Below are 121,896 nucleotides of genomic sequence, written 5' to 3' on the forward strand. Positions count from 1 at the left end.
TTTTTTTTTGTTGTTGTTAATATGCTAATGAGAATTCTTCATTAAAGCCTAAAATCTGAGTGGATAAATGAGATAATTTTTGATGAATCTTGTGCAAAGTGCAGCAAGATTTTTAATTACATGCTTTTAAGGACGTTCTAATGCAAAATAATGCAGATAAATGCTTCAATGATGCACGGACAATAAATTATTTTTGAATATTTAAAAGTGTAACATTCATAGTTATGCCTTGATATCACAACCTGCTATTTACTCGTGTAAAATAAAGGATTATACATTACTTCACTCAGATTTTGTTATGGGAGTGTTACTTATGGAACAAAATTTCACAAACTGCACACATTGGGGCAGAATCAACCTTAAAAGTTGCGGGGTCCAAACTGGAAAACAAATTTGATCAATACTTTATTATTATTATTATTATTATTAAAAGCAATCTAAGGATTTGCAATCAAGGTAAAGATCAATGCTATTATTTACCTCTCTACTTTCTCCTATGCATATGCTTATGAGTGCAGCGGTATCCGCATTTCTTTAGAATAGAATCAAATATAAATTAGGTACGTCTTCCTATCCTTTTAGATTGGAGCAAAAATTCGATACATATTTGTAATAATGATGTCAAAGCAAAGAACCAAATTTCATTTATCTATTTTTTGTAATTTTAAATGATTAATCAAACACTCACGAATAGACAGACTTACGGATAATTAATCCTTTTACAAATTATATTTAAAAAAATTAATATAAATCTACATTTTGATAAAATTGCATGATACATTTAACTGATTTAGTCGCTTTTGTTTTGGGGTATCATGCTCACGCATTCACGGTCAGATAGATTTCCCATCAGCCAGTTTCATCTAATATTTGAGATAAGATTACATTTAAGTTAATTGCAATTAATTTATGAAAATTGCAATACGTTGCGTACGAGACAGAAAGAATTTAAAAGTTATCTCAAATGCTTTGCATGGAATGATTCCAAGGGTACATACTCTGCCTTTTTAACCCTAGCTATTGAATTGAGAGGTCAAAAAAGGTCAATAAAAGGGTTTAAATGGTTGAAAAAAGGGGATAAGCCATATCCAGTATGCTATATTAATCTGAAATTTGAGAAAAAATTGTTTGTTTTTTAAGTCAATTATATAAATAAATACTTGTTATGCAAATTTTCCAAAAAGTTATAAGTTTCTAAAAAAAGGCTGAATTTTTTAATCTACGTTATTACGTTTAAATATTACACATTTTTAATTCTTAATCTGCTTTTTAATGTTTTTAAAAGTTGCATTTAATTTCCATGCATGTTTCTTAATACATTTAAAATCCAGTGTTTATTGCTTTTAGAATCTCAAATGTGTTTAACTTTTAAATTCCCAGTCCACATTACAATATTTTCATAGTTCGGTGATAAAAGAATTTTTTTAAAAATGTTCCTTTTGTATAAAATTCTATTTAATCGGAATTTTTTTTCTGTAGTGAACATTTACTTTACATAAATAAATATATAAAAGTCAACTGACTATGTTACAAACCTTGGATACTTTCAAATCCGCTAATAACTAGATTTCCGAATGATTTCAAAATTTCACCCATGTATATATATATAATTCCAACCAGCGCCAACTTCAACCACAAGACCAATTTCATTAATCTTTAATTTATATGAGAGCTTATAAGCATAGATACATCATAAAAGATCGCATGTCCCTCATCACCTTCCTTCAAGAGAAATATTATATATATATATATATATATATTCACTAGATACGTCACATGGCGGCAATTTAAAATTATTTCCAAAACCTTTCGGTGCTTAAGCTGCTCCAACCGATTCTGCCAATTTTTATTTCATATTAAAACTTTTGTCCATTAGATATGTCATCAATGATCGCTTGCTCTCTATGATTTCCCAATTTCAAAATAATAATAATAATAATAAACGTCTGTGGATGATATTGTGGGTGGATACTATTTGTTTTCTTTCAGCATTTCTTTATAATTCCGTTTCTCTGAGTGTGGAAAATATATGAATATAGAATTTCTGAAACATGCGAATAAATTTTTTACATAAAATTTTGGTGATAAATTTGCGAAAACCAGGTGTGTGATACGTGCAATTTTTAAATATCGTACAGTAGGAGATATCTTGAATTAATAAGTTTAAAACTGCTTAAATGAAAAGTATCAAACTAGTTTTTCAGATTAGATGAAAATTAGAAAAAACATTTATGTACATTGTATTTTTTAAAAGAAAATTTTAAGCATTATAAACATATTGAAATTTATGAGGAATAAAATACTCCTGCATAATATCTTAAAAGAATTGTTTGTTTGTTTTAGCTGCCTTTGAATGTTTTTGAAAATGACAATTTCATTGAATGTGAACATAAAATCGTGGAAATAGATGAGGGAAAAAATAGAAATAAATGTTCATTGTTTTAAATTTCACTAACTCTTTAAAATAACTAGAACAGTATACAACTTCAAAAATAAATTCTAAATAAAAACATTTGATATGCATTTACACTGGCACAATTTTTAAGGTTTTAAATTGTATATTTCATTATTTTGAATCATTTAAAAACGAACATGTCATTATTTTTCAATAAAAAATAATGATTATAAACAATACTGAATTCTGATAAAACTGCTACGAGATGTTTTAGGGCCTGGATAACTAATACCTATGTAGTCAATTATGTGGCTCTAAAATAATATATTTTTTCAGCTGTCCAACCAATTTGCTGATTTGCACTCAAAAATTGTACGTTTTATTATAATAGAAGATGATGCCATTTCTTCTAAAATATAATACATCAGCTCTTTATTATTATTTAAGCATTTCAGATTAACAGAACTATTTATGATTAGTTCTAATTTTAGACATATGCTACCGCGTTGCAAATGTTATTGCTCGACACAAAAATATTACAATGATTTATTTAAAAGAATAATAAGGAAATATGAAGCAAATTTTATCCTACATTGACTGCTCTCTCTCTTTATATATATATATATATATATATATATATATATATATATATATATATATATATATATATATATATAATGAAATGAGACCGAATATATAATGAAATTTTTGTTCAACGATTCTGCTGTGCAATGATTCGCAAAGTTTTATATCAGCGATCGGGGTTAAAAAGAAACAGAAGTCTTCCCATTCACTATTCTTAGAAACCCTCTGATTTTTGTAGCCGTACAAAATAAAGGAAAGCCATAAAATTTGACTAGAATGAGCGGTAACTTGTTCCTACCCTTAGGGACTCTTGACCCCACATGACGTTTGGCGGAAAGCAAAAATTCGGCTAACGCTTTCAGTGCATCTCGTTTGGAAAACCGATGCGCGTTTATGATACATTACTAGTCTGGCATCTCTCGCTTTTCAGAAGTTTCACACGTAAAATGAAACCACCCAGAGGGTTAATAATTCATGAAAAATGTATTCAAAGTACACATTCGGTTTTCTAATACATATGTTAGCGATTAATTGGTCTCCAAAAAATTATCCACTGTAGGCTTTTTTTTATAATTATTATTCATCATTGGAATACGATTAATAATTACAGGAGTGCATTTATTAGAGAGTAGGCGAAAAATTTCGAGGAGGGTACTCCTATATTTATGAATGCTTCATTTATACTTAATGTTTTGGAATGTTTTTAATTTCCATTACATTAATACTGTCTGACGTTCAAAAATATACACTTTTTTGAGGATTTTCGATTCAAATTAAACTGCAACTATTTGTTTTTTTGAGACAGATTTAAATTTAATTTAGATAATGCGTGATTTTAAAGAATGCAGTGAACGTTTTCTGTAAATTTTAAAAATTGAAAGTTTGTGGAAGCCATTAACAGTTTATCATCAAAATCGTCAGAAGTATTAAATATCTGCTAATAATAAGTTGAAAATATTTATTAACATATACCCTATTTACATTAAAAGAAAGAGAAATTCCCGAATGGAATTCTTATTTCTTCATGTCTAATCTAAGTTTTGCGTAAAGATATTACATACGACAGAATTAAAAATTCATGAGTTCCGAATATTATAGCGAAGAGAACCATGAAAATTAATATTTGTATTACAAGTTGTTAGAATGTATTTAGAATATTTTATTTTTATTTATGATTTATAACTGTGTCAACTTTGGCAAAGGTCACATGTTTATCTGAACTTTAAAACAAGGAAAACAACCAAAAATTAATTATAGATATCTATTTAATTAAACTATAATAAATTATTCGAATTTAGAAAAATATTTTGGGGAAAAGGCTATTTTAAAGAATCAATTTATAAGCAAAAAGAAATGAAAAGTTATCGTTGTATATAAATTATTTATTAAGGCAACAAAAACGATGTTAATGATGGCATGTTTAAACTAACGTTGCCTAATATAATATATCATATTTCTGCATTATTTAAAAAAAAAAATGTTTTAAAATATTTTTTTTTCCGCGATGATACTGCCCGCAATAAATGTCCATCCTCGCGGCATTTCCTTCAGGGCAAAGGTCAAATCGCGAATTTTTCCCTTTAACTCCAGATTAATTTTAAATTCGAGTTAAAGACTTTGAACGAATTCATTTCGAACATTAGAGTCGATTAATGATTGTTAATTAAAGCATACTTCTCCGTCATTAGGATCCATAAAGACAAAAGAGACAGTTGAATGTGGGGCAAAATGTTTCGTTCTCTTTTTTACTAGCAACCTCTTTCGAAACCCTTGCACTCACTCCCGAAAACCGGAGAATTTACGGCAGATTTAAAAAAAAGAAGCTCGCGAAAGCCAATAAGAGGAAAAATTGACAACCAAAATGAGGGTCAGTAGGAAAATGCATTTTCATTGGTGTTGCTTCTGCCTGCCCAGCGCGCGGAATATTTAAGCAGGGGACCTTGACCGTAACTGCTTAGTAGTAGGGAGGTCAGGGACACATAGTCGAGCATTTTTCGATCTCTCAATTGGCAGACGATTTTAGTTCGGCACAAGTCTTGAATTATGCAAGTAAGTAAGAAAATATGCATCCATTGTTTATTTGAAAACCAAACAGATTTAAAAATTGTTGAAGTAGTTAAAATCTATATATTTAATGAAATCAAACAAATACATTTTTTTAAATGTATTTGTTGTAAATTTTTGTAATGCAAATGTTTAAATTAATGTAAATTTTTATCATAGCCTTGTAGTATTTAAGTGTACGCGAACTAATATTTTTCTGGCCATCTCCAATAATAATAATAATGAAAAATGCAAGAATTCTGATTAAAACATCAAATTAAAAATTGTTGAATTCTTACAACACAAATTAATAATTTAAAATTAATTGATAGCATGAAATAAATAAAGGCTTTGCTTAATAAACATAATTTTGATAATGTTTCATAAGTTTTCAAATTTTGTTTAGGAAAATGGATTTTATATCAGCATTTGGTTAATTCGTTGGCTCCAATAAACATAATTTTGATAATGTTTCATAAGTTTTCAATTTTTGTTTAGGAAAATGGATTTTATATCAGCATTTGGTTAATTCGTTGGCTCCACATAAATTAAATACCATTCGAATTCGCAAAGTAAAATTTTTATCTATAAATATTTCGTGTAAACTGAATTGATAAAATTTATGATAGTTCAGCAGAAACTATGTAAAATATTACTCTAGAGGAGCAAATTAGATTTTCTAGACATTTACATAATTGCTAATTTTTGAGAATTAAATTTTACTTCACTTATCTTGATAGAAATTAAATTGAACAAAACCTTTTACATTTATTTAAAAAGTGAAATATTCAGATTGATCATTAAAATAAATAGAGAAAAGTTATTTTAATAATTCTAATATATGAAACGGAATAATAAAACATTCATAAGCAGACAATAGTGAAATTTATCTGCATATTCGAAAAGTGAAATAATTTATAATGATTTTGTTTATATTTTATATTTATAAATTTAATTGAAGAATGCAGAATATGAAATCCATTTTAAATCCAAAAAAGCATATAGCTATTTTAATTATTATTCTTTATCATGATGTAATTATGGAATCTCTCATACATTTTTTTTATAATGTATTATTTTAGAATTTTTTAAATGCAAATTCATGAATTAAAACAATTGATTTTCCAAGGTATAATAAATAACATTCAAATGCATTCCTTTTAGACTGCTTTATAAAACATTAATTTTTTAATATCAAAATTTACATTTATTGTTTATTGAGAGTTGGAATACAATTTTATTTTATCTTTCAAATTTTACTTCGAAAGTGATTAGAACAGCGGAATTATTTTAAAATAAAGTTAATAACAGCATAAGCTTTCTAAAATTATAACCGCAATGCCGAATTCGAATTACTTTTTCATTAACAGACTTAAAATTATTTAGTTAGAATTTAATTTTTAAAAGATTTGTAGAATCTGACATCCAGAACCATTCTTGTAAAGGATTCTTTATTCTTCAAGCTATTGAAGAATAATGTTACTATTAAAATATCTCTCTAAAATATTCATAATCATTTTTTGTGTTTTCATTGTATGCTTTTTAAAAGACCGAAATTTATAAGAACTTCTATTATATTTTGACTTTTAATTTGTTCATTTAAATGTCGTCATTTCTAATCTTCTGTTGGTTTAGAAAAATCTTAGTGTATGTGTTTGTGCGATTCCACAATATCCAGTTCAGTAGATAACATAAATAAGTTAATAATATTTTAGAAAGCAAAAATGGTTCTCTTACAGAATGAAATAAGCTTGTTGTTGTTTATCTCTTTTACGAAAATTATCGAAAATATGATGAAAATATTATGGAAAATATTAGATCACTGAACATTATGAAAAAGAAACAGTTGATTATCATAACTTCTTTTAAAGTATCTTTTACAAAGATAAAAATTGTCTCTAAACAATAATTTTATACCTATAATCAATAGATATTATTTAAATAAAGGTTTAGGGAATTATTCAACTAAGTCGCAAAATGCGCCGTGAGCTGAATAGACACTTCTATTTATGAATAGAAAAGGCTATTTTACATTAAATGTATTCTTCAATTCAAATACAATATCCGTTGATGTAATATCAAAATATCGCATCATAACTAAAATATCAAAATCTGGTTTTTAAAAAAAGACGTCTATTTATCAAAATTTCACATTTCTGCCGCTAAAATTCCTTTAACGGAAAATTTTATTTCATAATTTTAAATATTTATATCTCAGAGGTTTTTCAATTTTCCCCACTATTTTGATTGTGTAAGTAACAAATCATTTCTTTTTTTGTTTTATGTAACAGTCATTTATCATCATCTGTCCGTTTCATTAAAGGGGGAAAAAAACCCTGAAAGTTAGATAAATAAATAATCGCAAGAAAAGACCGTAATACTGAAACGTCACTTAATTATGACAAGGAATAAAATAAACGATTCAAAGCGTGAATGATGATTTAAGAGTACAGATTTCTGTTCGTATAACCAATCAGTGTAGCTTCATTGAATGAAGTCATTAAACATAAGGCAAACGGGCATAAACATTGAGTTGATTCTATAGATTATTACTCTTTGGATTATTCTTTTCATTATTCTTCCTCTAAGGATATAAACGCTTGAAATTATTTAATGTTTATTTATAGTTGCTGTATTTGATAAGGACCATTTTTACGGTTCAAAATTCGAAACGAATAAATTCTTTTAAATTCTTAAGGCCTAAAAGTGTAAATGAGATTACGTTTGGATTGTGGTTGCATATTTTATCAGACTAAAGCATTATTTCTGAAACACATTGTTTTGACCTTGATATTTAGTTTGTTCGCAAGAATATAATTCGTGCTTAAAATTCATGTTAGTACATACAAATTTTAATAAGAGAGAAATAAGCAAACAAACAAACAAACGAAAGAGATGGAACAATATATAAATAAAAAAAAATCACGAAATGCAGCGAATGTTTATACTACATTTAAAGCATATAAAATGCTAAATTAAATTTATGCTTACTGAAAAAATGAACGTTTTGAACTGAATCGTGCTGAATTTAAAAATAACGAGCATGTCACGAATCTTGTAAATGAATCCGTTAAAGAGAGAATAAAATTCCTAAGAAAGCGAAATATTATTATTAAATCACATTTACATATTCAAATTAAGATTTCTTCTACACGTACTGACCTTGATATTTTAATTTGACGAAAATATAATTTTCAGTGATATTAATATTATAGGTTACTTCTCGTTTTTATCTTATTATAATTGCAAACATAATGATACAATAGCAGTTTAATTTAATGGTTTTTAAATTATTTGACGGTTTAAAAGTCTCAAGTTCGGTGACGCGACGTTTTTAAAGAAGTTGCTTATGAAATAAAACTTTTTTTCCACTTTTGAAGGTATAAATTAGCTCATAGTAATTTAGATAATAAAATGTCATAAAAAGAGTAATTGTTTTGTAAGATTGTAACCAAATAAAAAATTGCTCGAGATAAACAAAAAAATTAGTCAAAACTACAATTTTCTGAGATTAAACGGAAAAACTGCTTTAAACATACAATAAAAATTTATTTTAATTCTAAGTTATTTATCAATTTTTTTTTTTACTAATGGCATTTCCTGAGACAGTTTTGATACATTTGGAAATTTTAAATTCATCTCTTTGCAGCTTTGTCCCACAATTTTTTTTTCTTTCTTAAAGTCCACCAAAACATTGAAAACAATTTAAAATTCTTATTTTCTAGTTCTTTAAATATATAATAGCATGATTAATATTCACAAAATGTATACATTTAATTTATAAATAAAATTATAAATAAAATAATATTAAATTTGGTATATAACACACGCATACATATATAATTTACAAGATGCATGTATATTAGTCGCCTTTGACGACTCGCTGGATCACCAGGATTAATGACTGCTAAAATTTTCAATACATTTTTTATGTAGTTTGCTCTTGATGACTTTCTTAACAAAGTATTTTTAAATTAAAGATTTAACAGATATGTAACTATTTATATAAATCTATAACTATTTATATAAATCTATAACTATTTATAAAATTTATAACTATCTATTAAAAATCCTTACACCATTCCGTTCATTCTTTATTATATCTGTCTTATTTAAAATGTGAGAAACGAAAATGTTTAAAATTCAAAGTAATTCACAAACTCTTTAGATGAAATTAAATATTTTTATTTAAAATATAAGAATAGATAGTGGAACCATTCGGGATTGAAATTTGATATGCACTACAGAATATTTTTCATAATTTGTGTAATAATTTAGAGGATTATTTTTAAAAAATTCTCGGATTAAAATTAAAATTCAGCGTATTAAAACAAGAAATCAGTTTTGAAGAAATAAGAAGGTTAATATATTTTTACACATGCAATTACATTATATTAAAGCGCAGCAGCATTTAAAAATGAACATACTTAATTTATTTTTAAAATTTTATCAATGCCTACTTATGAAGTTAAACCTTAAATGTAAAAATAACACATTTCAAAAAGTATATTAAATGGATGCTTTAAAAAGAAATCTATTTATTATGAGAAAATAAGCTGTAATTTCACACTTTCATTATCAACAATGGGGGAAAAAGTTTAGATTAAATATTAGAAGCAACAATGAAAACAATTTGAGTTTCACTTCAGTAATGAAATATGTTGTTGTAAAATGTGCTTAATGCACCTTTTAAAAATTGGTTAAAATAGAAAAAAATTATATAGTAAAAATTTGACATACGTGAAAAAAATTGTTTGAATTTTCAGGTGATATAGAGTAATTTTTGTGTTATAATATTTTAGGAAGCTATTATTTTTAGGAATGACATACAAATAGTAGAAAAACGTCAAAATTTCGTTTAATTTTCAAGTAATTAAAATTTTTATTGAAATCCCCTTTGATGTGCTCGTAAATATATATGTTGCGAATTTGGTAACTACAATTCAAACAGTCGGACCTGTATAACGGTAACACATACACACATATACATCTTTATTATAAATACAGATATAGTAAGGAATATCATAGTTTTAAGAAAAGAAAACTTTATAAAAGAAATTCATGAATTGAGGAGTGACATTTTTGTCTATTCTAAGTTTTTAATTTTTCATTATATGTTTTAAAAAGTAAATAATCAAATCATTTGAATGATGAAATCATTAGAATATTTATATGTAGTTCTAGCTCTTATAGATTTTAAAAAATTAGGTAAATTTTGAAAGAAAGGAAACATAAGATATTAAAATTAAGAAAAAAAAACATAAACGATATTAAAATTTAAAAAAAAAGATATTATCACTCAATTGGAGTGACTTAAAATTTCAAAGAATTGAAATAAACTATTTGTATGTCATCGCAATTCATCTGGTGAGGTGAGGCCTTTCAAGCCTTTCTTAAGGAAATTAGAAAGTTCATCACAATGTCATTCACATGATTAAAAAGGCGTCATTTACATGATTAAAAAGACAGCGGAATTGGCAGTTTTCTATTCAGCTGCTCGCTTAAAGACGAGATGTGATAATTTTTTTTATGAATAGAAAGGCAGGTTTAAAACGAAGCAACTGACAGCTGTAAAAAAGAAGGCCATAATTGCATTTACTTTTATAGTCAAAAAGGGTAAACATATTTATTAAGGTGTTACAAGCTAAGTGTGAATGGAGAGAAAACCACGAATTTTTTGAAGACATTGTTCCAAACATATAATTGTGGTAGCATTTTAAAAAAATGAGAAATAATAACATTTCACACTTAAAAAGCGTAAAGATCTAGGGAAATGAATATTTTCAAATTAAAAATCATCCAATGTTCTACATATTGTTCGAATCACATTCTCAATTACTTCTTTTTTTATATGGGAAATACGAAAAAAAAAAAAAAAAAAAAAAGGTAAAGAAAAAAAAAAGAGGGGGAAAAACCCAACAAAAGAAAATAAAACAAAAACTTTATGAATACTTGTTTACATTTTTCTTATCAATACACAATTTTCCACGAAATAATAAAAAGTAAAAATAGTACTCAGATAAATAATTAATTTCAAGCACTTGAATAGTAACAGAATAAGAATAATATATATATTACGATCAATGATTTACAGATCAATCACAGTAACCACAGCAATTATCAATAATAACTACAATCAGTATGAATGCTACTAAATAAATATATTTTTCATCACTTACTTATTCATCACAGTTTTATAAATCCTTTTACTGCAAGAAAGAAAACAGTTTAGTATATTCTGACATTGAATTATTCTTTCAAAATCAACGAATGAATTCAATTATATATCAAGTTTTTCTTTCTTATTTTAAAAATCGTTTGCAGTAGTATAAAAGCAGAAACGATGCCAAAAAAAAAAAATATTAATTCAAATTTCTTGCACTGAAAGTTTCAATATTTTTTTCCTATTTAGCATTAAATAAACAATAAGAAAACAGGCTTATATAAAGAGATTCTTTTTTTTTCTATGATATGAATCTTTGGCACCCAAAAATTAAGAAAGTACAGCTTTAAGAACGATTATAATGGACATATTTCTCTTAACATTCGTAGATTCTTTTGAGTTAGCCGAAATAATAATAATAATAATTTCTGATTATTGGGATAATACTTATGTTTTTAAATTTTTATTATGTTTTTAGTTTTTCTTTTTTCTTTTTATCATAAAGAATTTGAGGAATACAAGTAATATAGCATTTAAAAATAATTAACCAATTAAATAATCATACCAAGTTTATAAAATTTACCAATCTTTATTATTGGCAATGCATAAAAAAGAAAACAAGGAAAAAAAAGTTAAACACTCTTTAACAAACAGTGTGATATTTTTATATGAAAAATTATTTTGCTTGAAGGCGTGGTTTATATACTCAGCTTGCCGAACAATGCTTTTTTTTTAACGCGATTTATTTCGCCTGAAAGGTATTCTCCTTTACAGAGTGTTTTGTTGGTAAATTCGGTTTATAAAGCAGAAAAGCGCGGCAAAATCTGGCAAACTTTGATTCAATTTATTAATATGCTTATCTGATATGATATAGTTCTTAGATCACGCTCGCTAAATTATCAGACCTATACTATTACGTAGGAAAATATGATGTATTTTCAGAATAATAAAAATGTAAAATGCATTTTTTTCGTAATTTTGACGCTTTTAATTTCTTTTTTTTATAATTTCCTAGAAATTTGTTAGTTTTATTAATTTGAATACCAATCATATTAAGGTAAATATTAAGAAAAATAAGAATAAGACAAAAATCTCACCGTTTTAAAGAATTATTAGTATATAATTTTTTATTTCTTATTTGTGAAAAATATGCAATATAGAAATGGTTTTCACATCTCTTTAAATATATACCCTGAGGGTCAAATTTCAGAGGGAGAGGCAATGGATATTAATAAATCTTAGTGCTTCACTTTTTGTCAATTTCGTCAATTTTGATTGAGTATAGAAAAGGATAAAACCGCCGTTTACATTTATTAAGACATTGAAGGAAGGAGCGAAAAAAATTCATATTATGAACCTTCGTCAATTATTATATGCTTTTATTTAATTGGCATATTTAAGAACCTTTTCGATTACTTGAACTCAGCTATTTCAGTAAAAACTTTTATCCTGCTAGTACTTAGCATCTTACTTTTATATTTGGAATTTCCTAAATGATTAATGTTGATAATTTTCGTATTATTCGTGATGTATGCAAAATCATTCTAAAATACTTTTAAAAACGTTGAAATGCGAAACTTGAGAAGCTGTATCAGTACATGTAAAAATCAAACGGCTATATCGTTAGTGAGTCTGTGATAGATTTTTTTTTGTTTGGCTTGCGTTTGAATATAGATTCCACTCCCCCTCTCACTTGCTACGCAAAGATGAATCTATAAAAAGAATAGAATCTATGATTTAACTTTAGAAATCGCTTCATCATATACGATTCCCAATAGTGAAGTTACAGTGGAAGGAAGGCGACCTAAATGGTCGCAGCAGCTTGTGATAGATAAAGTTTTTTTCAATTTTACTTGTAACAGAGCATAATTTTCTAGAAATGGATATTAACTTTTAAGATGGCTGATGACGACCCATTCAAATGTCTCCTTAACCAATTCGCTTATTGTTATTTTAGACGATTTGGTTTAATTACTCATCATTAGTCATCATCTGTTTGCAAAATGAATAGTTCTTACTGTATTCGAGTAATACATTGAATGTTGAAATATAATTCTATTTTAAGTTTTCTCTTTATTTGTGATATACTGAAATATTAAGGCGTCAACCGAAGCCAATCAAATTAAATTCTCATTAATGATACAATTCATCTCTTTGAACCTCTCTCCTATATTGAGAGAGGTATTCAGTTGATCATTTGTGATCACTGCCTTGATATGGTTGTCATCAACCCCCGAATGGCTTACCGAAACGTTATCGGCTTTTTAAAAATTTTCGTGGCTTTAAAAGTATTCTTACTGCAACAATAAACAAGTAATATAAAAAAAATTAATCCATTCCTACTTAGGTCAACAAAGAAAATTTTTATTTTAGTTACTTTTTATTAAATAATTACAATTAATATAAATATGTATATACATATGACAGAATCACAATATTAAATGGCAAAAGAAAAAGCGAATTTCCTTGCAATTGTCCATTTTCCTTTCTATATATGGTGTTGGATTATTATTTCTGTTTGTTACTATTTATTCGTTTTCGTTTCTAATTTATGAAGCTGATGGTGGTCTATAATTTCTCACTCTATCCATCTCTTGTAATGCTTCATTATTGCAAGGAACCTTCCCAGTGAGTTTCGAGCAGTCCAGTTCTTCAATTAATAGTTCATTTGATGATTTCACACTTTAGAGAGGTTCAGGTACACATTGATCAGAGCATGTGAAAATAAAACTTTAATACCCGAAATTAATATGGAACATGAAGTTATATCTTAACTGTTTAACTGAAGTTAAATGCAAACAATATCCCTACAAAAGTAGCTGGTCGCCAGAAGCGATTAGTTATTTTAAAGATTTTGTCTTCTAAATCAAATTTAAGTGTTCATAACATTTTATCAAATACAAAATGCAAGAGAGTTAGACGATATTTCAAAGAAATATACACTAATAAGTCTTGGAAAATAAAATATTTAAAAAAACAAAACAAATTTATTTAATTTTAGAATTGAAAGCTACTTTGTGAAAGCTAAATCCAAAGTTAAAGTCGAATGAGCATTCTATAGTAAATAAATAATAAAATATGTATTATATTAATTCTAATAAAGGATATTAAAAGGATTATTGTTCAATAACTATGTGTTGAAGTTACTGAAGAAAAACTTTAAAATTGAAATTAATTTTTAATTAATTAAATATCTAATTACTGCGTTGAAAAACTTTTCATATTGTGCACCTAGTATTTAAGAAATAGCAACGTGCCATAATTGATAGTTGTAGGTCCAACAGTTTGCTCTTTAGAACATTTTGAAAGAATTTTTTTTTTTTTTTCATCACACTGTTTACAAATAATACGGAAGCTTTAAAATAATTATCACATTAAATATAGAAGCCCTAAATAATATTACACACGTCTCGTTGAAAATACACATTTCAACAAGACGTTCTATTATTTTTTTACCGCGGTTGTTGACATGTAGCCAAGAAAAACACATACGGATCTGTCTGGATTGCTAGAAGTCGAGATACTAATAACTGACGGCTATTTAGTACTTAATTATTAAGTTTAAGCGTAATTTATGACGGATTTATTTATGAGTTATTTCATTTCTCTGTAATATGACTCATGAATTACGTAATATCTAATCATTAAATAACATTTGATCTCGATATGCCTTAATTCAAGAAATAGTTATTACTGAATATTCTAAATGTATAAATGCATTATTCATTAAGCTCGCACTATGTATAGAGCGAGACAAAGCCGTTACTTTAAAAATAAGTGCGTCTTAGGAAGGGCTTAGTAAAAAGAATGGACAATAAAGTCGGAAGGCAATCTGATAGAAGTTCGGGAATCTGTTCATAAACATATTGGCGTCTGAGGTAGACGTGATAAATTGCATTTCTCTAATGGAAAGAAAAATTGCAATTCGGAGTCAAATTAGTTATTTGAGTTTTTTATAAAAGCTTTTCTAAATTATTGTCTTATTGCAAATCGTTAAATCTTAATAATTTGCGCTATTAGAAATCGTTAATATGCTTATTTTTGATTCAAAGTGATGGGACAATTTGTTCGATATTTTTTTCGTCGATATTTTTTTTTTAATTGAAAAGACATTAAATTTGGTACCTTTTCTAATGATTTATTCAAAGTACGTGCCTTGTTCACCACGCCCTTGTCCCATTGCCCGAAGAATATTTCGCCAAAAACGAGATGTTACTTTGAATATAAATTAGTTGATGGCAACCGGAGATTTCACGTTGAAAAATCCTAACAAATGAATTTAATACAAATATTTTTTTAGAAACATACTTTTATTAGTGTATTAAAAAGTAGATAAATTTTTATTTTACTTTACTTTTTTATTTATAACCTTTAATCTATAAGTCCTTTTTGTTATTAAATATTATAAAACTTAAATTCATTTTTTTTATCAATTTCTCCAACATGTGATGCCATTTTTCGAAATGAAAATTTAATTACATCAATCAACTAATTTTACTTCTAGAAACATTAAATTAGCTTGGAAAATATACAATGAAAATTATAGAAGCGTGCAAAATTTAAAAACTCTAACTCACGAAATGTTTGCTTTTACAAACACAGAACAACTAGAATAAAATACGAATTTGTAAAAACTGTTTCTATTCGCTTCTAAAATGGAATGATCGCTTAAGAAATTTTGTTGAAACTAAGTTCTTATTTGGTGATAATTCTACATTATTGTTCATGGTAATATTAGCTTCGAGACTGGGTCTCTTTCTAATTGTATTCATTGTTGAATATGATACTTCAGCTGTTCAGGTGAGTTAAAATATATAAAAAGCAAATGTCCTTTTTATAGAAGGGATATTTCGAGTGGTTTCCTCAATCATTGGCTTAAGTGAATGATTCGTCAGAGGTTGTCAGTTTAATTACATAACGAAATCTTAAAATATGAATTCGAAAGTTTTCAAAATCGGCGTATTTGATCTCCAAATCAAATTTTTAAAAATTGGAGTCATACTAAGCAATAGCACTCCGAAAGCATGAACAGCAAAAACGGCGAAGTTTTATTTTACTATTTATTTTGGTTTATTTATTATTGTATTAGCTAAAAGCAAATTCTCTAATTCTCTAAAAAGAAATCCCGATCAGCTAGAACAGCACCTAGAAACCTACAGAATATATTTTATTTCAAGGAAATAATGTTTAATAGGGCAAGTGAATAACCTGTAAGGTCAATGCCATATCAAGATCTAAATCCATGTTATTAATTAACATGCAGTAATAGTGCATAATTAAACTGAACTTGGTTTGATTAAATGTCATTTTTAATTAAATATTGCTTGTTATTGTTTGATATCATTAATATTTATCTCACATAAATTATATAAATAATTGATCTGTGAGAATTTGATTTATGTATTTATTTAAAGCGATTCCAACTTGTTAAATTTCTGCCAGAATCCAATTAGCTCATGAATAATGACTGAAATCTTTCTTGCACTTATACACTACTTCGATATTAATTCCTTAGCATTATTATTGCCATTTAACCTTTCAAAAATATATATTAAATTTGTCTTTTTCATTCTTTGTTGGCAAGACATAGAGACTTCATGTCATTTAGTTCCATTACAAATGGGGAGATAAATGTCTGTTGTGGATCGAATGTATTAACCAGTGAAAAAAAAAAATATTATAAATGTTCTAAACCTAATTTTGAGTCACTAGATCCAATGATGGTCAACTTAAACAAAATATTATTGACAGCAGCCTTAATGGACATTTGGTATATTTTCGGCTTAGTGTCCACTAATTATAAGTCCAGCATGGTCGTAGATTGAAAGAAATTATGCCACGGCAATGAAATGGAATTAGATAAGTAATCTGTCGAAATAAATGGTAAAAGATCGCTAAAAAAACGTTCTGGAATCTGTTAAATATATCCTGATTGATCAAACACGCATTACTGCCTTCAGGGACCAGTCGGAATCTCGTTACAAGGCGATGACTCCTCTATTATCATCAACATTGTTAGTCGGCGTGTTAAGCCTCATTACGATGATAACTTGTCGGCGCCGGACACGCCTCATTATACAGGGAAAAGTTAACTAACGAGGGAAATATTTCATCACTGATTTCATGAGGACTCAATTTTCAACCGAGACGGCATATTTTATGCTAGTTAGAAGGCCGAAGGCAGCGGATGGGAATCAAGAACGTCTGATACGAATACTTGGTTTTAATCTGGTGAAGTGAAATTGGATTAAATTCTGGAAATTGTGAATGAAGATTTAAAAGTTTTTCCCCCTTCAAAAGAGAATATAAAAAAGGATTTTATCTTAAATATGAAAGGTCATCACCATATTTACCAAGATCCGTGGTGTGCATGTTAAAGAGGTATATTATATTCGAAAAGGATCTGAAATGGCAGGATATACGAGATATGAGAATGTTCAAACTTGGATGGGAAAAAAAATCGCATTTTGTGCATTTTAAAATTTGGTTTAGAGGGAATCAGAAGGTATGGATAATTTTTAAATTCTTAAACTATGATTTCCACTGCCCATGAATTATTCTAATTCCTCCATAAAAGAAGATATACCATCATTATTTCATTCAGAATTTATTTTACGATGCGAATGCTAAACTTGAAAGCCATCAAAGGATCACTTTGTTAATCATAGGAAAGAGTTTATTAAATAAAGCTTGGAATTTTCAAATATTATTTAATATTCAGCACTAGATATTTTCCTCCATAAGAGAAGATATACCATCATTATTTCATTCAGAATTTATTTTACGATGAGAATGCTAAACTTGAAAGCCATCAAAGGATCACTTTGTTAATCATAGAAAACGTTTATTAAATAAAGCTTGGAATTTTCAAATATTATTTAATATTCAGCACTAGATATTTTCCTCCATAAGAGAAGATATACCATCATTATTTCATTCAGAATTTATTTTACGATGAGAATGCTAAACTTGAAAGCCATCAAGGATCACTTTGTTAATCATAGGAAAGAGTTTATTAAATAAAGCTTGGAATTTTCAAATATTATTTAATATTTAGCACTAGATATTTTCTTAAGAGTTTGCCATAAATATGGCAATGCCCATCTATTTTTTATTTGTACATTCTAAACTTTAAGAAGTAATGATTGAAACTGTACTTCTATGCTAAAACTCTTTTCCTTTTTTTTTTAAATACTGAACCATCTGAAATGAACCAGAGCGCTACTACATAGATCTAACTTCTAGTTTCAATAAATATTGCCAAATACTGAAATAATTTTAAATGCAAATTTCCAAAAGTTTCCGAAACTGGGTGGCATTACTTATAAATGACGAGACAGCTACTACTTTTAAATAATTTAACTTCAAAACAAAACTGCACACGATCCCTATTTCGTTCTTTTTATTACAATATACCATTTAATTCGCTTTGTTTGATTGATAATTATTCTATAATTAGAAAAAAATTTTAAAAAAAATTGCAGTTTTCAAATCTATAATTTTATTTTTCAAATTCAATTTCTGCTATTTACACCCGGTATTTTCGATAAATTACAATTTCAGCCCATGAATGAATCATTAATAATTATGGGTAAATGGAAATTTTGAAAATTAAGCATTTCAAAATGTATTTCTTAAGCATCAAAGCATTCATGGCGCAAAATGAAGTCTCCTGAAAGCGTCTGTATGTTTGAATTCGAAAAACTCGAGAAATATTTAACTGATATTGGGGATATTTATACCATTTTGTACGGCATTTATTGGTGAAAGTTTTAATATATTGAAATCATATCAAAATTAAAAAAGGAGTTTTATAATTGCGATTTTCATTATTTTCCCATTACGATTCGCGCATGCGTAAAGCACTTATCCGCGCATGGGTGAAACTTCAAATTGCGCATGCGCAAATAGCAAGAGCTGTGGTATGCATAGGCTATACATTTCTTTGTTTATCTCTGTTTGTTAGCCAATCACGCCACAACAGTTGAACGGAATTGAATGAAATTTAGCACAGAGATAGATTATAGTCTGGAATAGGACATAGGCTACTATTTATTCCGGTTAATTGAGTGGTTAATTTTTTATTAATTAAAAACTAATTAATAAAATAATAACTAATTTTCCCGCCAAAAAATCTTTTCTTTTCCCCACCGCCAAATGAGTAAGGTTTCAATCTTTTTTCCCCCACGCTAATGAGGTTAGGTTTAACATTTTTTTGGCCGATTATTTCAAACGATTCTGTTTATTTTCTTAGTTTATTTAAAATTAAACATAGTTAATGAATCGACCTTTTGGATTCATCCAGAAGTATTTTTAAATTAAAATAAAACAGAATAAAGGAAATTAAAAATTTCTAATCTGCATTGCGTTTCCCCAACTGGCGAAGAAAATTCATGCATCTGCGTTACTTCAATTGGAGTTGAACATTCACGCATGCGCGGTTTGTTCTTATTGTTGACAACTGTATTTTCATTTTAATTAAAAGTTTAAAAAATATGTCAATATCGATCGATAAATAAAATAGACTTGATTTTTAAAAAATACGGACTTGATTTGAATCTTCTGCTAGCCTAACTCCGCAAAAACCGCAATATAGCTCTGGCTGTAACTTCCTTCGGGCATTGCTGCAACTTTACTTAACGGTGGCCAGACGGCACATTTCGTTTTCAAATTGCAGTTTAATCTTGCAAGCAAAAATACCCCAACATGCAACATCACCAAAATCAGCACCCGGGTAGTCCTTTTGCAGCAGTGCAAGTTAATATTATGGGACGAGTGCACAGTGTTGCACAAGCATGCATTAGAGGCGTTAAACCGCAGCCTGCAGGACATCCGTGGCAACCAGGCGGGGATGGAGGCGTTGTCGTTTTACTTACAATGACCTGTTTGCAATTTTAGTGAGCACTTGCGTACTATCAAACCACCTCCAGCTGTGGGATAAATACAAGGACGCTTTCTCAGAAGATATCGTGCATAGGCTGGATGGCACTCACAATGACCTAATCGTTAACGGAGCTTAGGTATTGATTGAGGCGCAAGATGCCTAGTTCAGTTCTCATACATGTACATCAAAATTTCCACGCAAACGAAGTCACGGGTAATAGCTAGTTTATTATATATAGATCAGAAATCGATCAGTTTTTTAAAAAATTATCTTGAATAATAAATAAACAAATCATGAAATAATCAAATCAACTTATAATGTGAATGTGATTTTTGTTTATTTTTAATTTTTTCATATAATCCGAATTTTATTTATGCATCAAATTCTCAAATTCATTATTTAAAATGTAACGAAATTTCTACATGGTTTCCTTTTTTGATGGAATATCTTTATTTTTCCCCTACAGGTTCTTGGTCTATTTTCTATTATGCTTGCGGTGGCAACTGCACAAGTTCCTCAATACCGCAATCCAAGTTTCCAGAACAGCCACGCACCACTTACACCAGCAGCATCCAAAGAGAGACCCTACTTATCCATTCCCATAGTGCTTATGCCTGATGGACAAATCGTTCCAAAAGCACAGGCAAGCTATCAGTACGTTAGCAATGCACCGGCACAACTGCAACAACAAAATTCGAAATATCGGGGTTCTGTCATGACTGGAGAATCAGAAGAAACCTACCAGGTGGTTGTTCCTCCTCCTGCCTCTTTCTCTCAAGATCAGAAACAGACGAAAACATTGAAAAATGGAGGAAATGGCAGAGTTATGATTGCGGCTAAGGATCAACGCAGCTTCGTCCAGAATCCTCAACATAATCATCCACCAAAGCACCATCACCAAAATGATCGTTCCCAGTCTGCTTCTTTAGTACAGTTTCAAAATCAAAGAAATCCATCGGGTCAGCAACATACTGCTTCTAACCAGCAAGTAGGTGAATCTCATAAGCAGAATGTTGCTAATTTCCTCAACTTGGCTACTCATTTAGGCACAGAAGCCCTGTCTCAGCACCGTGGAGGGCAAAAGAATCTTTATTTCAATCAACCACAAGTGGCTCATGCCCAACATGGTTCACATGAAATGCACCAAGTACAAGAAACGTACGTAATGCAAGTTCCCTCTTCACAGGATCATTCAAGTAGTTTTACACACTCTCATGTTCAACATTCAGCGCCACAAGCTCAGCAGATCTCACAGAAGGCTAATTTTGCTCAACATAATGTATACAATGCTCCACATATGCAATATCAACCAACACCAGCTTCTCAACCTGTGCAATATATCCAAACATCTACCGTCAGGCAACCGAATCAAGCGGATGCAGCTCAGGTCGGAATTCAAAATCAGGCAACTTTAGCTCAGCAAAGCGTAGGAAGTACGATCTATTTTTCGGGAAATCAAAATCACCCCTCTCAAGTAACGGGCCATGAGCAGCTTTCTCAGCAAGCTGGTAACCAAAAATATCAGTTAATACAACAAAGTGCTCAGAATTTACAGTTAATTCCTGCTAAAAATTATGAATCACAAACGCAAGCTACGTACGCTCCACAATCAGTAATTGAAATATCTGGCCAAGCTACTAATGCACAAGCTAATCATCCAAATTATGGCATGGCTGTTCAAAATGGACAAACATACGTAGTAGATGGGCATCAAATCAGTTTTGCCAATGCTGCTCATGCATCACCTTCGACATTCCAAACTCAACAAAACGGTCATCAGAATTACCCAAATTCCCAGCAAGTACCTAATTCTCATATGGAACAAGCCAGAAACCAAAACATGCACGCTTCTCGCCAGAATGTTCAAGAGGCAGGACCAAGCTATTCAGCCGCTGGAAATCAACAACAGTACATTGCCTCAGTACAAAATGGTCAACAACAAATTAATCCTCAGCAATCAATAAGTCAGTCCTCTACAAATGCAGCAAGTAATTCAAATACTCATGTAAATCAAAATGGACAAATAACATACAGAAATCAGCCCCAGACTTATGCAGGGCATAATGCTCAGTCATATGAAACGGGTCCCTACACTTATGCCAGCACTCAACCAACTTATTCATCCTCAACTCAGCCTAGCCATATTAAATATGCTACTCCAACTTCAGCAAACAGTAACTATCAGGGATATCAGTACGAATATGCGGCTCAAAATCACCAAGATGAAAGGAAGTTGACTGAACAAGAAACTGCTCCATCCACTAATGGGGGACAACTTATTTACGCCTCCTCGTCAGCCAAACAAATAAACTATACTCCATCAGCTCAAGATTCTGCAAAATCACAAAATAATCCTGATCAATCATCTGCTTACGTTTCGTTTCCTTCTACATATAAGTCAGAATCATCTCAAGGCGAAGCAGTGAATTCTGAATCAACTTATGCCAAACAGGCACAAAGCAGCCATTCAGGTGGAGAACAGCCTCGGACCACGGGTGAAAATTCCGAAGATGAAGATGTAGAAACAAGTTACAAAGTAGTCTACATTCCTCTGGACATTCTAAAGAATATATTGAGCAACAGTGTGGAGAATCAAAGAGTTGAAAAATCGAGTTAAAGCCGGTCTGCTCGAAGTCAGAGAACATTTAAAATAGAGTATCAGCAGCTGATAATTGTTTCTAAGTGTTTTAATTAGAAGAATTTCCAGAGAATTATTCCTGTCCTCAAAGCACATCAAGAAAAATTATATTCCTATTCTCAAAAAAGCATTACTTTCTCTTGTTGGTGCCAAAGGCAGATTTGATATCCAAAGTTTTTACTAAAGCGCTAAGAAGTACAGATGCTGGATTATCTTGTACATCAAATTTTTATAAGTGCAATATGCCAGTGAACTTTGACTTTACGAGTTGAATTGTGTTGAACAAATACAAAAATTTTTAAGAATTTATATGCATTTCGTCAATTTCTAGGAAACATACTTAATATTATAAAGCTATGATTAATTTTTAATTGAAAGCTGTTTTATTTTAAAATGGAATTTATGGAAAGGGATTTTGATTTAATTTGTTTAAAATAAAAGGTTAATATTTTTTACTTAACAGAATGAAATTAAAACATCAAAACTCAATTATATTCATTTGATTAAAAATTGTACATGCTTCTGGACATTAATTAAAAAGTAATGTCTTCCGGTAAGAATGCAAACATTTCTTTTCATTCAGTCTCCTCAAATTTGTTTCCTCTTTTTTATGAAAATGCAATTAAACTCAAAGCAAAGTTCTTATATGTTCTGTTAAATGCATGTTAGTAATGTATTATAAGAAACTATATTTCAATATGATAATCGTTTGTTTCGTATTGTATAATGTCAGAATAATGTTCTTATTACCATTGATGGTAATATTTTTGTACGCTTTATTACATAATAAATTGTGAAAATTATGACTTCTCATTTTTTTTCTCGATTAGAAAAACAATAAGCTTTATCTCTATTAATTATAAAAAGTGAATGCATGTCTATGTGTTGGTCGGTTGGTTTTAACAGTTTTTAACCAACAGTTTTTAAATTTAACTTAAACGTATTTTGAAGGATATAAATGTGTACTTCGAAACAGTTTTTGAGTTTATTAGAAATTTAACTAATTAAAATTAATAAAAACTTTGATATATTTTCGCTCTAACTTTTAAAAATATTATATCAAAAAAATTATATTTTACACCACCTTAAAATTAAAGAAATTATATTTTCGATATTATTTTACTGTCAGCTATTCTGTACAATTTGTTGCTAATTTTAATAATTTGAAAAAAAAAATATTTCCATGCATAATTTCCAAAAATGTTTTTCACTAATTCAATAAAATTCAAATCATTTCCATTTCTTCTACAAATATTTAATCATATGTATTTCTTCCAATATTGAACATTACATTGGAAAATCTAGAAAAGAAGAAAAAAATTCTTTTTATATGTTCATATCCTTTGGAAATGTAGCGACGATTTTCCTTTCCTTGTTTTATGAAATTAAACTATTTGAGAGAGTTTATAAACAATATCCTCTAAAATATATACAGGTTCGGAAAAAAAAAGAAAAAAATAGAGACGATGTAATCTTATCTCAATGTTGTTCATCATATATTAAAAATAAAAGTACAATTTTAAATATAATAATATCTATAAAAATATTTTGTGCCTAAAATGCTTATTAGGGATTGTCTACACTTTTAAAATTGTCTACACATTACTGCTTTGAAAAAGCTTGATTCCTTCTTGCAAAAAATAAAATAAAATAAACTCAACATCGGCGAAAGCTTTGTTTAAATTGCAGTTGGAACTAAAATCGTCGTTACAACCAAAATATTAGTATTATATATTTGTTAGAGAAAGAAAATATAATACGTGCTTTATGACAGCAAAAATATTAACTTTAGTGTTAATATTAATAGTTTGGTATCGCTGAGATAAAACCAATTTTATTTATATTCATTCATTAATGCACTTATGAAATGACGCACTATATTATTTTACAAACATATAAATAAGGGGTTGGTGTATTTCAAATATAAATTAGTTTTTTATTTCAACTGTAATTAGTTGGTGTCAAATGTAAATTAGTTTTCATACATACTTTATTGACAACTTAATGTTATGTACAAGCACACAGTTTTTATCATCTGAATTAAAATCACAGTTTCTAATATTTTCAAATTCCTTTTAATCCTTGGACAAAAACAATGAAATATTGCATATTGAAGCAAACAAATATAATGACTTTACTGTTGTTGTATAATTCATTATTTATTGCAAAATAATATTAAAGTAACAAAAAAAATATAAAAATAAAATACGAACAGGCTTGTTAAAAGTTTAAAATATATTATAAGCTTTGAAATTTTTTAGCAACTTCCAAGAAATTGCATCAGCCGGCAAGAACTAGAAATTTATCATCTGCATTTTAAAAATATTTGAAAAAACAATTTATCGTTTGCAATTATTCTTCTTTTAATTAAATGTACAGAGTAATGATTTATTATAAAAATTAAAAATTTATCAACTTGATTTTTTTAATTATATTCGGAAAAAAATATCGTCTGCTTTTCTTAATTCATTTTGGAAATGCAATTACTTATAAATATTATTTTAACATGTTGCACTTTTAAATATTTCATTTACAACTATTAATGGATCTTATTTTACCAGCATGTTGTGCATAGTTTTTGAAACTAACAGTACTTTTGAGGGGAGTTTTTATCAGCAACTCCTTTCTTATATGTTGAAAATTGACGATTTAAACGAGAATAATGAAGGATCTCCTTGTTTAAAAAGTAGCATTTCTGGAACGAAGAATACTTTGGAACAATTTCGTAAGCTTGGTGATTTTTTTGGGGTAGAGTTCGAAATTCTAGAACATGGAAATTTCTGTTGGTCTAAACACTAAAGAAGTAAGTAAAATTTTTTGTTCACCTTTTGTATTTCTAAATTTGGATCTAACTTAATTCTATTAATTTAAAAACCTGCTGATAAAATCGTCAGTTTAATTAGGCTCATGATATATCTTCACACTTTCGGAAGTGATATATTTATGATTTTGCATGTAAGCGGCTTGTAAATTTTAAGCAAATTAGTCATATAGTTTTTTCTCCAAATTGAATATAAATATTATAGAAATAAAAATTAATTCTGTAACATCAAGTGCATGTAATCGTGTGTTTTTAATAAATGATATTATTGGAGATAAAGAACAAATAGAAACCCATAACAACGAAAAATTGCTTCACCTGAAATAATTTTTATTATTTATTAGACATTAAAAATTGTTAACGCGCGTGGTTAGAATATCTTGATTACGGAATCTAAAATAGCTGATCTACTAATTTCAATGCATTTAATGTATTTAATTTATTTATATTCCTTTTATACAAGAATTCCACACATCCACTCACACACCCACACATTCAATTTTTGAAACAAAGGTTGAAAAGATTAAATTGGGTAAATTTCCATGTTAATTGAATAAAAGACATCGGGGAAGTGTGATTTGGAGTGACGAGAAAAAGGTTTCACAATTTGGTAGCGTTATTATTAAACACTCAGCTGGTGTTACGATCTGAGATTGTATGACAATAAAAGTCGTGTGAAGAATTTGTGTGATTAATGGGAATGTAAAAATTGAAAAATACATAATGAAGTATTCGTTTCTAAATTGCGCATGATTTTTTTCTTGGATAAAGAAGAATTTATATTTCATCTCCATGTCATGCTGCCAGAATATATAAAAACCTTCAAGATAATCTTATTTCATAACTAGAATAGCCTGGAAATATATCAGTCTTTAACCCAATCAAAAAGTTATAGAAAAGTCTAAAAAAACTTGATAAACAGAAACAATCCAGCAATGAAACTCAATTAATTGAAGTAATAATTCATTAATTAATCACAACATCACAACATCTGCAGCTCAAGAACTAAAATTTTGATGAACTCCATAGGCGAGCATTACAAGGCCGTAATTGATGTCAAAGATTGTCCAACTAAATATTAATTGCCCCGAGAATCTTTGCATATGTTATTATTCCAGTGTTTCCATTTTCTTCTTTATAACTGCTGTTCAAACAGAAATATCCACCATAAAAATTATTTTATTAAATTCTCGCGTAAATTGTCTTGAGAATTACTTTACACTTACTTTACGATATTTATCTTAACAACATTATTATTATGATCCATCAAACTTCATTTCGAAAATGTGATTTGTCCAAAAAGTTCCCACAAGTTTGTCCACTGCTGTACCTTGGAACATGCACTTCAGACCGATGCTTTTGAAATATTAATCAGAATATTAATTAATTAAAAACTAATCTAAATTTTGAAGTTTTTCTTAGATAAATTTCGAAAATATCATTGCTTAAGAATGATTTTTACATAGCTTCAAAATTTAAGAAATCGTGTTTTTAATGATACCAATTTATTAATCGGACACATTTTTTCAGAATTTTGGCAATTTCTAAATTTTTACACAATTTCCAACGGTTGATGATATTTTTGCCTTGAATATCAAATCCTCTTCATTATTTCATCAAATATTTGTTTGAGCTATTTTCTTCTACTATTGAAAGTTAAGTAAGAAGGATTCTGATTGATATATGTGTAGTTTATCCCGTTGGTGTGGCTTGCAAGTTTGGAAAGGAGTGTCAGCTCAGGTGTCGTTCTCGTCATCTGACCACGGTTCGAAATTATGAGGTACGTTCTGAAATAGCCCTAGTGTTCCTTTTAAACGGGACGTTAATATAGCTCAACTAAACTAATTTACGTGACGAATAAAAAAGAGAAATTACAATACCGCGAAAGTTAGTAGATAAATAAATAACACGTTTATGTTTTTAATAGGGCTGTGATGTTGTGGGACTGGTCTATAAAACAAACGCGCATGTACACAATGAACAGAGGACATGTACAACTATTCAAATACCACAATTCTAATGTCTTAAAATTTGACATATTAATGAACATGATGTTTTGTCTAAGCATTTTAAATGAAATTAAATATAATCACAATTCCAACCAGCTAATAGATAAAGGCAACTAGTAAAGAATATGAGAATTTGAATAATTTTTTTGTATATTTAGATGGGTTTTTTTATATTATTAAATTATTTGAAATTTTTATTAAATTTGAGGTAATTACAATTGAAGTTTAAATTCAAAAATAAGCTGTGCTGTAATATTTTCATAGTTGGACCATTTCTAAACAATTCTGCTCTTTCCTTATTATAATCTAATATATGAAATAATATTATTGCTCTTTTAAGGATGTGTTGCTTTCTTTTTGTAGGAGTTCGAATTTTTTATTGAATCATTAAACAAAAATCCTCAAAATTAATACATAGAAAGCGTAGTCAGCAAAACTCAAAAATTTCAATTTTGAACGATTCTACGTAATAATTTTCTGCTCTTTACAAAGAAGTTCTTATTCAGACCTCGTTTTCGTGTTGGCTGCAATTGAAACATTTCTCATTTCAGATTAAAACTCAAATTCTGGGTGAGGTGACACGGCGAGAGAAATCAAAAACACAACCATTGGACAACTTTAAGACTTCTAAAGCATTACGAGTTAAATATTTGAAAGTAACAAAAATGAGTTTAAAAATATCTATGAAATATGGGGTTTAATAAGATCAAGCTAAGCATAAACTATTTAATTGAAATTAGAATAAGCAACCAAAGGTGGTTAGTTTTTAATAGAAAAAGCTTTTTTATTTCTCAAATAATCTTTATTCACTGTGTGTAAACTTTATTGATGTACGGTTTCCCATAGCCTGCCGACGTACGCTGTCTCAAACGAATTTCGAGGTAAATTGATTTTTCGAGTCCGGCAATGGTGTGCCTGCCAGCTGAGCAATTCCGGCGTGGTATCTTGACTGTTGTGACGCAATCCCTTGGCTTCCAAGATCTGCCTCCAACCTGAAACACCTATTAAAAGCAAAAGACATGCGTGTTATTGTAGAATGCGCTTTTTAAGTTTCACAAATGGATGACAAAACATCATAAAGGAAAATGTGTGGTGTACACACGCACACACACACACACACACACACACACACACACACACACACACACACACACGCACACACACATATATGTAGGTGTCCTAAAATTAACTCAAGATTTCAATTTGCCATCATTCGAGCAGTAAAGTGTTGGCAACCCTACTAAAAAAAGAATTTGACGGCTGATAGTTTAAAGTTAGTAAAAATGGAGTGTCTCATGTACAAATTTAGACAGATTTTATTCTTTAGCAATTCCACTGTCTTCCAGATGCAGACATTTTTTTATTGATTTTTTTAAAAAACTTTTTTAAACAGGAGAAAAATTGCAAAAAAAAAAAAAAAAAAAAAGGAAACAATTTGTCATATAGAAACCATCTTTCATAACAAGTAGACGTGTTTCAAAGTCAAAGTATTATAGGAAATGTCGTTAAATGGAGATATCAGGATATACAGAATATATACTTATGCATTTCTTGAGTTAATATAAATTCATTTCTTCATTTCCTGAACTCTAAACTAGTCATTTTCTAAACTGAAAAATTTTTGAACAGACAAAAATATCGCTCATAGTAATAGAATTATACTTTTCCCTATTTATTTATTTAAATTCAAATTGATTTTAATGAGAAGACTGAAAATTTTCATAAACATGCGAAATACCTTAAGCGTTAATTCTATTGCCTTCGTATTATGTTACTTTGTAACATCATTTATTATTTTTTACACTTTGAATCCCAAAATTGGTTCTAGGCTCATGATAAATATCATGTGATAACATGAATTTTTATGACTTATTACCCAAATATTTAGAATTATTAGTTTATTAAACAGAGAAGCGACATTGCGCACGATTATCCAAAATTTTTATCTTTTGAATAAGAATCGCAAAGAAAAAAGTTGAAAAAAAAAATTAATAAAAATAATGTTCAAATACATACTTTCATTGCCTTGTCGATCTTTTCTAAAGTCGTTGAAAATATATTTACTTTTAAGCTCATAAATTTTAGTACGCAGTTATACAGATTTCCATAAGTTTCCAACACATTTTTTGATAAAATAAAACACTAGATATTTCATTTTTGTATCTTGAACCATAATGAAGTGTATTGATTTTTTTATTAATGATTAATTAACCTCATTAATCAACAAATCAAACAAGTTTTATATAAAAAGCTTAATAAATGATTTTTCTTAAAATCAAACTCAGTCCCAAAATTATTTTGATGTAACACTAGAGAGAAATGAAATCTTTAAAGAATTGAATATCATTTGTTTATTATTATTAATGTTTATTTTTCAATCTTTAGTTTAAATTCATATCAGAATGTTACTATTATACTCAATTTTCTTCTCAAATTCATTCCTAGTTATATTTTAGAAATATTAATAGTTCTGTTGTCATCGGGAACACACATGACTATAAAGTTTTAGAACTCTAGGAAGAGTCTTAAACTTTTAGAGTTATTATTTAACGAATTAAAAAAAAATTGCTTACAAACTTCCATCTTCACATATATGATCTAAATCAAATTAAATAAATATGCATAAATATTCTTAATATTTTTTCTGAAAATTCCTCTTACTGAGTTATAAGACAGTTCATATTCTTCAATGGTGTCCCGGGAAAAGTCGTCAATTGATCGGAACCACTCCACAGCCACCATACCGTCTTTAATGCTTCGGAAGATGACATCAGGAACACCAGGCAGCAAAATTACTATATAAGGATCGACCCGGCGTTCAACTCGAGAAGGGGGTTCGATCTGGAAGCGAAATTCGTAGCGTCCGGCTGGCACGAGATCTTTCACAATAGCCTTCTCGCCTAATAAAGCAAAAATCAAGAAAGATCTGATTTTGTTTTTAAAAGGATTGAAATATTGAAGTTAACTAATATGATCATGTTTGAGACTAACATGCAAAAAGAATAGAATTCTTCAATAAATGTTCGCACAAAATAAAAAATTGGAAAATTTCTCACCTATTTTGGTTGGTAATTATTTTAAAATCAAACCAAATTAACCTATCTGATATGCATAAAAAAGAAAATCATTTTTCTATTATTACGCATATCAGATAGGCATATCTCGTTTGTGTAAAGAGTTGAAACTTCAAATGACTTAGAATATTTGAATTAATGGAAGTGAATGTAAACCAAGGGATCTTCGTAGTAATTGATCACGATTACGAGATCCTCCCGTCCCGAAGATAATACTTTGAAACTATTCGAAAGCGGTCATATCCTATCATCCAACACTAATATAGCGATATTTGTTTCATAAGATTTATATAATTGTGTATATAGGAAACTATAATGGATTCGTAATAATGTGAATCCCATTGTCACTTGACTGAGAAAATGCGCTATACTTTATGTAGAGTGAAAAATTAATTAAATTTCTCACTTGTTATTTATATGAATTAATGAAATTTTCTAGCCAGTATAGTCGATGTGAAAAATCCAGCGAGATTCACCCATAAGTTGGGTGAATTCGGAAGTTGGGTTGAATTTCTGAAGCAAGAATTCAAGTTGGGTTGGTAAGGTAAGCAACTCTATGTCCAGTAAACTTCGCGGTAAAACGTCCAGTTTGGATGGAACAAATATGATTGCCACTTCAGAAATGCAATTTTGGCGTCTTGACATCTTTCGAAGAGTTGGTTATAAACGCATTACTCCGATCATTTCATATAATTCTCTTACCCAAAGATTTATATCTCATAGATTATTTGCTGTCTACCAAAAATCTCTCTCTGCTAGTTCCTCGTAATGCACTCTACATAACGAATGAAGTACTGAGACAACGATGGTAGGATCACCAATGTGCAATGGTCCCCAAAAGAAGTAAAGAAAATTCCAAATTTTACTAAGCATTGGAGTATGTCCCATTTAAAAACGAATCAAACAACTAATCGACTAGGGTTTAGTTCTCATTAAGAAATCAATTATAATAAGAACGTGTCTTTTGATTCTGTTGAGAAGGAAGATCACTAAAATAGTTTATTGCTTAAAATTATCCATTTTTTATAATAAAAAATTTAAAAGAATTTTTAAATTTATTTTTACAACTCAAAAAGCTACATGAAATTCAGATAAAGTTTACGCTGCTCAGTAATAAATAAAATAGCATGGAAACAGTTATTTTGCTTCAGAAATTGGCACACGAATGAATTTGACAAAGTAGCTGCCATAAATGGATACAGGAAAGGGATTATTAATGTGAAATGTGGATAGCCCTAAAGCTCGCTTCATGATGTGGATTGGTATAAAGACGCAAATACACATCAGGAATATCATTTCTATAGAAGCGAGCAGTCAAGTTTTACACTGAAAAATAAGCATATCTGTATGCTCAGCCGAAAAGGTATCATTTCCCAATTGTTATCTCTGTGTGAATGTCTTTCAAACATATTTAATGGATGATAATCGATTTCCAAATCAAGCAACTTCAGTTATCATTTTGAAGTTACATTTTCCATTCCAGTAAAAGTCCAGATTTCCACTCATCTGCAGTTCAGTAGGCATACATCGCAAACATCCCCTTTTGAAAAGTAAGATATCTGACAGCCAAATACCTGACGTATATCAAATAGAATAAATTCATGAAACTTCTCGAATATTAAATGTTGACTCCACCTTTTCAGTGACCGCAGATGAACAAGACCTCAAAGTTTTGGGATTGAGAGGCAATAATTGCAAATATCGTTATTTAACGTTTAACGCACGTGCATACTAAACTTGCTTGATTTTTTTTAATAACGAATTTGTAGTTTCAAGCTGTTGCCAAAATCAAAGAACTATAAAAGGATTCGCATTCAACCATCTGGTCAAGATCGTCTGTTTTTCATCTATCTCTAATCTCTTAGAACTACTCGATTCTTCTTTCTTTTAATGATACATAATATTGAGTATTTCAAATGTCTAACCTCACTATCATAGATAACGGCATTTTTCATTTTGCACGCATACTTACATACGATTTACTCACATTTTGAATGCAGCGACACTATTGCATAAATAACAATCTTTTCAACACCTTTTATTTGATTTGCTCATATTTTGCATCTAAAGTTCTTTTTGAAACGAGTATTTGCTTTCTTTTTTTGTGTGTGATTTTTCCTGAATTTATAAAGATAAATATTAGAATTAATTTAAAAGAAAGGCAAACAATATTAAATTAGTTCACGATTAATACATAATGCTTAGTTCGTTAATTTTCTAAGCAGAATACTTAATAAATTCTCTAGAATTCAAGAAACTGCCTAATCTTCAAAATATGCAGATCTTCTGAATCAAAAGCCAGGAACAAACTTATTGATATGGATTATTATGCAAGAGATGGAAAAACTGCTAAATAAAAGTTGCAGAGCAACGTCTGTTGACCATGAAAGAATTATTAGTAAATGAATGTTGAGTGCAAAAAACTCATTTTTTTCCCCTCTTAGCATTTGCTCACCCGTCAAAGTCATTTTTCTTATTTGTTTAGTCATTTTATTATGTCTAGACATTCATTTTAATGATTACTATAACTAACGTTTAGAAAGAACGAAATTTACTTTATTAAGCAATCATTCTAATTGGCTTTTCATAATTAACTACTACTGAAATGAGCCTTTGAATCAGACTTGTGTTTTGTACATACACTCACCTCTTTTTATTTGTACCGATTTTTCTTCTTTATCCAGCTTTTCCTTGTATCTGATGTAAAAAGAATCCGGCTCGCCGGTCGTTGTAACGATGAATTCGACACTATTATCTGTTATGTTTATTACTTTCACACTGTCGATTTGAGCAGTTTCATTCGTTGTTATGTTACCTGAAAAATTGGCATAATGCAATTGAATAATTAGTTAAATTCATAATACAATAATTAAAAAATTAAACAGATATTCAGTCACTGTGAATATTGAAAATATTGTGAAAACAGAATTCCCATCAATATTGAAAATTCATCTATTTTAAATATGCATGATCTTTACTTCATGCAAGCCAAATTTTCACTTTTCCGTGTAAAGAGAAGGCATTGTAAACAACAAAAATTAAATCTATGGATTCTCCTCATTTTAAAACTATATGTGATCAAAAAAAGTATTTTTCTTAATTTTGTCTGTCTATGATTAAGAAATATAACAAGCTAGACAAATAAAATTTGGTAATTCATTAAAACAATAGATTATTAAACTTTTAGCGAAATCCGCCAACGTGAAATCTGTCAGTAAATATGTGAACACTATAATTAAGAAACGATATTGCCAACAACCATAGAAACCTATAAAACTACTTAAATATATTTTTATCGAAAAAATATATTTGAAAGATGGTTATGGTAAATACAGGGGATTCACTGAAGTCTTAAGTCTTACCCCTTTAATTTCTGAACGATGACCGCTATATTCAGAAAAATGATGGTCAGGTATAATCAAATAGCTATTCTAGGCATTCATAGCACTAGTTTAGATGTAATTTAGATTATTTTGACTCTTTAACGGTATGACTTGCTGAAAAAAATCAATTGCAGGATTGTGAAGCCTTATTGACTTAAGATGAAACGCCACAAAGTGTACATTCGTACTACGAATTAATATACAAAATAATGAAAAAAATGGAAAAAATACAAAATAATGAAGCGCACATTTGTTTGGATATGATTTTTACAACTATTGTGTGATTGAAAAAAAAATGTATGATTCTCGAAAATTTGTATTCGAAAAATCCTGAATCCATTAGAAACTCGTCTATACCAGCTGATCTTTACAGACACTACTGAAAGAATGTAAGAAGAGGTTATGCATGGAATAACTTTATAATATATCATCAAACGTCCAACTCATGTACCTAGATCAGGGGTCGGCAACCTATTGAAACGGAAGAGCCAAAAGCAACAATTTACAAAATTTTCCAGTTTTTAAAGAGCCACTAAAAATTTTCTATTTAATATTGTAGTATTTGCTTATATATATATGATTTAAAATAAACAGCTTTAAATACGGAATAATCTTTATTCATGTATAAACTTAAATATAGATAGTTACATCAATGGGAGCATTGGGTTCGCATGCCTTTTGAAAGTTTGATTAAATCTGGCTTATAGTTGTTGTTTTAAGTTTCAAGCACGACTCTAGATTTTTATTTGTTAGTTGACTTCTAAATTTACTTTTTATTATATTCATGCAAGAGAACGCTTGCTCACACGAATATGTCGGCCCGAAAATCGTCAGCAGTCCATATGCCAACTTCTTCACCTCATTGTAGCATCCTGGAAGACTATTCCATGCGTCGAATATGAAGGCTTCAACTTGCGGAATTTCTTTTAGAGCTGTCCACTTGTGCTGCGCGATGTGCATGCATTTCTATACCTCCAACTCTTCCAACTTGCTCGAGTTCTGTGAACTTGTGCGAGAGTATTTATGTTTGTTTTGAAATGCGTTGTAATACGCTACCTCTGGAAAGCCATCGCACTTTATTGTGCAGAAGTAGGTCAGAAAACTGTCTATCTATTTCTTCAAGGAAATCTTTAAACTGGCGATGGCGATTAAACTGGCGATTGGCAAAAGCACTCCACAAGGAGTGCTTTTGCTGTTAATAATCTTAATTACCAAGTTCGTGACCTCAACTCTCTCGGTCGGAAATGTTTGGGCACAAAGCGCTTCTTGATGAATTATGCAGTGAAACGTTAGAATTTTGTGGTTTTTTTTTTTTTTTCTGATTGTGTTTCTGTTTCTTCTATGTGTTCCTGTCATACTTCTGACTCCATCAGTTGCTATAGAAACAATTTTATTTATATCGATCCCATTGTCTTCCACATTTTTGCACAGCAGTTGCTATATCTTCTCCACGAGTGTGCCCTGAGAGCGGTAGCAATCCTAGCAATTTTTTTTAGACCTAGAGACGACATATACTTGCTGAAAAGGACAACTTGTGCCGAGTCCTTTATGTCGCAAAACTCATCTATAGCAGAAGTCAGTCGAATGTCTTCCACTTCATATGTGTTACATTTGAAGACATTTAATAGTTCTATCTTGTACTGTTTGAGCATATAAGGGCAAATATTTGATTTTTTTTCATAATTTCTGCTTTGTTTTTTAAATCACGAAACAGTTCTTCAGATGCACGTATAAAACAATCTTTGATGTACTCACCATCTGTGAATGGTTTCCCTCTTTTTGCAATTAATAATGATATTGCAAAGCTCGTCAGATTTACATTATTCGAAGATTGCGCCCAGTTATTCAGCATGGAATCTTACTGTTTTTTTTTGTAACTTTTCAAAGCTTTTTCCGTGCGTCAACGTTGGATATTTACCAGCAAACTGGGTATGTTTTGTAGTCTCTCCAAATTTGACTTTTTATTGTGTGCCAGTTTTTCATGGCAAATGAGACAAGTCGGAAGGCCATCTGTGTTGCATATGAATGCAAACGACTCCGTCCAATCCTGATTAAATTCTCAGTTTTCTTCTTCAGTTCTTCTCTCTCTCTCTCTCTCTTTTTTTTTTTTACCAGATGCCATTATGGGGTGGAGCTTACATCAAAAGAGCCGCAGGTTACCGACCCTTGATCTAGTTATGGATTCATATGAATGCAAGGGACTCACTTTTCCATAACGGTATGCACAACAGGAAAAACACCTGTTGCTGTAAGATAGAAATTACTAATATGCTACCAAAGTTCAACATGATGTATGGCTTTTGGTTAATGTTTGCTGAGGAATTGTCATTAACAAGTTGATCATCCTGTAATTTTAAAAGTAATTGCAAATTAAGTGTCCATTGTGATACCATTAAAGATAAATACATCGTATGACAAGTAAATGCTCTATTCTTCCTAGCTTCAGTTTTGAGAACTGAGGCCAAAAAATTATGCACTTTATGCGTCCCATTCGTAAAATTAATACCAACAAGGTGCCTTTTCGTACTAAATCTCTGATGATCTACTATTTTGTAATTGATTTTATTCTAGTATTTATTATGAATTTTAAAATAAGAAAGCTAACTCTGAAATTTGCCAATAAATAGCCTATAACTGGTCTCGTCAAGAGCGAATATTCACATTATTTTACCTATCACTTTTATGACTGTAGCTTTTACTTTTAAGAAGTTAAGGTGAGGGTGGGCCAGAATTACAATAGATATTCTTTGTATCCTGTACCTTTCTATTCAAGAAAGAAAGCAATTTGGCTTATTTAAATAATAGCGAAAAGGAGCTGATTAAATAAGTTGAGTACTTATTGACTATGTTTTCAATATATTGAAATCAAGTTTTGAATATTATATGCAAATGATGAGCAATTGTGGTACCTGATCATGTTCCTGAAATTAAGAAACCACTGACAATGAAAGAAATTTGGCAAATTCTGGGGTTAGCATCCAAGTTTAAACTTAAATCAGAGATAAGTGTTCCAGCAATCTCGAAAGGGTTGAGGGGGAGGGGTCATTCTAACTTCCTTAAATCATATAATATTTCAGAAAGCAATGAAAAATTAGAAATTAGATTAGTGGTCTACCATAACAAAATCCTTGCATTACCTGACGTGCTGTTGACAATAATGTCGTAAGGCTTCGAAGCAGTCCCATGCTTGTTGGTTGCACTGCACGAGTATAGCCCAGCGTGAATTCGCTTCACCGAACCAAAAATCAAAGAGCAGCCGCTATCGGATCGGCGAGTGAAGATGTCTTGATTTGCGTCGGATGGGATCTCAACACCAGTCTACACAAAAAATTTAATGAAATATAAATTTTACACTCTACAGTAGTTATTAATCAGTAGCGATGTATCGATGGCGTCATGTAAAAATCTTATATGATTTTGAATGAAATATAGTTCTAGATGAATATAACAAAACAACATTCAGAGAAAAAAATTATGTTGGTGCCAGTTCAGGTCAATGTGACGAGCATCAAGTTATAACGTCAATTTTCATTCGAAATTCACTGCTTATCCTATTAGAAGAAAATGGACCTGACCTCGCAGCATTAAAGAATTTGAAGTTACACATTACATGAGAAAGCACATTTTCAATTTTAAACCGATTTCATTAAAAATGAAGTTGCAAATTTCACGACATTTATTTAACTGTAAAATTTTATTTTTCAGAGTATACGTTTTCGAAATTCCAACATGTACTCAAGAATCAACCTATATATATAAAATTCTTTATTCTACTTTTTATTCTATTGCATTATCAGCAAAGCCAGAATTAATCTTACTACGAATCAAGAATTGAATGAAATATTGTGCTGTGTTGAAGATAAGAAAATAGAATATAAACCAGCTGGAGTGGTCTTCTCAAAACTTTCTCGCATACTTACTGATAAAGGTGTTGGATGTCGTTAGGTTAAAAATAGTTACGAAATATTAACCTTTGGCTGAATTTAGCATTTTCTCTGAATCCGTCATATGATCCTTGTCGTGATTTTTTGCGATTCATTTTTGGCTTGTAAGTAATAGTATAATAAAATAGAATTCGTATTGTGTGTGAGTTTTATCCAACCGATTAGAACAAAAATTTGACATAAACTACACTTGCAGTAATAGAATTACATACCAAATTTGATATATTAAAGTCAATGCATTTTTTGAGTTACCTTATTTGCATGTTTCTGAAAATACAGACCGACAGACGATCAAACCCTTGTTGGATTTGGTTCACAATTTGTTAGATATCTACAACACAGATGTTACATGTATGTACCGAATTTTATTCATCTAGATCTTTTATTTTTGTAGTTATCGTGTTAAATTATTTTCGAACAGCCAGATACAGACTTGTTCTGAGTGGATTTTGTGCAAAATTATATAAAAATCTACAAATTTTGTATAAGAACTGTATACCAAATTGTATCCAACTCAAAGCGTTTTTGAGTTATCTTTGTTACAGACAGATAGACGGTTATTTTGCAAAAATGTGTTTTTCGAACTCAGGAAAGTCTAAAACGTAGAGATTAGTCAAATTCTAGATTCGAATTTTTTTTATTATTAATATATTTTCTCTATACTACGTATATGTGAAAGTAAAAGTAATAGCTTTCGGTTCGGACAAACATTGAATATTACTGACAAATCTTCGAGAGAAAATTAGGAATTGTTTTCTCTCGTTATCCGTTTAAATGAAAGCTGAAATGTAACACCTTCAGTGTCTTTTAAAATCCTTATCAAAATGTATTTTTTTCAATGCTACATGGAAAAATTTATAATGTTGTTTTTAACTAAATGAATTAATTATAAAACTTCATTTTTCGATGAGAAGATAATGGAGATGTTTTGGAGCCAAAACATGATTGAAATGAAATGTTTAGACTTTTTAAACATTTAAATTAACATTACAGAAATACTCTTTCTGTATATGGGCAATGCACAGAGAAACGATAAGTTGTGCAGGTTAAAAAGCGTATGAAAGAACTCTGAAAAAAATTTAAGAAGTTTTTCGAATTTCTTGAATTTCTACTCTTGAAAACTCTGCCATGTCTTTTTAAGTTCATAAAGTTCTTTGCCAAATTTTCCGATTTTTCTTTGCATTCAGTAAAGACATTTCATCATTGAGGTATCAAGTTTTGAAGGCAGGTATAATCCTGATGGATTAATAGCAATAATCAAGACAGTTTTTGGGTAGCTTTACAATGTACAGAAAGTTCTACTTGAAAAGTTTGTTTCTGAAAACTGCTGCTTTAATTAAATATTTTATGACAAAATTATTGCATTTACAGACAAAAATATTTCATTTATGTTTACATAATTGCAAGATTAAATTTTTAAAGCATTAACGTCATGCCTAATACTTTTTTAAAAAACCTTTTCGTACACAAAGAGTATTGTGATCCTCAAAATATTTGAACCCCAGAACTCGTCAAATCTCTCCTTTTCCGAAAATCCTTGCATTAGAAAAACACATTTTTGGGATTATATCTGTATATCAATCACTCTGTGAACAAGGTAACTCAAAAGTTATATGAATGAAATTTGGAATATGGTACTTTACGACAAATTTTTAGATTTCCATAAAATTGTGGACAAAATTGCGGTAACTATAAAATGCAATGAACTACATAGATAAAGTTTAGTACATAGATTTAGCATTTCTAATACAGAGCCTGTATCAAATTTGGAACCGAATTTGTTAAAGTGTTGACCTTGTGGTGGATTGATATGAGCGAGGATAGAACCTGGGACCGTGTGGTTCGCAGCCCAGTAACATGACCACAATACAAAAGCAATTGCTCGGGTAGCGTAGCTGTTAACTAGCTTATAAACTTTCACCACAGTACTCTCCCTCCAGTGAGTCGGAGGTGAGATGAACGATATGGCTGTTGAGTGGTGATGTATAAGCTGTTGAGTCTAATGCATCTGTACCCATTTGAGTAGCGCCAAGCGTTATGGCGAGCGAGCGTGTGTGTGAGAGAGTGGTTGTTGAGTGGTCAAGTGAGTCTGGCGACTTTTTGGGTTGCTGCGTCAAGTGAATATGACGACTTTGGTTTGCTGTGGGTGGATGGCGCCACAACAGTTGTACGAAGGTTCAAGGGTCATCGTCTGAGGTCACCAATGTGGCGGATTGATATGAGCGAGGATAGAACCTGGGACTTTGTGGTTTGCAGCCCAGTAACATGACCACAATACAAAAGCAATTGTTGGGGCAGCATAGCTGTTAACTGGCTTATAAGCTTTCACCACAACCTTCTGTCCTTCAGAACTTTCAAATACTGCCCGTAAACGAAATTATTCAAAAGCGTTGTGACATAAAGAAATGGAATTTGATAAGCGATTGACTATTGTAATTCTACTTCAGATTTTGAATTCAAAAGACAGGAGGCGTCCAAAATACTTATTCGATATTCTGGCATTGCATATTTGTCGTATTTTCCGATAGCGACTAATCACCAACGATCATACGATTGATCCAGTAAAATGATTAGATTCTTTACCAAATGTCTACATTTTGCAACCTTTGTTCTTTGATGCTATACAAGGCATTCGCAGCTTTTTCCAAGATCTTCAATTTTATGCGGGAGGGAAGAAATAATATCTATATTAGATAGTTTGCAGGAAAGTTTTGGTGGACCACTTTCACTGGTTTTAATTCTTTGTAACAATTTAAAATATTCCAGAACATTCTATAGCGTTGTACCTGATTGTACCATTTGTAAGTGAGAGGCTGCTCGCCTTTGGCCTCGCATTCAACTTTTGCTAAAGTTCCTTCCTCCAAAACAACTTGCTCCATCGTTGGATCAAATTCTGGGTGGCCTAGAAAAAACATATGTAAGTTAATCTGTTTATATTGATCTTTATTAAAATTGCGATCATTACATTTTTTTAAAAATCATGCATATAATTTTAAATTTCGCTTTTACTAGTGAACTATAATAAGTATTTTTTTATCAAAACTCTGGAGAGGAAAAATTTAAAAAAAAGTCGCGTAAATACTTATCGATTATAAAATGGCTGCTGATGAATTGGAACTTCAGTAATATTCATCACGCATTTTGAAATTTAATGAATGTTTCGAATTTTTTGCATTAAGAGTGACTTAACATTCCAGTTGGCGTTCTCTCTAGATCTACATGTAATGTATTTCAAATATGCAATATTATAAAATAAATTTATTAAAGATGTTAATTATTAAAATTAGATTGTAATTGTGTAAAGGTTAATAAACAAATATTTTAAGCATTTTTTTAAAAAAAAGGTGTAGCACCTCTTTTTCTCCTTGAGCGGAGAGCTCCCCCTTGTGGCGTTTTACAGAAGACAAGTAGTTGAATGGGAGACTTGCATCCTGAGGCCGACTTTTTTCCCTATGCGCAACCCTTGCGCTAACGCCGAATGCTTTCGGCTGGAAACGGTGTTACTCGACCATACTGTTTTCTTTAACCTAATTTTCTATGTGTGTCTAGTAGATAAGTGTTTCTGAATTTTATAGTGCAGTTGGGTTTGTGCAGATTAAAAATATTGTATTTAAAACTGGGCAGTTCTTTAGAAAACCACAACACACCACTATAAAGGAATATAAACAACAATGCACTTATAAAACACAAAAACAATATTAAATGACCAAAGGTCGATTGAAATGACCTAAAAATAAAATAAATAAAACTTCAAATATTCCAATTCAGGTACTTGCATTTGTAATACAAAACTGTAAAAACAATACAGAAATAAAAAAACAGTTAGTATTTAGATCTAAAAAGCAAAACATCAATTTCATATCCGCTTCGTTGTAGTCTGAGCAAATGCGCTTAGAATGCTTCCTGGAGAATCTCATTGGTAAGATTTGCGATTCTTGTAGTCTGCTTGCCATTTATAAAAACTGATGAAATCACATCTTGAGCAACAATTTACAACAATAATTTGGTGTCATTTTCTCAAAGTGCTGCGTCAATTTTTGACATGTTTGACATACAAGCTGATGTTTCATGATAAAAGGAAAGAATTTTGTAATCAATTTTTGCTTCACTTCCAGGTGCCAGAGTTTTAAAATTTAGTACTCTAATGTATTTTTTGATAAAACACTAATTTAATATTTTTGGAATTTTATTATTAGTTAATCATTAATTAAATTTTGATTCTCAACCAGTGGCGGCACCTGGTAGTGAGTTTGAGAAACAAGAGAACTTAAAATGAAAATGGGAAACAATATTACCAGTCTCTCTGCTTAGTATAATAAATGAAGCGTGTTTTTAAAAACTGCCTTTAGTTAAATATCTTATATGCTTATATGACTTAATTTGATTCATATTTGCAAAGATGGAATTATGAAATCGATTTCTTCACTCCCTTTTTTATTTTGCTATTTTCACCATTTAATTATTATTAATTCATTAAATTTTAATTTCATATGAGAAACGCCACATGGTGCAGAATTTGAGAAATTTGATTTCTGGATTTCATAATATTTATACTTAATAGTAATAAAAAAGTAGTACATAATAATAATAAAATAAACAAAATCTCTATTTTTTAGTGCAAAAATAAAAATGTGCTTTAAGATAATTGCTTAACTAAATTTATCGATATAAAAGCTGGGGGATTTCTCAGTATTCTTAAAACATGTGTATATTTACCTGATTGAGCGGCCACCGTATGTATTATTAACGCACAGATCAGAGGAACAAGCATCGTTGGAAGTAATTCTGCACTCAACAAGACACCTCTTGCTCAGCCTGCTTTTGACGAGGCCTCAAAAGAACGGATTGAAACTTGTTACAAAGGGGTTGATGATAATCTTACCTGATAAAAATTATCTTCAAGTGGACACTCAAGAAGATATCAATATTTTTTATTATCTTTGACATTCACCAGTGAGAATCAAAATCTATGGATCACTTGAAAAATATAAGAGAAAATCTGAAATGACTTCTTTGTCTCTTGGTAATTGCAGCATGAAACAGCACAAAATCGAAAATATGAGTTTTAATCACTTCGGGATTTTCAAACCCCTTCTTTTCATTTCAGAATAATACAAAATGATATTGCAATGAATTGTTAAAAGCACAATTTGTATTAATTTTAAAACATTTGTTCGATTCCACCGAAAAATATATGATACATTTAATGGGAAATTGCAGAAAAACGACTCCCATATAAGAGTATAATAATATTAAAAAAATATTTTCAATTATTTGTATATACATTTATGGTAGATTCTTAAAATGAAAGATTACCTATCGGAACCGTACTCAAGACACGATTTTGGGAAAATTTCTGCACAGTCTCTTTTGTCATGCTATCTATAAACCAAAAATTTGTTTTATTTAAATATTATGTGTGTGCGTGCGTGTAAATATATTTTTGCGCCTACATAGCCGAAAAGAAGAAATTTTTGAAATTATAACTTCGATTTATTTCACCACGGGAGTAATATTATATATATATAATATGAAAAGAAGCCTCAGTCTACATCGAGATACAAGAGTAAAGTGGCCTAGATTTTTTTCAATGATTTTTATAAGAGAATCTGATAGGGATATTTTTGCCACATGTGGATTTAGGCAAAGAAATCTTAGGTATCTTTGCAAGTGTTAGGGATTTTTATCTCTTTGCTCGAAGCGTGAGGAAATGCGTAAGACATCATTTTTCCAGAGCGCATGACTAAATAAAAATTGGTAATACAATAAGAAAATTAGAGAACATTTTAGAACGAAATTTATATGGGATAAATTAAGATAATAATTAGAAAATTAATTAAGATTTAAAAATATCATTTCACACTCATATATATACATATATGATTGTCGATTTGTAGGAGAGTGTGAACTCATTGCTCTTAATCTACCGGCATGGATGTAAAAAATGGCTTATCAATGGCATTAAATAGCAGTATATTTGTGCCCTGAAGATTTAATAATGTATAATAATTATTGAGGCTTAAAATAAAAATTGGAACAAAATAAAAAAAAATAAAGAATATAAAGTTATTTTCAAATAAGTTCAGGCAATTGAGTCATTGTATAGCGACAGCAAAATATGTATTCGTCGAGGTTTGTTGATGTTATTGAGATGTTCAGGATCATAGGTTTCAATTTCTTTAATTACCACATTTCTGCATTTATCCAGATTATCAAACACTCTTGTAGTCTTTTGTGAAACTCGTTGAGGATGAAAAGATAAAGATCTTTGCGAATATGGTTGTTACGAACAAACAACAGAATAATGCTCTCTTGTAAATTAAAATGATGATATCAATTGAGATAAAAGATTTTTAAAGCAACTGATTGTTAGTTTCCTTCATGATTTGTTAATATTTGCTATAAAAACACTGCAAATGTTCATAAACACTAAATTCAAAGAAAGGTTTCAATGAATTTTTAAAGAATTATTTAAGTAATGAACTTTTCATCAGTAAATGCCTGAAAATAAATTAAATCAATAGTTACCTTACTAACCAACTATTTTTTTTTTTAATTCTTAGTATTCTTACAGAATTCTGCTAATGTATAATGTTATAAGAACATGAATACAAAATTTCTTATGTATTCTTATTCAACAATAAAAAAAAATATTGCTAAATGAGATAAATTTATGCTTCTAAATGACTAATTTTTTAAATTTTAATCTATCTATCTATACTTATATAAAGCTCAATGTGTGTGTGTGTGTGCGTTGACGCTCCACAGGCCAGACCGTTCGAGCTACAGCTACCAAATTTAGCACATGCATACCTTGGAGGTCAGGAATGTGCACCTGGGGTCCCTTTTTTTGAGTTTTTAATTAGGATTTTAATTATTAATTAAAAACTAACTTTCCCGCCAAAAAAATCTTTTCATTTCCCCACCGCCAAATGAGTAAGTCTTCAGTTTTTTTTCCCACGCGAAAGAGGATAGGCTTAAGAAATTTGCGGCAGAAAATTTCAAAGGATTCTGTTTATTTTCTTAATGTTTGATGCATTTAAAATTAAACACTGTTAATTAATTGATCTTTCAGATTTATTCTGAAGTACTTTTGAATTAAAATAAAACAGAATAAAGGAAATTAAAAATTTCTAATCTGCATAGCGTTACCCCAACTGGAGTAGAAAATAATTCACAATTGGCGTTGAAAATTCATGCATGCGCATTGTGTTCTGATTGTTGACAACTATTTTCACCGGATACGGACTTGTATTTTGAAGGCTTAATATGTTTTTGACAGATTATTTCAAACGATTCTGTTTATTTTTTTTAGTGTTTGATGCATTTAAAACTAAACATTGTTAATTAATCGATCTGTTCATGATAAATCTGAGAAAAAATTTTTGAAAACTTCTTGAGATATTATATAAATTAAGAAAGATATTCTTTAGTGCCCATAAAGTTTCAACGCTCAGTGACTCTGTTTTCAGTAATCATATTATAAAAAAAAATGCTTTGTTTCAGTAAAAATTATTATTATATTAATTGCAGATTAATCCTTTCTACTTTAATTTAAAGTCTAAATTCTACGGAAGCTAACAGAAAATTAGAGATATAAATATTACGTTATGACTGAAGGCCTTTAAAATATTATGAGTGAATTATATGACAATCAAAATTTGAAGTTTTAAAATATTTTGATGAAGAAGCTATTAAAGTAGGAATTGCAAAAAATATTTAATTATTAAAATTTTAACGAATATTAAGATTGGCGAACCGGCTGGTCGCCAAAGGCAGCTAGTATGATATAAAAATAATCTTTATGAGATATTTTCAGAAGACATTGTTGAAAAATATCAAAATCTAGCTTACAAATGAATGAATATTACAAATGAATTTAGAACTCGAATGGATAAGAACCTAGAAGACTTCAATATATATTCCATAGCCATTGTAACCATACCAATGGCATATTTTCTGCATTACAACTTTTTTCACAGAAAAAAAATCCCCTCACTCAAAAAGGATATTAGGAAAATCAGCCTGATAAATAATATCACACACAAATAAATTCAGGAAGATTATTAGATCTAGAATGATAAAAAAAAATAACATGAAAACGTTATTATAAATAATATTGTTTAAGTCAAAAGACTAAAATGAATTACTATCCAAAGAAATAAGTTTTGAGTAAAATCATTTATACCAATCATCAATTTCCAGTATTTATAGAGCAAATTTTCTTTTCTGCTAGAATTAACGTTTCTGTTATTGAGTGGATTGGCCTACTGGTTAAAAGCGGATGTGTAAATACGTTTTCAAAAAGAAGGGGGGGGAATTAAACACTTTATTTCAGGGCCTCTGGTGCGCCCTAGCCTTTAACCTACGTTTGATCGTGGGGAAATCTGCATTAGTTTTGTATATGAAGCATCAGATATTACAAATAAATTCAGTACATTTGAGGCCTACTAAACACATTGAACAAAAGACAAATGTTAGTTGATTGTGGAGTACTAAATATTAAACACACTATGCAAGTGACAATGATTGATGGAAAAATGTAAATTGTTGTAACAAAAGCCTAAGGTGCTACATTTATGAACTCGCATCAGGAAATCCAAATATATTAGGAAAGAATTTTGTCAAAACCCCTTATTCTTTGAAATTTAATAAATTAATTTTATACACATGTATATAAATGTTTGTCTTTGTTTCTTTTTTACGAAATTTCAATTCAGAAATAGTAGCTAAAGAAGGGGAAGGGGAATGAAAACATTAAATAAAACATATGAAGAAAGTTTAAAGATGAACTACAGTGTCACGTTAAATAAAACATACAAAAAAGGTTTAAAGATGAACTAGAGTGTTTTTTTGATTAGCTTAAAAAATAGTTCAGAACATAAAATGAACACAGCCAGATATTTCTTTTAAAAACCAGAAACTGCCTCTAGTAGATGCTGAGTTGATAAAAAGTAATTTTGCAAGGCATAACTTTGATGAAATTGTTTTAAATACATGCTGATGAGAAAAGCAAATTATATGAGGACCTTTCCAAATAGAATTTCTGACTCCAACAATGCAAATGTTTTGATTCGTTTGGCTATTGTAATTAAGCAAGTCATTGTCAAGACCAAAACCAAACATTTTAGATTTTATCGTGCAATGTACAGCAGAAAATTCAAGAGATGTCTTGAACAGACTTCTTTTAAGCAACGATCTTTTTATGAGCTGTTCTATACAACGATCAAGAGCAAATCATATTGCAGAACCGCAATAACTTCAATTTTTTAGCAGTCTGATAGTGTCCATTCTAATAAAAACCAAAAGAAGAGTAATGAAAAACAAATTTGACGGCGACTAAAACACAAGTTATAAAGAATCAAACTGAAATTTTTAATCAAATGTACATATTGGAAAAAATCATACAGACCTAATTTCGGTAAATATTAAAAGAAAAAAAAAATACATTGATTCATGTAAACAATAAAATTAATTATATTAAGTAAATTTGTATTATATTTTTAAATAAATAAATTTACTAAATTATTGATTGTTGAATGTTTGGTTACTATAAAATACTTCAGAAATCAACAAAAATTAATGATTTTAACTTGTAAACTTCTTAAATATAACAAGAAACCAATAATAATAACTTTATAAATATTTTTGCCATGATTTTCCACAAGTATTTTGTTATAGGCCATCTACAGAAAGTGTGTCTGTCGATTTGCATATGTTCCTCAAAGTGGTTACGGAAATAGTATAAAACAGGGATATTGGTAAGTCAATTCGATGGAATCAATATTAAGAGTCTGATGTGAAAATGTTAAAGTATGTAAAATACCAGATTAGAATTAATGACACTGAGAAGCCAGAATATTCTGGATGAATTATAAAATATTTATTTATATGATGAGTGATGTTCCTGTACAGTTCATATTTGAGCACTGTTAATACATAGTTATCAAACACACAAATTCAATATTTGCCACAAGAAATGATATAATTACAATGCTCACTCTTGCAAGGTAAGTCTAAATGAAACCTGTGCAAGTATGACACCCAAGAGAAAGAGATTAGCGAAATTCTATTGGATTAAGAAATAATAATTATCTTTATGTTCACCTATTGATAACATTTAGGGCCCATGTAATATTGGAAACTAAAGAATATATTGCTGCTTCCGATGACATTTGTGCTAAATCCAAAAATATATTTCAATAAACACAAGGGTTTCTTTGTCCAAAATTATTAAATACAAATAAAATAAAATTTCTTACCCCTCCCTGTTTTTTTCATGTTATATCATATCTGCTTCCAAAAAAAGAAATACAAATATTTGATGCAAAAATAGTTTTTTGGTAAAACTGCTCTTTGATGAATATAGGACTTATAACAGCCCTACATTCAACGGATAGTATTTATACTATAATTCAGAAACAAATTTTGGATTTAGCTTAGTTCTACACCAAACTATTGAAGTACCATTTAGCTTTTATTTATTCCCATTTATTCTAACAAATGTAGTCTTAAGTGAAAAGTTTTCAATAATGCCAATATTTAATTTATGACACAATTAGATTCCCAATTAAGAATAAAGTACAAGATGAAATTAAATAGTAGTATCTACACTGATGGCAAAATAATTATTTTTCTTAAATATCTAAATGGGTTCAATTGTTTGAAAAATTCAGGAATAGCTTTAAACTCAGCTAAAAAAAGATTAAACACTTAAAAAAAAGGTTAGCACAATAAATAAGTAGATGAGAAAATTTATTAAAAAGGCAAATGTTGGAAACATTTTAACTAATTTGCAACAATTATCACTAACAGATTTAAAAAAATAGCACTTATTAGTAGAATGCTTTTATTTATTTTCTTTCTTACAATCACATGCAAGTTTCAAAAGTAATATTTGAATTAAAAAAAATTATAGCTTAAATTCTTCATGACTATAATAATATATTTTTTAAATTATTATCTTTATTTAATTAAAAGATAATAGAATTTTAACTTATCTCAATAAAATTGAAAGGATGAAAAACATTACTTGATGCAATGATACTTTTCCTAATAGCATTCCATTGCAATTGCTAAAACAAAGTAAAAAAATTAAATAATTTTGTGTTCAATTACTTAGCCTTATTTCATTATTATTTAAATTTTGAGATTAAAAAGTAAGCATGCTATTAACAAAACCTAAAATAACAATTGTAACTTTCTTTTCCCACAAAGAATGATGAATCCAAATGTAGGCACATTTGGGCAGCATTATGGAAGCCAGTTACTTTATATTATACAACAGAATAACAAATTTTATAAAAGAGAAATGAAACAAGAAAAATTGGGTTTGCAAAACTAATTCAATCAAAACATAGTAAAATATATATTTTGATTCAAAAATGCAGTAACAGCATATGTAATGAAGGGAATTTAACAAAAATATATAAATAAAATTTAGTTGGATATTCATTAAGTAGACAGGGTTATGTGACTAGTTGAAATTGTTTAAAATTAAAATACTTTAAAATTCTTACACTAGAGAAAAATACAAACACACTCAAAAATGTTCATTAACGAACATGAAAACATTGATTTAAAAATTATTCATATTAACTTTTAAGTTTATTCAGTAATTCCATACAAGAGTAGTACAAAATATATTTTTGCTAACAAGATTTACTTCTATAAAAAAAATTGAGAAAGTTTACGTTCATAAAATGCAAGTTCCATTAGTTAGATAAAATGTATTAAATTAAGTTTTTGGTAAGGTAAGATATTTAATATTTTTTGGGAAAAACTTAATTTATATGTTAAAAAGACAATATTAAATATCAGATATTGAACTCCAGATATTAACACAAAAACAGACTTAAAAAGCAATAAATATGTCAAGTCATCTAAAAGAAAACACAGGAAAGAGCATATAAATAGCACCATTTACATGATATTAAATTGTACACATTGCAGGAAATAAAGCCTACATACATCAGTATAACCTGCAATATAAAACTTCTTTTAAATATCATAATACTATACATGAGAACACTATTGAAAATATAAATATTATTAGGTAGTCACTATAGCGTATATCTTAAAAATATGAGAGAAGGGGAAAACTTTAAATTAATAAATGGAGTAGATTTTAGTACATCAAGAATTTTAGAAAAACTTTTAATTAGTTATATAAAAGCTAACTCAAAATGTTGGCACAATTAACCATATAAAATGCAATATTAAAAGCAGTTTTAAAGTATAAAGCTTTCAAATTCATTTTTTTTTTTTTTTTTGCCAATAGTATACTGAAAACATTTTATTGTTATTCCTACTTAAAAAGCTTGCAATTCATAAAACTAATTTATATAAGGTACTACATAAATAGATAAAATAATATAGGCTTTAGATAAAAAGTAAATAATGCAAAGCATATCACTAAAAAACTAGTTTCCTCACTAAGAAAATATTTGGATTGATTTTTTACATAAATGCTCCATAATTCTTTATAGCTATTCTAGGCCAGTATCGTTTTCAACCGAAACATGAAATTTTTTCATTTACATTAAACAATTATTTTTTTTGTACTTTAAAAAAATTGAAACAAAAGCTTTATCATAAATAATTTTTGCAAAGTAACCAGAATTTTTCAAGAAATTCATGAACCAAACTTGTCAAAATTCAAATTATTTTTTAGAAATATTAATTTTAATAATTAAATAAATTAAAGTTATTTTATGATATTTCATTCATTTTCCAAATTTAAATTTGTTATACTAAATTTTGAGCAAAATTTTACTATATTTTAAAATGTGATTACTGAAAAATATCAATGTTATTTGACAGCAGTTAACAATAAACTTCTAAAAATTAAAGTTCACTTTTTGTCTTTATTTTCTAAAATTAAAATATTTTATTTCAAAATCATACTTTGTTGAGTTCTTTTAATAGAAATTTAATTTTTATAAATAATAGAAGACAAATATAATGAATTATTAATTCAAAACTTATATAAAGAAATATTTAAAGCTAAAATAAACCAGATTAGTTATTTCATAGTATGTAATTTAAAGTAATTTGCACACATATGAAAACAGCATTGTGTCAATTTCTACTTATTGTAAAAACTTGAAACATACTCAAAAGTTGTAGCTGCACATGTAGTTTTGTTTTTTAAGTAAAGGTAAGTAAGTAAAATAATTCCTTCAATATTCTCACAGTATGAAGGAAAATGTTAAAATATAATGAGTTTTGCTATTTACAAGAATTAAGCAAAGATATCCTGGAAATATCTACAAATATTTCTGAAGAATTTAAATTTTATAATTAAATACAGTCAAAGATGGGTAAATACTTGGAAAAAATTAGACACATATATAAGTGGCATTAATAACTATTTTCAAGAAATCTTTTTGTCTTCAGAAACTTGCTTTCAAAAGAACATTTTACTGTAATTTACAATAATGAATGTAATACATATATCAATTCTAAAATGTATAGAGAAGAAATATTATTTTTCTTTTTAAATTGTAGATGAGAAAGAAAAAGTCATGCAACAGAAACATATACACATCCATTTTTGTAAAATAACTTGATGTAGCAACATTTTACAATAAAATGACAGATTTCATAATTTTTTTTCTCTATATAAGAATATCAACAATGTATTCGTCTTGAAGGCATGTCCACTGATGATAACACAATACACATTCTAAATGAACAACAAGAATCATTAAAAAGATATGTAGTTAGTTTTGACCAATTTATAAAATTTCAACTGTCCATTCTTCACTTCTTAAATGCATAGATTGACCAGTTTTCAGGTTGTGTGCAGCAAGTGAGGGAAATAGGTGGAAGTAGTAGTTGCAAGAGAGTGAAATGTCACCGAATCAAAACACATTTTAAAAAATAATGCTTTCAAAAGCACTAAAATATTAATATAAAAAAAATGAAAAGAAAATTAATTTGGAACTGTAGTGAAATAAAGCTCATTATAAAAATATTGTACTAGCAAGTAAAAATTTTAGATAAAAAGACACCGTAGAATGTAATGTTACATAAAATTAAAAAAAAATCTATGAAAATATTTTTAAAAGATACAGTTACAAAATAAGAACACTATAATTGCCATTACAAACAACCTTACACACAAACAATTGGCTTCAATTTCAATAGTAACCGTGTCACAGTCTTGAGAAAGCTGTAGATCATTTTGTGCATAGTCTTTTAACCTTTTCAATTTCAAACAGGAAAAAAGGGTATACTAATTTCTCCACTGCACTGTACAGTCTCCAGAATCGTTATCACAGATGCTAGTGGAAATGGTTAATAATACAATTAAATACATTGTTGTTAATATAGATTGATCTTCTTTGTAATAGGTTTACGACACATATGACATGTCTTTAAAGTCTGAGCACAATTGACACAAGCTCCATGTCCACACATGAATGCAACATTTCGTGGCCTTTCCATGCAGATAGAGCAACTATGAGCTTCTTCAATTTCTTGTATTTTACTTTCCAAGTAGCGCAGCCTTTCCACACTAGCCTGGCGACCCTTTGAAGATAAAATACGTCCAGCTGCAAAAGAAACACAAGGTCAAATCAAGAAAGCAAATTATATCAACTATATATTGAGAATTATTATATATTTTCTTTTACTTAACACATATATTTATTAATGCCTTATAAACTAATATTCCAAAGTTAAATACAACATTTTTTTTTGCTGTGAGGCACAGTTGTAAAGAAATGCAATTTATTCTTAAAAAATTAGTTTTATAAGTTATGAAAAACATGAATTGTCTGGAAAAAAATTATGCAAGTGCATATAAGAGTGGTAAGAAACATTTGTTTAATCCATTCAAGATGGTACATTTTCTCCCCCCCCCCTTTTGGAGCCCATTCTCGGAAGATAAAATTTGTAATTCAATATCATTATTACACAAAAGGTGTGCTGCTTATCTTTCTCAATCTCATCTTATCAATAGTAACAAATGGGTTAAGGAAAATAATTCAATGTCTTACATAAGCTTCCTCACCTTTGTTTGTAAACATTAGTATATATATTTCATTTATATAGGAAAAAATACAATAAATTTGTACAATAAAATCCTTTTCTGAAAATTTATATTCTTTTAAATTATTACCAACTCCATTCAATGCTTTTATAATCAGAAATGGCACTTTCTGATCACAGGAGATACAAATTGTCTTTTGATAGATAATATCTAATTTAAAATGGATAGGATATGGAGAAAAAGATTTTATATGATTCATAGTCTTTTGTAAAATACAAACTTTTTTTTTTTTTTAAATGCAAGAAGACAAATTCAAAATCAGAATTATTAATGAGAATTTCGAGTATGGTAATATTAAAAATCTTTTATCTTGCAGCAATGTTTAGAAATAAATTTTAAAGCTGTCAATTAAAACTACAAATTATTTTTTGATATTTCAAATCAACAATAATAAAGTATGAATTAACAACAATTACAACAAAACAAGAAATATTTTGAAAAGAACTGGTAAATAAAACTGTTAATAGATTAGATTAAAATAAATAAACTATATATTAACAATTAAAAAAAAATGTCTCACATGCCTAATATACTTGATATCAAAATTATTACTTTCCAATTAATAACACAACTGACAGCCTATTTTTAGTCTGAAGGAAAAGAGATTTATAAATAATTCACAAAATAGCTCAAAATAAAAAATTAACTTATATTTAAATTAATTTCAAATGATGTTAAAAATTAAAACCATCAGTTTTAAATATATAATATTAAAAAATATATATAAATAAAATGAATTAAATTCCAGCCTTAACAGAGTATCATTAATAATTGCCTCTAGAAAGCAAAAACATTTTAAATGGAAAAAATTAAATAATAATAATAAAAACAGACCAGCAGAAGTCTTCTTCAAAATAACTGTATGACATTTGATACACTTTTTCATTCGAGCACAGCATTCTTCACAACAAATTTTATGTTCACAAGGCTCAAATGTTACAATTTCACGTGATTCACAACATATTATGCATTCTTCAAGAGCAGCTTCAGGTTCAGGTTGAGGTGCTTCACTAGATTCTCCTGACGCAGGCAAAGACTGAGCTTGAGGACTGGCAAAAATTAAAAGTACAATGAAAAAGAGAAAGTAAAATGTACAAATACAAAGAAAAGCAATAACAGATCTTGTTAACAAATAATTTAATTATTATATAGCCATTAGTTTTCATTTATTAATGCTATTGAAAAAATTATATTTCATAATTTGTTCAAATCAGTCACATACAATTAACTATAAAATTTACTATTAGTTTATATAATCTCATGTTTCAGGAATAAAATGTTGATTCAAGTGAATTTAAAACTGATACATCTTCTTGAATTACAAATGCATAACTTATGAGAAAAAAAAATCAGGTTGGATTTTTTACAATATATACAATAATTATATGTATAATAAATACACATTACATTTTTGTGTTTTATGTGCAATTATTATAAATCATTTAAATAAAACGACTGTCAAAATGTATAAATAACATAGTCTATTAGTTGAAACTGAACTTTATAGGAAATTCTATGATTAGAAATCATCAAAATTAGAAATAGTAAAAAAATATTCATAAGTTATTAATATTAGTACAAGAATCTAGTTTTTACTTTGGGAGACATATTTTTTGTTGTACTGAAATCATTCTACATTATGTATTAAACAAATGTTTATAAGGAATGATAACTTTTAGTTATATATTGACTTCAGCACTTAGTATTATCAGAATTTAAATTTTGCAAAAGCCATTATCTATGAAATAACATAAATGTAAAATAAAACCATAAAAGAAATTTCTTCTAATGCTAAACCATAAAAAATTTTAAAACTATAAAGGGTTAAAAAAAATACACTTCAAATCAGAAAATACAAAAACATACAGTGCATTATCATAATTAGTATATTTAAATAATGATTCAGAAGAAAAATAAACATTATTCATTTGCTTAAATTTTGTACAAACAAAACCAATTAATGGGGAGGGAAGTGCAGCTACTGTGAGTCAAAAGACTACAGCACCAGGAGGCAGAAGACTGTCTTAGCTCCTTTGCCTGCAGATTTTAGCTGGGCACAGTGGAATGGCCTTCATGCCTTGTTGTGACCCTACCAGGAGCAAGCTCCCAATGTGCTTCACCCATTCCGCCCAGGGACACCCTCCCGCCACGATGAGGCAATCTGTAGGACTTGGAAGGGTTGCCGCAGCACTGACTTGGGTGACCCTACTCTAACAAAACAATTTTCCATGAGAGAATTACTTATCGCATTGACTTTTCTTGATCTCAACAAGTCTTCTGGACCAGATGGACTCCCTGGCCGTTTGCTTGAATACCTTGGAAGTATAGGAAAACAAAGACTTATTGACCTTTTCAACATATCGTGGAAGAAAGGACGCTTACCACAGGAATGGAAAAGGGCCATCATTATGCCAGTTAAAAAACCTAACAAGAATTCTTCCTTCCCTGAGAATTTTAGACCAATAGCACTTACATGTACAACTAGCAAGGTAATGGAAAAAATTATCCTAATTCGACTACAATTCTTCCTAAACCAAAACAATTTTATGCCTTGTGAGCAATATGGCTTTCGAAGGGGTCACAGTACCATTGATCAAGTTCTTTACTTTGCACAGACAATCAGAGATGCTCATAACCGCAAGTCAATGCATCATACCGTGGATACTTTTTTAGATATTACAAAAGCCTTTGACAGACTTTGGAAACACAAATTAATCATTAAGCTGTATAATAGCTTTAACATCCACGGCAATACTTTGGCATGGATCTCAGATTATTTACAACAGAGATTTATCAGGGTTAGATTCAATAAGACACTTTCAAACAATTTCCATCTTAGCCAAGGTGTGCCTCAGGGTACAGTGCTTAGTCCAACACTATTCTCTATATTTTTAGCAGGTGCAGAAAAAGTTATCTCTTTTGGAATACGCATTGGTATGTTTGCAGATGACACTGCTCTTTGGAGCTCTGGATTCAATATAAACCTTCTAGAGTCCAAACTCAACGAGTCTTTGAAGGCCTTGTCTGAGTTTGCTGCTGAACTTAACTCAAATTTAATCCTGCCAAGTTGATTACCACCTTTTTTACAACCAATAAACACTTATGCAACTACACACCAAAATTGATGCTTGAAAATCAAGAACTTGTCTATTTTAAACACCTAAAATATTTAGGAGTTGTTTTGGATTCTGAACTTACAAGTAATAAGCACATTGATTACATTATCTCAAAAGCAATAAAACAATTAAACATCCTTAAATATATTGCAGGTAGAGACTGGGGAGCTGATGCGACTACCCTTAGAACTACTTATCTAGCTATCATCAGACCTTTACTTGAATATGGATTCCCAATTTATTGCTGTGTTTCCGATTCCAACTTAAAGAAACTTGAACAGGTACAGCTGAGTGCAGCTCATATAGTAACTGGCCTGAAACGAAGTTGCTCCTCAGATATTGTCCTTTATGAAGCCGACTTGAAATTTCTCCATGTTAGAAGACATGCTAACCTTATCAAATATTACAACAAACTTTACAGTTATGGCATCCAAAACAACACCTCAAAATACCTAAATAATTGGACTAATCTCCAAAGACTCAAGAAAAATAGTCCCTTTAGTCAAGTCTTGTCTCAGAATGTAATTCCTAAAAATGTAGAGCCACATTCTCTTTATTCCTGTATGAATCCAACTGAAGAACTTACCAGGGTTCAATTTCATTTCAACCTCCCTTTCCTATTAATAAAAAGGAAAATACGTCAGAAAACCATAGACAATTGGCCTTGGAAGTCATTAATAAAATCATTAAATGCGACATTAAATTGTATACTGATGGCAGCAAAATCGACAATTTTGCAGGTAGTGGCATCCATATTGTAACTCCTTAGTCTAGTTTTTCTCTATGCCAACGAAATTCAGACTTCTGTTCCGTTTTTAGAAGCGAACTTCTAGCAATTGATGAGGGACTTAAGACCATTTTACACGAAAATAATTATAAGAACCTTTGGATTCTTACTGATAGCCGTAGCTCAATAGAACTCCTTAACAATTGGACCTATGTTGGAGATAAAAGCAAGTTTGTCTATTCTTCAGAAGTTGAAGCTGATTTCACTCCAACATGATATTTATTTCCAGTGGATCCCATCTCATGTGAATCTACTTGGTAACGAAATAGCAGACAGGCTTGCAAAGAAGCCTAGCAAAGCAGCCTAGTGACTTCATCGTCTGCTGAACTCACATACTTAGAACTTTTCTCTCAGGCAAAATTCCTAAATAAGAAGAATTGGATGGTACCTCCTACTCATGATTGGTATAGGGCTAATCCTTAATTCTTCCTTGTGATAGAAAAACCAACACTTGCCCGCCGCGCCTTGCCAGTGGCCACCTTAAATGTCTTCTCTTTTCTCAGGGTGAAAAATCTTACCCTCTTTGTCCGAAATGCTGCCAACATCGGGCCTCTGCTGAACATATTCTAGACTGTTTTGGACTTCTTTGGGGAGAAATTTATTCTTCTCCCTTCCCCGTTTTTGACTTTCTTCTTGTCAATGGATTTTTGGATTTGGTCCGCCGAACAACAACAAACAAAACAAATTATTTTAATTCTTAGGGAATTAATTAGAGAAAAAAATGTATTTCTAACAAATCTTACAAATTGTTATCAAACATTTTGGAAGAGTTTTTAATAAATAAATAAAAATAATAATAAAAAAATTGAAAGAGAATAGCATCAGATAAAAAAACATTCATACATTAAGAAATGATAAACTGTAATCGGAAGAATATTTTTGATTTACCTGTATATATGAAAACTAAAAGTAATGTTACTTATTGATAATTTAATACAATACCATATTATTATTATATTTTGTCAGAAGTTCAAATTACTATTTGCTTTACAAGCGTCTATGAATAATACAAATATATAAATAAAACCATAGTAAAAAAAATGAGTAAAAAATTACTTTTTTGCTTCTGCATATTTCTCAAGCACTTCAAGCACATCTGGATTCTGCACTAGCTCAAACGGTGTTTTGCCTTTTCGATTTCTGTGATTTATATCTGCACCTTCCTGAACCAGATAACAAGCTATTGCAAGGCCAGGACTGTTTTCTATGCTCAGACTTCCAAGACGACTGAGAATCTAAAGAGAGATAAGAAGTGAAAAACAATAAGCTATTCAAATAATTTAATCTTTTGAGAAGCACTATTTTTTTTAAAAGCATCTTTAAAAATAAAATAAACATGGTTGCAGTTACTTTTCTCTGGTAATAAAATATTTTACATCTAGTTAGTTTTTACTGCCTTCAGTTTTTATCATATGAGGAAATAAGATTATGCTTTCTTTACCATCCCTTAAGAGACTCAGTATTCCTGGAGACCATTCCACCCCCTACTTTTGTCATTGTTTATCATTTCTTGTCTACATTGGGAATATAAAATTAGTTACTTAATTCATTTTTTTCAAATGCATGTGGATTTGTGATAGTTCTAAGAAGAATTTTCCCCAAATCAACACTCAAGTCTCACACTCATTAATAGTATTTCGATGAATATTGTAGTCTTTGAAAGTATAAAACTAATTACTTAGGCTGGATTTTGTTATCACTAAAATCCCACCTTTTTCCTAGGTATTTTTCTTAAGGGATAAATAAAAATTTCTTGTCAATGCATGCATATCAATTATTCAGCTATGACAAAGAAACTATATACAAAAGCCTATTAGTGGACACTAAGTTCAGGAAAAATATCAAGGAAAATAGCCGTTGAATTGTAAATAACCCTATTGAAAAAAGAGGACTCTCCTGAATATATTCAATATCCAATTACAGTATTATACACAATAGAGCATGCTTTGGAAAATAAGTTACAAAAATAAGTTTTCAAAAAGAAACGAAAAACTGAATAAGACACTCAATTATTCAGGGGTGTTTGTGGGACCCCAAAAAATCCCCTGAAACTTTTACGGACTTACTACCGACATTTTGGAGTTTCGAGAAGGGGGGGGGGGAGAAATGAAAAATTACGATTATGAAGTATTGAATGACCTAATTATAAAAGTTCAATTAATTACTTTTTTTGCAAAATTAATAACCATTAATTTTGCAAAATTAAGACCTTTGAACCCAGGTCACGTGATCGCACATCTGGTCGAACGGAGTCTCTCCCTTTTTTATCTACCGCGCCTACTTGCCGAAAAGAATCCAGAAGAGAATGTCCGAGAACCGGGGGAATGAGTCATAACTCGCAATAAGGAAAGAACAAAAAAGAAGTTTTTTCCCCCTTTTCACGCATTATCACTGCCTTTGGAGAAAGAAAGGAAAAGTTTTCACCACACACACTGACCTTGCGTTTTCTGCTTTCAAAGCAAACAAAATTACCCAGATCAAAATAAATAATTCATTATTATTCCTACTTCCTTTTGAACGACGATCCCCGGAATTTCCGGGTATCGAAGTTCAAAATCCCCGGAATTCCGGGGTTTCCCCGGAGCACAAACACCCCTGATTATTCTAAGAAATCATAATATATTTTGCTGAGAACAAAAGGAATGAAGGTTAATTTAGTTTTACATGAGCAATGAAGTTACAAAAAAACAGAAATATAACTTATTTAAATAGTTATACTCAAAACAAATTCAAATATTGCATTTTTAAAAAAAATGCATCTCTATTTTAAAATAATTTTTTTGTCTAATAAAATATTTTATTATGTCATAATATAAATATTATTTTGATAATACATGTATTTATATACCATTGTTTCATGTTTTATGTTGTAAGTACTGTATATATTTTTAAAAACTAGTTAATGGCAATTTATATGGAATCCACTAAAAAATTTTATATAAATAAATCTGAATTAAAAACAGCATTGAATTAAAATTAAAAATCAATTTGCAAATTTGAGTCTGCTTCAAACCGACCTATAAACCTATGTAAGGTAGTGAGACCCCTCCCCTCCAACCTTTTAAAATTTCAATAATTGGAAATTCCCCTGTTGATGACTGAAATTGTTTCAAAAACATTCGCTGCATCTCAAAAATTTTCTTTTATGACAAAAAACATTCAATCAGGAAATCAATTTCTGGTATTAAAAGTATATAAAATAAAAGTAATTTCTCCGAAACTTTCTAATAAAAATCTTATTTCTATTCCTCGAAATAAAATTGGATACCTTAAGTCAGGTCAAGAATACCTTGGATGATATTGGTTAACGACAGTTATGGAATTTAAATTTGACTCCAATCTGGCATTTTTACTGAATCTATTGTGAAAATACACATTTTGGACATCTTCTCACTGCTCAATTGGTATTTAAATTTGAAATGAAACTAAAATTGTAGTCACACAATAATATACCTAATTTAAGTTATTGTATTTACATGTACGCATAAGTACAGCTCAACAGATGGTTAACTGTTTAAAGGATCAAAATCTAGATTTTAGATGCTAAAACTGGCACCAAATTTTATCTACATATCTCTTCGCATTTTATAGATATTGAGTTCATTTGTACTCGAACAGCTACACAAAATGCCTGTGAAAGTATTTTTTTCAAAATTTAAATAAATCTACAAATTTGGATGTCATTTCATATATCAAGTTTCATCTGTCTAGTTCAAAGCCTTTTTGAGTTATCACATTCATAGACAGTCAAATATAATGCCAAAAATGTGTTTTTGAACTCAAGGAGGTCTGAAATATGGAGATTCATAAAAATGACATGTTCAAATTTTTCAATGATTAAAATGCCTCCTCTATGTTTCGTATAAGAGAGAGTAAAAAATATTTCATCATCTAAAAAAAGCCCAAGTTAAATTAATTTTTAAGATATTCTAAAACTTAAAATGATAGTGTAATTTTTTAAATATAAAAAAATTTCAAATATCCATTAAAATAATTTTATAACAAAGTAACAAGAACAAAATTATATTAAAAAGAGTCTTTAAAAAAGATAGCATAGATAAAGATAAGCATAGCATCCCATCATCTCTCAATAAACATAATATGCTGTAGAAAAGCTATGAAAAAAAATAAAGTTCATTTGGGAAAAGAAAGCTTAAAAGTAATCAATTACCCTTTTCGAGACCTAAAATTTACAACAGTAGAAATCTTCATTAAATTAGAAAAAAGTTTAATTTGCTATTCAAGAAACTATCATTTATTGAAACTCAAAAGTTTAATTTCCTAACTTTGCAAAACTATATTTGATACAACATTTAATTGCACATTTAGCACTGTTACAATAATTAGTAACACTGGTTCAGTACTCCAGATATAGGCAAATTATGTTGCATCCTGAATATTCTACATTGTAGGATCAAATGCATTAATAATGTTCACAACTCAACTTGGTTGATACAAATTTAAAAGGATTCTATTTAGAATTAGTCCTGCACCTAGTTTTTCTGAAAAGTTTTAAAGAATGCTTCTCAGGTCAGAATATAATAATTGTGATTTTAGATGAATTTATGGTGTGTATGGAGAGAGAGGACATCTGAATGCAGGAACATGATAAAAGATGATCAAGTGTTACAAAATTTACAAGATTCTGATCTAAATGTTGGAAAATGCCACTTGAAAAAATCAATTTTCTAGGACATGCAATTTCTTGATGGAATTGGATAAAATACTGAAAAAATAAATATATATATATCTGTTGGCATCTGTAGATTATTCACTTATAGATTCCTGGAAAAACTCATCCAATAAAGGTCATATAATAACCAATTAATTTTATCGAGCTTGAGCCTTTTCTTGGCATATTGAAGTTCTTCAGAAAGTTTGTATCTAATCTGAATGACAAGGCAAAAGTACTAAACGGAATTCTGAAAGCAGAGAAAGGATAGGATTTGCCTCTTGATCAAGAAAAGGCACTTGAAAGAATTACAGAACTAGCAACAGAATGTAAAATTCTGATGCTAGCTCTGTATAATTGCAAATAACCGATTTATTTAAGTTTTATTTAAGTGTTCAACTTATGGCATAAGGCTTTGCTATACAATGACAATAGAAAAGTGGATTTAAATAAGTGATAATTACTTTAAAAATTAAATTAAAAAAATTATAATGAAGGAAAAGAGCATTTCAAAAATTAATCATTTAGCTAACAAATGAAGAATATTCGATTCCGACTCTAAAGTTAGAGTAGTTACAGATAGCACAAGGTACAGATATGTTTTAAATGCAATAGCATAGAGGTTTTGTTATATCAAATGCAGTAATTTAAATGTCTAATGGTCTATGTTTCAAGAATACTTCTTACAAATGAAAGAGGTTATACCAAAATAAAGAAAGGAGCTCTAGCTGCAATCTCGGAATGAAAAAATTCCACAATTAAATTGTAGATGTTATAGTAAACATTGAAATTGATCATTAAGAATAAGTTCCTAATTTCAAGTGCAAAACATTAGATGGCCTATCAAAAGATGAAATTGAAAGTATTGCAATATTTATATCAAGTAAAATATATACCAGAGAAAAATGTAATGATTGCTGATGCCTTTTCAAAAAATTCAATAGAAAAGACGAATTTACTTCTTATATTCAAATGATTAAAATAACTGATAAAATATGGTCAGGAATATAACAAGTTCAATAAGGAAATGAAAAATGCGCCCAGCAGATTTATTATGGTTAAAAAGTTATCTCCCCCTCCTCCCAAATGCTTTAATTTTTCATTTAACAAAGTATTAGGACTATAGACATTTTATTAACATTCAAGATGAATTACTCAGAAAAAATAGAAGCTTTGTAATAATCCTCCAGTCCATGAGATCAGAATTTTAGAAAGCAATTTATGAAGGACTTCTAAGTACATCAAATACTGTACTAGGATTAGATTGAGAGTAATCTAATCTCTCTATCCAAATTAAAATTATGATATCACCTTGTGATTTCTGTAGTAAACACCATCTCTCATAGCAAACCAATGATTACGTCGAGAGAAAAGGCGTAGATTTATTGAAATTAAAAAATAAATACTATACCATTGTCACAAACCATTATTTAAGATTCTTCAAAGTACGCTCAATTAAAAAAATAAAATAAACAAAACACAAATTTGTCATCAATTACACTAAGGTTGCTGTATTTTCTAGGCATGGCATATCAGAAATAATTTGGGGCAACTACAGATTGTAATTTCAATAATCGTTAAGATTAGAGATTACAGACTATTTCCAAATAAGTATTGAATCACTATTGCAATATCACATTTCAAATACTCTCAAAGAAATAAATTTATAGCACTGGTTAAAAATTTCAAGGATTATCTTACAAAATTGGTTTAAAAAAAGAGAGAGAGAGAGAGGCTTAAAGAAAGGCTATCTGTTGAACTCTTAATGGGCCCTATATTAAAAGTCCATTTAGAAATAGTAAAGAAAAGTCTAATTCTCAAACTTCCAGAGGCAGAAAATATAAGAAAAGAGCTCAAACATGGAGCCAATCAAAAGAAATACTATAACAAGAACCATAAATTCAAAGAGTGATGAACAATTTGTCTTGATTTCAAACTAAAATTCCTAAAAGAGAATAAAGGCAGAAAAAATTCCACTTGGTATAAAATCTTGAAGGTGCTATCTGATGCAACTATTTCTATTTTTATTTATTTGTTTTGCCGGTGTCCTGGCATAGCGGTAGCGCATCTTCCCTGTAATCTGGGTGTCCCAGGTTCAAATCCCAGTTCGGGCATGGTTGTTCTTCATCTGGGTTCTATCTGTAAGGTGTGTGAATGTGCCCCCCCTCCCCCCGTAAAAAGGGGTTGTGCAAGCGAATGTGTGCGAGTTTCAACTTCTTATGAGCTAGAAGTCAGACTTCTGCCCTCGAGTGCTCAGGGGTCTTTACACTCAAAAGCTACTTCATCCCCTTTCCGTGGCAACACGGACACGACATCCTCATCATTTATTTGTATTGAAAAATTGCATTATGATTAAGAAGATATAATGAAAAAAGTACTAGATTTCCCAAGAGACTCCACACCTATTTTGCTTCCATATGAGATGCCAAGATCTTTAAATCCATTCAAGATTTTTCTCCAACTATGTAGTACTATTTCCAATAGCAGATGCATCATCTCCTAAGGTGCTAGGAGATTCCATTCAGTCAGCAAGAGAGAGAAGATATTTGTATGCTGACTTCACATGTAAGAGGTGGAGTAACATTACAATTGGGCAACTCCAAAACAAAATGTTCATTATAATGAATTTCAATTGCTTTGTAAGCATTTTTTTTTTGGGGGGGGGTATTTGTATTTTACTGTTTTTGTTTTTCTGCTGGAAATGTTTATTTTTTGCTATTTATTTAAAATTAGATTTTACATCTATTACAATAGTTACTAATACTTTAAATTATGTCGATACAGTTTTATAAAATAATGATGGGAATGATTTGAAAAAAAAAAAAAAAAAAAAAAAGACTTGGAAATGCCTATTGCAATGAAAGTAAAGATACTGTGAAAATCTGACAAGAGAATTAGCTCCAGAGGCAATTTAAATCTATTTATTATTATATACTAGATGCAATTTTCAAGTATAAGCATACAAATTTAACCATTAACTTATCTTTAATGCTTGAAAAAGACATGCCATCCTTTCAGCATTGTTTCTGAAAAATATCATGCAACCAGATATTTATCTTATAATCATTATAACGGTGGGTACCGAAGTTTGAAGGACATGGTTCTGAATAGTAACTGCATAAGATAGTTATTAATTGGATTCTAGAGAGTTGACTGTTGTTGAATTAAATCAATCAGGGGAGAATTTTTTTTAAAAAAAAACTATAGATAAGATTTGACATTTGAAATGGATTTAAATTAAAAAAGGTCTATACTGAATTTCTGACGCCAATGAAGTTATAAACTAGTCAAAAATCATTGGCCAACAAACAGTCAGTGAGAAATTTCTGGATCACAAGAAAAATAACTCTTAAAAAAAAATAGTTTTTGCTGAATTGAATTGAATCGAATTGTTATGAATACAGATAGTTATACAAATTTAGCACAGTTCTGAAATAAAAAAAACAAACAGATAAGATAATTCTGAAACTTACACCAGATATTGTTGGAGCATCTGCTAAGTTACCATCATTCTTTGAACAAGTTGTTTGTGCTGCTTGCCTCATAATTGCAATATGTAATCCTGTATCACCATCTTCATCTTCAACATTGATATCAGCACCTAGGGAAACTAGCAGTTCAACTAATCCACAGTGACACTGACTAATGGCTAAGAGCAAAGGAGTTTGATTCCTATTGTTCCTTACATCAATTTCACAATGCCCCTGTAAAAATAAATTCTGTTAGACAAGAAAGTCTCATCCAGTATACATTAACACAAAAAACTATTATAGTTTATATAAAAAGCTAATAATAATAATAATAAAATTAGTACTGAATTATATAGTTTCAGAATTTACAAAAATAATGCAAATTAATCAATAAGAATGTGAATATAATTTTTTAAAAAAAAACTCTGTTTATAATACATGAGATGTAAAATACAAGATTACTTTCTGAGATTAAACTATATAGATAAAACATAATAAAATTATGTAAGTTGCATAAAAGTTTTGAATTCTTACAGAATGCCATTAATTTAACTGCAATTTTTAAAGAATGTCAATTATTACAAAAAAAAAAAAAAAAAAAAGGATTAGGATAATTACCTTAATTTTTCAAGAACTATATATATATTTATAAAATTCAATAAAAAAAATTACAAAATGTATTTAAAAAGTTTTAATTCTTAATTATATTAAGAAATAGACATATATCCTACTACTAACTAACAAGCATCAAATACTTAAGTAACCTTGTATTAACTCTTTTCATTCAAAAACCTTTTATAAGTTTGAACAAAGCAATGAAGATGCCATGTAACTGAAATTTCCAAATCTTCCATATTTGTTATTGCGCCCAGAAAAATGATAATATATGAAATGCAAATATATGCATAGAAAATTAATTAAATAATTAATTGCATTGGAGAAGTTTTGCTGCATAGCAAAACTACCTCAAATTTCTATCTTAAAAGTTCAGGCAATAGTTTAAAAAAGATATGCCTTATAAACATGAAAATTTAAAATTTTTGTTTAGCTCAAAGTTTTTATTATTTTAAAATTCTAGTAAAATCTTCAGTTACTGAAAAGAAAAAGCCAAAATGACAGAAGGAAATTTCAGATTCACATGTTTAAGCACAAATATCGTAGATTAATTAATCAACTGTTGAAAATTTTAGCCCACACTAAAAAAAAATTGGATCGTATTTACCTGCATCAGCAAAGTTTCTGAAACTTCAAAATGCCCATTCAATGCAGAAAGATGAAGCGGAGCAAAACCATCATCTTTTTTACCATCAACAAGTTGTCTAGACTTAATTATGAGGCGTTCAGTAGCACTGAAGGAAAAACAAATTAGTGCATGGTTAGATTCAAAATTTATTTACCATAAAAAATATTTTTTTAAAAATTATCAGTTTTCAGATTTTTACTAAATGAAATTTAAATTTTATGCCAAAGATACAAATATAATACACAATATTTTAACTTTTATGACAGAATTACACTTTGCCTAGAAAGATATGAAACAAGGTTTTTAGCAATTTGCATTATCTGTTTCTTATCAGTGGTATTTAATCCTGTTCCAAGTGCAAATTGCATACCATCTTGCAGTCACTTGAATATTTCATAATTCATACCAAAAATTAATTTTATATGACTGAAAATATCAAAATCTATTACTTATATTCATTAAAAAATCATATTTCAGATAAAACATTGTTACTAAATTCATAATTTTGAAACTTGTATAATAATTTTGTAAATTTTTTTTTTATTTGTTTAAAGTAATTACACTGAATATCTACAGTACTCATACTAATATTTAGCTCCATGAAGTTGCTTTTAATTGGAATCACAAAATAAAATTTATTGCCACATGAAAATAATAATCAAACCTTGAATTTATATTTAGAAAAAGCATTCCTATGGCAGAGTTCTGAATTCTTTAATAAATCTCAAATTTTGATTTCCAATAAACAAGTTGTTGTATCTAAATAATAGAGTATATCTGTTTTCTTTCAATTTATGCACCCATAAAAAATACATGTTTGCACTAATGGCATATATATAACAAAATATATGGTATACAAAAACTCATTTCTTTAAAAAGGAAAAGATCTATTGTTCCAACGGATTCAAAAACCTGTGCGCTTTAGCATGTACGTTAAAATGGGTTTAACTCGACAAAATAGGAGTGAGAAGAAAGGTTAAAGGAATAGATGTTTACATTGAACAATAAAGAAAATTTCGGAAATGCACACATCATTCCACGCTTCACCCCTTAGTGCAATAGAAACATCAAAAAGTGATTATCTCAGCATACTGAAACAAACAGTATCACATAATGAGATCAAAATGTTTAAAAATATATGGACAAATACTAAAAAAAGTATTATTTCACAAAAATCATAACTTACAAATTATGCATGGGATATCAGCTGGAATTATATACAGTAAATATCAATAACTAAGAAAATATTTAATTATAACAGTGAAAACATCACAAATTTCTAAAGCTAAACCTACTTTTATCATCTTTCACAAGCCAAATAATAAAATATGGCTTAAAAAAAACATCAATTGCAATATTTCTATTTTAGGGAAAATTAAGAAACAAGAACAAATAAACATATATGTAAAAATTCCCTTGATTAAATATTATTATTATTATTTATATATATATATATATATATATATATATATATATAAATATTGCAATCCAAACAAAATTTTATTTAAAAATTGATTTATTAGCCCCATACAGCAAAGACGAAAGAAACAGTAAATTAATAAAGGGGGGGGGATCTTTTTTTGGAACATTGCTGTCACTTAAAATTATCATACTGAATTAATATGTTTTAAATTCAAGCTTAGATGTTAGCACCAGCGGAAAACAAAAATCTTTTATCACATCACAAAAGTTAAAAATGGCAACTTACTAATTATTTCCTTTCAGAGCAGCGTGGTGAAGAACATTAAAACCTCGTTTATTTCTCAGCGTAAAATCAATTTCAGGGATATTTATTAGTGCATTTAGGATATCCAAATTTTCTTTACTAATTGCGTCGTGCAGTGCAGTATCACCATAGGAATCCTAAAAAGCAAAAAGATTTTTATTTACAGGATAACATCATATTTCCATCAAATGCATAATATAACATAAACACACTCAAAAAAAAAAAAAAAATAATGAATAAGTAAAGCTTTAACCTGCAATTGTTAAAAGTGAAGAAATTAAATATAAAATGCAATTGAGAGTTTTAGCATCTGCTTAAAATCATAATCAAATTTTGGGTTCTAGATAATCATTTTATGCCTTAAAAAATTAAAAACATGGTGTTTCCTTTTACAAATTACATGGGGTGAATTGATAATCTAATAATATTAGCATTTTTCTTCAGAAAAATTTTAAACCAAGGAATTTTTTTCACACACTTTATGTCATTAAATTATCCACTATCAAGTGCTTTCCAGTGTTGTAGTAAGATTCTATTAAAAAAAGCTGTGTATTCATCTACCATTTCTTCAGCTGGCTCTTCACTTTGGCCCAAATAGAGATATCCCTTCAATAAATATTTTGACTATTCAGCAGCAGAGTTTAATGCTTAATTTATCAGGTTCTGGGTATACACTGAGTAAATTGGCATTGAGTCTTCATAGGGACATTTGATAATCCATTACATTTCCACACAATTTATAACACATCAAGCAACTTCCTATTAATATAATCCAAACAACTAAAACAAAGAAAAATTTGTTTGTACTCTATAGATCTAGCTGATTTCATAAAAAAGAGCAAATACTTCATAATTTCCACAAATATATCCCAGCCATTATGTCAGTGAAGAATGCCAGGCTCTAGAATTATGAACATAAATTTGAAGCACATAGATCTTTTGCCACTAAAGTCTCATAAGCATAGAACAGTGAATAAATATCAATTTGGATTTTGGGATTTCTAATGAGCTTCTTCTTCAGTGCACTATTGAATGTGAAGCAATATTATCTCATTGATCAAAAATTTCCAAACATTGCTTGTGCTACCATCATTTAGTTTTTTTCTTTTCATTCGAAGTTGTTTATCTACATCTTGTAAAATGTTTTGTTGGCATGTCTTCCTCTAACATTTAATGAAATATTTCCTATTATCCAATATTTAATGAAATATTTCCTATCATCATTCGCTGCTTCTCGTTCCAACATCTCTTTCACTTTCCTCATTTTAAATATGTCTTCTTCATTCTTGAATTGCATTCAGTTGCCCTTGACTACTTTCTCTAGTTTGAATACCAACACTTATTTCACTCTGGGAAACTGAAATGTTCTAGCAGCTGGTAATAAAATTATCTCTGGATTGAAATTTATTTCCATTTCTTTTGCAGTGAATAGACTCCATATCAGATGATGCAGATTCACTCATTGCAGTAATAGGAGTGATCCAATTTTTATAGGATAAAATGGATATACATGCAGCATAAAATTCATCAGGTTTTATTTCTGAACTGGAATTTTCTCACAAAGACTTTCCCCAATTTTCAGCTTCTATTTTTAACTCTTTATAAACTCTTCTATATACAAGTCTTAAAATATGCAGCTTAGGGCACTGAAATTATTAAATACAAAAGGAAATAAAGTATATCTGTATCCATTGAAAAGCAAAATTAATAACACAAAGGAAATGTATAATCAGATGGAGCATGAAATTCCAAACAGGTTTCTCCTTCCATATCCTCACCGCCCAAAACACTTGCATTTCTGTGAAATATGTAAACCGGATCTCGACAACTGCATCTGTTTTTTAACCAACATATGAAAATAGATTTTAAAAAAGTATAAAATTGTGAGAAATAATTTTTGGGAATATTTATCAAAATGACTAGTAACAGTAATTGTAAATATACACATTAATATCGATAAAAATAACTATTTAAAATAAAAAAATACAAATGTATCTAATATCCATGAGTTTTTAAGAAAAGTTGAAAAATATCAAAAATATGAATAAGGAAATAAAAATGTTAAATTCATTTAAATAGGATTTTCAATCAAAATGACCATTGCCATGACTCTAATGTTAAACAATGAAGAAGCAGGTTACTTAATTGTCACTAATTCAATGGCTGCTGCAGAAGAAATAAATATGCTGCACTGGCAAGAAAAGACCTGGGTCTCATTATTTACAAACATACTTTCTTAACTCCAGGAAAAAACAATTCAGTGAATCTCTATATAAGTAATTTTTATCTCAATGAATGAAAAACGCTTCTATTTCCTCAAGTGTGAAGTGATATGATCTGCTCACTCTACAAGCAAAGAAAGTAGAAGTTTGTAAAGCTGATCTTTTGTATTTGAATATAAGGATCAGTCAAAAAGCCAGTTGAGTCACTTAAAAAAAAGATTAAAGTTTTACAATAATTTTGTTTGATTTCTAAAGTTCTATGCAAAATTTACTATTTGATGTAACCACCTCTCTTATTTAAACATTTGTTAAAGTGGAACACATGTTTTTCAATGATTTTTTCCATCTCATTTGGGAATTTGAATATAACATGAATTGGACTATAAAACTGACTTGCATATTCACATAAAACTCACTTGTATATTCACATCACATCGATGTTTCAGCAAGACCTTTACACAATCAAAATGCTGCTTGTTAACAGCAACATGCAATGGGCTACACCTGGCTTTATTCACTGCATTAATGTCTGATCCTTTCTTTAGCAGTAAGTCCATTATAACAGGCTGATTACTATTAAAAAATATAAAATAATTGAATGACGAAGAATACAAACAAATACTGCATATTAACACAATTAAATACATGATACAATCAGTTTTTAAATTTACAATCAATGATATTAATCAATACCCAAATGCAGAATAATGAAGTGCAGTATCTCCATCATCATCTGGTAATTCCAAAGTGGCCCCAGCTGACAGCAATATCCTAACTATTTCTAAATGGCCTTGATGACAGGCGACTTGCAAAGCACTTTTACCCGAACTCTTTTGATCAACCTATGGAAAATTTAAAAACATTATTTTTATTTATTCAACAAATAAGATTTTACTTCAAGACCAAATTAGCATAGTATAATATTTTAGATTTGATTCTTCTGCTTTTTGATTTCTTAGAAAAATTTGCCCGTAATTATATCAATGATTATGTGCATACAATATGCAGGGTGTCCAAAATGTATGGCTATACTTTCAAAATTAATTATGAATAAACAAAAATAATTTATTAACGTTTTTCATTTGTAACGTTTTTTCCATAAAGAAAATATTTTTTACAATGCTTTATTGAACGATTTCAATATACACACCACAATGAGTCTATGAGATTTTTTGCCACATTCTAAAAAATATTACTGGATCGACTCTCTGAATAGTTGCGCTGCATTCAACTTTTCAGTTCATTTGGGTCATGAACTGGAGACTGAGAAACAATATTTGACATATCTCAAAAGAATAAGTTATGTATGGACATCTAGGTGATCATGGTATTAGATCTCTTTTTTCCAACCAACACCTGGAGAATTTTTTCATCCAAAACCTTTCAGATTTCTAAAATCTAGTATTTTGGAGCCACGCTCCTGCTGGAAAATTCTCTACTGGGCCACCTGTCTTCAATTTGAGGATATGTGAAAATTTCAAGCATAACAAGATTATTGTCGGAACAGATAGTTACTTAAAAAAAACAAAAAGACCCAATAATTTCATCAACAAAGCAGCCCTTAAGTAGACTGCACCACATATTTACTTTAGGATTGTCTCTTGCTTCCTCCAGTAATGGGAATTTTTTAGTCTCCATATTCGAGTAATGTCAATTAAGAATACATGTAATGTGAAATGTTGCCTTATCTGAAAACATTATATGTTGTAGAAAATTTTCATCCTCCTCCATATTTTTGTAACATTTCTTTAGCAAATGTCGAATGTTGAGGCTTACCACCTGCTTTAACTCATGTAACAATGGAAGTTCATGTACATAAAGTTGTAACCTTTTAGGTACTACATCATTCATGCAGAAACTTGTACCCTTTTAGGTACTACATCATGCATGCAGAAACTTGTACCCTTTTAGGTACTACATCATGCATGCAGAAACTTGTACCCTTTTAGGTACTACATCATGCATGCAGAAACTTGTACCCTTTTAGGTACTACATCATGCATAGTCAATCTTAACATTTGTAATTGCTAGGCAATGCAACAAATCGATTTATGAGGACTACAACGAAAATATTCTTCAATTCATGCAACATTGTGGCAGCATTGGATGGCCAGATTTTGGTTTTGACAATATGCCAGCTGTAATCATAAATCTTTCAGTGCACTTATAAATTGTGGATCTTAAAGATCGTCCGAAATTTATAAAATGCTGATGTTGCAGATTTAAATTCGATAAACCATGCTACAACTTACAATTACTCTCGTGGTGAAGTCATTTTGAAATATGAATGCAGCAAAATGTTGACTTATTACCATTTTCATTTTATTTACATTTCATTGAAACGGGGACTTGAATTTTTTCTTTATGGAATACACACACACACAAAACAAACCCCTCAAGTAAAAATCATTGTTCATTTTTAAAAGTATAACCATACTTTTTGAATATAGTGTTTAATATATATTACACAAAAATAAAACAAAAGAATTATAGTAAAATAAACTTTACTGGTAAGTTTACTGAAAAACAAGTCAAATATTTTATTAATTAAAAAAAAAATCTAACTACAATCTTGAAAAACTATAATTTTCTTAATCTAAATCAAACAAAATTGCCTCAACCTTTTTTTTCTAGTACTAAGTAAATATTGATGATTAGAACTCAAGGGTTCAATCTCTTACTTATGCAAAACCAAAACAATTTACATGATTTTTCTGAAAAATGCCTACATTTTTAAAAATCATTTACAGATTGCCCCCCCCCCTCCCCTGAAATTTTGGTTCATACCTCAGAGTAAAAAATCTCCAAAGCAAATTTATGTGAATTACATCTAACTAAACCAAGTTAAGGGAAAGTTTTTCCGAAAAACTGCAGCACTAATTTAGCAACATTTTATACACTTCTTACTACTATTTTTTAAAAAGTAATTATTAATTCATAGTAATAAAGACTATCAAAATAATTCCTTAATTATATTTCTGTCACATTAATATATGTCAGCTACAAGATTTTACAAAAGCAAAATGTATAGAATTTCAGAACAAATATGTACACATAAAATATGCAATAATGGTGACGTGTTAAAAATATTGAATAAATTTTACAATAAAATTCTTAAAACAGATTTCTAACAAAGTGCAATACCTAATAAAAAAATGATATAAACAATTCAATGAAAATCTAAAACTCAGAATGTCTTATTGTGTATGGAAATATTTATGCATTTTTTGAAAATGCCCCCCCCCTCCATGTAATGTATGGGTATGTCCTTAATGTATGGGAATTTTAAATTATAGTAATGCTAGATGCAAAATTGTCACAAGAAAATGATATGTCGAAATAAGATAAAGAATACTACAAGTATGCAAATTTTATCAGCCATTGTAATTTAATTTTTGTTTCAGTACCTTATCAGGATATTTTTGAAGCAGGTCTCTAACAACATCAGTATGCCCTTGAGCCGCTTCTCGTACTAATCTTTCAGAGTTTGTTATTTCTAACTGATGAGGTTCACCTAATAAATGGCCCAATAGAGGATCTAGAAGATAGTTATTTTTTCATAGCATTAAAATAATTTTCCAGACAGATGCAAAACATATTTAGAAAAGAAAAATACAATAACTAAATTACTACACTCAAAGCAATTGTCATTAAAACAAAGAGTTCAATACATTCACAGTAAAAATATTCTATTTTTCAGATTCTTCATTCAAAAGCAATTATAATAAAATATTCTGAAAGTTACACAATTAGATTAAAGTATTAAAGCCTGTATTAAATTAATTATGTAAGTTTAAATATATTAAGATGTATAAGTTTTAGATAAATGAAATATATTGAACTGCATATTACCTCAATGAGTTTAATTTATTTTTGGAATAATATGAAAATCATTATAAGTCTGAATCAATACAAAAAATAAACTAAAAAAAAAAAATCTTTCAAATTGGAATCCCAGACATGGAATTTTGCATCTTATAAGCAGAAATGCAAAATAAACAAATATAAAATTAAAATGGTAATTTAAGTTATGATATAATTATGTGATTAAGTTATGATACAATTATTATCAAATAGAAAAGGCTTAGAATTTTCAATACCTTTTTAATTATAAACCCAAAATTTTTAACTACAACAATTTTTCTTTTCAATAATGTTTTTCCCCTCCTTCCTTTATTTTAATTAACCAAATCTCTCTCTCCCCCCCTAATCTACTGTCTAAAATGTTTTAACGTTGCATAAAAAAGAATGAATCAAAGACATGGTCAGTATATAGTTATATTCACCCATTAGCTATAAGTTTGTGCACAAAATATTTGAAGCAATTTTCTTATAATTTTTAAGCCTTTAATGAGATATAGTAATTTCCTTACGAGTATGCTCCTCTCTTTGATTGGCAGTCATGGTATTATTCATTTCTGTGGCAGTTCCTGGAACTGCTTTAACACACAAAGGATTAAACGTCCATGTCTGGCCATCTACATTGACTCTTAAATCTCCATCAGAATAGATTTTAGTTATCTTTCCTGTTTTTCCTAAAGCCTATAAAAAGAAATATCCAGTCACTTGCTGACAAATGGTGATAAATTATTCATACTGAAAACTGCCATTATTAAATGTTATGATTATTAAAAGAAATGGATAATCCTGTTTAATTAAAGCTTACAATAACAAAAACTATTCACTTATTATACAATTACTTTTTACTTACAGTTTTCATAACTTCAATCCATTCTCCATGCCCTTTCTGAAGCTCCTTCATTTTTGATAAATCATCGATTATCCTGACCATATCTCCAACAGAGAAAAGCTGAATCTTTAGAAAGAGAATGAAAAAAGAGAAAACCAGCATTTTTATATCAATAAAATAAAATTAGCAAAACTTTGAAGCCAAATAAAGAGCTAATTAAAAAAAAAATTAAACCTTATTTAATGCCCCAGGATGAAATGTCCATCGATTATTGCAACCTTCATACTGAACACGGATATCTCCTTTATCTGTGACCCGATGAACAGTACCCACTTTTCCAATGAACTTAAAGTAAAAGAACAACAAGCAATTAGAAATAATTATAATAAGAATTTTATAACAAAAATTACTTAATGTTTAGTTACATTTCTTAAACTATTTTAAATGTTTAATAAAGTCAAATGTAATTAAAAAAGATTCTATTGTGTTTATTTGAAGATGTGACATTTACTTCTGCCATTCTGGGATTCCACCCTCCATGTCCTTCTTGCATCACTTTCAGCGTTTCTACATCCATGAGCACTTGAACTTTATCTCCAACATTAAATCTCGGCTGATTTAATGAATTTGGCTTGCTGCAAGTTGCTTCTACATTTTGTCCTAAAAGTTTATATCAAATAATGTCACATATTATTGCATATACTATTATTTGAATGAAAAATTTCAAAAAAAAAAAAAAAAAAAAAAAAAAAAAAAAACTGATAAACATGAAATTATAATCTCCCCTATACATATACAAATATTATTTAATAAAAAATTTCGTTAATTAATCAGCAATAAAATTCATTATATATATACATTTTAATACTATAAACATTACAATATCTGTTGGATTTATAAATCAGCAAAATTTTCCAAATTCAAATAACAAATTAATGGAATTGTCAGTGCTCCCCCTCCCCCATCCTCTTTTTATTTCTCTTTTTGAAAATTATCTTTTAAACCCACAAAAAGAAATAGTTTTTTAACTGTTTCTAATATGCCTGCTTTTTCTACAGTAAATTTACCAGCATTTGAGTCACACCATTTTAATATGCATTAATTTGTAAAAATTATTTCCAATTTTCTCAGTCATTTTAAAAGGTCTAGAATCAAATGATCAATTAAAAACAATTGGATCCCAATTTTTCAGCATCCAGGTTAAGACATCAAACAAAGTTTTTGCATAAAGATTAAAACTGCAAAGACAATATGAATATTCTGTTTGTGAGTAAAGTAAATAAAAAAATGAGCATTTCTCAGTTTACTACAGAATATTTATTTTACTTAGGAAAGGATAAAAGTGAACCTCCCAAACTATATAAGTGTGTTTAATATTCAGAATTTTAAGTGTTTCAGCAAAATTGAATTGGGATGGAACAAAAACATAAAACAAATTGTTACCTAGAATTGGCAAATGATCTCGGTAATAGTAGCCACCCACAGCATCTTGAGTGTATTTTAGATCAACTTTTCCTTTATGACCCAGGCGATACACATTCGTGGAACCAGATGACCATGTAACATTAGCCACACTTCTTTCTGATTCATTGTCCCAGCCCCTGATGTCAAGAACTTTGCCAGTCTTTCCTTCACCTCCTGCAAAACAAGCAGATGTATCAATTTTATTAAGAAAATTATAACAATTCAAATGAAAGTAGAAGTGAACTATTCCATAAAATAAAATTTGAAAGTTTTAAAATCTTTTTCTGAAAAAAATTGGATTATTGTGATTTAAATCAATCTGCGTTTATCAACTGAAGACATTCCATGATATACTCAGCTGTCCACCAAAGAAATCTTTAAGTTTATCAAAGGGAATAATAATTTTAGTATTAAAACCCAACTTTCATTTAGGTAAACATGAAATAAATTTTGAAGGAAACTTAATATTTTTAATGGAAAAGACTTCATTACATTATTTATCAGAAAAAAATTATTAAATTAAAAAATTAATTAAAAATATTAAAAATTATTTATTTTAAACACAGATTATAGTTAAAGTAAATAAATGTTGAACTATATTTATAATGATTGGGCATATTGAAGTAGAAATAGAACATCTTAACAACTGCATTATTTCCTAGAAAATCAGAGAAATGGAATGTTTATATAATCTTTTACGAAATTTTTTCATGTTTAATAAATAAATATATAAATTATAAAAGAAATAAGAGATATTTGTTGATTATTTAACTATATATAAATTAAATGTTCAACAAGATCGATGAATTTTCAGCCATATGAAAGATTGTAATTAAATATACTTCAGAAATATTTTACTTTGTTATTTAAAATCAAAATATGATACAAATTTAAATGATAATATATTGTGCAAATCATGCTTTCCAAGTGTTCATTATCATTCTGTATAATAAAATAAGAAATAAAATGAATATTAACTTAAAAGATCACATTAAATTTGGTAATTAATCCTAAAACATGTGACAGTCTGATGCAAGATTATGTTTTACCTCCTGATAAATAAAATTAATCCACCATAAAAAGAAAGAGAAAGGAAAGAAAAAAAAAAAAAACAGGGAAGATTTCTTACCATCTTGATTGCCCCAATCCCAGTCAGGTCCTCTTACCACCTTGGCACCCACAAAAATTCCTTTCATTTGGATTTTTACTGCATTTTGCCTTTTTGGCATTTCCACTCTACACAAAAAATATAATTAATCATAATTTTACACTTAAAAGTCAAAAATTTGAATTATGTCAATTTTATAATGCAAAGCATTTCTACAGTGAACCCAGTAAATAAAGTTAATATGATGCGAGAAAAGACGAAACTACTGTGTGAAATTTGCATAAAACTGAGTCAGATATATTTGCAAAAACATTTTAATAGAAGATTTATTGATAAGTGAAAAATGAATAAATTTAGTTATATGTAGATGAAATATTAGATAGTTATCAATAAAATTTAGTTCATGATCATATTGAAAATACAAGATTGAAAGACAAATGAGGAACTACTACACGGTTTTAAAACAAAATATTAGAAGTATATGATAAAACATTTCAGGTTAGTTTTATATTTTTGTATCTTTAATGCAATAGTACATACAAATTTTAATAAGCAGAGTAGTTAGTCAAGGTGAACAATTAAAAAAAAGAATATTTGTTATTTTGAAAGAAATTTATCTAAAACAAAAGCATTAAAAAATTACTTCAAAGTATTATTAATAATGTAAAAGAAACAATAAGAATAAAATCATAAAATAAAAATAATTTTAATTAAAAAGATAACATAATAAATATATATTATATATAAACATTATGCATAATATATATAAATTTATATAATAATAATATAATACACATATATTTTGAAATATTGATATGCTCATGCAAGAAGAATCTTATTTTCTCACCCAACTGAAGCAGCTGTTTCTAATCTGAGAAATGTATGTGTCAAGTCATGTTTGTCTGACATATAACATTGTGTGCAAAGATCAAAATCGAAGCACCGAGTGCATTTCCAGCGCATACCAGATATACCCTGTTTCCGGCATGAATCACAGATAATATTCGGATGCTTTACACCTAAATAACAAATGAAAATAAAGTGAACATCTCTACCAACATCACACTTCTCTGAAAATATGAAAACTAATCATGATTTGCAAATGATAATAAGTTTAAGACATTATTATAATAAAATTGTTGAAGGATTAGTTTGCAAGGATACTTTCTCTCAAAGAAAATTTCTGTTCAAAAAGAGCTTAGAGAGTATACCTGGTATTACGTAAATACACAATTGATTTTCAATGCAAAAAATTTTAGGTAGAAATGCACTTAACTTGAATTTAAAATTAATTAGATTTGCTAAACTTACCAAGTGGTGCATTATCTAGTATTCTCAAATCATAAGCCCCTTGATATCCAACTCGGTAGTTAGTATGGGACCCTGAATCCCACTGCACAACAACAGTTTTGTATGGAGATGTAGTGCTTCCAGGTTTTCCAATTTCAACAACAGTGCCAACATGGCCTTCCCCATCATCTTGATTACCCCATTTCCAGTTAGGGCCTCGGACTACTCGCAAACCCACCTCCATAGGAGGGTATATGAACAAAGGAAATGAGTGATGAAACTTGTCAGCCCTTCATGAGAAATCTGAAAAGTTTATAAAAACCAGATTAAATATAAATAGAATTTATACACTAAAATGATTGAGTTTATTTATTCTAAAAATATTTCTGAACCAAATTCAAATTCTGATTAGAAACAAATGTACAAATTTCTTAATGGAATTCATTCTTGAGTATAAAAATAAATAGATACACTTGGCAGCATATTCAGAAAGTATGATAAATTGTGGAAAAAAAATGTGTTTAAGACAATAAATGATAGTTATAAATTAACAAATAAATTACTTTTGTAGAGGCAGTATAATCTTAATGGTAATAAAAGTGATCGTGTATGTAAGTATATATGTTCAACATCTCCTTAATGACTGCATCCATTTAGACCAAACTTTACACATTCATTTTGTAAGACAAGTAAAAAAATAATGTCAGCTTTTACTTAAATGAAATTTATTGTTTTGCTGCAATAACTATGGAGCAAATAATAATAAATTAAAATACACTAATACCTTTTTAAATTTCAAAAATTTGCCATTCTAATGATATCCATTTCATTTTGGCACATTATTTCTTACAATTATTACTTAAAAAAAAATTGTCATTAAAATTAATGTTTACTTTGAACTATTTTATGACTATTTTAAATTTTCTTTATTTTAATACCTACGCAGCCTTCCCCCTCAGGTTTATATTTGCCTCAGCAATTTAACAATGCTTAAAAGCAGGCATAAGTCAATCACATAAAGCCTTGTAAGCAAATGAAACAGGAGTGTGCTGAGAGCAACCAATCGCTTTAGCCTATGAGAAATTAACTCATGTTTCATTTACTTCCAACAGGGATTTTGAAGGACATTATTCTGACAAAAACTATATCCTCATAAAAATTTTACCTCTTCAGCAATTTCATTTTGTCACAATTTTTCTTTCAACTTAAATTTAATGCAGATGATTTTTGAAATAAGGAATTAAGTACTCCTTGAAAGAGCCAAATTAAGATTTTGTTCTATAACTTTTTAAAATTTCATTTTCTTTTATTTTAATATAAGTGCTTTTAAAGGTGTTTTGTATATTATATAAAAGGTAGTTTCTGTATTAAAAAGTATAATATATGAAAGTATTTAAACTCCTTGAAATGCTAGACGTAATAATTAGTATACTATAGATGTGGTAAGTATATTACAGTAAAGATCAATGAAGTTATATCTTATTTCTTATAGAGAGATAAATAAATTCCTTACACCAATATTATAAGCAAACCTAAAACTTAAAAAAAATAAAACTTTCAAACAAAATACATCATTTCTCGGTTACAGTAAAGTGGTGTATATGCATCTATCAAAAGTACTGATGTAAAATTTTAAATAAATAAAAACACATAATCGAATTTTAATAAACGATTTCGATTAGCACAAATTTAATTCTAATAATGCAAATTCATTTAAAGGTAATTTTTTTAGATAATTTTAATGCATTGCTGTTACATAATATTGAAAATAATTTAAAAATTATTTATTATAAAAGTGAAAAAATATTTAATTAATACCTAGAATACTATGTGTCTTATTTTATGATATGTAGGTAGGTAAGTGTTAAATTTTAAAAAATCTTTCATTATCATCTGATTTGTTAATAATTAGAGAGCATTAAATATAGTAGTATGCATCAAGTTCATTTCAGTGATTTTTTTTCCACTGACGTTTTCAATAAACAGTTTATAGTTTTTTCAATGGAATTCTTTGATGAGGGAATAAATTTTCTACGTTCTTCTATCATAATAGCTTAACTAAGCAGATAAACTTTCTTTTATTAACTCATTTATTTGTCATAGTTGACATGCTGTTCGAAATCATCTCAGCTCTAAATTTTGCATGGTAAATTTTTCAATAAAATGTTAATTTTTTCAACTGCCACATCTTTAGATTTTTTGCTCACCACTGGACATGAAGTTCTAAGCAGCATTTTGAATTTAAGACACTATTCAGTTATGCGGAGAACGGGAAAAGTAAGAGATGGGCAGTATTTTTTTCTTATTACATTCAATTTCAAAGTAACTTTATTGCATTTTCTATAAACATGGATTTGTTTATGAAAATATTTAATATAGAATATTATATTAAATACTTAAACAATAAATTTGCCTACTTTGGAAAGAATTTATTTCAAGTGGGGTTTCTGCAATCTCAAGAATTTTTTTTCCTACTTCCCATAGATAATAGTTTTCTGAGTTGATATTCAATCATTTTACCAATCAAGTACTGGTGTACTTTTCAAAAAAAATTTAACATTGTAATTTTATCTTTTAAAGAAAGTACTAGGTGCCTTAGAGACATTTTATATTTTTAAGAAACAGAATATCAATACAGAGAAAATATGGATGCTCAAAGAAAGAAATTCAAGAACGATGCGTTCATCAAAGCAGCCCAATGAAGTAACGCTGAGCTGACCCTCCAATTATCCTCCTCTCCCCTCCGTCAGCCATGGAATTTGTCCATATGTTCTGTCTTCCCAGCGTTTATAATTTAAAAGTGGCAGGGAGGAAAACGAAATTATCTTCCCCAGCCTTCTATGAAATGTTTCTCCTTAGAAGTAGAAAAATAGACTGAGGTAGAATATTCGCAAATTTTAGATTGGACAGGGGGGAGGTAATGATGAATAAAAGAAGACTTGGCACTATATAAACGAAATAATTTATCTTTACAATGGATACAACTGAATCGGGATTGTAACGAAATGACGTGAAAATGTAAACAGAGTATAAATGAGAATGCATAAAATACGTCGCTGCACTTATGAGATACGTCGCTGCACTTATTATTGATTGTTGCAAACATTATTTCGGAAATACTCATTGCATTTATTATTTCGGAAAATAAACAAGTTCTAATATTAGGTTAGAATAATTAGGCGATGTCCTGGATTTACTCTGGTTTTGAAGAAATTACCAGACTTATCTATTTTCAGAGTGCAAAGGGTTAAATTTCAGATTTACCAATACCCAAATCAAGATATCATTAATGTAGAAAGTTTTGCACAGACTGTAATTAACTACACCTATAAGATTCCTTTTATTCCCAAACATCTGAAATTAATCAAAAGCATTTAGATGTTCAGAAGTCAATTTTCCGAAGAAAAAATTACCAATACGTAGATCAATGTAATGAAGGGAAAAAAAAAAAAAAAAAAAGAAAAAAAAAACCCTTTTGAAAGCAGTTTTAATTCTAAAGAATTTTGATTGTTAACTGGCCTCGGACATAATGTGAGGAAAGTAAAACTCACTAATCAGCTCAAAAGGTTAAAATTTTCACTTCCTCATAACTTCTTTACGATTGCAGATAGAAAAAGAAATCAAATTTAAGTGAATTAGCGTCTTATTAAAAAGGTACAACTTTTGCTATACCTAGTTTTTTAATAACTGCGTTTGATAAGAAAGGGGCTGAAAAGTGATATTCAATCTCCGGCTATTTTTAATGTGATTTATGTTGCCACATTTGAAAAAAAAATCTACGCTTGTTTACTTGAAATTGATTAAATGCACGTGAATTAAAGTCAAATAAGTTGAAAAAAGCTAATTAATAATTAAATTAAGCTACTCCAACGTAAAAGATGTTCTGGATTTACTTTGATTTTGAATAAATGACCGGGATTATTTGCTTGCATCTTAAATATGTATGGAAAGTACTGTAACATATCTCCAATTTTTATAACTTCCCGATATCAGAGAAAGAAAAAAAGAATTCTAGAATTATGTTTACCAGTGACTTGAAACCGCAGAGAACTAGAAAACTGAAATTCGGTGTAAGATTTTGACCCCAAAAATAACATATTTTAATCAAATTTTGGAGGAACTCGCAACAGTAAATCTGTTTATCTGCTCATGTAACTCTAAAATACAACAAACTAGATGTATGAAATTTAGTACGCAGCTTTATACAACAACCATCAAGGGATTGACTGATTTATCTGTTAGTCTATTCGAGGGCACGAGAATGCTAAAACTCAACAACACACCAAGTTAAATAAATAAGATTTGGTATTCAATCTTGAAATTAAAAATCTTACACCTGTATCCGATTTTGAATACAATCGACCAAACGGTAGAAATAAAAATGAATACTTGATTTCTTTTACCTAATAATAAAAAATATGTGATATTACAGGCATATTTCAGAAGTCGAGAGAAAACATGCTCAGTGGTTCACTCTTTGTCTTCTTTCTCTACACAGAAAATATCTCTTAGCAAATTCATCTTTTAACTTGGGGACAACCACTGTTTATTTAGATCCAAATCAGAGCACTGATCGCTTCAAATACACTAACAGGATGGAAGCATTCAGTTAAAAAAATATCGAAATAGGAAAATTTAAATCTAAAAGATATAAATTTAGAAGAATTCGTTGCATTTTTTAAATGAATAACGGACTGCTACCGATATTAAATTATAAAACAATCAAATGTAAAATATTAGGGTTCTTCCCCTTTAAAATATTCTTCAAAACATTAATATTATTCTTTAATAATGAATTAGCTGTCTTCTTTGACTAGTTGCCCATGGCATAAATAGACTTAGTTTACAAATGTCAACCATTTTAATGAACTGTATCTTATCAGATCAAATGGCAATACAACTTTAAATTATATTTTTACAACAAACAAATAGAACAGTGAATCGTTCACTTTGAAAGCAAAGTGGCGAATTTAATGGTTCGAATAAAATTGGACAAAACGGTCCAGTTGTTGAGATTGGGAACTACGTCACGCTTTTATTTTATTGATACCGAAAAAGCGGAGAGGAAAAAGATCTAGCGACCCTCAATAATGCATCTAAACGTCACAATCTTCCAAATGAAATAATAATTGTCGAAATCAGTACAGTAAATTGATACGACAGATTGATACAACCCACTGAGAGTGGTAAAAATGAGCAGAAAAAAATGAACGGAACGGAATATGGCTTCTGAAACAGAATGAATTATATATCTATCAAAATTTGAAGCTTACAAATATTTTGTTAAAGAAGTTATTAACTTACATAACATATTTAACTGAAAATTTTAGCAACCATTAATCCCAACTAGTCACAAATAAAATTTCTCCCGAAAAGTCTTCCGACGAGACACTAGCCTAAAGCAACTATTCATTATTCGATGCCTACGTAATTCTCGAGACGTTGCCGCCTCTCAGCCCAAAGCATATGATAATCTGCAAGTAAAAAGAAAGCCATTACTGGGATGCTTGCTTTACACTGTTTATTTACGTTTGTTCAAATTACTGAATAGATTTCAAATAAATATGAAGCGTTTAAGACAGAAAAGTAATACTTTCAACTTTTCAAAGTTCGAAAGTTAATTAAATATTTAGCTCATAAAAAGGGTGACGCTTATTCTCAGTAATATGAGAAAAAATTTTATCTTCAAAAGTCATTTTTCCAAACATACCAGTTTAACTTTCGTTTATATTTTTTCCTTTAATTTCTTATTTAATTTTTTAAAATTACTTTTTAAATATAATTTGAAGCATATCACACATAATTACAACAAAATTTAAACAAATATTATTTTCATTTTTGATACTTCGATGGTTTGTCATTTAATCATTGAAGCCTTTTCTTCATTGGAATTTATTGAACTGTAATATTTTCAACATATTAAACAATTTTTTTGATTTATTGATTATTTCTTAAAGTAAATAATATATATATTTAAAAAAAGCCTGTGGCAGTATGCAAAAACAGGTATTCAGCAAAAGCAAACAATTAGTTAAAAAGCATAACACAGAACTGCCATGAAAGCGAACGATTTTGAAATTAATATATTTAAAAATACTGAAAGAAGTCTAGCATTAAAAGGTTATTTACAAAAATAAGAGATACAAGGGAAAATGATGATTGAAAGTTAATCATAATTTTCATAAGGCGGATGGATTAAGTTAGGTTAGGCCTCTGAAGACATGACCCGAACATTGCTCTAAATAAATACAAATGTGATTTATAAGTTAGTCAAAGAAACTGAATACCCCTTTACCATATTTCATTCCAACATACATTTTATCGTTATGCCAAAAAAATTTCACTCATTCGAATGTTAAACAAATATATGAAAAAAAAAAAATGTAACTACTGTACCGAGAAATGAAATAAAAGGAAGAGAGATGCAATTAAGGAAAATGACAGCTACGAATAGCTAAAAACTATCGCCAAATTACGTGTTAAAAAAATCACAAAAGGGAACCGTGGGAATTAGCAGAAGAGTTCTTCGGTCGGGAATGAGAACGCCGGTGCGCAGCAGTATTTTGATTTCTATTATATGCCAGTCGACAGAAGTGGAAATAAAAACACGGCGATGTGAATGCACTCTGCAGACCGGCTTCCTGACTCGACATGGCAGTTTCCTACTCTGGTGCTAATGGCACCGGCTTGTTATACAGAACGTGAACCGTACCATCGAAGGTCAGGCAAGCACGCGACAAAACCGCCGACAGTCAAATATGGTACTTACTCGGAATACTTAATGAGTCCGACAGAAAATGTTATAACATGGGAAAGTTACATGCCTCATCCATTTGAATCATATTTCGCAGGTGAGCGTCCTCAAAGGGGTAGGATAAGAAAAGACACGTTTTCACGTTACAACTTTCCCATACCATAAAAAATGTTTCACATTGTAAAAATGATATTTATAGCTGAATTTCAAATGAAATGTTCGTTTGACGAAAAGTCTTTGAAACAGCAATCAATAATTAGAAGTAAAATAAAAAAAATAATATTTTGGTAGTATTAATCCATACAACCAACCTAATGATTCGTAGAAGAAAACAAAGGGAGTATTCACCCTTTGCATTTCCCTTTTATATTACACAGTTAGGCAGAGAGTGCTATATTTCGAAGCATTATATAAGAAAATCTTTGGGCTCACCGCGTTTTGAGTTATATTCAGAGGAATGAACAGATAAAAGATCAAACATGGATTTTTTTTATTCGATTAAGGTACTAAGTGTCTCGATTCTTCAAAATCTAGGTATCGAATCTTTCTAATACTTTTTCCTCGTACACTTCGCTTCTAAGAAAATAAAAACTAGGCAGCAACCGTTTTTCGGTTTCTTATTAATAATAAAAGGCCAAAAATGTCTTTTCTTCAGATATAAAAAGACATTTTTTAAAAAATATATATTACTCAGCAATGTGTTTTATCGTTTCATAACTACATTCAGGCACGTTGAGGAAATATAAAATACATTAACATTACTATATAATTAAGAGTACATTTTAAAAATAAAACAGAGATAGATAAATCTACCCTAAAACATTATCACGCTACGATGCTTCAAATTCTTTTTAAACACACGAACAAAATTAATAACTACATAATGGTGAAAATCCATTTGAAATGATAACCTACAAATGATTACATGAAAAATCGGAAAGCTGTAGAATTATAGTTCATTTAAAGGATTTCAGTTATACTATTATTAACTAAAAGTTAACTATATTTTAAATTTTTTAATAATTTTCTTAAAATCAAAAAATAATTTTTACGCCACTTAAAAATTCAGAATACTAATTTATTAGTATTACCAATTTCATTTCGGTACATTTTCGTTTGCCCAATTTCAATAAACTTTTTTTAATATTTGAGTATCTTTTTTACATAAATACTTTCATAACTTCAATTACTTCATTTGCAATCACACGTGTTGTGACTTGTGACCTTATTAAAAATATTTTTTGTATGCATTTTATAGTTGACTATATAAATCCAAATCTTCCTTTAAAAAAAAGATTACCATGGTGATTAACACAATACCATTCCGTATGCATTTTATAGTTGACTATATAAATCCAAATCTTCCTTTAAAAAAAAGATTACCATGGTGATTAACACAATACCATTCCGTATGCATTTTATAGTTGACTATATAAATCCAAATCTTCCTTTAAAAAAAAGATTACCATGGTGATTAACGCAATACCATTCCGTATTTCGAGAACATTCCTGGACGCAGCATCCTCATTGCCAAATATTATAAAATATGTCAATGTCGTCGAAACAGTGAGATTAAGAACACAATTCGCTTTTAGGGATTATTATTTTTTCATTGGAATATCACCAACAGAATAACAAGAACTTTCTCATGTGAGATAGAGATCTCATATATCCTTTAGGGGAAATTGATTTACGCAACATCAATGCTTGATCCCTTAATCTTTCATCTTAAGGTGCATAATCTTGTATTTTACTTTTCTTAAAAACAATGTTTGCGTTCGTCCTACTGATTTTTGAAAACCATTAATTCTAAAGGAGAACAGTTTTTCTTCCCTTCCTCTTCGAAATGTATCAGCTTAAAATCAAATTTTAACCAAACAATATGTGATCTCAAATTTAAATGTTGCGTCCTCTTCAGATAGAAATTAAAATATTGCTTTGCTTTCTTCATTCACCGTTTCACAAACAATAAATACAACTGAATAATTACTTCCTGCTGAGATAATGTGATGTCGCAGGTCAAAGCAAATGTGCAGTTTCTGCCAAGAGATTGGCAAATTTAGGAAAATGGAACAGATAACGAGGCTATTAAAAATGTATCCGAGAGCCATATATGTAAATTAAAAGTAATATTATATAACAATTAAATTCACAAAAATTTGCTCACGTTAAACTGCAAGCAGTGAACTTTTTTTCTTCTTATCCCCCCATATCATGGGGACGTTATGGCCGTTAGTAGTTTTTAATTTCAGGTATGAGCCAAAGTTGATGTCAATCATTTGACACCTAAATGTATAGTAATTGGAATAAATATTAAAAAAATAATGGTTCACACAATAATTCAGTCGTAAAAACACTGAAAATACAAAATGAATGCTACGTTTTCAAAGATTTCTTTGTTCTTGCTCAGCATGACGCCTTTAAGAATTTTGAAAACAGTTAAAATCGGATTGGATAATATACACTGTTGTATAACAATTTTTATATGGAAAAAAAAACAAAAAAACTAAGACTTATTAACTAAAGCACAGCTTGCTTTGGAGAACTTGTAAAATCTCTAATCACAAACAATGAAGGAACTCGGTAAATATAAAGCAGAGCGTCTTAAAGCTCTATTAGCACAAGGAAATACCTGTCGCGTGTTCTCCCCAAAACTTTCTCGCTTGACCCTTAACTAAGGTGATCCCCCCCCCCTTATGTCACGTGTGTTCAGATATTTATTTTCAGAATCCCACACATGATAATTGTGTGCTTCGTAGTATAGGAAAGAAATCGATACCTGATAATTAATTATACAGCATTGGCAGATAACATTTAGGAAATATTGATTTTACGCATTTTCTCTTCAGATTAATGAAATAAGTACAAAAAAAAATCGAATATACATTTTGGACACCTTTTTCCGGCCGATTAAAACCAAAATTTGACATAGAACTCAAATCACCTACTAAAAAAATCGAATACGAAACTGCTTTCATTTACCTCACTGTGTTTTTCAATTCTTGCGTTTACAGCCATTCAAAATGACAAACCAATAGTCGATTAAATCCTTGATGGCTATGGCCCCAAATTTTATAAGAATCTACTTTTTAAATGTTAAACCTGAATACCAAATTTTATCTTTTCATCTGTAATGATCGTGTTCACTTGTACTCGAACAGCTGGAGAGAAAAGACTTCGTTTGCATGGATTTCGTTCAAAATTTGAAAGAAATCTACTAATTTGGTACAAAATCCATATGCCAAATTTCATCTGTCAAGCTCAAAACGTTTCTGGAGTTATCGCGCTCACAAACAGACAGCCATAATACCAAGTTTCTGCAACCATTTGATTATTTAAACAGTGTAATGGACATGAAGTGGGAATGAGATCGCTATCAACTGAAAATATAGCTAAAAACAGCTATCAACTGAGAAAGTGTCTTTAAATACATTATTTCAGAAGAAATATATAAATCAACGGGACTGGAAAACTCAGGAGAATAAGAAATTTCTCATGTTCACATAAAATGGTTATATGTTTTCCCTTGTCCATTGATTGTAGGTGTCGCCACTCAAATATTTTTAAGCCTTTATTTCGATAAATAGAATCATATGCTAAAAATTGCAATTGCATAATATATATTCCATAATACGAGGGAATTTCATAATACGTTTTGTTATGAAAATATATAAATTCGTATATATATTTCTATAACAAAAAGGATACTACATCAACTACGTTACTTTTAGAATATGAATAAAAGTCCATTATTTTTCTTTAAAGTTAAAGGATAATAATTTTGTTAGTTCATAATTTCAAAAAGTAAATTAATGAAATTTGTTATTGCACATTTTGAACCTTGTTCTCATTTAAGTAAAGATACGGCCTCTTAAAGAAATGTTCAGATTTAAAGTCTTATAGAGTAAAGTAATTCCTTTCAAACGATACACCCTCCCCCCCCCCCCATCTGATCGTATGAAGAATGATGTCAGAACAGAGCTGGATAACTCACCCGTCCTTACAATTTTATAACTGAAGCCAAGAAAAACTCTTCGCGTGTAGTCAAAAAACACCTAATTTTTATCTAATTGTAAGTTTAGTTACATTAAGTTTCATGTAACTTCAAAACTAGACACTATTTCGAAAAGGATCTCGTAATTCTGAACTTCAATCAGTAGACGAAGATGACGCCAGACAGAAATGACACCATCACACAAACACAATGCATGTTTCGTGGAATTGGGTTTTAAACCAGGAACTCTAAACTGTAGTTATCAAATTGAAAGAAGGACCGTAAGAGGCTTAAAAAGTACTGATCCCACACTTTTCTGAAAAAATTCGAAAAACTTTTTTCAATGTGATAAACCATCTAGTGCTTCCAAATTCGTAGTTATCAACAAGCGTTATCCAGTTAAATTAATGTTACATCAAATTAGGGCCAGGTCTACTTTGGGATTGATGTCTACAGTAAATAAAAATAATTAATTCGAACTAATAGATTTGCTCGCTGATTCTATGGAATTAAAAAAAAAAAAAATACAAATTCGAAGTCAGAAGAAAATTTTTGATCTGGAATGAAATCGAAATTGAAGATATGCAGAAATATGAATGGAGTATGCTTGAGACAAATGGTTTTTAAACAAATATAGCAGAGCATTTTAGCATATTATTATATTGAAGATTATACCATAATTTTATAGCTTAATAATAATGCTTACTGTCTTAATAGCTTAACACATTGACTGCCGGATTACACGCCTGTGCATTATGGTTATGTAATTGTGCCAATATACATCTTATTAGAAGACTCCTTCTCTATTATAGTTAAGAGATAGCAAAGAAGGGGTTATTTAATTAGAGAGATGATCCGAATATCAGGTGTGAATATCATGTTAAATGGCGTAAACTATGCTATATGATAAAAAGATGCAACCCTCAGAAGCATTCACCAAATATACCACTTCGAACAATATTTACTATTTACCAGACATTATCGATAATTTATCAACACACTGAAGTTCCTTTTAACATCAAGCAAATAACGGGATAAAACGGTGTTTCAAAAAACTTTCTACACACAAGTTTTCATCTTGCTCTTTTTGAATCCGGTTCTGACCACGTTCTGGATCCAATCCCAAGAATCGAGGAAACTTACGTCAGTCACAACAATTTAGATAATCCTACATCAACTTCATCCTTACCCCCCCCCCCTCTTCCTATTCATTAAGAATTGCTTTCTTCATAAACAAAAGTTTTTCTTTTCTGCCAGGTCGTCTCAAGTGAACACGAATACACAAAAGGTAAGGGTCATGAGATGAAGTTGTGCCGGCCGAGTCCATCCAAAAGAGAAGGCAAATAAAATAAACCCCTCGCGTTAGAGCACAAAAGATGGGTCAACAGTGGAACAAGACTACCACAGAACTGAGCATCTCTTAGACGAGACCATTGGGAGTTTAATTACACGCATTTGCATAGAGGTTTCAGTGCCGGGTCAAACTTAGTAACAACAAACGAGGAGAGAGACCCTCGGGACAGAAAGAAGACAGCAGAAAATGATACCCTCTGAGAATACGCTGTTTCGCTCTTCAATTAGCGAAGAGGTCATTATCGGGATTCGCCTTCTGGTTTCATATCACTTTTAATACCGACTTCGTTGGCGATGTGGAATGTTCACCTCGTAAGATCATCAAGAGCGCTTGTCCAGAGAGGTGCATAAATTACATCAACACCGCGCTAATGGCAGATTCTCTCAATTATGGCTCTACCAGAGATTACCTCTAACGTCGGCAGTTAAGCTTTATTTCTTTAAGCGGTTCGCCTTTGCTGCTGAGGTAAGACACTTTAAAAACTCTTTAAGTACGGAAAGGTGATTTAGCAAAAAGAGAACCCTGATAGGGTAAAATGAACGCATAATTTAGTCATTTAAAAACTGCAAGTACGATATAATAGGTGAATTTCAGCACTTCCATACATCTGCTATTTTATTCCAAATACAACAGATTTCGGATCTTAAGTACTGTACACCATCATTTTTTTCTAATATTAGTATTCAATAAAACCTGTATTTCAAAGATCGTTTGAAATACAGGCTTTTAATTATAATTTCAATTTTTAAACTGAGCAGTACTAGACTTAATAAAATGCAATACATTTCACTAAAAAATAGACGTACATGAAAACGAGATAAAAAGATGCATCGGTTAAAATAAACTGATAGCAGAATTATATCACATCCATCCTACCACAAAATTATTTGAGATGGCGAGCATCAGTTTAACATTTATAAATATTTTAAATTCATCATTTTAAAGATTTAAATCTTTCTATTATATAAAATCTTTCATAAGAATATTACGTTTATTCGTTTTGTGGTTGATAGATAGCGAGTCATCTGATGCATGACGCCAATATTTTTCGAAATATCTCATCATTTATTATAATGTCGAAGTAGATCGTTAGTTTACTTCGAAGTAGATCTACACTTAAAGGTAAAATAGTAACAAAAAAAAAAAAAAAAAAAAAAGAAAGAAAAAGGAGAAGAAAGAAAGGAAAAGTGAAGATTTAGCACCAAATAAGTTCAAGACAATATTTGCTCATTCTACTTTTAGATACACCGATTGTGACAACACTAATGTATAGTTTTCTGGTTTACTTTTTTCGAGTAACGGAAATATTTCGTCTCCCGGCTAACAATCGTCTGGATACCTAAGCAATACACCTGCATTGCATGTTTAAATAATAATAGAGCGTCCACACGGTGATTCTAGGTTTGTGGTCAGAAAGATTGAGCATTGCATTTTGCATGTTGAAGCGTTGTAAGGGCACAACAAAGGCACAATTGTTCATATAACACTTATTACTACACATTCAAAAAAAAATGATGCAGATACACCATTTATATTGAAAATGTTGCAATTTCCAGTGATACTAGCTTTCGCTATGATCATAAGATACAAGGTCAGAATTTTCACAAAGTTGATTTGATTATTAATGGTCTAACTGAAATATTTTCACATGATAAATATATTACTAAGTATCGTTTAACGATTTTAAGAAATTTATTTAATCTATTTTTTTTAATGTTTTAATTCTTGATTTCTGCGGAAAAATTAAAATTATGCTTTATGTTCATGATCTTTTTAAAACAGTTTGTTTGCATTTACTTTTGTTGTCTGGAAAGAAGGAAATCAATCCTTCAGGAAACCCTACTAACCTGAGACCTTGTACGATTTGAGGACAACATCAGGGTTGGCCTAGTTGTCTATAAAAAAATGAAAATCATGCTGAGAAATTATAAGTTCCAAAGAAGGATTCTTACATATCACACTACCGAAATTACGTTTAAAATATTTCAAACTTCAAAAACCCTGAATAGCCAAAGTTTTTACGTCCGAAACACCAGGCCACTGAAGGATTTTTAAATATTCAAAACACATTTAACTCATTATGACTTAATCCTTCCGTAATAATTTGCATTCCATCCAAAGTGTCATATTTACATGTATGAATGAACCGAGTTTAAATTAGGTTGGCAACTACAATATTCATGTATGAAAGTCTTCATCATTGTTCAGATATGAACAATGATGCGGTTGATTTTCCTTATAAAGACTTAATATTACCTGAGTGAGTTGTCCTACTAAATACATAAAACAGTAGGCTTAGAAACCACACAGGTATGGAAGAAGATAAAGAAGGGGAAGGACATGAATCTGATGCCTTTAAAGACCTCAAATGCAAAAACCAAAATAATAGGCTGTACTAAAGAGGATAAGATAATTGATAAACATTACGCACATACAATATATTTTATGAAGAAATAATATTTAAATAATACATGAATGAGAATAAAGAAATGAATATATTGATCAAAACGATAAATTCTGGTTCAGAATACAGCTACAACTTGATAACACAATTTTCCACCAATATAATTAAGCCTTTTACAAATCACCACATTGGACTGAACAAAAGCATTTATAAGTAATTTTACAATTTAAGAGAAATCAAACAAATACATTTGAAATACACAAAACACAATAGCTTAAATGGCAATGCTATTATCCATTCCAATAAAAACCTTTAAAAGAGTTAAAGAAAATAAAATAAAAACAAATAAAATAAAAAATTCCGATTCTCAATTTGATAGATACTTTTGGAAAAAGATAAATGAAATATACGATGCATGGTGTATCTTAACCGTTTTATCAAACCAGCCGTCAAATCGATTTTAATGAGCTTTTCGTTAAGGTTCCAATCAAAAATAATATAAGTAAAGAAGCGCTTATTAATTCTATCTAATGTGTACATGGAGATAGTAAGAGAAATCAATATAGAGGGAAAATCCGTTTCCTTTTCCTAAATAGTAGATTCATTTCATAACTATTTGAAATATTTTATACATCATACTCACCGTGATTCATCCAGACGTAAGTAATGAGTGAATTATTTAAATTAAAAACAGGAAATTTTACTACTACAAAGGTGAAATACCATATCTTTCAAGCACATACAAATCCAGGGTATTTTAATTCAATAATTCGAAGAAGGAACGAATTCAAAATTACATTCATAAATGAAATAAGGGGCGGGGCTCCTCACTTTATTTTCTCCAGTACCTCTTGACTAGTTTTTTTTTTTTTTTTTTTAAACATCTGCTATTGTCATATACTAATTCCTCTCTGCAACTCTTCTTTTTCGTAAAGAGGTTTCATTAACACATTTACTGCCGCGCTGAATTTCTTACAAACATAAATTATACGGGCCCGCCGGTCACCTCTGACTCCCACGGCAGATAAGGTGTTAATAATATTAAGAGCTAAGGTGCCTCGAATTGATCTAATGAAATCTTATATTTTAGCAAGAAAATAACATTGAAAAAATTTCACACGGACTAATTATGAAGCCCTATGGTCGTGATTTGCACCAATTCAAATGAAGTCAATATTAATGCAATCCTTCGGCTTGTTCATGAAGCCGAGTTCTATAAAGTTCAGCTAAAAACAGATATAATATTATTTTCCAGAACTTCCAAGCTTACAAAAGCATTTATTAACATGCGCAAAAGACGAGTATGTACTATCCACAAATTTGTATTATATATATTCGGTGCGCTTCCCTCATTGCTACCCAGTAGGTTTAGGACTTGCATAAATTACATTTCTCCACCGAAATTGAGGAAACAAAAATTCGGTAACTTTACATTTTTTTTTTTTTTTTTTTTTGTCAATTTAAGACCGTTTGTTGTATGCTTTCAGCAATTACCAACTTTAAGTACTTTTAACTTGCTTGCCACTTTCTTGCAAAGATAAAACATTCACAGGTTGGAAATCTCTACTTTTCTACTTCAGATAGTTACGACTGAATTGTTTGAATTTAAAAATAAACGCAGAAATAAAAATGCAAACAACGAATTAATTTATCCGGCTGAAGACAATTAAAGAAGCTGATGCCATAAACAAAGTGTGACTGTAGAATTCACAAATTAAATAAATCGCAGTAACAAAACATGTTCAAAGTACGTTAAATGCACATTATCAAAGGTAATGCTGTTACATAACTGTAGAGAGCAGATGGCGCCAGTAAAAATGAATCACTAAGTATTCAGAACTGTCCTCCCCTCCTCGACTTGAGCACTAATCGAGTGTTACTATTAAAGTTTCCCGCTACATTTATTCTCCAATGTTCAAGAGAAACAGTCTCAAAAGCGTTCTTCCAATTCCAATTGAGAGCTTCAATAGTTTGTATACAATGCAAATCTGGCCCAAATTAGATATCAACTTTAGAGCATGAATCATTTGGGTCAGTACTTGACCATGCCTCATTTTTTTCCCCCCCAAAAAATAGAATTTAAGCGGAAAATAAGCTCTAGAATGGTTCTGGATGATTTCAAAATCACGATCCAGTTAGGACTGCAAGTCAGATAGACAAACTGAAAAGGCCAGGTTCAGAAAACAAGCAGTATAATTAATGAAAAAATAATATAATTGTAAAATTTAACATATAAAGAAAAAGAACACTAAAAATTCATCGATTAAAATCTTTGAGAAACTGAAGCGTAAATGAACATATGCCCAATAATAATAGTATGGGGATTCAATAGAAATAGTAGCATTAAGAGGTGTTCCACCTCTTAAACACAGCTGCAAATAAAATAATGGTAGCTCATACAAAATTGCAGGAATCTCATTATTCCTGAATGTATAAATGATGATTAATACATTTTTCGGAGATATATAATTCCATAAAAAAGTTTTTTTTTTTTTTTTAAAGTTTTCGATATTTAGGAGGAACGTAGTGAAAGACAGTACGCCTCGCTTCACAAAGAGAAAACTTTTAAACAATAGTGAATTCATTGCTGCGCACGCGCAGTAATAAAGTACATACATTTCGTTCCATAGTTTAAAAAGGGAAGATGACATTGCCTGGAATGGAATGCAACACCTTTTTTTTAATTTCCAAAGACAATTAGAAGCAGTGTTTTTGTTTATCTCCTGCAAAAAATATTTTCGCTCATTCGAATTTTGAATATAAAGAAAGAAAGACAATGAAAAGTAGTAACTAATGAATAAAAATAATTAAAACTATTTCTGTATTGGATTTTTCGTAAATATGAAAATATCCCAATATGTGCATTTTAATCTGACGATTTAAAAAGTTATTTTATTGATCAGCAGTGAATGAAATGTTTATAAAGAATAAAGGATGCTAGAAAAGTAATGAAATTAATAATTGCTTGATTACAGTTTCTTTGTCAAAACTTCCCTACATTTAAACAGAAAATCTTTTATTTCATGGCTCAATAACTAAATCATTCAAAATTAATTGTTAACGATAAATATTAAGTTACGTTATCATGGCACAATGCAGATCACACACACAAGCACGCACCAAAGCTAGAATGCATGAGCTATCACTGAGGAGGAGTTAATAATCTGCTCCAAAATAATGCAGTAAATACCATACAACAAAAAGAAAAAATATATTTACCTTAAAATCATCATCCACATTTGTTTTCAGCGTGCATTCATTTCCCTATCTGCATACAAGCATTCAATATGAACAAACCCTTTGAATAAGAAGTTCTTATTCAAAGAGAGTACCATTGCAAAATATGAGAATCTGGATTTACCGGAAATACGGCGCAAAACAAAGCAAGCAATACTACTTTTCCTACCGGAAACGGAGACGCCAAGAATGTCAGGCTATAATTTGGAGTTCGGAATGACGGTTTGGTTAGATGTTGAGGAATGCTTTGAACAAATGAACAAAAAGTCACCCTGGAAAATACTATTTACTATAATACTACTTTTATGGAATCTTAATCCTTATTTCAGAGAAACATACAGTGATAGAGTTCCAATATTTTTAATGGAACAAAGGGTTCACAAAAATTCACTTATCTTTCATCATTTGCACTATTTGGATCTGATGGACAAACTATTCGAAAATCGCAGTATTCATAGAAGAGAACAGATTAGATTGCTTCAGAAACTAAATGGTTAAATACAGCTTAGCATTAAAACTGAGATAACCAAAGACGCAATTTCATAATATAAAGAGATTAAAATAACATATGATTCTTTACCACGAGAAAAGTACATTATAGCAGAATTCTCTGAATTTGTAGAGCATAAAATCAAATTTTAAGTCGAGAGATATAGTTTAAATGCGAAACTTCCGAATGATAAATAAATATATAAATACTCGGAATTTAAAAAATAGCAAAACGCAATTTTCAGGGGGGAGGGATAAATGACAAATAAAAAAAATTAAAGCCGATATCTACTGAAGTGAAAAAAAATCAATGCCATATCCGAAGTCAAAGAAGTCTCATCTTGCTGATCACGATGACGGAAACTCGTTAGCATGTTTTCCAGCGCGGAACAGCCACTCGCTTTCATAAATGCACGCTCCATTTTGTTGTCACAATGCGAGAAAAAACAAACAACAAAAGAAGAAGTATTATCTATTTTTTGCTTTGAATTCCGAGAATAAACACAAGTATTTTTGGTACGATTTTCGATAAAAACAGCGTTTGTGACACGGGATCGTTAAATCTTCGGCGCGAAAATCTTTTTTCTCTTTTCTGGTCACCTGAGCGTAACAAAACACCAGAAGTACGGCGGCCAACCCCTTCGGCCTCCCTCGCATGAGATACGCGTATTACGCTAAGTGGCGATTTACGTAAGGTGTTGTTTCCGCTCACGTAACAATGGAAAATCGACCAACTCCTACATGGAAAAAAAAAAAAAAAAAAAAAATGCTCGCTTCGCGATTTGTTGGCATAAATTGGGGATAAAGTTTATTGTCATGGCAAACAAATGGTATTATCTCCTTACATATCACGACTGTCACAAAAAAAAAAAAAAAAAAAAAAAGAAGGAAGAAAGAAATAGACACGAGGGCAAAGGTTCCAACTATTTTCCCATACACTAAGGGAAGGACAATTTAGGAATTCTTATCCCTGCTACCAGAGGCGAAAGCTTAACCTAGTCAGAGGGAGAGGGCATGAAAACGAAAATATTTTCCTTAATGTACAGATATATTTCATTCATTTGACAGCATTGGCAAATCACTGGCTTAGAAAATGACACGTTCTTTTGAACATTTATCAAAGGAATTTTAATTTGCTTCAGAATCACTTAATGGTAAAATACTAACCTATACACATACCTCCTCATTTGAGATTACGAAGAAAAATATAAGCGCACATATAAATCTTAGATTTTACAAAATCGCACTTCAAATTTAAGAGAAAGGAAATCATTGCGCAGATTACAATTAAGTTTCAACTATACTAGCTGTTTATAAACTATGTAGTGACATAAACGAAATCGTGAGAATCGGAACAATCCCATGTTCAATCAAAATTTTTGAACTTAACACATCAAAATAATTTAAAAACTCACTTAATTTGAATTATTTCACTGGAATTCCCAAATTTGTTTTAAAAATATCATAATTCATATTACTTTTTAAAAAATTTGTATATAAAACTTCGTATTGTTAGAAAAGTTTGTAAGTGGATATAGGGCCAGTCTTTTATGGCCGAAAAGGGATAGCGAGTCTGGATATGAGAATCTCGAATACAGATATAAAAAGAGCAAATAGGGTATTAAATAAGAAAAATTTAATTTCATATAATTATTGATAAATTTAAATAAAGTTTCAAATCTAGATTTTTTAAAATTCTATTTGTTTATGGCAGGGTGCTTTGTTTCGACGGCTCAGTGGCTATGCGATGATGAATCTATAACTGAAAGAAATTAGAATACATTAATCTGTGGTTTTGCCGAATGAATGAATAGCTTAGTTTGAGCTGATTATTTTGGAATTTCGGATATCACTTGGTTTAGTGATGAAGCATGAATACATCGATTGGAGAATGTACAGAATAGTACAGAATTCCAAAATCAACCATCTGGAAAACGAGGTTGCTGAACCATAGTTACAACGAAAAAATGACGGTGCGCTGTATGTAGTTTATATAACAAATGAAAAAATTTAATTTCTTAATTAAAATTAATTTTGAAGAAGAAAATTAAAAATTTAATTTTCTTCTTAAAGTGGACAGTGGACTATATTACATTTTGCATCATTTTGAATTAAATCATTTATACTATATAGGAAAGAGTGGATTACTTCTTTCCAAGCAAGTGTAATGTGTAGATAAACTTTTTTTTTTTGTCCTGAAATAATAAGCTTGCAACATCAAGTCTGTAAGTCGTGAAGATATTTTTGAGATTGGAAAATGCAAACAAAAATATTCAAAAACATTTAAATCGAATATCTCAACGAAAATCATCACTCTCGGGGATGTTAAACATCTTCATAATCAAACAAACAACTGACTCCATTTGCAAGAACAGCTGACATAGACATCATCTTTAGACAAACATTTGTTTTCATCCATAACAAATACAAGAAATACCAGAATATGAGTAACCTAATAATCTGGTGATACTGCTAAGAAAAGTTCTCATGTGAAATGTATTTAGATTCGCTACCCTGCTTGGCTAACCAGGCGACTCGACACAGAATTTTCCTTCAAGACAAAACCTTAAGCCGGGGAATCGCAAATGCTACAGCATCCTGGAATTTTGAATAACATTATGTAATAATCTAGATACCTAATTTGAGAACAAGATCAGTAAGAGGCATTTAAAAGAGAAGATTCGGGCTGAATGTAGCGGCTAGAGATTAAATCTTAGTTGAAAAGGTAGGTGAAGAAAAGAGAAACTGAGCAAGTGTTACAGGAACCTTGAATAATAAAGTATAAATGGGCAATGATACACTTCACTGATCCAAAATGAATAGACTAAGTAGTAGTCTGGGGGATATTTCGAGAAAAGTAAAATGTATCCACGTTTGGTGGCAAGGTCGGAATTTAATAAGCCTTTCTAATTTATGAACTATAAAATAGTTTTGCAGCTTACATGCCAAAGTGTTTCCAAGAAGTCCAGAATCAACTTTTAAAAAGCTAAAAGAATTTAAAATTTCATATAATTTGTTAAATAATTTGCCCTTTTTGAAAATTTGTTAAATGCTTTCTCCCATCACAAAGAGGGAGGGGGGGGGATCTCATTTTGAAAACTTTAAAGATCCACGAATAAAAGAAACTAAACATATACCGAAGCAAAGACAATTCTCATAAATTTAAAATATTTTTGTCTTTAGAACAAATACATATCGTTTTCTAGGAAATTACAGTATAAATAATGAATGCAAAGTTTGAAAATATACTTATTTTTATTTTTAAAGTTATACACTATAAGGAAAATGCGGAGTGCAAAAATATGATTTTCATAAATACAAAGTGACGGAAGAATTTTTCAACTTACCAGGATAAATTATTTAGCTAAGGCAAATAATTTATCCTATTCAAACGTTGCTGAATTTTAAAGATACCTTCCAAGTTCGAAAAGATTATTTTCAATAATTTAAATCATGTTAAAGCTAAAAACTCCGGGATACGATCTAAGCCAAGATAAAATAATTACAAAGATATAAAATTTCTTGAATTTTTTTTTAAAGATACAAAAAACATATTTCAACTTGAATAATTCTAAAATATTATATACGTATTGATAAAAACCGTAGAATGATGTATTTTAAATACTTCATTCAATTTTCATTTTTATTATTATTATTATTATGTTGTCTAAAACGAATAACAGAGCATGCAGAAAGACAAAACATATACACTCCATTTACTCTGGCGTATTAAATGCAGAATATCTTTAGTTGGAGCAGAGCCTTATCGATTTGTAATTTTTCGGTTTTGATAGGGAACGGATGGAGATGCTCCATCGAGACTGATTTATTCATGTATTTGGCATACACGAATGTGACTATCACTAAGCAAAGGGCAATAAATATCGTTAGCAAAACAACAAGATGCAATAAAGGAAGATTTTATTTCGTGTGGCCCTCGACGAGATGCATCTTTTGCGTGCTTGCACGCAGAAAGAATTGCCCCATACCAACTTTTAATGCTACATAGAGAAAGAGAGAGAGATCCTACGGAGTCATGTTGAAGACAAACATCACAATCACTATTATGATATACAAAGTAGCCTGAGACATTCAAGCAATCCGTAAAACCTTTCACATACCACCAATGACTTTCGTGCATTTTTCGTAAAAGTAATTTTCTTTATAAATAAGACTGTTTAGTGATAGTAAAAAAGGCACGTCTAGAGCTTATGAATTTCTACGTTTATGGTTTCTTACGGACTATTATTTCATGGGATTTTGATTACCGTAACTTAAAAACACTAGGATCTAATTATGGCAAGTAAGTTATAAATGTATATAAAATGAAAAATTTGCAATTTTTTAATACCTATTTTTAATCTGTTCAGTAAGTATTTATAATCGTGTTCATAATTGATACTAAATACTTAAAAATCTGTTAAAAAAATCTATTATAATCAAACTGGCACTGCTGAAAAGGTCAATTTCTCAATGCAAAGATGAAATGAAAATGTTTCCTGCCTGCTACTATAAGGAACACATAAAAAGAAAATAATAATAAATAAATAAAATGATACAAAAAATTATGGAAAATGGGTTACTGTGGATGCTTCTAGAAGATGTTTATTGATTTTAACTGAGAATACATTGTGTAACAGCAAATATTCTTTTTTCCTATTCTTTCCGGTTACGAGTAATAAAGAAATGAAGTAAAATCGGGGAAAGGGCATCTCCGACTTTTTTCATTTATGAAATTAAATTAAAAAAACTTTTATAAAGGCTCAATCAGTAACTTGTATAGTCGGATTTATGACTGCGAGAGAGAGAAAGATTCCATATTAGTAGTTAGCCGGGTGGAGATATTAGTAGTAGTAGCAGCACACAAAAATATTATGATAAATGAACTCTTAAAACGTAAACAATTACTGTATTTCAAGGGAAAAAAAGAAAGTTTTAAATTTATACCGATAGTTGATGACTATAACTGAAACAAAAACTTTTTATTACATAATATCCGAAAAAGTTTTAAACACCCTGTCTACCTGAAATTATAATTTACCACTAAATTAGTTTTGTTTTAAAAATACATTAAATCATACCCAACATTCGTAAACAATTTCAGCAGCATTGTTTCAAATTCAAGATCAGATAAAGAAAGTGAAAGTTACTAATTTAAAAATAATGCATATCAGAAAGCAGTATCAACGTCGATTAAATAATCCAAAATCGTTTCATTTGAGTTATAACGGAAGTAACAGGGAACAACATTTTAAATCCATGTTACACAATTCCCTAGTGATGAAACCATATTCAGAGCTAAATAAATTTGAAGGCAGGCAGGATTATATCCAGGGTTTAGCAACATTAAATTTCGTCATGTAACAATTTAAAAAAGGCATTTGATGTTCAACACAATAGAATATATCTTGTGTGATATTAATTCTATTTAGAAAGAAAGTCAGTCGATTATGTAATAAATAACAAATTTTAATATTTTGATATGCTGTGGATTCTTATAATGAAAATGTGCATCTGTTTGAAAAATTCCTCAAATAAGCGATACTCGTTTTCTACAAGGTTGATCATTATTTTAATTATCAACCTTGGTTGATTTGTTTCAATAGTCAGACATTAAAAGAGGCTAACACATGTATCTTAATCTTTAAAAGAAAATAAAAAACAGCATATAATAAAAATGCTCCGTAAAGATGAGTTATTCAATAAATCGCTTTGAAAATGCTCGACTATGAACATTCTTAAGAAAAACTTGGAAATAAAACGGAGGAGAGAGGAACAAAATCCAACAAAAAAATCCAGATGTTAGGATTCTAATATCAAAATTGTCTAACCAGAGGATAAAATAGATAAATAAATAAAAATATACTATCTTTAAAAAATCTATGCTCGCTCCAATTACTCATCTTCTTAAAATACCACGAAAAATCTCTTATTCTTGGTATACAAAGTATTAACTGTAGACTTTTGTTCGTATATGTATATTTTTCAGTAAAATATAGATGAACTACAGTGATCTACTTTAATTTTTCATTTACGAACTGGCATCATCAGATTTATTATAAGACTCGAAATTCTGTATACGATGTCAAACTCCGATTAGTCGGAACTCGATTTTCGATCATTTTATTTTATTTATTTACATATTTGCCAAGGAAGGGAAGAGAGGGAGAATAAGAACATATAGAAAAGCATTACAAATTTAAATTTTGAGTTAAAAAAATCCAGAATTATGTGTCCAAGCTGTTAAAAAGCTTTCGTAGATTGGCCTCGCAATTTTGAATCGGGATAGGACGACGATGTTGTTTAACTTGTGGCTATACGCCTTTGATAGAAGCAAGATTTGAATGTTCACCTTCTGAGTGACGATGCAAAGAATACGTCACATTGGTTAAATCATAAATTGGAGAATTCAGATAATAATATTGTACCACAAAAAGTGTTCAAACTACACATTATATTCTTGGGTCGCATGAAAAAAAAAAGTGGTCCAACGGTGTGAAAGTTCTAGCGACAGCAACATAAGTAACAAAAGACTAATCAAATTTTCGTTAAATGAACTTTTCTCGTTTATTGGAGATTTTTTTCCAACAGTCCCAACAAGTTCTTTATTTGCACTCTTATAGTTAATATTAAAGAATGGTGATACGATGAAAATAAATTCAAGGCTGTTTTAGTCTTAAATGCTCAAAACAGCTTCCAATAGGAAATTAAAGCCGTTTTCGAAATAGCGTTCGATAGAATCTATGCCACAATTGAAAAAACAGCTTCATTTGTATAGAGCTGAAGGAAGCGATTTAATTTGATTATAACACTATGAGAACCCCGTGAGTGTTCGAACTTTTTTCAGTGTAAATTTGGCAAAAAAAAAGAATGACTGCCTTCGCTGCCTATAAAACTAAGGAATTTCATTTTTTTAAAAATCTATCAGGTATTTTAGTATTTATATATCAAGTATTCATAATAGAATATACACTGAGAAGAGAAAAAATGAAGAGCAGAAGCTAAAGCTGACGATGAAAACAACATGCAGACCAATCAGTATTGAAAGATTGCAGACGTCATAAAATTTGCCGAGTAATATTCACCTATGTCAACACATATGTTATGAAACTTCTTTGAATACACGAAACAGGCAGACATTCGAAATTGCATTTCAGCACATTACGAAATGCGTAGATTTCATGTGAATTTTTTATTTTAATTAATTTTAATGATTTCCGATATTAGTAATTTAAAACGGTTGATAGATTGGAAAACATAACCAACGGATTGCACGTTGCTATTACAGATGCTGGCATCACAAAACATAAATAGTAAATTCTAGTATATATTCAATTATCTGCAAAAACCTCAAATCTGGCACTAGCGAGGTCCATTGGTATCTGTTAAGAGAGAATCTTCTGTATAAGTGACAAATAATAAAAAGCATAATAAATTCTTATAAGCAAATACTAGACGTTTAGTTATTAAAAGAAATATTTAAACTCGTCAATGATGAACGGTTTCTTTCTTCTTTCTGTACAAAATCGCGAAGTATTCTTAATCATCATTTATTAACAACACTTTAATATCGCAGCCCGCCGAACTGAGAGGCGATTTCAACGTGGTTCAAGGTAAACAGGTTAAAGGACAAAATAGTTAAAGTTAGAAAGAATTCAAGATGGTGGGGAAAAAAAGAAGCTTCAATTGCTAAAATAGAGAAAAATCCAGTGACGAAAGATCCGCAACACCCCTTTTTTTATTTATGAGCTTTAACAACAATCTGAAACAGACAAAGATGACTCAATTTTTAGCACAGATCAAGACGTATCATTTAAATATTTTTTTAATGAGAATGCATCTTTGCTAGAGAGGCCAGTTTCGCATTGGAACGCGTCCAAGGTCAACTTCTCGGTGCCAAAATTTCTAAGTCTGTAGGAATAATAAAATTAAAGTTAGAAAAGCAATGTCCAGAAAGACGGAATCACATTTGTTCTCCATAGACAAAATCTATTTCGAAAGGGCATTGAAAAAAAAATTGAGAGACATTAAAAAAAAGTTACCAAGGATATATTTAAAAAAGCATAAACATATTACTTAAAAAGCCAATATTGTCCAGACATTTTTCGAGTATCTATTAAGAAAAACTTGAGAACTTCACTGGAAAATTTAGGGCGAAGAAGATATTGATTAGTTCCCTTGTAAATACGCAAACACTCATCTAGAAGAGGTCTGGTCTCATCAATTTAAGTCCAATATTTCGTTCTTCAAAAATTATTAACACGATTAAGTATTAGATTATTACAAATAAAAAAGCTGAATTTACAAATATAAGACAATAGCATAGTGACTTTCCAAGATAAAAAATCTATTTTCCAAGAGTAAAGACTGAGGTTTTGTTGCCAACATCATACCATGGGTTTGTACTTATCTTGAATATTAACATTTATTTATTGGAAAACTATTATCATCGTCCGACTCATAATTTATCTAATATTGTTTGAATTTCAATGTGCTTGTTAGACATTAATTTACCAAAGAAAAAAAGAAAGGATAACATAAAAATAAAATCATCAGTACAAATAAATTTTAAAATTTTACATTAATTTTTCTTAAAAAAATTCATTCATTTAACTTTTCTGAAATACATGCTTACAATTTTATTTTTGGCAGTGATACAAGTATACAAATCATTCGTTAAGTTTGACAGAAGTTAAATGAAGAATCACGGTATACTACTGTTACAAAACAATGGAATCCATTCATTTAATACTGTCTTGTGATGTAGTGCTACATCATGTACTGCCTCACAACCAATACCACTGCAAAAAGCAGATTGGATTCTAAAATTGAAGCGGTCCGCTTGCCATGCGCAACGTAACAATAAGAACTAACATCAAATTTTTAATGTCTATATATTATTGTACTTTAAGGCTACATTATATCTATAAATTGCAACATCCATGATCAAAACACTCCATAGGACAAATTCTTGTAGTTACTTCTTAAATAGTAGATCCCCACTAAGAAAAGGTTTTTAGAAATTTTAATGTTTTTTTCTCCACAGCTTTGGAATGCATTATTGTACAAAACTATTTTTGTACTTAAAAAGAGAGAGAGAGAGATTTTGTTTTATTATTCGGTATGTTAGTTTGATAAAAAAAAAAAAAATTCTAAGTTTAATATACTTTAAAAAATGTCTTATTTTTTTCTGTTTTGGCTATTGTGTTTACATATGCGCATTATAATGACATTAAATACATTTTTTTTGCATGAACATAATCATTGATATAATGAATAATAGGTTTAATTTTTTTTTAATGTAAAGATAGACGAATTAAATCTAAATCAGCGGGAGTGGCTCCTCAAAATTTTCTCGCATGTCTCTAATAAAAGTGCTATCCCAGAGAATGCCTTGCATGTCACTGACATGAAATGTTAAGCAATATGAAATATTAACCTACGGCGAGATTGTTTGCTGAATATCTATTGTATGATCTTTAGGGAGATTTGGCGATTCATCTCTGGCATGCGGTTAATCGTATTCGAAAATCAAATTTATATTTTAGATTCGTTTTTCCCACCCTATTGCAACAAAAATTTGACAAAAACTACAATTATAGTCACAACATCACATACCAAATTTGATATATTTGAATCATTACGTTTTGAGTTATCGTATTTATAAGTTTCTGACCGACAGATGGTCAAACTCTTGTTGGATCTGCTCACAGATGTCTACATTAAAAATGTTATATATGTATACAGAATTTCATCCATCTAGCTCTGTTCATTTTTTCTGTAGTTATAGTGTTACATTCGAACAACTGGATCGACAAACTTCCTCTGAAGAGATATTGCTCAAAATTTGATAGAAATCTACAAATTTGAATTAATGACCGTGTACCCATTTTCATCCGTATAGCTGAAGAGCGTTTTTGAGTTATCTTTGTCACAGACAGACAGATATTTTCCAAAAGTGTATTTTTCAAATTCAGGGGGGTCAAAAACGTGGAGATTTGACAAAATATCGAATTCGAATTTGTTGACGATTACAATACTTTCTCTTATATTTCGTATACGAGAAAGTGAAAGTTAGTATGGTATGATACTTTGTATTAGACTTTCGAACTCCATGATTCTTTTATGCTACATTTTAATTCCTTCTTACAATTTTTTTTAATGGAAAAGAAATTTTATTCTTCGATAATTCAATTCGTAAGTTAAAATTCTGAACTCAACTAAATTTCTAATAGAGAAAGTTCACGCAAGAGAAAACATTTTCTTCTCTATACAAGATGCAAACAGACTGAGTGGCAAGGATAAAGCGAAGATAAAAAGCACCGCGACTACATTCTCGCATCTTCTTCATTCAGAAGGCTGTCTATTTGGCAACATTCCCGAAATCATTTTGATTAAAAGGACCGAATATGTCTCATAGTAGAACAAACAAAAAGCGAATCTCGGGTATCCCCGCTTCTCTGACACGTTGTGTCCAGAAATATCAAGTTAGATTACTGTTCCCAGCGAGATAACGGAGCACGCACAAGGAGCAAATATCGTTATCTGTCACCATATGTTCAGCTGTTGGTAATGGAAAGAGATTCTATCGAAGGTTAATCGAGAACGAGCCAAATTCATACGCTGATAAGCCAAATGCTACAGAAATGTTTACATATCATTGCACACGAAAAAAATATTGATTCAATTTTCAGTATGTGAATATGCATTTTCACTATTCGTTGTCTCCACCATAAAAAATATAATAATAATAATTATTATTTTTAAATTAGTGAAATTTGCTTCCATGGCAGATAGACGCTAAATAAAACATTACTTTCTTAAAATAGGGTGCAACATCAAGTGAATTCGTACAGAAAGATATATGTTCACGAAAAAAACTCCTTTAGAATTTACTTTGATTTAAAATATTTTTTTTAAAAAAAGGAAATATTTTTATAGTCAGTTATGTTCATAATCGATTTATTTTCTTATTTTGAGTCACAAATACAAAACAAAATATGCTTCATAGAATTGATCAAATGACAAACTTTGGAGGAAATGACAACACCTCTAAATAATACCTCACAATTTTAATCACGTGATCGCTAACCACAGAGAATGCCAAGAGACGATTTCATATATTTTTAATCACACTGCTATTTTACATTAACTACATATTATGCCATTGCAATTTTTGAAAGCAGGCAACTAACAACTTGGATAAGTTTTGAGCGGTTTAAGAAAAGACTGATTATTTAAAAAGGAGTTTCACAAATAATTCTATAAAGTAATAGTCAATAAAATTTATTCATGCCATTTAGCCCATTAAAATAATAACATTTTTACAATCCTTCAATCGTTTCATTAGAAGTTCAGAAGACAAAGGAAGGGATCAAATAAGATTGTACAATTTCGTTAACCAAAATTTAAAATATTTAAGAAAATGGTAAGCTTGCGATTCTTTAAAAAATTTCAGCAGTTTTCATCTCTTGAGCCATAATACTCAAATATTACACAGTCCAAAATTTTTATGCACCCTTTTAACATTTTATTGTCTAATAAATAGCTCATTACTTTTCCCACAACTTGCATATAGATTTCCTGAGACACAATTAAATACATTACAAAATATTTCTGCAGAAGAGCAAATTAAATGAAAAACTTTTCCTGTATCACGCAAAGCTAACACATTCTTTTCCCCGTTTTTGATTTGAAATAAAACTTTGCAAACATTTCTGGTAAAGATGGAATGGCGGGAAATAAAATCCTGGGAAAATCCCCGAGTTACAACACAGTAAAAGAAATTAGCAAAAACATTGAAACTCACTCATAAAACCAACCAAACTATCATTCAAATTTAAAAGAATGTGATAGAAATGGATGAAATTTAGAAATATGGCAACGAGATTCAAACATTCACTTATATCCAGATGGAATCCAAACAAAAAAATCCAGCGCAAAAACAGACTGAAATTTTATATTGAACAATAGAATGTCTTTAAAAAATGTAGCAGTCATTTTAGCATATCAACGAAAACAAATGATTCAGTCAATAACAGAAGAAACTCTTTAACAATTTCAAAAGCCGTCAGCACACTAATATATAGCAAATCAACTTCCTAGCAATTTTTGGAGCTTCGAAGGATGCAATGCCAAAACCTGTTGGAAATAACGCTTGAAGAAATGGACGTGCCCGTCATGCCGTCAAAAGAGATTTGCAGTTACCTTGGATGAAAATATACTTTCCTAGCCAGGTGCTCATAAATATTCATTCGTTAGCAGATGAGAGAGAAATGACATTATAAGTACAAAAAAGGGTAAGATAATGACATTATGGGAATGAAAAAAAGTAGACTACAGCTGCCCAGTGCATTTAAAATGGATGCAAGTGTTTTCTGCTATATGGAGAAAAGGGTAGTTACTATACTTTGCACACACTGTCGCGAAATATAGACGTCGCAGACTATTAATACTGATTTGTATTTAAAATTGCTCGGATTTTTTCATCAAGATAATCTGTGTTTAGTAACTGGCAAAAAGAGCCAATAAAATCATCTTCCAAGCTGACAGTGCTTTTCCGGCAAAATAAAAACTCTTGCTGAAAAGCCACTTTTACAGAATTCGCCTATTTAACAATTTATAACTGACATGGAGGAAAAGATCTGATTTGGATACTTAAATAAATTGCTTCTTAGTGAAGTAGTTAGAGAAAAAAAAAGGAAAACTGCTGGCATTCTATGATATATTATAAACTTTGAAATTTATAATCTTCTTAATGTTTATTTTTAACAAAAAAAAAAAAAAAAAAAAGCCGAAAAGATTAGACATAACACAAATTTAACCCCCCCCCAAAAAAAACTGAACTTTATAAATTGATGAGTTTTGTCAAACATAAACATTGAGAAATAAAATAAGTACGATTAATGAACTATAAAATGAATACATTTATACAGTCCTTGAGATATTAAAAATATTGTGGAACTATTTCATAAAAGAAAAACTAATCGATCTCAAGAATAATAAAATTTGATTCCAAAAACGCATTGAAATGCACGTTTTCGAGGAAATATGTCATGCTTGGAAGACTGAAAGGTCGCGCATTACGGATATCACGTTTATAACAGACAATAAAAGACAGACATTTTGACAAGTCTGTCAGAATGAAGCTCAGCCCTAAGAATACACTATACAAACACAGACCTATCATTTAAATAGAAATGAATAAAAATAAAACATTGAGCATTCGAAATGATCTAAATCGAATGTCAAGGAATTATTTGTGGGATTATTATTGTCATATCACTGTTGATAAAGCAATTTTCATCACTACCACATTTCAATTGGGTTGTGATTAAATGTGTAGTTTGGTCATTTTACCAAACTGAAAATTTTAAAACATTAGATTAAAATTGGAAAATTTCTTTAAAAATTCTATTCATAAATGTGATATTGTCAATATGAAGTGAAACAGAATCAGCTTTTATCCTATATACTTCTGAAATAGTAATTCGGATTAGCAACTAAACAGCAAGATGGCCCACTTTTCACAACATTTCATAAAAACCTTGATCCAACCGTTAAAAAAAAAAAAAAAAAAAAAAAAAAAAAAAAAAAAAAACGATAGAATTTTTTTTTTTTTTTTTTAATTTTCCAATATGCTAGAGCGTAACATCTAAGCTGCAAGATTTATAATCTATCATTTTGGGCATCAAATCCGGAATGATGCACATGACCACGATTCCGGCTTGATTTGATATTTTCCATGCGCCTTGAATGTTTAGATTGACAGGAGAAAAAAAAAATAGATTTATGAGCAAATATTCTTGTAATGGTATATACTTAAGCTATAAAATACAACTCCATTAATAATCCATTGCACAGCATCATACATATCAAATTTTAAGAAATATAAAATTGGAAACTCAAATTTAAACAACAGCGGCTAAACTGCAATATTGGATGACACCTTTTGATTTAATTTAGAAGTAATAGTTTCTACAAAAATGTATTCTTTTTTCTTTTATAAAAGGAAAAATAAATTAGACATTGGAAGAATTCGAAGACAATCGACGAGGAATAAAATGATCAATTATAGTAAATTTTATCCTTTAAGCAGCAAGATTATACTACTACATATGATGTCTTAAAATACCATGCATACATAATAAATAGCTATTGCAATGTTTAAAATGAAAAACCAAAAGCATGATATTCTGAGTATCAATAATAAACTAGCAATTTTTGGAAAAACAGCAGCAGGTTTCCTCACTGACAAAATGATTAAAGTATATAATGAAAAAAAAAAAAAAAAAGAACTGTCGATATCGATGAATGCAACTGATGTCAACATAGATAAAATGACTTAAAAGTGAGCCACTCGCGTCACGTGTTTCCTGTTAGAACATTGCTAAGCGTTTTATCAACCCTTTTGAACGCTAAAACGTGACCAGACATACTTAAGCATCAAATGTTTCAATGGTTAATAATGAGTATTACAAATTCTTTCAATAGTAACATAAGCATATCGAGTTTAGTAGTTCTAAGGCTATTTAACGAAATCACATGATTACATAGCTAATATATTTGCTTGCCTTGTATTAGAAGCTTAAATACTGTAATCCAAAAGACACAATTGCAAAGCCAAGAACATTTTAATCACTAACAGTTACCCTTTGGAAAAACTGCCAATATGGGTCCATCAAACTATATTCTTCAATTAGTAGGATTATCCCTTTTTAGGGATAGTCAAACATTATAGTTAAGCCATCAATCATTTAAGTCGACTATCTCTTACAGATTTAGGGAAATATACTAAACTCTCCGAATTTTTATTAACCAAACTTTTTTTGTGAGGGAGGGATAGGTTCACATTTGATTACCTTTATATATATATATATATATATATATATATATATATATATATATATATATATATATAAATTGTACGATATATGCATGGTACGAAAATTGCTCAAAATATTTTATATGTTAAACAACTGGATTGCTACTTAGGTAATAGATGTTCATTAAAGATGTTTTTTTTTTTTTGAAATATTAAATTTTAACAGTCGTTTCGAAGCATATGATAGCTGAAAAACCATTTCTACACCATTTTAAGATTACAGGCATTGATTTTCCATAATACCATACAACCCTTTTTCTTCTCATTTTGTACGCATTTTTAAAAACATTTTTAAGCATATCCCGTCCCCCAAAAAGTCATTTTTTAGTTACTGCGCTTAAACAAACAATAACAATATTACATTTAGCAATAATACTTTTTTTTAGTCCATGTTATAGTTACTATAATTAAGAAAAAGTTTTCAAAAATAACAGAAAACAAACGAATTGAGATTGAAATCTTGATATGTTAAGATGTTTCAAAAGCCCTTTAAATTCATAAATAAATGTTTGTGCTACTTACATGACAGAAAAAGTTTCATTTGCCTTTTTATGTTTCAATGTTTGGATCTCAATATCTATTTCCAATTTCATAATATTCCCCAATGTAAGGTGAGGCTTACATAGTTGCATTAAATAGCAACTAACTCCAAGAATATGTGCCAGAATCTTAAAAGAATTAAAAGCGGAAAACTAAAATGTAATAAATCTATACATACAGTATCACAGACACACGAATCCAATTAAGTAAGAAACAACATCGATCATGATGGCAATGAGAAAAAGATCCAAAATTCAAGTCACGGCTACAATTACAAATAGAATTGACAGTGACAGGCTACAAAGTTACGAATTGTTTTCGCGGAACATGAACTACAGAGATATCAACAGGTTGGATTGGTTAGATTGAATTAATCCTAACAGACAAGAAGGTTACAAATCCTTTAACTGTTAATAAAGACGTTTTAAAATGAGACAGGTGGGTAGTCATGCGATTAATAAGAAGAAAAAATTCAAGATCAATAAAAAACAACTAATTTTATTGTAAATCAGCGGTTTCAGAACTATGTAATCAAATAATAATTCTCATTAGCAAATGCTGCTATACTATATTCCAAAAGATTAATGGAATCGAAACATTTACGCAAAAAATTATATGTATACATTTTTAAAAGATGGTTATTGGGGAAGGAGAAATTTTACCTTCTCTTATCGAAAAAATGCACTAAATTTTGTTACTGGAAAACATTGCAGAGTTCTCATATTTATCATTCATCAATGAGATATGCAATGCAATGCTTCTAAAAATAGGAAACATACCAATTATCATATAATTTATAAAATTAAAGGATTAAATTATTATTAATTTAAGACAGACAAAAATAAAATTCGAAATTATCAGAAAAGATTGCGAAATGTAACAAAATCGCGCTTTAATGAGCCATGTGACAGAAAGGGAACATTAAATTCTACCAGTTTATTTTCTTAAGATGTAACGATAAAATAATTCAATTTTAATCATTAAATTACTGATGAACATGAACAGATTTAATGCGGCAATAAATATCATCAAGTGAACCCACAGCAGTCTAATGAGTTGTATAACCCCGCCCACGGTCAACGCTCTCATTTTTTCAAATCAAGGAGTAAGCCCCTGAGGACTATATACTATCTAAGATATAGAAATTCCTGCCCACTTTCTATAATGATTCAGAGAAACTATATTTGCAAAATTTTTTATTTCATTATTAAAAGTGATAATGTACTATCAAGTTTACTTAAAAGGCAACAAACAAGAGGCACTTTCAATTACGTTTTGAAGTGCAGGACATTTATGGGAAACGGATAAACCATACCACTCCGCATATAAATGAAAGAACAGTCATGCCAGAATGACAAGATGCAGATATATTTTATTTATGATCGTTAATCTTATATTCCTCTTCTCCTCGGTTAAATGAAGGTAAATCTTTCTACAATCTACAACAGAGCTCTATTTTTTATTTATTTATTATTATTATTATTATTTTCCATTAAGCTTAAAATTTAAAAAAATGATATGAAAATTGAATATTAGTTAATGATAAAAATACTTTTCAAGCAGAGAATTTTTTCTCAAATGTATTAACTCTGGGAGGGAAGAAAAATATATAAAGATCCCCAAGATTAAGGCTTCATGTTCCTAGTGTAAACTTGGATCTATGGCCGCCTTTTTTTATTATTATTATTTAAGACATTGTCCCTTATAACAAGTACAACAGTCCAATTTTCCACTGAAAAGCATGCGCAAAAATTAAACGAGTGCAGCAATCCGTTGAATATGAGCGAGATTATTTGCGAAAATAATCACAATTTCAGGATCTTAAAACACCAGAACTTAAATGCTTCCTTCATGTAATACGATCTAAGACTTTTATAAATAAAATCATAATTATATATTAATAATCAAATATTTTTGAATTTTAATCCTGTCTTTATCTCATTTTCTTTTAAGAAGGGGATTCTTTGCAGCTCTTTTTATGGACTTTTAAGGTGATGTTAATCAGAATGCTTTAAGTCAAGGGAGTCAAACTAGCGGCCCAACAAACATTACGGCATGCAACAAAGTTATATTATATGTATATATATATATATATAATTTTGCTGCATGCCGTTTAGTTTAAAGGGCCAATTTTTAAGATCCCTATAATAATAACAGCTTAATTTTTAAAATTCCTATTTGCAAAAAATTATTGATAACGAATCAAAACATTCAGAAATAATTATTTGTCATATTACATCGAAACACTACTTTGCCCACCAATACAGGAACCCATATTTTATGTTTAGATTTAAATGCAAGATTCAACGAAGATGGAATGTCTGAAATTTACAAGTTAGAAAATAATCGAAAATTTGCATATGAGCTCAAACAAATCTTTGATCAAATCTTGAATTACTGGACGCAATTCACCTAGCAATATTCAACTAGGATCAGTTTTTAAAAGAATCACTATGTTACGCTATACCTCGAATCGAAGTAGAAGATTGTACTAGTAAAACGATGCCGAGAAAACATTAAACTGAACCCAAATGCTTTGTAATTGTCTTAAATTGTGTTTTTAAAATAAACTTACATTTTTTTTTTTTTTGGTCCACGTAAACACGTTTTTCCCGAACAAACGTTTAAGTTTCGCAAAGTTTTTTTTTTTAATTATTATTTTTTTTACTTATTTTTATCTATGTTTATCATTATTTACTCAAAATCGAAATTTTATTTACTTTTTTTGAAAAATAAAATGAAGATCGTAGAATTCTGTAGAAAGAATAGCTTACAAATTTTTAGTTTTTATCCCAAAGTTTGTAAGCTTCAGCATTGATGGCCCAATGAACAGAAATGACAAAAAATTCCCAAAAGGTATGAGTTTAGATACTAAAATAAGAAATTTTGACGGAAAGGGGCAATTTAAAATGCATTCTGTCAAATCGTAAAAAAAGATTTAACATAGGATAACCGATGCAATTTTTTGAGAGAGCAAAATAGCAATGAAAAATACCTAACTGCTTTTTATAAATGCGCATCGATTAGGTGTCTGCATCTACAGTAGCGAGGAGAATGCATTCGTTCAATGAAATATTTTCAGGACAAAAAAAGTTCATAAATCAAACATGAATTAAAAAAACATGTCACCTAGTAAACGACCAACAAATATGTTTGTTTTATGTTAATGCCAATCAAACTCAAATAGAATAAAAGGAAAACAGGTCAGCAGAACAAGAGATTGACAACTGTACTGAATACAGTGTCATTTTTGTGCAGACGCTGTAGACGAAACTCCCTAATCCTTGCTAAATACTAGCTCATAGAAAAAATAAAGAACAAAATATGCAGTAATATTTAAAAATTGGAATACTCATACTCTCTTTTTTAGGAACAAATCAGAAGAATTCCTTCGCATGTTAGGACAATTGACGTGCTAAAAGTAGTGCATAAGTATGAAAAATTAAATTGTATTTAAAATATTTGATAATAGATTGGCTAAAAGAAAACTTTTTTGTTCTTTTTATTATGCCAATTCTTAAAACACACCGTCTTGAAATATGTGGAAAAAATTTTCAATTAAATATAGGCTGGTATTTTATAATTTGTAACAAATTTTTTTAAAAAGCACGATGAATTACTACAGACATATAATTTATCATCAGTCATAAACGTGGTTTAACTCATTAGCTTAAAGCATCTTGGTATCGGTAATTTAAATAAATAAAAACCACACAAATACTTTAAAAATACATTCTATATATTTCAATTAATTTTAATGAGCTGTCATAAGAGCAGAATAAAAAAAAGGAATAAATAATTTATTCTTAGAAACGGAACTACGAGAATCTTCAAAAGAAGAAAATATATATATATATATAAAATCTTCTTCCCAGAAAAAGGAAACAAAATATGTACTTAAATCAAGAAAATTGCTAAATAAATTTAAAGGGGGAAAACACCAGAAAAGAAAGGCACTAGAGGAATATTTTTTAATGAGATTAAAAGGCACTTTTAAAGCATGTGGAGGAGGATCGCAAATCTTATCTACCCCTTTCGTCTCTACATTCCTTTCCCATATTTGATTTACCTGTTTTTAAGATGACTTTAAAATCTGAAAAATTGATGATGTAAAAGATTTTTCGAAAAGGGAAAACAAGTGCATTCTTTATTTTTTTAAAAAATAGGTTATTCATTTTAACAGGTTACTTTGAAAAAAATTACATGAAAAAATCTATATTCAAATGAAAAAAAAAAAAAAAAAAAAAACAGGGGGAATTTAAAAAAAAAAAATTCAAAATAGGAATTTTTGTCCAACTAAAAATATTTAAATAAATAGTACTTAAAGAACATTGAACTACAAAAAATACTGCAGTCATTAATTCATCAATTAAATAAAAACTGGATGCATCAATTTATATGATCTATACTGTCATTTATTGCTTCATCCAGATTTTGAAAAATGTCACATTCTGCTAAATTAGATTAATAAAACATTGTTTTTAAATTATCTTATTTTACAACAAATACATTAAATCATAAAATCACAATTCATTATCAGCAGCTAAAAATAAAACAATGAAACTGCTTCAAAATAATTCATAAGAATTATTCAAGATATAAAGAATTAAAAAAAAAATAGAGCAATAAAAATTTCTGCAATTACAAATTTTACTTTTTTTTAGTACAATAAAAACTCTTGTGATCATAAATCTTCCTTTTTTTTTTTTTTTTTTCACTTGCTGATATCAGCATTTTAAATATTGCCTATTATTAAATATACAAATATCTTACAATGAAAAAAAGGGACAAATCTTTTTTCAAAAGCAGAAATTCTAGCCATCAAGTCAATTAAATGAATTACTTTGGAGTAACTCCAATGCATTTTACATTAAGCACTGGAATAATTCGAATTCAATGCAATTTAAGTTTTTCTACTTTCTTAAAGACATGCCCTGAAATCAAAAAAAGTTTAAAAGCCAGACATCTTCCTCTCCCAAAAATTTAAAAATCAATTAAAGTTTATAAGAATGAAATAAGATTGTGTTAACTGAAAAAAGAAATTACACGCAAACTGAACTTTCTACACTCTGAGGAAGGCAAGAACATTTTTCATTTTATCCAAATACTTTGTTAAAATCAACAAAACTGTTGTTCCATAAAAGCAGTATTAGATTATAAAGTAACATCGTTAATAAAAAAAAAAAAAAACTCTGAAAATTTTTGAATTTCAATTATTAAACAATTTTTAGACTTAATGTAAAATACACATATATATGCATGACCAACTGGTACTGCATATCCTTACAAGTATCTTCTCTTTCAATACAATATAGTAGCATTGCTTTCTAAAATACCACCAGTTTCAAAATAATAATTAGTTATTCAAAAATAAAATAAATTTTATCACAACAAAAATCATTTTTAGTGTATGTAATATTTTTGTAATGCATAAAATTAAGAAATTTGTTAAATCAAGTATGTAAAACAATGAAATTTTTTTTGTAAGAAAATATTTGGCATATTTTAAAACAATACAGATTTAAATTTTCATTTAGAACATTAATTTTCATTTCAGAATTTGTTCAAATGATTTTAGAAAAAAAATTACTAAAGACGTCACATTTTTTGTAATAAATGATGCTTTGCTAAAAAATCATCAAATGTCACATTAACTGTAACTGTTTATTAGTTATCTTAACAAATTAATATTTACAAGATGTGACATGTACAGATTTTGTAGAACAAACAATGATAACTTCCCCTGAAATTTAAAATTTCTTAAAATTTAACCCATTAATTATACAAAAAAACTGTTTACAATTTAAAACTTTAGTATAATAGAAAAAAATCACATTCAGTTCAAGTCACTGACAATATTAAATGCCTTTTCATTTCATTTCCTCATTGTTTAGATGCATTTCAAAGCCAGGTAAATGAAAAGGAAATTAAGAGCTATAGAGGTTGATTTTATGCTTTTTTCAATATAGCTAGTGTTATATATTAAAAACTATGCTTTTTTAAATTTTTCTCAGAAAACACACACAAAAAGTATATATATATTTAACAAAAACTAATTATAATTTGTTTGATAGCTAAAAATAGCTACCATTCCCATAAGTGAACAAATATGTAATAACATATTTCCATTATTAAACCCAAGAGTACCTTAATATTAGAATAAATTATGCACCATATATTGCGAAGATTGATATAAAAAATTATTTGAAAGCAAAAAATATTTTTATTGGTCACACAAATAGCAATAATATAAAGTATTGGTGGTCATACAACAACTTTCATTAACATTAGTATTGTTAATAATTAAAGATTATTAATAAAAATTAAAAATATTAGCTAAATCACACTACAGTATGATCGAATATTATATTCATAAAATTATATCAAAATATAGATTTGCATGACTATTTAAATCACCAGTATTAATAAACAAATAAATTATTATTTTTAATCAAAATGTTTCAACTAACTCTTCATGCTGTTTAAGCAAAAATATAATAAAGTACATTTTTTTATGTACAAAAATTATTATAAAAAAATGTAACACTTTTTTGTAGTTATTAGAATCAGAATAGTAAAGAATTCTAATAACTTTTCTTTATGCTTATTTTAGCTTTTAGATAGATTTAAACCATTAGCCAATATATATATATATATATATATATATATATATACATAAAAATCATTAAAGGGAAAAAAGATTGGAAATAAAAAAAAAGAATGAAGCCATTTTAGTTCAATTTATATATCTAATATATAAAATTCTCGTGTCACAGTTTTCGTTGCCATACTCCTCCGAAACGGCTTGACCGATTTTGATGAAATTTTTTGTGCTTATCCGGTATCTATGAGAATCGGCCAACATCTATTTTTCATCCCCCTAAATGTTAGGGGTAGTCCATTATTAATTAAAAACTAACTTTCCCGCCAAAAAAATCTTAAATTTTTCCCAACGCCAACTTTTCCGCCAAAAAAATCTTCCATTTTCCCCATCGCCAAATAAGTAAGGCATCAGTTGTTTTTTTCTCCCAACAGTAATTAGGCTAGGGTTAACATTTTTCGACGGATTATTTCAAACGATTCTGTTTATTTTCTTAATGTTTTATGCATTTAAAATTAAACATTGTTAATTAATCCATGTTTCACATTCATTCTGAAGTACTTTTGAATTAAAATAACACAGAATAAAGGAAATTAAAAATGTCTAATCTGCATAGCGTTACCCCAACTGGCGTAGAAAAATTTACGCATTTGCGTTGACGTAACTGGCGAAGAAAATCCACGCATGCGCATTGTTCTGATTGTTGGCATGACAACCAACGGACGATTTAAATTATTTTTAGGTTAGTTGCATGCTTTTGTAAGTAAAATGTATTTATGTTAGTTATATATTTTTTGTATATGCTTATAGTTTTAAGTACATCGTTTTTTAAGTAGATTTTTTTAAACCTGTTTTCGACCGATTATTTTAAACGATTCATTTTATTTTCTTAGTGTTTGATGCATTTAAAATTAAACATTGTTAATGAATCGATCTGTTCATGATGAATCTGAGAAATTTTTGTTGACAAATTCTTGAGATATTACATAAATTAAGAAAGATATTCTTTAGTGACCATAAAGTTTAAACGCTCTATTATCAGTAATCATATTATTAAAAAAAATGCTTTGTTTCAGTAAAAAATATTATATTAATTGCAGATTAATCATTTACACTGTAATTTAAAGCATAATTTCTACGAGGGGTAACAGAAAATTAGAGAGATATATATCACGCTATAACTGAAGGCCTTTATAATATTATGAGTGAATTATATGACTATCAAAATTTGAAGTTTTAAAATATTTTGCTGAAGAATCTATTAAAGTTGGAATTGCGTAAAATGTTTAATGGTACGACCGGAGTTTTATCCCCTGCTTGGCGAAATTTTTAAAAATCGCAAACAACGGCCTTGCGAAATGTTCAAAAGCAAAGAAGCAGATGTTCAATTATAGTGCATAATAAAGATTGCCAGCTTTGGTGCGTTATCGCAACTTGGCGAAGAAGGGGGTTAAACTCCGGTTAAACCTATTTAATTATTAAAATTTAAACGAACATTAAGATTGGCGAACCGGCTGGTCGCCAAAGGCGGCTAGTTAGTACAAAAAATATGATTTGGATCATTATAAACTGTTACTTACTTAACATTCTACTTTTGCACAATGAATTAGTTTAAATAAACTGAAAAGTGTAATGCAATAAGCATAAATAATAAGAAAGCAATATTTGAAATCACTGTTTCAAATAAATATTCTACAACAAGTAACAAATTTATAAAAGTAAGGAATTGAACTCTTTCTTATAGGAACACTCTTAATGGTAACCATATTATTATTAAGTTAAGTAAATAAATAAATAATGTTCAATATATTTAACATATCCAAATTTTGTCCTGCAATACAAGAGACTGGAGTGTAAAAATAGTAATAATTTAGTGTTAATGCATTAATAAAATAAATTATTTAACTCAGTTTCTTAAAAAAAGATAAAAGGAAAGAAAACAATTAGTCAGCACGTGGAAAAAGTAAAATACAAAAATAAAAACAATATTTTTTAACAACAATCAAATTTATAATTAAAATTAACGACTTCCAATTTACAGCCAAAGAATCAAAAAATGATCTGCTTCCCTACTTTCTATTTAATTCATACTAAATTGTAATAATTCAGTTTTTTTTTACGTGAAAAAAAAATCTTTAAATCGTATTTTTTTTTAAATATTTCGGACTTATGAAAACTGTTAAAATATATAAAGCTACAATCATGTTCATAAACATTTACTATTGGAAAACATAAAAGGCACGAAATTTTGAGATGTGAAGAAAATGAGGATACAATTTCTTAATATTGCTTGGAGAAAAATGATAGTATTCTATTGATCTTTTATACGAAGAAAACCGCAAAAAATATGTTTATACTTTATTGCAATTAAAAAATTTGCAGCAGCATCAAATGGAGAAAAAAACTCAAATTATTTGACAGAAGTTCCTAAATTAGCAGGAAACACACTCACCTCCTTCTATGATGTTTCCATATATTTGGTGTCCTATCAATTCGATAAACACACATAATTGATGAAACGATGAATTGAATATTTTTTCATCATGCAGCAAAAGATGTCACGGATATGTACAGAAAATAATGCATCCTTTGGGCGTTTATATCAAAATATTACGAACAACATACAGAAGCCTTCGAACGAGATGATGAACATACGACTAATGCAGTTGACAGTTAGGTCAGTTGTTTTGACATAGAATAAAATAAAATCTGTTTTATTTTTATTTTGTTTTTAAATTAATATATCTATATTTAAATAAGACTTTATTTTAAACAAGATTTTTGTAAATGAGAATACATTTTAAATACGTATTTAAAATGTAGTTTAAATTTCAAAACACTTCTTAAAAGCTTT

The 121,896-nt window shown here is 29.3% G+C and overlaps 3 protein-coding genes across 3 annotated transcripts; 1 reads left to right on the forward strand and 2 right to left on the reverse strand.

Moving 5' to 3' along the window:
* The first annotated feature begins 4,948 nt into the window (after positions 1-4,948).
* LOC129984568 (uncharacterized) lies at positions 4,949-23,033 on the forward strand. Its single transcript, XM_056094483.1, has 2 exons — positions 4,949-5,029; positions 20,537-23,033. Exons 1-2 carry the CDS (start codon positions 5,024-5,026, stop codon positions 22,685-22,687), a joined length of 2,157 nt encoding a protein of 718 aa, XP_055950458.1. The 5' UTR covers positions 4,949-5,023; the 3' UTR covers positions 22,688-23,033.
* A 5,264-nt stretch (positions 23,034-28,297) lies between these two features.
* On the reverse strand, positions 28,298-42,814 carry LOC129984434 (uncharacterized). Its single transcript, XM_056094313.1, has 6 exons — positions 42,656-42,814; positions 40,726-40,841; positions 37,133-37,313; positions 33,260-33,427; positions 30,200-30,438; positions 28,298-28,539 (listed from the first exon to the last, which is right to left on the reverse strand). Exons 1-6 carry the CDS (start codon positions 42,708-42,710, stop codon positions 28,345-28,347), a joined length of 954 nt encoding a protein of 317 aa, XP_055950288.1. The 5' UTR covers positions 42,711-42,814; the 3' UTR covers positions 28,298-28,344.
* A 4,986-nt stretch (positions 42,815-47,800) lies between these two features.
* LOC129984086 (E3 ubiquitin-protein ligase MIB2-like) lies at positions 47,801-121,687 on the reverse strand. Its single transcript, XM_056093865.1, has 18 exons — positions 121,495-121,687; positions 78,807-79,088; positions 78,343-78,514; positions 77,517-77,623; positions 76,367-76,561; positions 75,435-75,583; positions 75,158-75,268; positions 74,945-75,049; positions 74,607-74,775; positions 73,641-73,771; positions 70,927-71,075; positions 70,650-70,806; positions 67,994-68,148; positions 66,265-66,391; positions 65,046-65,276; positions 57,957-58,135; positions 53,832-54,046; positions 47,801-52,497 (listed from the first exon to the last, which is right to left on the reverse strand). The coding sequence occupies exons 2-18, from the start codon at positions 79,027-79,029 to the stop codon at positions 52,268-52,270; spliced, it is 2,805 nt and encodes a 934-aa protein (XP_055949840.1). The 5' UTR covers positions 79,030-79,088; positions 121,495-121,687; the 3' UTR covers positions 47,801-52,267.
* Between the last annotated feature and the right edge of the window lie 209 nt (positions 121,688-121,896).

This window comes from Argiope bruennichi, chromosome 9 (genome assembly GCF_947563725.1).
Source record: "Argiope bruennichi chromosome 9, qqArgBrue1.1, whole genome shotgun sequence".
Lineage (NCBI taxonomy): Eukaryota > Metazoa > Arthropoda > Arachnida > Araneae > Araneidae > Argiope > Argiope bruennichi.

Coding starts and splice junctions, on each gene's coding strand:
- LOC129984434 (XM_056094313.1), bottom strand. CDS start 42,710: ATGCTTGTTCCTCTGATCTGTGCGTTAATAATACATACGGTGGCCGCT. Junction 37,314..40,725: donor CTTACAAATGGTACAATCAG/GTACAACGCTAT, acceptor TTTTTTGTGTAG/ACTGGTGTTGAGATCCCATC. Junction 30,439..33,259: donor ATCGGTACAAATAAAAAGAG/GTGAGTGTATGT, acceptor TTGCTTTATTAG/GCGAGAAGGCTATTGTGAAA.
- LOC129984086 (XM_056093865.1), bottom strand. CDS start 79,029: ATGGAGGTGGGTTTGCGAGTAGTCCGAGGCCCTAACTGGAAATGGGGT. Junction 75,584..76,366: donor AGATCATTTGCCAATTCTAG/GTAACAATTTGT, acceptor ATAAACTTTTAG/GACAAAATGTAGAAGCAACT. Junction 52,498..53,831: donor TTTGAAGAAGACTTCTGCTG/GTCTGTTTTTAT, acceptor TTTCTTTTGCAG/CTGGACGTATTTTATCTTCA.